Below are 121,896 nucleotides of genomic sequence, written 5' to 3'. Positions count from 1 at the left end.
TCAGGGTCCAGATTTGTATGGATAACTTTAAAAACCCTTTACTCTGTCATATTTTGTTTATCATAGCTGGCTAATGCAAGACTGCAGTTGCCTAGGATCTCCCATCTGCTCTGGCTTGGGGACCATGTCTTTCTCACCTGGCATGATCAGAGTCTACATGTTCTGTTTGGATACCTGGAGGGAGGAAGGACTCTTTATGTAATTAACCCAACAACATGAGGGAATCTGCTGAACAGTTTTTTCTCATCAGTAGATATGGTTAAATGACAAACTGAAATCTGTTTAAAAACTTCTTTTCAGGCTTTCTCTCTCCCCCAGGGTGACTCATTGGCCACGTCATTTTGCGGTGACCACCAGATGTTGACCTCAGGGCTCGGATGTGCTGAGAGAGGTAATCCTGATTATCTCAGCCAGGTAACAGGAAAGAATATTTAATCCACCCATTGAAGGACACTGATGACCAGTCTAACTCTGATTCACTTCACTCATTCACAGGTCTGCCTCTTTAACGTGAAACACAGCGACTGAAAAAGCTATTCGTCTGATCTGTGATAGTACTCCTTTCTTATCTTCACAGTTCTAACTCAACATTGATGTATGTTGTTGAACTGATATTTGCACTTATTTTATTGAACATCTGAATCATCAAAGTTTGAAACAGCATAAACTCGATAATGTTTTTAGCACTTGTTTCTTTCACATCCATAAATTTTACTATTTTTAAAATATGTTTGGATTTTTTATAATTATGGGATAGTAAAAATAAATCATATATATAGACCTATATATTTCCATTCACTATACCAGATCCAGTGAGTCGGTCTGTGAGAAAGTGTCCAACTGGCATTGAATTTCATTGCAGGACAGAGTCAAGGTCATGATGACTGAATGATTACAACCTGTACAAAAACATATAGAACTGTACTCAAACACAGCAACGAATCAAACTACAATAACATTCACAGTTTTAAACTGTACTTTATCACAGAACTAAGCAGAATCCTTCAAAAAGAGACTCATTAAAACTCTGCAAAATATGCTTTGGTAAAAATTTTTAATTAGTACGATAACAGTAAAGGTTATTTTTCCCCATAAGCTTTTTTTGAGGGTTTTAATTGGTCAGCAACACCAGGTTCAATCGGTGGCTTTAAGCACTCAATAAAAAGTATGGAGCAATCTTTGGCTTTTTATCGACCATTAGTCAAACATGAGAGCTCTGGTGTCTGTGCTGCTCGTAGGAGCTGTGTGTGAGTCTGGACCACATATTCATCTGAATCAATAAAGTCTTAAACATCGACTTTCAAATAATGTTGGATTTTTCACCAAGATCTTAAACTGTTCTCGACTCCTCGGAAATACAGTAAAAACAAGGTTTATCTTGGAACCTCCACAACTACTGTATTTTGACAAATAAAATGTTCAAGTATCAAACTTTGTCATGACATAACTTTCTTAGACAGTTTGATTCATGCAACAGTTTAGAATGAAACACGAAATAAATAAGTTGATAATAGGACTCAAGGTTTTTCCTTCTAGATAAACAGTATGTGTCACAAATGCTTATAACACTATAGTGTGGTTTAAATGAAGCTTTCTATTAATTTTCATGAGAATGACCTGAAACATTGTCAAAACATAATGAAGTTTGCAAACAACCCATTAACTAGAGAGACTCAAATCAAGTCAAGCCAATTGATACAGAGCAAACAACACCACAGCAGAGAAGTTACAAAGATAAATAGATCAACAAGAACATACACAATAGATAATAAAACTAAAGGACTGTTTATATAGGCCTATATATTTCCGTTCACTATACCAGAGGCAGTGAGACCGTCTGTGAGAAAGTGTCCAGCTGACATTTCATTGCAGGACAGAGTCAAGGTCATGATGACTGGATGATTACAGCCTGTTCAAAAACATATAGAACTGTACTCAAACACAGCAACGAATCAAACTACAACAACATACACAGTTTTAAACTTTATTTTTATCAAAGAACTGAGCAGAGTTCTTCAAAAAGAGACTCAGTAAAACTCTGCAAAATATGCTTTTTGTCGAATTAAATGTTTATTTCCCCCATTAGCACTTTTTGAGGGTTTTGATTGGTCAGCAACACCAGGGGTGGGGCTCAATCGGTGGCTTTAGATAAAAAAAACTCAATAAAAAGCAAGTATGGAGCAATCTTTGGCTTTTTATCCACTATTAGTCAAACATGAGAGCTCTGGTGTTTGTGCTGCTCGTAGGAGCTGTGTGTGAGTCTGGACCACTCAACGTTTAGAGATAATATCAGAATATACTTTCTATGGGACAGGTTCTGCCAAAGAGACAACAAATCTATTACATAGAAATGTGGCTTTAAATGATACCACAGAGGCAAAGAAGAAACTCTTTATTTGATGTCTTCTATGCATTTCATTAAAGGTCAAGACAATAAACGTATATGTCTGTTTTTTTCAGTTGCCACAGACGATGACAAGATCGTCGGAGGGTATGAGTGCAAGCCGTACTCCCAGCCCCATCAGGTGTCTCTGAACTCCGGCTACCACTTCTGTGGAGGCTCCCTGGTCAACGAGAACTGGGTGGTGTCAACCGCTCACTGCTTCAAACCGTGGGTGCTCTGCAAACATCACAGACGACACTTCTCACACAATCAAAGCCTTCTGTTCCCTCATCCACAGCTTCTGCTTCTCTTTCAGCAAAATGGACATCGTCCTCGGTGATCACAACCGCTGGTTCATGGATGGCAATGAACAGATCATCCCCGCTACCCATGTGATTCCTCACCCCGACTACAACTCATGGCTTATTGACAATGACATCATGCTGATCAAGCTTAGCAAGCCCCCCACCATCAACCAGTACGTGCGGCCTGTGGCTCTGCCCACTAGTTGTGCCCCTGCTGGCACCATGTGCACAGTCTCTGGCTGGGGTGTCACCATGAGCTCCTGAGCTCCTGTGAGTATTAAGCATTTTCTCAACAAGCTGTGGTTATTCACTCATGCATTTGATCCAACTTTTATTTACCCTTGTGTTAAATCCCTGCAGCTGTTGACAGTAACAGGCTGCAGTGCCTGGACATCCCCATCCTGTCCGATGAGGACTGTGACAACTCCTACCCCGGGATGCTCACTGAGGCCATGTTCTGTGCTGGATCCCTGGAGGGAGGCAAGGACTCCTGCCAGGTGTGCATGTCTCTTTTTGTGAAGTGGACAAGAATATCTGCTGTACATTTTTGTAAATGTCCATCTGCTTGACTGCCCCTCCTTCTCTCAGGGTGACTCTGGCGGTCCTTTTGTGTGTAATGGGGAGCTGCAGGGGGTTGTGTCCTGGGGCTTTGGATGTGCAGAGAAGAACCACCCCGGTGTATATGCCAAGGTAAAGAGTTTCCTCCAGCTATCATTTCTATCTCTATTATTGCAGAAAAATATCCTCAAAGCCTGATGTGACATGTAGTTCCAACACATTTATTTCCTCTCTCTACTGCATCAGACCTGCGTTCTCACAGAGTGGCTGCAGAGGACCATGGCTGCCTCCTGAGTCTGCTCCAAACTCATCCCTGCTACTGCGAAACCCTGAGTCCATGAAACTCTCTCTGACATGAAAATAAAATAAGTGCAAGGCCAATATTTAAAGTTTGTTTCTTTATTTTGCACTGCTCTGTGTCTGTGATCGGTTTTATATTTTCGAATTATGAAAATGAAAATTCACTCATGATCTACTCACCTCTATGCCGAAGGAGGGGTGGGTGAAGTGTTTGAGTCCACAAAACCCTTTTAGAGTTTCAGGGGTAAAAAGAGTTGCAGCCAAATCCAATACAATTGAAGTAAATGGTGACCAATTCTTCAATGTATAAAAACAGATGAAAACATAAAATGCCTCCATATGCTCCTGAGGTTTCATCCAAGTGTCCGTAAGGCCCGACATTCAAAGCCATTCAATGAGCCGTGTTCACGTGTGGATCACAGAGAACATTTAGGCTCTAAACGTGGTGTAAATGACACCGTTTCGAGTCGAAGGTCAAACACTTCACCCGCCCCTCCATCTGCATTGTGGTGAGTGGAGAATGAGTGAACTTTCATTTTTGGGTGAACTATCCCTTTAAGATGAGAGTTATTTCAGACAAACAACAAATAAAACAGATCGGAATATGAATAAATAGTTTTAGAATAAACATGATTAACAATTAATAAAAATGGTTTATTGTTAATGTTTATCAGCTGTGATTGTAAACAACATGTTTTATATTTAATAACCAAATAACGTCAGAAAAGTTAAACAGATCATGATTATCATTGATTACTTATTGTCACTACTAATATTAACAATTAAATATTGATTTATTTTATATTCTCGCTTTTGGTTTTCGTCTCCTCCGCAGGGAGTTAAGCGGAACTGTTGTTTCCCCGTTCCAGCACCAAGTCGGACAGTTACACCGACGCACCTCCAATGTCAGACACTACTTTGACACATCTGACCGGAAGGATTTGTTCTTAACCTATCGAGTCCCCTCCATAGGCTGCATATAAAGGTCTGACTGAGAAGGTCACTCGCCTCCTTTAGAACCCGGTCCCCGCTGTGTGTTGTCGGCTCCTCCGTGTCTGTATCTCGGACTCCCGCAGGAGACTCTCCCCGGACAAGATGCGCCTCACGCTGCAGACGCTGATCTCCCACGGCCGGATGGCCCGGAAGATGGGCCTGGGCCCGGAGTCCCGCATCAACATGCTGCGGAACATTCTGACGGGACTGGTCCGACACGAGAGGATCGAAACCACGCGGGCCCGAGCCGACGAGGTCCGCTTCTACGCCGAGAAGGTACCGAACCGTCCGGAGAAGCTAATGCTAATGCTAACACGTCTGAGCAGGTCAAATACAAACAACAGGAAGGAAACAAACAACAAACATTTAGTTTTTAAATGTTTTTGTTGTGAAGGCTCAGTGTCATCCACAAGAAGAAGATAGTATATTATTACTATTATTATTATTGTTATTATTATTATTATTATTATGTTATAACTGAATGAAAGGTTAGGATATTCTATACCCACTATTGTCATCATGTAATTATAAAGTAGGTATTTTATAGTCTCATTTACTTTAATATATATGGATATAAAGAACTACTATTTAGCTGTTATCTATAAAACAGGTTAAAGTCGATATTTTGAGCTTGTGTATGTTTTACAAGCTTTTATTGAACTGTTAAAGAACAACCACATCTTCATCAGGCAAAAGCACAAAACTTGCAAGCTAGAACGGCAGCCAGATGAGCGTTATCCTCCACCGAGTCGCCTTAAATACAAGAAAGCTGCACCAAATTGCACAATCTCAGATATCTGTCCCTTAAATATTCCAGTTTTTTCAAGAAGATTTGTTTTATGTTAAAGATATGTCCAGATCTGTGCCAAAATTGAATGTGTTTTTTGTCCAATGTCCCATCCTTAGTGAGAGAATGTGCACCTACATTTCTGTCTGCTAGAGTTTTTAGTATTGAGTTGATCTGTATGTACCACATATAAGGCATCACAGCCATATGTGATAATCAAGGGCAATAACATGATTTCACTCCTCTGGGATTCCACTAAACTTTGTCTGTCTTTCTTATTTCTTGCTCACTAGAGCATTTGTGAGCTTGTGCTCTCGCTCTGTGTTGTCGTAGTAAATAGAGGATGGTCCCTGGACTCGGAGAGACTATCATTGTCTACTTGTTTTTAATCTCAAGAAGATCATTTTTGTACCAATACTCCAACATATTCAGATTCTAATTCCTCTTTCTTCCACACATGATGATCCTGACTGTGTTTTCCTGTTTTGTTTTTTTCCAGCTGGTGGACTATGCCAAAAAGGGAGACACTGATGACAAGGCAATGAAAATGGCCAGTTTTTGGCTGACGGTACGTGTCTGCAGCTTCTCAACTCTGTGAAGTTTACAAGCTGCGTCTGTCTGAATGTGAAACAGTGGTTTATTCTGAGCGTGTTTCCTTTTCTGCAGGAGAAGGATCTGGTCCCAAAGCTCTTCAAGGTCCTGGCCCCACGGTTTGAGACTCAGTCGAAAGCTTACACACGGATGGCCCAAATCCCCAACAGACAGAACATGGACAGAGCTAAGATGGCCGTCTTGGAGTTCAAGGGCAACCCCTTCCCTCCTCTCTACCCAGCGAATAAGGAGAATGAACTGACGCTCATCAACCAGCTGCTCAAAGGCTACAGAGAGGAGAGGGCACAAGAGTTGGCTGCAAAATCATAACTCACAGCAGTTTGTGGCCTAAAGAGACTGATGCATTTCATTCAGCGAAAGAACAGATCAAAAGTTACACCTGCAACTGAAGCAAAGGACATTTCTGTACGGGAACATTTCTGATTGATGATGTATTATAAAATAAACTTCCTATCAAGAGTAAGAGGATTTTACTCTGTCTTTGAACACTAAACTATCGACCGTGTTCGGCTCACAAACAACGCTGCTCTTGTTCTCATTTTGCTGATTAGTGGCACTTTTCAACAATATCAGCAAATAACAGGACATATGTAGACATTTGATATGTTTTTATGTATTCTAATACATCAACAGTGGATGAAATTCTCCAAAATTTCAAGACCATCAAAATGTATTTAAACATGAAGGAAACTGCAAAAAATTTTACTGGTCATAGGAAAAGTGTTACTCAAAAATCTGCTGTAACTCATTTACCTTTTTTACACGTGCTTTTACTACTGTGACATGTCTAAGTGTTTCCTGTGGAGGAAGCTGCTTGTTCACAAAACACCTCGTCGATCAGCTATTTTTAGTGAATGTGCCCATAAAACTTTCACTGGCCATGTTGAGAAACAATTCCCACCCCCCCAAAAAAACACTAATAAGTAGAACTACTTATGTCATATAAATCTCGTAAAAGATTTTTTCCAGACCTTTGTTTATGATTTGGTTTGTGCAAAGGATGAAAAAGAAATACGGACACAAACACCGAGGGGAGCTGGGGCCAATCCCTGCTGACCTTGGACAAGAGGCGGAGTACACCCTGGACAGGTCGCCACGGTAACAAAGGGGCGAACGTACAGAGAAATTCACACTCATCACACCTATGGGCAATTTAGATCTACATGTCTCTGGACTGTGGGAGGAAGTCTGACACATCCCACACAAACACGGGGAGAACACAAACTCCACATAGAAAGACCCAGCCAGCCGACGGGTTCAAATCCAGAACCTTCTTGCTGTGAGGTGGTCCTGATAACCACTGCATCACCATGTCACCCAGATCTTTCTCACAGAGCACAGAAAAATATGACGCGTAGCTTATAACATCAACAGCTGCTCCGCTGCAGCACGTACATAAATATATATCCCATGTTACTAACTATCCTTATTACCTTTAACAAATACTGTCTCACTGCAGGACTCTTTAAAAAAACGGACTTTAAATTCATTCATTTGTCAATAGGTAATCCAGTTGTAAATTTTCCATTATCTGACCAGGTCATGTTAATAGATTCATTATATCACTATGAATTATTGTTATATACAGTTGGGAAGCTGTTTGACAGTAGTAATCATGTATCTGATTAATAACTAATGAATTATATATATTATATAATTAACAGCTGGCCTTGTTGTCCCTACTGGCTTTTTGTCTCTCTTTGGCCTTATGACTGTGAAAAGATGTGTTAGATTTTGTTCTTTGAGTTGTTGAAAAAGTCTTAAAAGGTCTTGACATTTAATTTAGTGAAGACTGTGGAAATCCTTTATGACGAGTCGGTGTCAGCAGTGAGGCTCATCCATCAGGCTGCAGCATATTGCACAATGTTTTCATTGTTTGTTATGTCATGGTGAACAAATAACAGAGCATAGAACAATATAATGCAGTATAATACAAACCCACAAGTCAGGTCTCATTTAAACTGAAGTGCAATAGATGAACAGAGGGCGTATTTACAGTAAATATTGTATTGGACTGTCATATTGCATCAAATTTGATGGGAAAGGACTTTGTGGAGAAAATAACTGAATTGAGCATCACACTTTTTTTTTCAACAGTTAAGTAATTTTGATTAGATTGTTGCAGGATTCGGCTGAAAGCCATTAGCAGATTTAGACCCTTCCTGGAAAAAACAGGGACAAACAAGAACAGTTTGTTGTGACCGTGCACTTCCACAGTCACAGAGCGGGAAACTGGCAGTGACTGAGAAATAATTAGGCTCTAGCCTACATCAGACTGTGACCAGCCTGGAGTCTGTCCCTGTGGTGTTTTACTCTAATGGACTCTTGTAATGAGAACAGATTCTAAATATGATTTACAGATATTAAATTTACCCTTTTGGACACATGCCCTTGTCGTAACTGGAACACAAACAGCCTCTCTTATTAACGCAGGAGCCAAACAACACACACACAAACAAACAAACACACACATAAATGCAACCAAGCTTTCTAATAAAACCATATTTTTTTTATTATTTTGGCAAAAGGTGTTTATGTACAGCGTATTTAGAATCGTCATTTGACACCATTAAAATGCATCTGAACAGTGCTTCAGTGATGTGCTCTTAACCAGATCGCTCTGAGTAGCCAATAAGCTGTGCTGTTTTTCTGTCATGCATACATAATCTCTTTTCTTCAACGTCTCACCCGTGTGCGTCTGTGTGTGTGTGTCCATGTGCGTGTGCGTGTCAGTCCTGTCATTTAACGTCAATATGTGTAACATCGAAGCAGTGATGCAGTTTCAGGAAACCCAACAGTTAGTAGAGTCGCCCAGTCGAGTCATGGCAACCGTAGCATCAGGCAACAGCAGACAAAATGGCGGACGTGCCAAATATAAACCAGACACGATCAGAAATAACGACTAGTTCTCTAATTCAAGTATGAAGTTACACCTCTTGACTGCACTCTCACAAGTTACACACCACGGTCCTAACATCCTACAGTACTCCATCACAGCAAGACTGCCACTGATACATCTGCGGACTGTGCAGCAGAGTCCCGCTGAATTTAGGAATCAGAATTGTTGAGATAAAACTGTTGAATTCGTTGGTGCCCCCCTTTCGCAGATTTTTGCCAGAAGCTGGTTGTAAACTCAGCTCAGAAGTTCAATGTTGAATCGCGTTGATTTAACGATGAGTTCTCTAAAAAGTCCGGACGTTTTTTTCAGACTGTATTTACAGGCGTATGCACGTGGAATACTACACGATGTGGTGTGGGTACAGGTTTCAAAGCAGTCGTATTAAGGTGACATCATCACGAATAATAAACAGACTAAGACCAGGAACATTAAAGTGCTCCATGCAGGACAGACAAAAATGTACAGTTGTGTTGCTGCTTTCACAGTTCATCTACAAGGCTTTTTTTTTTGTCATCGCTCAATGTTAGGAGATATAAAACTAGAATTATTTGCTCAGCTTTTCGTACGGTTTGAACATTCAAGGCCGAAAAGCTGACAAATAGTTATATATTTATATATATATATATTCATGTTTCAGGTACTAGACAGGGGTGAGGATCAAGTTACTTGTATTTTTAAAAAAAAGAGAAGCCTCCTGCTCTTTAATCAGGGACGTGGTGTCGCAGATGTGAGCTGAGAAGATGGCTATATTCTTCCAGTAACTTGAAAATCATCCCTGTCCTTGTGCCGTATTGCATCAGTACATTCACCAACGTCTACATACACAGAGATGACATTTTTGATCAGGCATGTTCTGCGCTACCTACGAAAACCAAAGCAGCATCGTAATAATCCATTTCTCTTTCGACAGCACGTGAAGGTTTCGTCCGGAATAACAACAGAGTTTCACCTGTCAAAAATATACTAAAGCCTATTGTATGTATTTACAAAAGTATAGATTTCAATACACACAATAAGCAAATATTGTATGATCACGGGGGGATACATATATCAGCTTTTTGGACAGGAAATACAATACAAACATGCTTGTTTTTACGAGTACCTAGAAGTGCCCACAGTAAACGTGACGTTTTACATTTACACATCAGCATATCAAACCAGAATAACCAGCTGCAATATTAAAGGCATATTAGAATATAAATTAACCCGACAAACTCCATTGAGAGTAAATATCTATGCTTTATCAAAATATGCCAAACATAAAAAAAAAGGCTCCTTTTCTTTTACATGATCATTTGAGTGGAATGAGAGTTTTACATGGTCACAGCACCGACTGGAATTTAATGATGTGGAAAAAACCCATGAAAACAAATTTCCTATTTTCTTTATTTTTTGTGTGAATAAAACTCTATATAGTGGTAGCTCTCTCCGGTTTTTAGCTATTTACAAACTCTTCCAGGCACACACCATCTCCGCCTCATGAATTTTTGAATAAAAGTATTTCGAGAATTTTGTTCATTTCCGCATCCTGCACAGCTATCATGCTATTGCTCTGGCTACATCCACTTTGTCATCTTTCTCCCCGTGTGCCTTTTACTGGTCTGCATCAAATATTTATTGCTTCTTTATTCTTTAACAAGCTCAGCACTCCTCTATCTCACAGCCTTTACTCCTCCAGCAGCTGATTTCCATTCACAGGTGAAAAAGGTAGCGTTTAGGGATTCATGGTTCCGATGATTTCTCTTCTCCATCCTTCCAATCTCAAAACTTTTTCTGGGCGGTCCCTTCTGTCTTTATTACAGTGAAACCTTGATTTCCACTTTTCCTTTGTATTGTCATTCTGTCCACTCCCTCCATGCCTCCCCCTCTCCTGACCTTCTCTCCATCTCACGCCTTGGTTCCGAACCCTCCTCCGCCCTGCATGCTGAAATACTCGGTGAACGAGGGGAGCCGGGGCGGGAGTGGGGGTGAGCGTGCGGCCAGGCGGGGGGGTATCGGAGGCGGGGGCAATATGGACGTCAGGTCAGCGGCAGTGGTGATGATCTTCTGCTCGCTGTTCCTCGGCACCTCGGGTCCTTTACAGGCCACCGTCTCCTCCACCGTCTTCACTGGATCCTGGAGGGAGGAACAGGACAGTTTTGCTCTTTTGACCCTGATCTTCAGAATATATGTAACTGGACAGAAACTGGGACCTTTGAGAAACCGGGTCAGTAACAACACACAGTGCATCACAAGCTGTCACGGTTATATAGGTCAGGGTAAATTGCACATGACCTGGGTTTGTTGACCTCCTGCCCTCCACACACTACAGCTCATCAAACCAGAACTTACTGTCGACTTTCATTTAGGCCTGGAGGACATGGTTGAAAGATACGAGACAGTTTTTACATCAATATTCATGCAACAAAATAAAGGCCCGTTTTCAATATTTCCAGTATTCATCTGGCATTTATTTTATTCTATTATATCTATTAACGGTTTGGTCTAGAAAACATTAGAAAATAGTAAAAATTTACAAGTGCAAATGACCATATCATGAGATATATTGTATCTATGTATATTTCTATGTATGTATGTATCTATCCATCATCTATCTATCTCCATCCCACCACCATTAGTGTATCTAATGCATGACAAGGAAAATCAGTGAATTCTCACATGATAAAGCATTAATCATTAAAGGTTTGGCATTTTGTCTTGCAGATTAATTGAAAATTACCCAACCACTGAAAATCAAAACAAAGTAATAAATGTTGCACTGTTATGAATTACAGGGAATCATTAGGGTTATTCCTTTTTAATTGTACCTTGCTTTGAATCATTAAATTGACAAACGGTATTTGCTAGAAAATGATAAAATCACCTAATGGCAGAATAATTAAGCTGAAATTTGATGATTGAATTTGCCCCTAACCTCGAAGTATTAGAAACACATTCATCCTAATGATTAGAACTGCAAAATCTGTATCAGTTAAAAGGACTGGTTTAAGTTTTATTCTTTTAAAAATCTTGCCCATCTTAGAAAACCAATGATACATTTGTTTTATTTGGCATTTTTTCAATTCGGCACAAACCTGCTGTGATAACCTCAGAATTTGCCCTTTTGGCCAATTTCTGCAAAACAATAGGGCTGCAGATTTACTGTGTTCCTTCACCAAATAACCCCGGTGTAATAGACTCACTGTGACAATGCAAGTAATCAACTGTAACTACATTTCCTTCACTTGAAGAAAGATGAGATGCAGAGAACTCTGTTCGACAACAACGAGAGGGTCTGTTATCGCCCACCTTGATTTCAGGGCTATAAAGACTAAAGGCCAAGTTTAAAATGATGGCGTTTTATTAGACTTTCTTAAGCAGCCGCACTCAAGCCTGGTCCTGCCAGTGTCTTCCAATTAGATGTCTGCTGCAAATGCATCAATTACGCTGCCAGATTTCTAGCAAGAACCAAGAGAGGAGGGCCCATAACTACTGTTTACACTGGCATTCATTTAGAAAATCGATTTTGAGCGCCAGGTTATAAAACACATAATGGCTTCGGAACAGCAGAGGGAACTGCTTTTATTCGGAGCCACTTCCAAATATAAATTAAAAACTTGTTTTCTCCACTTCGCACTTTTACTTTACTATATCTTGTGTCTATTGACTGCCACCTTGTAACTTCATGAAAGTCTTAATGCCTTTTTATCTTATAAATGCTTTTAGTTGCATTGCTTTTTGATAGATGACGCACGTGGAAACTTGGTGCATTTTGTCAACTTTCTGCAAAGTATGTGGGTCGATACGGTGACCGGTAACATAATCACAACAAAAGTGAGCGACAACTAATGTAAACAGTGAAATGAGAAGAGTTACCATCTGCGATCAATTTCCACAGCCAGCAGCGGCTTAAAATGAGATGCTTGTCTTTTTGTCTCATTTCACTGTCAACATCCTTTGTCGCTCACTTCTGTTGTGGTTGTGTTTCCGTTGTGTGGCTTTTGCCATTCGCCCACTGCAGGTTGTCCCTTCATGTTCTGTCACTCCTGCTGCTCTCTGCATGTTCTACCAGTGTATCTGCAGATTCAGAGATCCTCTTCTGTCACTCATCCCCGTTCAGAGGGAAACAGCTATTTGCACAGATTTGAAAGTTCCCCAAGCTCGACGTTTCATCACGGCAAACACAACACGTCTTAATTTGGTCTTGTCAGAATTTCTGTTTAATGATTATTTCCTTGTGCCTAAGTGTTTTCCGAACAGAGCGTGTGCTATGTCAGGCTGTGCTCACTGTCATTCACCTGACGCCCACAGGAGGAGATGAAAGTTGCCGCCAAGAAATAATCCCAACACACACGTCCCCTTACGAATCTGTTATTGTTACACTGATTCCTTCAAATACAAGGCTTTGTTGGATGAGACAGTTCATTTCAAGCTGTGTTAAACACAGGGATTTTTGCATTTTTAATAACAAAAAATATGCACAACTGAGATTATTAGAGAGATAATTGAAAAACGATGAGGAGAAAGCATAAAAGGAATATAAACTCATACAGTACATGAGCTATAACTCTTACTTAAATCCAGGATGTCCAACATGCACCCAAACACGCCGTGATTCAACTCACTGATTGGATGGAGAAGAGCTCAGTGAAGTTCGGTTGAGAATCTCCCACGAAGGAGCTGTTTCCGTAAGCATGATGGGGGAAACTCTCTCCCCCCTCGCCCCCCTTCGGACTGGACAGCAGGATCCCAATCTGGGATGTCCGAACATGATAGGGGAAGTTCTTATTGGCTGCCGAGGGGCGTGTGATAACCTGAGGGGCAAAAGGATTAAAAAGAAAAATGTATCTAACACATAGCCAGAGCACGTGAGGTCCAAGGGAGAGGTGGGAATTGACATGCATGCACTGAGCAGGAATATAAAAAGGAAATTTGCGTGAGCAGCACGGCCCATTAATAAAGCCCAATGTGTCGAAGGTGAGGAAGGGCTAGATAATGATGTGTGGAGGAGACAATCAGCATGAGGCGTTTATGACTCAGAGATGGTGAATAATGTATGAATGACAGTGGCAATAATGACTTGAGTGATGTGAACTATGTGGGAGAGCAAGGGTGTGCACGAGTGGGCGTGCGCTTGTGTGTGTGTGTGTGTGTGTGTGTGTGTGTGTGAGTAGAGAGATAGATACGAACAAGGAAGACGATGTGAGCGTAGAGGTGGATGCCGAGCTGAATCCCGTTGACGATCTTCTCCCGGGCCCAGCGGGGAATCCCGTAGTTGGCGATAAGAGCCATCACAGGCACCGCGAAAAACCTGAGGGAGGCAAGCGAGTAGATTTATAATAAACATGTGGAGAAAACATATTAAAAAGGGGTAAAAAAAGATGCGAGGGGAGTTTGATGAGAAGAAAAAGGAGAAGAGGCTGCACACAGGGAGAGATAAAGGCGGGAGGATGTGAGAGGCGTCGATAATGAGGCAGGAGATAGTTGCGGCAATGAGAGAAATACAGAGATAATATTAGTCTTTGTAATCTACCCTTCATTTACCCTCATGGTATTATACACAAAGAGCGAAAGGCAGAGAGGCTGAGCAGTGTATGTACTTTCTAGTACAAAGCTTTAAACTATTCTTCACACACACATATACTAGCATAAATTATTCTAATAGAGGTGATCTCATCAGCTGAGTAAAAATAGATATTTTTCTCTCGCAATCACTCATTGACGTATAATCATCTATAGTGCGACTGGAGCACAGAGGTTGGGCACTCAATGTTGCAGAATGGAGGTGTAGCGGTAAACAACTTTTCACTGCGGAGCCGTGATCTCGTGCACATAAAATATTCAAATTGAATGAACCTCAGACAGAGAAATGTGTTTTTTTTTTCCTCTACACCTGCAGTTTCTGGTTCAGATGGTATTAGAGAGAAGAGGGGAAGATGTGCAGGTCTCACCATAGTGTGTACGTGGTGAAGAAGGGGATGTAGAAGGGCTGTTTCTCTGGGTAGTGTTTCAGGGAAACCAGCACGGCGTAGCAGAACCACACGTAGGCCAGCAGCTGCAGGCCCATCAGCCCGTAACCCGCGGGGCTGTCGTAAGAGTACAGCACTTCACCTGGGTCGAAGAACTGGCACGGGAACACGAGAAGTTATGCCAGATCGAACACACACATTTATAAATGAGCCAAACTTTTACACAAAGTAGGAGTGTCTGTGTCTGCTTCACATTCAGCCTGTGCCCTAATTACCAAGATGGATTGCTCACAGTTCAGCTGATGCACTGCGATGTCCGAGCCAAAACTCAGCTTGTAGCGTTCTGTGAGAGTCCTTGACATTGACACTTCTTCTCCACAAGTAGGTCATTGGTCAGTATGAGTGTGTGTGTGTGTGTGGGGCACGTGCACTTTCTGCTGCAGATGCTAGATTGCCTTTCACAGTCCAGTGACGGGATAGCGTTAGCCATACAGGGTTACTCTTGCTACATAATGCATAGGTGTGACTGCTCAGCGTGAAGCTTCTCGGGAACCGACCAGGCAACCAGAGCCGGGCCTGGCCCCAGGAACAAGCTTCAGGTCTACATTTCAGTTCCAATTGTAACCTAGTTTGCCGTATTTTTAGCCGGAGCTCCCCAGTGTTTTGAGCTCTTTAATGGCAGGGAACATGTAAGAGGGCAGGCGGCAGATAAATTACACTGCTTCGGATCCACATATTGCCGTGTGAGAGATGGCTATAGGCTCCTGCATTAAATATAGCACAGCTACTTCCCACTGCACTATTCCCACTGGGCCATTACCATGCTGAATTCAAAGACTGTAATCCACTGTCCCTAAATGTACCATCATTACATCTGACTGATGCTGCTGGAGCCTCTGCAGGAGTGAGCGGAGTAACTGTAACTCCCTGAGTGTGCTATTAATTCATAGGCTCATATGCATTAACACGGAGAATTCAGTTTCACATACAGAACATGAAGACACAGTATAATTAATGAGAGAGTACGGCTACGGAACTTTAAAGAAAGATTCACTGATCTATGACTTGTTATCTCACTCAGGTACAGTCGTTAAATAATGCAATGTGTGTGTGTCTGTGTGTGTGTGTGTGTGTGTGTGTGGTTGGGAGCTGCCTGGTTGTTCCTATAAGGATCCACAATTTATCAATAAATATCAATATCATTTGTTTTTTACTATAGATTTATTCATAATATTAATTCATAATAGGTTATGTATATGGGCGACTTGTCGGAGAAAAGCTATCCCAGCCCACGTTGATCTGTGGTTCCAACTCTCCCATGAATATTTATGCGATTATTGAAAAAAGCAGAAGACGGCAATCATTTCAGATTGATTGCAGAGACCAGTGTCCAACAGTGTCAGTCAGAAACCCGGCGATCACACTCGTCGCCTGGAGCGTAAAGTCAGACGCTGATCTCAGTCACATCTGAGGAGGCGGAACTTCAAAGTGTTCCCATGTTTTACACGATGGGATATGAATTTAAACTGACAGGTGACTGAACTGCTGTTAGTGCAGTTAGATGATTTTAATAATGTGAAATATAGTGCGGCCACTTGGATATTTTTACTGCTGACAATTCTGTCAATCAATCACCCCAATTAACAAATGAATGTTGGTCTATGAGTCAAGTTGATGTGTTCAGATTGTTTTATCTGTTCAATGTTTCAAAATCTAAATATTTAGTCTTAATATACAGTAATGCATAGAAAAGCAGTTAATCCAAGGGGCGGCTGGGGTTCAGGGGTGAAAATGGGTTGTCCACTAACAAGAAGGTCGGTGGTTCAATCTCCTGCTCCTCCAGATAGCATGCCAAAGTGCCCTTGGTCAACTGAAGCCCAAATTGCAGTAGAGGCTCTGTGCGAATGTGTGTGAATATCATAGGATCAATATTGGTATATAAATAGGATCATTGCTGATTATTGTTTCTTCTCAGATAAAGCAATTTTTTCCCTGTGTGTGTGTGTGTGTGTGTGTGTGTGTGTGTACCTCTGCCTCGTAGATGAAGAGAATCACGTAGGTGATTGTGTAGACCGTCATGTAAATGCTCAACTTCACCGACCCACTGTGACTGATCCTCGCCCTGACACACACGGATAAAACCAAAAGGGTCAGAGGTTACACACGAGTTAGAGGAAGATAAGAAACAAAGAAACACACATGGGAGGGAGAGAGGGAACAAACACACAAAAACCTCCATTTGCTCCTTCATACTCAAGCAGAGACGGCTGCGTCTAAAATGCAACTTTGCCAAACCACACAGCATAAAGCACAGAGCTTTATAAGTGTAGGATAAATCTTTGCGGGGTAAGATTCATGGACACCACAGGCTGTGAAAAAGGCTGCTTTGTTTTGCATCACAAAAGCAAATATATAATGCTTCATTATTTGCAGTCAACAAAAAGAAGCATTTCAGCGAAACGCCTTCATCAGCATTTGGAACGTACTTTAGCTCAGTAAATTATCAGCGCACACACCAGGGAAACGTATCAAAGTCGACTGGTAATTATCACCAAACTGTCGACTTCATCAGTCGCTGCAGATAAACAGCCGTGTTTGAAACTCAATGGGAAATTTAAGATTATTCACTGGGCTTTTAAGAAGCTTGAGGGAAGTCGAAGAGATCCCAGCATCTTCTGAACCCAGGAGGACGTACGGATCCTGGAGTGGAAAATGCCAGTTTCAATTTTGCAAGCTCAGTTTTCACTTTATAAAGTTCAGTGTGGAAAAACCTCCGTGGAGATCAATTGAACCTGAAGCAGGTCCAACCTTCACACTACGAGCAGTGGTTCAGATGATGACTCATCGCCACTCAAACTCAAAAACCGGGTGAAATGCAATTTAACTAGTTCTTGATTGTGCACTGCACGGCCCTTTCCTCACATAAAACCTACCGAGAGAGCAACTTCTGGGGGTATATCGGTAGAAATGGAACAACATTTCAAGAACTGCTGGCATGATGGGTTTCTTTCAGACTGACAACTAGTATTGGAAACTGGAAAATGAGAAAGAGCAACGATAGCCGGGTGAGTGTGGGGCGTTCATTCAGTCGGATGTGGGACGGATGCATGATGAGGTTTCAGCGAAAGAGAGCATTCGTAAAAACAGAAACGTAAAATCAGCAGCAGGGGAGGAAGTACTCAAACATTTTACTTTAGTATAAAAGTACAAATAGATTGGACAAAAATGTGAAGTAAAAGTACCACATTAATGTTACTACTTGCCATTTCCCTAATGCAACAGTCAAATACACCATTAACGCCAATATATAATAAACTCTGTCTATATTCTTTATTTATGTAATTGTTTATAAAGAATGTTGCAGATGATGTTACTGAAAACATTTGCATTGTCATATTAATTAATGGACTCTTCCAAATATGTTTTAGCTGCTTGTACATCGGTGATGCCGCTGCTGCAGGAGGCGGGGTCTAATGTAACCGGCCCGCTCTGGTTGGATTAATGGATCATTATCGATTACTTAAAAAAAAAAATGTTTAAATGTAGCACAGTGCTTTGTAAAAAATATAACGGAGTAGAAAGTACAGATATTTGCTGATATATGTTGTGGGGTAACAGTGAAAAATATCCCAAACTGAAAAAATAAAGTATAGTTTATTACTTCTGAAAAAAAAAAACAGTCTATCTGAAATGATGCCTGTCCAGAGCAAATGTCAACAGAGAATAGAGCAAACCACAAAATGTGTCAGCCATGTTTTGTTGGGGCAGAGGTCGTCCTTCGACACAAACACAAAGGTTCACAGCGGAGCAGCATCAGGTGTTCATCCGCACCATCAGCTCCAGCGTACTAACTGACTTTCTGAGTGACACCTAACACTGGCACGTCAGGAGATAGTGTTATGACTGTGACAGCGCGGCCTGACAGTGAGAGACAGAGGAAGCAGAAACACAGCTGCAGACGGCTGACAGGGCTCGAGTCAACACAGATACATCAAGGCTCAAACAACACACACACACACACACACACACACACACACACACACACACACACACACACACACACACACACACACACACACACACACACACACACACACACACACACACACACACACACACACACACACACACTAGGTACGAAGAAATGACTGCACACCCCCTACCTGGTGACAGTGAAACCTTTGCCCAACAATATGAGCATCAGCAGGAACACCAGGAAACTGACGGAGAACAGTAATTTCCCTGGAGACGGGCGGAGATGAAATGAGAGAGAGAGAAAGGGAGAAGAAGACAGAGGGGTAATTAGGTTGTGGTTTCCCAATGCGTGATATCAGAGGGGAAAGATAAAATCACGTCACCACACAAACACACACACACACACACACAAAATCAGACATGCCTGTCAAACCAGCTATTACATCTCCTCACATCCGTCATCGTCCACTCTGTCATTCTGCTCAGGCTGCGTGCGATTTTCAAGTTCGGAGGCAGCGTCAGTCAGTCAGTCAGTCAGACAGTCCATCAGACAGACAGACAGACAGACAGACAGACAGACAGACAGACAGACAGTGGCCAGTGCAAGAGAAGAACTCACCGAGTATTTTCAGGCTGCCGTTGCCAACTCCATCTCTCGCATACAGGCCCCAGTAGACACAATGAAACAACAGGCTGAGCACTGCCAAATGGAAAAGATATAGTGAGGACAGAAATGTGAAAACAAGGGGAAAGACATGGGAGAAGAAGAAGAGAAGGCGATAAAAGAGAGAGGATGTAAAGAAAAAGATAAAGAACAGAGGAGAGATGAAGTGGAGAGTGAGACAGAAAAGCAGAGGGATTGATAAAAGGAGATGAAAAGGGAGCAGCGGGCTTGAGAGAAGTGGGAGGAAGGGAATTCAGGGGGGGCAGGAGAATCGAGAGCAGATTTGCAGGGGGGACAAGATAGCGAGGAGGAAGAGGGAGCGAGATAAGGGGGGAGAAGAGAAAAAAGGAGAGGATGGGGTGAGAAGAGAAAAGAGAGGGGTGTTCGTCAGCGACAGCATGCTCCGCTGAGCACTGTGGCACAGCACGGCTGTTTACAATAGTTTCTATTCAGAGGCTAATAACAGTGATATTATCGCAGCTCTTGAAGTGGGGATTAAGGTATGAGATGCTGCAGCCACGCAAGAGGCTCATTGTCATCTTAAGTATGTGTGATAGTGTTCTTGTGTGTGTGTGTGTGTGTGTGTGTGTGTGTGTGTGTGTGTGTGTGTGTGTGTGTGTGTGTGTGTGTGTGTGTGTGTGTGCAGGACAGAAGCTCTCACCCTCCACACCTGCCGCCGTCATAAACATTTTGTAGGTTGTGTGAAGAAGCTGTCTTCCCTTCAGATTGTCTGCGGGGGGGGGAAAAACAGAATGAGATAGAGGTGATGAAGGTGTGTTTGAGCGTGTGTGTGTGTGTGCATGTGCGCGAGCGTGTGTGTGTTGTTGGGGATGGAGATAAAAAGGATGGAGATATGCTAACAGATGGCGGCGGAGAGCGAGAGAGGTACGGAGAGCGAGAGAGGCAGAAGAAAAGAAAGAACAAGGGACTGGGCCAGATAAACGACGCGGGGAGCGACCATTAATATGCATCCATCTCCGGATCTGGAACACTGACACGGAGAGTTAATGGAAACTCGATCATGCGATCCCGGGACGATTCCGTCTGCAGGGGAAGACGCTGCGATTCAAGCAGAAGATCTAGAACAGCTACTAAACTTTTTTGGAGATACGAGTGAGAAGAAACAAAAGCAGATAGTTTAGTTCTGACAAGCTCAGATTTGGAGATATCAAAAATCTGCGGGTACCAAAACAATCAAGGTGAAAGGTTTTTTTGTTTTATTTTTGTTAAAACTACATTAAAATGAATTTAAAACCCATCATCACCATCCAGAAACAGTATCTCTTTACTGTCCATTAACCATAGCTTAAATTTGAACTACTGAAGAAATAGTGAATGCACAGTGTGAATTCTGCTGTTGAATTTTTCAACACTTATTCATCGCTGTGAGCTGCACAAACAGAATTCTGTGTTGACTCCTCTTCTATTCCAGTGGCTGCAGAAATCTCTTTAAAACATTGTTGCGTGGCTGAATCATAGACTGTTTATAAAGATGGACAACGTGACTCCTCTTTCTTCTCACTATCCAGGAAAACTGCCATCGTGAACATTTCGAGCCACAGTCTGCATGTTTTTCCATCAAGTTTGGTTTTAATTAGATATTTGTTGCCATAGAACTGTGAGAAGAAGTAGCCGCGAGTTAGTGAGGCCGGCAGACTCACTCGACCAATCGCGGCTCGCTATCAGTACCATTTTTTAAATGGCATCAAATACATAATAAAAACAAAACCTACATGAAAAATTAACACTTGAACAAACATCAGTGTTGATAAATACTATCTAAAATGACATGAACCATCTTTCTACGTATTTTACTGCCTATGGCCCATCCACTCACATGGAGGAGGTGGGATTTGATCTGACCTATACTGCAGCCAGCCACTAGGAGGCGATCAAGACAGTTTGGCTTCACTTTTGGGGAGGTGTCATGTCATCCATCTTTATATACAGTCTAAGAGCTGTAACCGAAAAGCAATGAATTCTTAAGGCATCTGAACGACCCTCACATTAAGGCCATACCTTGTTATGTGGGGTCACAAAGAGGCTGTGGTTTCATTTTGAGGGGTTAGAAATCAAGGAAGCAGGGAACCACAGCATTACAGATAAATATGAAAATATGCATTTTGTAATGTAAGTGACCCAAACCTTTAACAGTTCAGAAAATGGAAGATAAACCCGATGGCTACGTGGTAAAACTTTACATTAAGCATGTTTGGAATACGTTTAGTTCTTCCTTGGGGCTCTTCTTCTCAGTAGCTGCAGGTTATTTGCGCTGTGACCTTCATGTGACGAATTCGCTTCCTTGATGGTAACGCCACCGCTACCTTCTCCACTCAACCGTTCGCCTTTACATGGAAAAACCAGCCCCGCTCTCCCCATCCTCTCACTCCTGCATCTGTGTAGCTCGCGCTCTGTTCTGACAAACTCCTGGCTCCTGGGAGCGAACGGGCACATGCTCCACCTTTACTTATCTGAGGAAACATGAGAACTTACTCCTATCCCATCAAGAGAACATGTAGATTTTATAGAGAGATCTCAAGAATAGGGCACTTAACGGCTGCCGCGGGCTTCGAAAGTCAGAATACAGAAAGAGAGATACAGTATAAGTGGACAAGACGGTACTTACAGGCAAAGTAGCACGAGAGGATGAACACCAAGGAGAATATGATCAGGAATGTGATGTCCGTCTCCAGGATTCCTGAAGAGGAAGGAGAAAAAAAAGAATAATTAATGAGAGAGAAAGGCCGTAAAACACAGAGGAAGGTGAAAAACAAAAAGGCACAAGAGAGATGGAGAAATCAAAACCAGAAAGTAAAGGAATCAATATCAAGGTGAAGAAGAATTGAGGGGGTAATTAAGGAAGAAGGAAAAAAGGATGGAAAACACAGAGCGGCAGGTACGTGATGAGGATATTGGATTAGATAAGCAGCAGAGAGAGGTACTAGAAGAGAGGGGGGGGTGTAGGAATAATTCATTTAGAAGCTACTTGGGTCTCCTCTTCTTCTCATTCCTTCTTTTCAGTTCATCTATCATCATTAATTCATTCAGCCGTCCCGTCATTATTGTAATTTGTTCAGTTCAGTGTGCTTTATTGGCCGTGCTAAGTGGCGTTGGCTTGTGCCATCAGCGATTCGTTCCATAATCTCTCTGTTTTCTGACTAATCACTCTCACCAAACTCATCTGCGGAGAAATGCTGCGTCCAGAAAGACTGGCCGTTGGTCAGTTTCATCTCGTACTCCAGCCGCAAGCCGGCGCCCTGCGGGAGAGGAGGGAGGGGAGGGGAGAAAGGAAGAGAGGGAGCGAGGGAGCGAGAGGAAGAGAGGGAGGTCAGATGTGATTAATAATCCACGGTTAAAAAATTGTTACAGGCTTCATGATCTGTACAAAAATACACATTAAGGCTTAAAAGCTGCACTCTGCAATTCTGCAGGTTGATGGCCCTGAACAGCAAAGAACAGTAACAACGCTTTAAAACTTTTATGATATTCTTATCTTTTCAGTGTGAAGATGAGAAAAAAAAGACAATAAGTGGATTTAACTTTATTAGTTAAAGTATATGATCCTCAAAGTGCTGCATCACAAAGTATTTAGAACTCAAAGGAATTCAACTGGAGCACGCTGATACTGATGAAATGGTATTTATAGATAAATATTCATATATTGTGATAGTATTTTGAGTATGAACATAGGGCTGGGCAGAAAAACAATATCAATAATTATTCCAATATAATTTTCATCAATAGCAATATAACAAAGGTTCAATAAATATTGATATATTTCTTATACATTGTGCAGTGAGGTTTGTGTTTTTGTTTTGAGACGTCACAGTGACCCTGACCTTTGAACACAGAACTCAGTGCCTCCTCAGTGTGTGGAGGAAGTTAGTGGAGTAAGAAGAAGTGAATGAAACTCTGCCTCCTGTGCTACCAATGTGAAGATGGCCCAGATAAACAGGAGAGATAAATGAGAAATCCATGGCAACTGTTTTCTCTGATTTAATGAAGAGTTTTCTCCTTTTCCATTATTAATACTTACTGCCACACACATATATCAATTATTTGTTAGGGCGTATTAGAAATATGTAGTGTTCCACATTTTGTTTTGAAAGAGAGTGCACAGAAAGAATATTTGGGTATGTAAACACGCAGGAAAGGAGGAATGCCGTGTGGGAAACCACTGTTGGAATCGTGTTCATTTTTAGCTTTCACACAAATAAAGAAGCAGAGAGACTTTGGGAGGTGAGGAGGGGGAAAAAAGAGGGATAGGGAGCAGAGAACGAGAGGGAGGGGACCGAAATGGGCTGACAATCGGAGCACAGAGAGCTCATTTCACACACACAAGTTCAAAGCCGATGGAGTTCGCGCTTGTTGCCGCGGAGCGAGGGAAAAGAGAGGGGGGGGGACTTTGATTTCATTTGGCAGCCTGAGACTCTGTCTCACTCTCTCCATCAAGGAGGGCGAGGAGCATGGATCGTTCACTGCTGCAAAAATCAATACAGACACAAAGAGCAGGGAGACGGAGATAAAGAGAGTGATAGATGTAGAAAGGGAGAAAGTTGAAGAAGAAGAAAAAAGCAGGTAGAGAGTGATGAGTAAAGGAGCAAGATGCAAAGAGAGAGAGAGAGAGAGAGAGAGAGAGAGAGAGAGAGAGAGAGAGAGAGAGAGAGAGAGAGAGAGAGAGAAGACGTGGCGCTTCACAGCAGGGCGTCTCTCTGTCTGACAGACAGAGACTGGATGGCTGTTTGTTGCACATGTAAAAAGCCTCCACACTGCAGTGTAGTACATCATGTGTTCCCCTGCGCTTCTGATAACAGCGTTTAAAAAGGTCTTCTCAAGAGTCCCTGGAAAATAAGCACTCAGAGTTGTCTTATAGTTGAGTGTCGTACCACCAGCAGCCGTAATCCTGTAGCCACCAGGCCAACATTTTATTTTTATCAAGTTATTGTATTGAACAATGTGCTGTATTTTTTACCTCCGCATTTGTTTGTTAGTTAGCAGCATTACACAAAACCTGTTGGACATATGACCATGAAACTCAGTGGAAGAATGCGACACAGTTCAGGGAAGAATCCCTGAAATTTTGGTGCAGATCCAGGATTTTGTGTCCCACTTTCTTTAACACGGGATAGGGTGTTTTTTTCAACATATTTCAACATTTCTGTTGAGTTCTCATTCCTGGAACTTGAAAAAAACAGGCATTTTTTTGTTTGGTGCGGATCCAGAAAAAAAATCCAGATGTAGTTAGTTTCAGAAGAGAAATGTTGGGCCTTGATGGAGGAATGGACTCATTCTAGTTCTGGCTGCGTCCACTGTGTCTCATAACCAACGATCCTCGAGGCTTCTTTCCTCACAATATCATGAAACGTCGAACTTTTTGTTAGTTCATTGTTGTGTCTTGGTTTAGTTTTGCATATGATCATTGGCCTGGGATCTTTTTGCCCTCGTCTGTTGATGTTGTTGCCAACTTTTACCGCACATCTCTCTTTGTAAACAGACAACCCATACACTTTCACCCTTTTCCCGGCTTTCTTTAAGCATTGTTTATGTGTCCGTGCAGTAATTCTATTGTGCAATTGTACAATAAAAAGATGAAAGTATGTGCGCGTGTTGAAATCAACGTTATAATCCTATAGCACCACCCCCGGTGTGCACAGTCAGCTACATACATCTGGATATTCTGCCCATGTGTGATTGTTGGACATGCTATTCCAAAAACATCAGAGGTGACTCCTTCAATTAAATTGAGGGACAACAGACAGATTTTTAGAAGAATTCGCAGCAGAGGTCAAGATGTTCCTGACTTTTTTCACTTCAAAGCCACAAAGGACTTAATACTAATGTTTTTTCAGGGGCTGTTTAACGCAAACCATCGAAGTGTCTCTTTAACACGCTGCCTTAACAGCTTCTACTCCTCTGGGAACGTAACAGGGATCTGATCCAAGCCACAGAAGTTTACTGTATGTTGGTGGGTTCGGGCCCTGATGTTGGGCGAGAGGCCCGGCTCACAGCTGGCAGCCCAGTTTATTCTGAAGGTCAGGGCTCTGTGCAGCCACGTCTTTTTAACGTCAAGCTCAGAAAACTATGTGTAAAACATACAATAAAGGTTGTCATGTCCACGCATATCAGCAAACATTAATGCAAATACCTTTACGTCTGTGAAAGGTTCATATCGGCCGATTCTTATGGGCCAACTGATGAGTCGGTCAGGCTCTGATGTAAAAACAAGATGAGGATCTTTTTCCTGTGTGTGTTTGAAGTCTTTACCAAAGATATAGTTTAGAATTTTCTGTACAGTACAGTAGATGTGTTGTGCATTTCTAAGCCGTTTGTTGGATCCAGATGAATCCCCTGGCCGAGCCGCTCCCATTAACAACCAGCCTCATTTCAGCTCTTTCCCCGGTTCCCTACCGCGCCGGCGTTGTTTCATTAACGCCTGATTCTGCTCGGCATAATGAAGCAGTTGTTGATTACAGCCATTCAAAGCTCTCAATTTCTCCACTTATGTTTGTAAGACCACGTAAGGATAAACGGCTCATAAACTGAAGCTCCGACAACAGTTGCTGCGCTCGATTGCAACGAGGCCACATTATTGAGTTGCTCTGTTTTCTGTTTATTTTCAATTAATGGTCCCTAATTAGTTCCAGACCTCCAACCATCAAAACTGTTTTATGAAAGACAATAACAGAGGAGTATGAGCTGTTCATCCGTCCAAAACTGTGGAGCCAAACGGACACACAGATATAATTAAAGCCGGGCTGTACAGTATGGTATATGTACACTATATAAATATATATAAAGTGAAATACAAGCATGGAGATTAATGCGAACTTCAGTGACCTTCGTTTACATGTCAATAAACCTTCATCCTGATTGGCAGAGGTCCTCCTCTCTGTAATTTGCAATGAACTCAATTTAATTTCTAATGATGAAATAATGATTTGTTTTTTTGCAGCCTGATGTTTTCCTGCAATAATAAATCAAGATGCCTGGAAATGTTAAATAATAAAATCAGCCTCATATTTTATCATTTCACGCAGGCGAGTCTACATCTGGTATCGAGAGGAAACACTGGCTGGTGTTAAGGGCTCATGAGCTGATACAGACTTTGAAATCCACTTCAGCTCAGGTAAAGACTGAGATGCCAAGTACATGAAAGAGCCGGATGAGAGGGAAACAGGAACAAAGAGAGGGAAATATGTGAGTGCGGATGCCAGGAAAAACTGCACCAAATGAGGAGAAGGCAAAGAAAATGAGACCGGCGAGATGGCGAGGAAAAACACAATTAGAGACGGGCCGACAGAGCGGAGCAGGAGACACAGAAGTAAATAAATGTGAGATGGTGTGGAGCTCGTCACAGCTCGGTGACAGGGAGCTGAAAGAGAGGGCAGAAAAAGATTGTGAGCGATGGAGGTAGGAGAGACGGACAGGTGTGAAAGCAAAAGGGATGTGAGGAGGCGAGCGACGAGGGGTGGAAATTGGCTTCAGGGCGCAGCATACATAAGTCCCCGGGAGTGGAGACAAGCTTTTATACTCGAGTCCACCGGCATTAGGCAGTGTGTCCATCAGCGGACGCTGGAGTGACACCAAACAACACTCCGCAGGAAGCATCCGCTCTAATCATATTCCCCTTCAGCCGGCACTCCCAGGATGCGACAACACAAAAACAAACCTAGCAAAAAAAAAGAAAACACACACAAGGGCACGAATGCTAACACACACACACATAAACAAATCTGAATCATGACCAGAGGCGGGACACTGACAGGCAGGCAGAGGTGCAGTGATTCACATTCAGAAGACACTTGTTCACCCTTTTCCTCACCTACTTTCGACAACATAACAACCCCCCCTCCCCCATGCAGAGCGGTCCAGACGCACATCACCAGACAACACACCGCAGCCCGCCACTTTGCTTGTTTTGTTCCGGAGCATTATTAACACTGAATCCCATTATCAAACAAGACAATTCTTAAAAGTCCCCGAAGCTGGCTAATCAATAGGCTACAGCCGAGCCCTTACAAAAGCATAGTTAGCACAGTTTAAAGCAGAGTCTCTGTGCTTTGGTGCAGAAACACTCTGGGGGAGATAAAACGCTTCGGTGTCCAGAGGCAAATCACAGACAGATGTGCAAATACAAGATCAGCTGTAACATCTAATGAGTTTGGAGCACTGGTGGCTCAGTGGTATTTAAGTTGTTTGGAATCAGTTCTGTTGGTCTCCAACAGCATTTCATATCCATAAGTCGAATATATATTGCAATGTGTCAAGATCAGGTTTTTTCTTCAATGGCCCTAATACCCAGTTGTACCATCTACCTGCTGTAAATCCCAGGGTGAAATTTACTTGCAGTTTTCTTGTATTAAGCCTTTTTCATATCACTTCTGGAATGTTAAATGCTGCCTGGTGTAAAATGCTCAAATGAGAAAGCGCATGCTGAGAGAAAAATTATGCTCAGGTTGATTTAAAATGTATTAGGAGCCAGCACAAATAACAGCCTTAAAACATCCAGCGTTCCACTGAGCCTTCTTCAGGGGGGGCTGGATATATTTTTGCCTGAGTTTTCCAATTTTAATATCTGATGCCACTGCTTGCACCTGAAACCTGTTTTGCTTGACTTCAAAATTGTCAATAAATAATTTAAAGTGTGAAAATAGCTGTTTTTTGACATTTTTACATAATTTCATTGCGTGTTTAGACGTCGACGACTCGCACGTAACTCTTTCTCATCGCTAATCCCCCAGGAGATAATCTTTCTTCACTTTGGAAGGACAGTTGACGTGGATGTTAATAACAGTGATGACGTTTGTTTATCTGGAGCGAAGCAGAACACAGACGCAGTGACTACACGGGCGCGTTTAAACCCTCTGAGTCGGTCTGTGCGATAAAAGTGGTGCATCGCCATGGTAACCCCCTGGCAGTGCACCTGGCCCTGCAGCGAGGGAGAGCCAGCTTGGGTCGGAGGGTCAGTGCTTACCCCACACTTGCTGAGAGCGATGTACCACCATCTCTCCCTCACCGAGCGGAAGCTGCGTCCGCCCACGCAGCTCAGAACCTCCTCGTTCCCGTCTCCCTCCACCTGAGAGAGAGGAAACAAAGGGGAAGTGATGCACAGAGGATGTTGCATTCCAAAAAAAAGGTGACATTTGTTTACCTCAGAGACGCACTGAATTATCACAGTAGAGTGGCAGCCTGATATATCGAGATATGAACCTATTTCACGTCCCAATATAGTCTGAAATGTGGCAACAAGATCCTCAAACTGCCGCGACAACAGAGCGACGCTGGCAATCACACTTTCTAATGTGATAAACAAACACGTTGTGCTGCTTATTGAAAAGGAGATACGAGGAATATTTAAAAATAATAAATAAAGAAAGGTGTGACAGGAGAGAGAAGCTCTTTCAACGCCCTTCTGTTTGGCTGGGATGCATCATTAGCAGTGGAAACGTGTGCGTCAGTGCAACGTTACGAAAACACATTACAGGCCATTATCTCTCGCTCTCTGTCTGCCTCTCTTCGTTTTCCTCTTTAACACCTCTATGTACGGAGCCCCTGAAGTCCGAAAAAAAAAAATTTATACCACAGCCTGGATAAAACTCAGCTAATCATGAAATTCTTGTTGCACAGGGACACAGGATTGTCAGGAATTATTTGCTGCGCATACTGAAGGAAAACAGGCTCAGGCGACGCAAGGACGATGTTTCAATCATAATACTTTTATGAAATTAGTGTTGTCTTCAAAGCATCGGCCAGTCGTGTCTTTACTACACAGATATTGTCTCTGTGTGCATAACTTAATTATCTTGTGCGCACAAGATAGAAATATCATCTTTTGGGAAAAATCTGGTGAAAATATGTTGAGAGGAATGATGGGATTCTCCGCAGCGGACATACAGTTTACCACAACACAGAGAGGTCATGATTGGTTAATAATACATTCAGTATATAATAACAGATTGCAGTGGGTGTCCTGCTCAGGGGCACTCTGGCAGGACGGATGCTTGCTGACATGAGAGAAGCTGCTCTGTTCAGGTGAGTGCGTGTGCATTATGCATGTGCGCTCTTACCACACAGCCGGACCAGGTGTAGCTGGTGGTGAGGTTGATGACCTGGTTGTTCTCGGGCCTCAGCACCGCCTCCTTCTGGTAGCAGTTTTGCTGCGAGTAAAACACACTAAAGTCAAAACGTGAACAAGAATAATTCATCACAATGGAACTGAAAGTGTGTGTGTGTGTGTGTGTGAGATGGAGCGCTCCTTGTGTGACAGGCAGATAAATATTTGTGCAGCTTGGCGAGTGTAGAGTGAAGGGTACTTGCTTCTTGATTCTAGGAAACTGACACCAGAAGCTGAGAAGCTGAGAAACACTGTGCTTTTTGTGGCTGTGCTGGAAATAGCTCAGTGTGATGTCACATCTGTGTGTCAGAGATGTCAGCAAAATGAAGAGTGCGCCACGAAAATGACTACATGAGCCGAGAAACTCAAGGTATTTGGTCAATGCTGTATTCTTCAGTGTGCAATATCTGTTTGGTTTCTAATAATTCCTCCTCATCTCCGTCTGTCTGTATGTGGGACACACATCTCCAGAGTCAGATCTTGGCTTCACAGGTGTGTTGTTAAGGGCAAGTGTCGAGTTTGCTGCGATTTGAGGTTGTGGATCACGTCAACAGTGCGAAACCCAGAGAGGCTGTGATACTCAAACATGACTGATTGATTGGTGTCATGAAAATATTCCTCACACACAGATCCATCACCACCACCTGTCTGATCTGTCGACACCATGTTGGGTCCATGGATTAATGGTGTTGACATGAAATTCTGACCCCATCACCTGCATGACCCAATAAGAAGATTCACCAGACAAGGCTACGTTTTTATCTGTTTTTCGATTGCTCCAGTTTTGGTGAATCTGTGTCGGCTGCAGCCTCAGATTTTAGTTCTTGGCTGACATCTGCTTCACAGATTGATGCATTGTGCAGCTTTAACAAGTCTGGCAATTTTCCTCTGACCTCTCTCAACAACAAGACTTTTCTTTTGCAGAGCTGCTGCTCACCAGCACATTATTCTGACTAAAATCTAAAAAAACATTTAGCTGAAAATCCCAGCAGAGGAACCAGTTAGACCAGCCCATTAGAAACAAACAAACACATTCGATCCCTATTCTGATGTTTGATGTGAACATGAAGTGAAGCTCCTGACCTGGATCTGCATGATTGGATGCATTGCACTACTGTTGGCTGAATGGCTGACAGAATAAATAAGACGATATACAAGTGTTTCTAATAAATAGCCTTTAGAGTGTACAAGCAGCTACAAGACAGATTAAGTTTATTAAAGCATACTACTCTAATAGCTCAGGGATGGGCCAATATTACATGAGTCCACGCTTTAAAATTCAAAGATCTGAGACCTGATATGCATCGTACCATCCCCGATCACGGCCTGGATAATCAATAATACATCATTCTTGTGAGTGAAAATACCATTTGCAAAATGTTATTTTTTTTCCCCGGGTGTTAAGAAAATCAGTTTGTTTTATTCTGAGCAGCATGAGCCGCGAGCTATCTTTCAAAATGTGAAAATTAACAAATTGGAGTCACAGGGCTTTTTGATTACCACAGTGACATGCAAATTCGAAAATGGGGCCGTATTTCTCTTTAATAATAGCTTGTCAAAAGACGTGATGCAGAGCGTGTCAGTATCTCACCTTTTCAGGCCTCTTGTACACAGCTGGCCACTGAGAACTGTCATCAAAGTAAAGCAATATATTCTGACAGCAGCGAGACTGCACAGGGAGAGAGAGAGAGAGGGGGGAAAAGATTAGGAGAAAAGCTTGGGTGGGATGTGCATAGATCAGTGAGGAGGCAGCGAGACGGTTTGAGATTTGAGATTTAGACGGCAAATACTGTTTCCAAAGTCTGCAGGCTAAAACAAGGCATGGGTAAACAAAGAGAAAAAACTGCAAAATACAGAAAGATAAAGTGGAGAGGAGGAAAAAGAAGGAGGAGGAGGAAATAAGAAAAGAGGACGAGGTGGGTGCAGCAGGAACAGCCAGAGGAAGAGAGAACAAGCGATAGCATTGGTTTAGATGAGGTAAGAGGAAGGAAAGAAGAGAGACAACTTAGTTGAAAGGAAGACAGTCAAGTGGGGTGATGAAAAGAAATATGAAAGACTTGAGAGAAGAAAGTGTGGGCATGCTGCAGCAACTTGCAAAGCATAACACACACACACACACACACACACACACACACACACACACACACACACACACACACACACACACACACACACACACACACACACACACACACACACACACACACACACACACACACACACACACACACACACACACACACACACACACAAAATAATGGTCCTACCTTTGGATAGCGGAACCGGAAATCTAGACGTCCAAAGTCGGTGAGAAAGCAGAAGCGAGTGAGGAAAACCCAGTCCTGTGGTCAAGAAAGAGAAGAAAGGGAAACAACAATTAAAATGCATGAAGCAAAATAGAAACTAGGTTAAAGGCTCCATCTCTAACTCTATAACAGCCGAAGCAATGACAAGCGTGAAGCATGTTTCTTTGCTGGTTTCTACAGAGCCCCTTCTATAAAGTTCTGTAAAGGATTATCACCAGTGCAAACCAGTGCAGTACATTTACATTTTCCTTCAGACTCATAAGAGATCACTGTGACCTTTGACTATTGAAATGAAATTAGTACAGTGACACCTGGTCTAATTTTCGAGTTAGACTTGCAGTATCATGTTTAATGAGGCCAAAAACATGTTTTGTGATGCCACAATTCCCTTGACCTTCGACCCTTGTCCACCCAAATCTATCCAGTTAATCAATGAGTCTAATTGAACGTTTGTACCAAGTTCAAATAAAGTCACTCGAGGTGTCACTGAGAAGCTGCGTTCACAAGATCAAAACATGTTTGTAAGGTCACAGTGACCTTGAACTCTGAACATCTACCCCCACACTCTGATCAGTTCATCCTTCAGTCCAACTGAGCGTTTGTACCAAATATGAAGAAATGAATTCAAGGCGTTCTTGACATATCATGTTCACATGAAAGGAACAGACAGATGGATGGACAACCCGAAAACATCACGCCCCCCTGCCACTGGCTATCACCAGCACGCAGGGATGAAAATATCACCTTTCAGGACGTCAGGGGCTTCAGAGATTTCAGACTGATGCAGCTGTCAGTCAGACTGACGAGATGAGATGAGAAGTTGCAGGATGACAGATGTTTCACCGTGACAGAAAAACACTGACTGTCTGGATCATATTTCACAGCAATTAATCCAATACCCGTTGAGGCGTTTCATTCAAAACCACAAATGTCAGCGTCTGTAGGAAAAGTCGGGGATCACAAAAGTCAATGGCATCTATTGTCTGAGAACCGTGAATGTCAGCGAAAAACCTCAGTGCCAATCCATCAGCTAGATATCACCCAGCATAAATTAAAACTTAATCAGTTTATATTATGATGATTCTCTTGGCACCATGGATATAGCTCTACTGAGATTTAATGACCGACACAACAACAGACAGACACAGACATCTCCAGAGCCAGGATCCAATCGCATGGCAGTTTCAGAAGAGTGAAAGAGGAGGTAGAGAAACACTAAGAAAAGAAGAGGTGGATGAGAGATGAGAGAAGAAGTAAGAAACTATTTATTCTTAAGTAACATTATTCAGCCATAAGCTTAGCAGCATGAGACTAGATAATAGTGCTGATGGTGTACTTCACTGAGCTTATATAAGTCACTGCAGCAGCATCGGGCTGCTAGTGTGTGTGTGTGTGTGTGTGTGTGTGTGTGTGTGTGTGTGTGTGTGTGTGTGTGTGTGTGTGTGTGTGTGTGTGTGTGTGTGTGTGTGTGTGTGTGTGTGTGTGTGTGTGTGTGTGTGTGTGTGAGAGATCTATATGGATCATACTGGGTCACATTAGTGAACACAGCACTAACCGCACATCACTTATCTGCGGCCCCGAGAGGCAGCGAGAGTAGAAGAAGAGTTTCACACCATGAATGAGACATCAACTGAATGCACTTGTAGGTTCAGGAGGCCGCTACTCGCCCATGTAGTAACATTTATTTGTTATTTATCAGATATAAATATATTATTTCTACTATATTATAGACACGAACTTGACAGCGATAGTAACGTGCAGTTTAACTTAGGGTCAGTTTCAGTCATTTTTTCTCCCACATTCTTTACCATTGTGAGATGGTGCGTTTGTGACATTTTGTTGACAATTTTCCAGGTAATAATTCATGGATCTTGATGAAAATGATAAATCTGCCATATTTAGAGGACTGATTTCTTTGAGTGTGTGCAATTTAGTGCAGCTTAATTGAATTTAAAGGGACTGTTGGACCTTGGCAGAGAGTGCCGTTCTAGTATTTTACTTTGACAGTAATTCCATTTTAGAGATGGACAATGGTGGGAATATCACATCATTTATGACTCACTAACAGGATGGTTATTATTTAAAAATAGTTCTACGCAGATACTAATACATGTTTTGGTGCCAGTACCAAAACTATGCTTCTATACAATGGTGAAATTCAGGATATTAATTTTTCATTTAATGAAATAAACCAAACATCAGAAGATATGTCAGTCTTTACATACAAGGTCTTTGAAGGCCCAGATTCATTGGAAAATGTAATAAACCAAAATATTATTCAATGTCAACTTTCTTTTCTTTTTAAAGTATATTTTTCCATTCAGGTGCCAGTATAAAACCTTTTGAAAATACTTTTTTACAGGATCTTAATTTAAAGCGTAACTATTAGTTTGCACACAATCCTTCATTTAACAAGATATCCTAAACCTGTTGTCAAAACACAAACAGATGTGCAAAATAGTTTAGATTTCCTAATAAATAAACAATACTTTATTGATTAAAGTAAACATAACCAAGAATCTCATCAAGTATTGCATTGCAGCTGTAACAGTTTAAACCATTTATAGTTTCCAGACGAAGAAATTCATCTGCAGCTCTTCTATAACGGATTCATCATTTCAGCCCAACACTCAACTTTGGTGAGGATTTCAACAATAACCAATCCTAACTGGATATGCTGACACACTACAGGTTTTCATTTATCATTTCACACAACTGTCAGGTGAATTACGCTGCTGCGATGTAACTTTAAAAAACAGAAAAACAATCCCAGAATCCCAGATGATTAAATCTCTCGCAGAAGGATATATTATGCTGATGTATTGAACAAGCTCTACCTCAGGTAATAAAAATCAATTGTACCCTTCAAGCAGATCTGGAACAGAAGCACAGATGAATTCAGGCTGTTTGGACTTGTCCAGCCACCACACGCACACATTTCTGCCTCTTGAAGAACTGGAGCGCGGTTCTTATTAAAGCCGGCCTTAAGGTTGGTTGTTATGAACTCCTGATCGCCATCCAACCAGCAAAACTCCCCATGCCCCATTATACTGTAATTACCTCTGCCCTGCATTCTTTCTCCATAAACAAGCACAGTAATTTCTGTGCTGAGAAATAAAGTGCAACCGGAGCAGCACACTGTGGCCAGCGCCGCCGCCGCCACCACCGCCGCCTTCATATATCACAGCAAACAAAACCGCAGCCATATTTCAGCCGCTGCCAGCCGGCTTCAGCCCCCTAGAGACTCTGGGCTATAATTCATGGCAAACTCCAAAAGTCACTGAAGCCTGAGACTCACTCCCAGCGCCGTGCGTCGTCCAGGGTGACGCTTAAGGCTGTAACCATGACAACTAGGGCAACACAGGGAAGCACTGACCCAGAGATGAAATCCTGGAGAGAGAAGAGAGAGAGAGGTGGTCTGGTTGGGATGGGGGGGGTATCATTTAACTCACCACAGGCTCGGACTGTGAAAGACCCCCTTGTTGAATGAACACACATACACACTCAAAGACTTGCAAAAGAGCATATGTGTCACACTGTTCCAGCTGAAACACACATGCACACGTATCAAATCAAATGTCCCGCACCACTGGTGTCAGAGAAACCACAGCAGCAGCTAATAAACATTTAAAACACACAAACACTGACTGTGTCTTTTGTCACTTATATTATCAAATGATCTTCTCGATAATCCAGCAGCAGTGTTCAGCTCTGAATGAATAATGGTGTCCAACGCACATAGTGCCCCCTTTGCTAGATGAGCAAATTCCTCACACACAAACACAGCAAAAACCAATGACATCTAATCAGAAGTTCAACCGATGAGCCGACAGACGTCAAAAGGTCAAACTGGGCTGTGATTAGACGTGAAACTGGACGAACGTGTCAGAATGAAGTACGATTTCCGTGCTGTGGCTGGATGCCTCCACCATCCGGAGCAGTTTCAGTCTACATACAATTTTATTCCAGATTCGTATGAGGTCACTGTGACCTTTGACCAGCAAATTCTTATCAGTTCTTCTGTGAGTGTTTGTACCAAATTTGTGGAAATTTCCTCAGTCTGCTGCTGAGATGAAGTCATGAGCCCAAAAACGTGTTTTGTAAGGTCACAGTGACCTTGACCTTTGAGGTATTGGTACTAAATTTGAAGAAATTCCCTTCAGGCATGCTTGAGATATCTTGTTCACAATAATGGAATGGACAATCCAAAAATAGACAAACAAAGTAGGTGTGCACACATTTCTTATTAGGAAAAATGTAATTCCTGGTCAGACTGTATTGATACTATGTGCTGCTTTAACAGCCTCCACTCTTCTAAGAAGGCTTTCCACAAGACTTCAGAGCCTGGTTCTGAGGATTCTCTCCCATTCAGTAGCAGGAGCATTAGGGAGGTCAGGAACTGATGTTGGGAGATAAACCTTGGCTCACAGTTGGTGGCTCAGTTGGTCCCGAAAGGTGTTTGATGGGATTGAGTTCAAGGCTTTGTCAAGAAAATCCTCAAAAAGAAATTGGGCATTTTCCTCTGGAAATTGAACACAACCGCTGACAGAAAGTTGGAGGCATGATTAATTGTAAAATATCAGTTTGTGCTGGAACAATTTCCTTTGAGTAGATCTACACTAGAACACACTAGTACCTTTACCATGAAAGATTGTGATTGGTATGTTCCCTAATGTATGACATTAGAAAGTTATGATGCGAGTTAAAGAACTCTGATTTATTGATGATAAACATAATCCTTACTTGCAGCTCTGCCCTTAGTCCAACCTGAGAGGAAGGAGAAGTATTAGCCTTTCTCTTCCAAAGAGATTCCTCCACTGTTTCCTTAACCTCAGCTACTTAAGCTCACGCTCATGTTCTTGACCTCTTGTGGATCATCCTCTACTCCTGCCACCTCCTCCTCTTACTGGGCAGACCGAGTGTTAAATCATCAACAACCTTACAGTTACACAGTGAGATTTCAAGGTTAACCTGTGTGAAAAATATTACTGTATTTCTGAATGAATGCAGGTTTGGCAGCATGTGAGCAACTTCCCTATGCTTGAGTCAGGGTTGAAACCTGGTTGTGCGTGTGCATTGAGCCCAGCACAGTAACCAACACACAGGCAGATCGCTCCCATGCATGTCCCGAATGAAAAGTAAAGGGGCAGTAAAGACACTGGCATTGTTGTTAAAGACAGCCCACTGAGATTTGTCTGGCTGACGGCCCAACGAGTGCATTTCCTACGATAGGTGTAGACACACCAAGATTTTACACATTGCCCATATAAAGGCAGACCAGTGACTCAAACAAGACCATAATATTATCAGCCCTCCAGTATGTTAGGACAACTCACAACTGGGGCCACTACACCAACAACAACTACTAAACCATGCAGCCAAAAGTTAAGACCAATAACTCTCCATTGACTCAATGCTGTTAGGTGGGGTGTAGCCATGTACCCACACTGTGAACTCGTGCCATATGCACCTCCTTGGAAATCTAACTACATGTTGCTGCAACAAACAACACAACTACCAGTTGTTCTGCTTGACAGCTCGTATCGTCATTGTCTATTGGTGACCGAACAAGGACAAAAAGCTCCTTGACCTTCGTCCTCAGTCAGTTCAGTGGTCATCTCCTCCGACGTCTTCAGTTTTCTACATTGCTGCAATTTCTGTAAAAGTAACTGCTGTTCAACATTCATTAGCATAAACTTTGAAACCATCCTCTCAGTTTGAAATGTTTGAAGTTCAGTGACATAGAAACTCCTCCGCCAAACTGCGTTTAGGCGGTGCACAAGTATGAATGCTCAAAACGGCGTAGGCCATGCTGAATCGATCCTACGCGGAAGTATAATCCAGGCTTTAGGCCAGTGTGTGTGTGTGTGTGCGTTTGTGCGCCTCAGTATGGAGCAGAAAAAAGACTAAGCCCTGGAGAACAGCAACAGTGGATGAGGTGTCTACCTTAATTCCCTCTTAGTCTTCTTATTTCCCTGTGGCCACTGCATTGTGATGCAGAGTCACTCCACCACCTCCCCAAGGGTGTGTGCATGCTTGCACGGGTGTGTGTACATAATACACACCATTAATCAAGTGCTATGCCTTCATGCAGTATTTGATCAATTTAGCATCTCTTTCTGTCTCCCTCCCTCTCAGTTTCTGTCCTTTCTTCTCCGAAGCTTTCTGTCTTTTTTCTCCAGATCCCTGTTTGCTTGCTAAGCCTCATTAACAATTAATTACCAATCAGCTAGTCAAGTCACCCCTGGACCGCTGGGCTTCTCAATGATTCATTAGTCAGGGTTACACAACGCTGCAAAGCATAAACACACTCACGCACCAGCACGCACACAAACACACTCAAGCTTGGTGCCACTGTGCGTCCCTCTGGGTGATCCACATGAGCACACACACACTTTGTAGACCACACACACACACACACACACACACACACACACACACACACACACACACACACACACACACACACACACACACACACACACACACTAAAGCAAGCATATGGACACATGCGAACACTTCTCACGTGCAAATACCTGCACACGCACACGGTGCCTGTATCTAATCACAAAGTCCTCATTAAAAAGAGATGTAGGAAAACTGATTGAGTTTGAAATTCCACACATAGAAGGCTCCCGACATTCACTGCAATGTCAACTTGAAGTTTACATGACTTTGAAAGTCTTGTGTGGTGAAATCCATCATTTCAGTTCTGGTATATTTTCATGGCATTGATTAACATAAGACATCACATGCTTGGCCTCTTCACTTCAATCCTGGTGAAACCCTTCATTTCAAAACTGGCGTCCTATCAGCCCAGACATTCATCAGTGTGTTTTCATCTGCTTGTGTTGATATAAGGCCCAGGGAGCTCGAGCATGATGATGAATATGGGTGCTGGATGTTTAAATTAGAAAGAAGGACTTTCAAGGGCATCTGTTCATTTTCATTAATTTTGAAAGACAAAAAAAAAGTTTAAAAGAAGTTGAAAGACCTTTCAAGTCTAATCCACAAATTTTCATTAACTCAAAGACCAGTGAACTTTTAACCTGTCTACAGTCGGTTTTTCGATGAGAGAAAGTGGAAAACTAGAGCTGGATGACTCCATCTCTCATATTAAAATCAGGATATGAATGTGGGTATTTTTAATCCTGCAAGAGCTGCAATTGACACTAAATAAAAATAAACCAGGGGCCACTAGGGGTCTCTCAAAACAATAACAAAAGACCTAGGGAGTTGTCGCTGACCACCATTAATTGTGCCATAATGTTCTTGTGTCGCTTGGTTCCCCTGTTGTTTGTGCTTTACAGGGAGAACTTTGGCAACTGAACAGGCAGCAAACTGCAAATCATGATTCATGAGGAGGGACCAGTACAAACAGTGGGAGGGATAACAACAGATGCTAACTGGCTAACAGAGTGTTTTTCCTTCATCATACGTCAGTTGCCCTGGAAGTTATGGCAAACAGGCAAAGCCACAGGTAAAGTGGGTTTTATTCAAGATAACGTCCCGTTACCTTATATAAAATTGGGGATTTCTCTATCCTGTCCCTTAAAGTTCAATTACAAATTAAAGCAAATAAGTTAAAGCCAGTAACTGCTGAATTCATTGATTCAGCTACAAAGACAACTGTTGATTCTGTCAGACGGCTGCACATCATCACAAAGAAAACCTGGTCAATACATTCCCTGCACACTGGTGTCATTTACACTTCGGCTAAATGTGACCTACTGTTTGATGTAAGGTTTTCTATAGACCAGAGTTTACTTTTATCTGCCTAATTTAAATTGCAATGACAAGATTAGTCCCCCCAAAAAAATAGCAAAATCCTCAAAATCCTTCAGCCCTTTTGGAAACTGATGTTTGGCCGCTGCATCAACCAGTGTGTGTGTGTGTGTGTGTGTGTGTGTGTGTGTGTGTGTGTGTGTGTGTGTGTGTGTGTGTGTGTGTGTGCTGTGTAAATGTAACTAAACAGCCCATCCCGAGGTCAAACGAGGACTTTGCAGTAATAAATGTTCAACATCGTCTGCTACAAACTCATTGACACAGGAGACACAGAGAGTGGATTTACTGCCATTCTCACAGGTCCTGTTCTGTTGGCTGTTAAAGGATGGGTCACTTTTTTTTGTATCTCTTTCCCTGCTCACGTTTTCCCAGCTGGATTCGAACCGATGACCTTCTCCTGACCCCAAGGCTTCGACACTACTGCCCCTCACAGGGACGTTTTTATCAGCGCCTCCACACACCATGAGCCACTTAGGCTTATGTACACAACTCCCTGCCCAAGAGAAGCCGCTGACCAGTTGGGCGGACCATTGTCTTTGTTGGATTTTGTCTTTCACTGTGGTAAAGTTGATTTGTGGATTTACAGCCCCGCACAAACTCAGCCTTGAGACATCAACAGCTTCATGGGAGTGTTTTTGTGTCAGTGGGGATGGGGAACACTTAGGGGCTTCCATGCCCTAAAATATTAGCATTTTAAAAGTGACTTAATCGCTTGTATTTAACAATTATTTTCTTCTAATTTTGTAATTACTCTTCTCTAATTCTAGTTTGAGTCTAATTTTCTATTAAGTTGAATGAAATGGTTGCTAATAGAGTTCATCACAAGGAAATTAGGCATGAAGCTTACATAGCTGTGTGTGTTTGTTTGAAAAGTGTCAGGTGAATTAAACCAATCGCATTTTGATTTATAGCAGGTGGAACCAAAAGAAAATCATTACCCTCGGCCGTCCTGATGCTCAAGGCCAAAGCCATTTCATGGGCTTTACCTTTTTTCTGTGCTGTGGTTTGAGCTACGGAGCAGATCAGAGACTTCAGTCAGTCCGACAGCACAGATGGCTAAGTGATAGGACGGAGGACGGGAAGGTGGGGACAAGAACAGGTCAGAGACGTGACTCACAGGTTTAATAACTGAATGCAAATTGCTCTGATCTTCTGCTCAGATGAGATTTCGGTTTTATGAAATTATATTACAAAATCAAATGCAAGATAATTTGCAGAAGGTTGCATCTGATCTTTGGTTGGTTAGCCGTGATTCCTTCCAGATTAATGATGATTAAAGGTTTTCATGTTAGAAGAAGTGAAGTAGTCGACAGCCTGCAATTAACATTAGCATTTTGATTGGCCAAGAGACTAAAGGAATATAAATAATTGCAGAATGATCAAAGGTAGGGAGTCGCCGGTTTTACATTTGCGGCAAATCTGAACGAATTATATTTCATCTCCACAAGGGGGCCAACTTTCCCCCCCCTATCTGTCCGTCTGTTTGTTGGTTGGTTATTTAGTTTGTTTGTCAGCAGGATTACACAGAAGCTATTGAACAAATTCCTCCAAAATTTGGAAGGATGGGATATCGGCCAAGAAAGAATCCATTCAATTTTGAGGATACTAACAAAGGGGCTTATCCAAGGATTATATTTTTAATCACTAATTTACGGGACTTATGTGTCTATGAGTGTGTGTACTTTGCTGCAGATCAAAATAAAAATCTGGATCTAGTGGATTTAGATGTGGTTTTATAGGAGGGTAGGCTTTTGTTTGGTTTGTCTTTATCTTCCCATCATTCTTCCTCAGTGGAGATTATGATTTCATGATCTGTTTTGTTGGCTTGGCTATAAAGCTTGATTGAATTTAAGGGGACTGTTGGGTCTTGGCAGAGGTATGAGCTCTACTGGGTGCCATTCGAGTTGCACTCATGGTTTCAGAAAAATAAACTGAACAGTGTCATTGTGGATCCAAGCTAATCTGTAACTGTAGCATGTGAATATTGACATAAGTTAAAGCTTCTATATATTCAGCCTTTTTGCTCTAGTGCTTTGTAAAAGCTTAGACTGGTCAACTGCGTCCAGTGTGTTTTAAGGGGGCTTAACTGCCGAGTGGTATTTTGGCCCCTTTTGTTTGAGCTTTATATAGAAAACAGCAAAAGCAACAAAGATTTAGTTTGAGGCTGCATGTGAGTGGTCACAGGGAGGTGACCAGTCTCTGATACTCATGGTTCACCACTGGTTGGTGTGTGTGTGAATGTGGAGTTTATGGCTGACACTGGAGGAAGGAATACACAAGACTGCTGATGTGTTAAACTGTACAAATACACGCACTGTCAATCTGTCAAGCCTGGTGTGTCTTGATGTCATTCAAAGTCCCCCGGTGTTTTGCATAAACTGCCAAATGACAGCATGAGAAGAAGGAGAGAAAATCCACATAGCTAGAGAAAGAAATGAGTATTTTTAGAGAGAGCAGGTCTAAAGTTGTATTAATTAATTCCTCCTTTATTTAAAAAGCATTCGTATTCATCTTCTAGACAATGTCATGGATATTTTTCGATATTTTCTAGAGGCTGACAAATGAAATTTTGGGGGCTAATGCCAATATTATGTAGTAACATTTTTTTGAAAATGACTTCTAAGATATTGTTTTTAAACCCTCATGACAAAGAAATTAAATACATTTTATTTTTGAATAAAAATGCATTCAACTACAATTGGAATTTTGCCTTAGAATGTAAACATAAACACATATTTTCTGCATTGTTTATTCTGTACTCCTTTCTACGCAAAACATAAATGCAGATACCGATATAGGTCACAATAGCAGAGGATTTTTATTGGAAAACCGATAAATCATTCCTGACATTTTATAGAAATAACTCGTGGATTGTAACAAGAAAATAATAAACAGACTAAGTGATGATGAAAACAACCGTTGCAGCCGCACCGTGACGATATGAAATGTACTTATTAATGTGAAGCCTCTTTTTATTTTTAAGCCGCATATTGTTAAGCCGCACATAACAAGACAGTTTGACAGTTGTTGGTGACAGTTGCGACCCTTTTCTTATTTACAGCAGAGGAATAGAACGGTAGATGCTTTTATAGTCAGGAAAATGAGCATCAAACCCACACTCACACTCACACTTGGAGGACGCCCAGTGAAACCCGTCGGCCACTGAGCAGCTCCACCGGAGCAGGTGCACATTCAGTGCTGCGTTCAAGGGCATCTCGGCAGCCGTGATGGATGGATGATTGCCTCGTGTTCGATTTATCTATTCTGATCCCCCATCGTCATCCCAGGGATTCAAACTGGTGACTTCAATCTCTCAGTTCAAGACACATTTTGAAATTGACTATAGCTCGGGGAATGTGAGCACAAGAGGTCAGTGAGCGACAGAGTGGGAATTAAAGCTTGTTGCCTGAAACTGCCTCAGTGTCTGGTTCTGCTCTTTGTTTCTTGGAGGAGCCAAGAAACAAGGAGGAGGTGATATACAAGCTGCTACGTGGGGCTCCATTACCAACTGTGGTTTTGCTTCCAAATCACATTTAAACAGGACGTGAAAATATGTGATACAGGAAACACCTGGATGCACAAGGCAGAATGCAAATACTGATTAATTGGAGGGACATTTCTGTACGTGCGTGTGTTTTTAACTACAACACCAGCGGTCCCCACTGTGACCCGAGCTGCACGGTGCAACAAAATAGTCCCCGGATGTGGGGGTTAGTGGACTTATTTAAATTTATCAACTTCAGAAAGCATCCGTCAAGCAAAGGTGGTGCGAATCTGCTGCTTTCAACTTCTCACATTCGAGATTTTACTGTCAGGAACAAAACAACAAATCTGCACATGATGGGCTCTGGGGAGTTGTGTTGTTATTATATTCCTCCTTTATTTGGTGGAAGAAGAATCTAATATATTTGGTAAGAAAACTACACCTGACCCCACAGACTGAAGGGTCAAATGTTTCTTCTGTTGTTCCACCGCCAAAGCTCAGTTTCTGCAGGAATCCCAACAGAACCATGAACATTTTCTCAAAGACCATTAACACTTGGATCGATGCTCATTTGACCAGAGTGGTTGTACTTTGTTCTGCACAGTGGCCAGAACAAAATGGTAGCCACCCCCCCTGTGCAACTAGTCCGTCAAACTCCAGGAACTCGTGAGACCACAGAGCAGAGGTGTGGAACAGCAGGGGGCTGCAGCTTCTCCGGAATTACAACAAGAGCAGCGCACATTCTTAAACTCAGATCTTGTCAGCGTGTTCGATGCTGATGATCTGTCTGAAAAACAATAAACCCAGAAAGGAAGGAGGGAAGGAAGGAATGAGGGAAGGAGGTAAGGAGGTAAGGAGGCTGGACTGAGCTTCTCCAGGATCGATCTACCGCTGCGCGCCACCTGTAACGACTCCTCTGATAATGAACAGAAACGGAGCATTTCATCAACAGGAGCGTGCACGTCACAGATGAGTGATCGATACCCGGACGCTGGATCGATAATAACCGGGGACTCGTGGGATGAAGATGACGATGAAGATGATGATGGTGATGATGATGATGCCAAAGACCCATGAGGATGAAATATGCGCCACGGATGACATGGACGCAGATGGAGCGCGACTGCGAAGCAAGAGCAGAGAGGTGTGAGTGTGCATGTGTGCATGTGTGTGTGTGCATGTGTGTGTGTGTGTCATGCATATCCGAGGGAACTTGAAGGCGCAGTGGTCGCAGCTTCTTCATCCGCCGCGGAGGCAACTGTGCGCGGTTACGCAGTCCGGTCCGTCCCCCCGTCCCCCCCTCTCTCCCATCAGTCAGCGGCGGTGCCATTGTCGCGAGTGGCAAAGAAAAACGCACACGCACACAAACAAACACACGCACGCTGCGCTCACCTCTTTCGTGTTGACGATTCCCTTCACGTATTTCCCGAGGACCGAGTCCACGCACAGGAGGCTGCACAGCAGCAGCCACGCGAGTCTCTCCCCTGCCCTCACCTCCATCTTTCTCTCTCCCCCGCCGTCTCTCGTCTGCGATCCCGGGCTCCCCGAAGCCCGTGTCTGAGGCGGGAGCGCGCACGGAGGCACGGCTCCAGCCAAAAGGAGCGCGCCCGCAAGAGAGAGAGAGAGGGGTGAGTGAGTGAGTGAGAGAGGAGGTGAGGGGGGGAGTGAGAGATGGGGGTGGAGAGAGAGAGAGAGAGAGAGAGAGAGAGAGAGAGAGGTGACTGAGTGAGTGAGTGAGTGAGAGGGAAAGAGAGAGAGAGGGGTGACTGACTGAGTGAGTGAGTGAGAGAGAGAGGGGTGACTGAGTGAGTGAGAGAGGAGAGAGAGAGAGGGGTGACTGAGTGAGTGAGAGAGGAGGTGAGAGAGGGGATGAGAGAGAGAGAGGGGTCGAGTGAGAAAGTGGAGGAGAGAGAGTGAGATGGGGGTTGAGAGAGAGAAGGGAGGGGAGAGATGGGGGAAAGAGAGAGAGAGAGGCCGACCGCGTGCACGTTGGTCGATGTGCATGTGCCCCCCTCCAGGAGCAGAAGCTGGTGCTGGTGTGCGTGTTGGGGGGTGCGCGCGTCCGGTTCCGCTCGTACTTTGAGATGCGACACACGCACGCGCATTAAAAATGCCACCGCTGATTGCAATCATGTTCTCATTAGAGGTCACACACACACGCATCTCTCCCTCACTTTTTAATATGACCAACACTGCTGCTGAATAATGTCACAGGGAGTGTTTAAATGAAATTAAAGTATATTATCGGCTCAAGGTAAAATTTAAGTAATCCCTGCATTCCAAACTTTGTACAGTACAGGTTTCAGTACAATGTACCTGACGTATAATAAAAATGGATTAGTTAGATGTTGAAATAAGATAAGACTTAACACACGCACACACACACACACACACACACACACACACACACAGAGGTATCAGTGAAATGTACTTACTTTTAGTAGATTAACAAGTGGATTACATTTATGTTGATGACAGAACCAGACTAAACAAACACACTCCAAACCTCAGGGACTGCACCATTTATCACTATTTGTAAATTCAGTCATTCTATTTTATTTGCTGATGCTGCTACTATTTCAATTTTTCATACTATATCCCATATATAGAGAGAGAGAGATAGAAGAGAAAGAAGCCTTTACAATTTCCTTGTTCCTGAGTGTGATGACAGATCTTTGAATCTTTGATAAGATTAATACTGTTACAGCAGCATCGAGGGAATAGTGAAATACACATGTAGAAAAGGAAAGAAGTAAAAAATACAATATAAATATGAGGAACTATAAAAAAAATAGAAATGTGTGAACAAGGTGTACAGTCTGACACAATTACAAATATATGAAATTGTATAACAATATATGATGTTCCCAAGAGTCATATATACTGTCGGGTAGTTTTATCCATCACATTCTATAAGCTCATGTTTATTTATTTTTTCTATTTATATCTATTCTATTCAGGCGAGGAGCACAGTACTTGACAGTGACGTTTAGAGAGAAGTAACATCAAATAGTAATACTCATGTAAAACACAAGTACCTCAAAGTTGTACTTCCAGAACTACATGCATCCCTTGTGTGTAGACAACACACATATTTTGACAGATTGCTCTCTGTATTGTGCATGTCAGCATTGATCTGATTTATGTTTAACAAAAGGTTGTCTTTTTTATTGACCTTTACAGATCTCAGTATATCAAGAGAAATTCAGCAGTTTGTATAAATAACAATGAAGAATCTCTGGTCATATAGATCCAGTTATTGCTGTAAAGAAAAGTTGAATTCATGAGTTGGGACACAACAGCTCGTTCATGGGAGAATATATTTATTTAGATAAAAATCAACAGAAGAAGAATCAAGCATACTCGTGGCGTATCAGACAAACACTAATATGAAATGAAAGACCATGCAGTCCAAAAAAAAAACAACCAAAACAATAAATCTGCAATCAATCTGATCAACAAATCTGAAAGTAAAAATATCTACATGGATCATATAATATACATTCTTTTTTTCTTTTTTAATTCACAGGTTTGCACTTGTGGCGTTTTCAATAAAAGAAAAATAAAAAAAGTAAAAAATAAACTTTAAAACAACTTAGGTTTCAGTCTATGGCTTGTTCTTTTGAAAGCATAATCATTTTATCAGTCAGCATTGCATTTTACAGTGCGGAGCAATTTGCATATGGGCTGCCGGAAGACTATGGCATCGACTAGCACCTGCATTTAAATACCAGTGAACAGCGAGGACAGAACATTACACGTGTTACAAGATCTTTGGTTCTGCCTGAAATTAACCTTAAATGAAACTTATCTGATTGAATTGAGCGTTTGTCATTAGGAAACATTTCTGAGAAGTGGTCGAGGTCAGTCCAACACACAAAAGCATCGGAGTGTAAAAAAAAAATCAAGCTTCAAGGAATCTTGTTAAATCTACAACAGGACATGATATGTAAGTTGCTAAATATGACGTTTAAACTTGAGGTGATTCAAACACATTGTATAACAAGAAACAAACAGTTGACATGAAAAATAGAGTGATGCTGGTGTGCAGCTGTGAATGTTGACCTACAGGTTGAACCAACCAGCTCACGTTTGCAGCAGCGTTGCCTTTTTCATTGCACTTCATTGAAATCAACTCTGGGCAAAGAAAATCTCTAGTGAGAGCAGCTTTCCAAGAGTAAAACAACAACAGTAGACGTATACAGTACAAATCGAACCACTGAAACTAGTTTTGTACTCACGGGGAGGATTTGGGATTGTAAAGATGCCCTGTGGATTATTCTCACACAGACTGTGAAGCAGCAACACTGATCGAAACAGTACTGAATCAGACATTTCAGCTCGTAGTCGCTGGCAGCACGTGGGCATCAGCGGAGCCACATTAATGTCTGGGATGGGAGAACTAAATGAAACGCTGACAAACTCTTCAGTCCTTAAACGCCACACGGGCTCTGGTCCGTCAGCGGCACGCAGCTTAGCCCGACGCATCTTGAGGAGTCACATGAAGGTCAAAACACAGACAGTGAATTCATTTGACACAAATTTATTTTCTTCGTATAAAAAAAAAAAGTGCTGTTGACCGATCAAACCTGCTCGTCTCCATATGCGCTGGATCTTTCAGTTGAGTCTATTTACTTTAAATCACAAAATAAACCTGCTGTGCCAGAGGTCCGACTTCTCCAAACAACAACAGATGATTAATGCAGGTAATAGTCTCGTCTGTGAGGTGCCATTCCCAAACGACACAAACAAAGAGGACGTGCCCGAGTGTGAGCTCACGTTTCTACAGAGACTACTTTGCTCGTGCCGACTCCACTTGAGCCGCACTCACAGGCACCAAGCAAAGGAGGGAAAAACACAATAATAAAAACGACGTGTTTACAAGTTTAAGCTTAAATACACTTTGTGGATTGCCATAGCAAACTACTGCAAAAGTGCAGCGTGCGCATTAACCGCAGCTCACGAAGCAAACTTCAGCCCAGCGCATCTGAGAGAATGAGTGTATTACTTTCTTCCTCTTCACGCCCCTGGTTCTCTCCATCAATCTGACTAAAAATATTGCGGTAAGTACTCGGAGCTGACAGAACTGAGCATGGCCTAATCCTGTAGCATGACTTTGCTGCTGAAAATCCTGCTCTTCTACAGGAGGGAGGATTTTGTACCCGAGAGCTCCGGCTAAATCCTATTCATCACACAGCATCTCTCTCTACAGACCTGGCAACCCCAGCCCCGTCACCACAAAAGGGCAGGACAGTGCCAGCATTGTTGGCATCTATATTTAGTTGGACCTGATGGAGGGACTGACCCTGCGAAGGACATTTTAGTGCACTTCAAAGTGCTTGAGTGGCATCTCGCTCTGAGGAGTGTCCTTGGGTTATTGAAAACAAAGTCAACCCCAAAAGTGATGGTGGGGAGCAGAGAAGAAAGTCTGGACCTCCACTGGCAGCACCTTCCGCTGACCAAACACAACGTATGTGGCATTTACACAGCACGCTAACAATCTTTCCTCGGTCAGTGTCCTGGAGCGTTTCCTAAAAGCATCTGATCTGCGGAAAACGGTTGTCAGGCAGGAAATCCCCTGGACAGAAGTGGTACTTTGCCACAGTGCATACGGTGCAGAAAAGTATTGAGCAATAACACCTGGAGAGGAACGGGAACAACCTGGGAGAAATGTCAGTGCAGTGAAGTTTAAAATATGTATTGATAGCTGAGGGCTGAGCTTTTTCGCTGCCCACCTCCCTCCCTCACTTCAGTTCTGCAGAGGGAGGAGGTCGAGCAGCCGCTTTCAAAAAAATAAAAATAAAAACATTTAGCCTCTTTCAGGCAGCTCACAGCAGTGATTGCGGATGAGAGTCTTTAAAGATTCCTATAGATGAGACCCACGTTTTTAAGCCTGACTTGTGTTCTTAAAAGGATGCATCTCAGTGCATCGCCACAAATCCCACCGTAGCAATCAATAAAATGCAGTATTTGCATTCATAATATCAGCACGACAAAAAGCACCAGGCAGCATCTAGATTGGGGACTGATGTGGAATATTCTGCATGTGCTCTATCCCATCAGTATGCATTAGTGAGAACAAGGTACGTGTTGAATTGGACAGTCCCGGGATGTCAGAGCAGCAGTGGCTAAAGAGGCAGAGGTAAATATCAAACACATTCAACAATGTGGAATAAACAGCATAAGATTATATCAAACATACAATTTAACGCACAAATCAACATGTGAACCCGTCAAGATTCTGATTATACTGCAATACAAAAAAACACACAAAAAAAAAAGATATAAATAACAAAAGTAAAACTACTGCATAGGGTTAATAATATGATTAAAAACTGCACCAGAATCTCAAGATGCAAGTAAATCAATTCCTCCAGTTTGGGGCTTTTCTTGTTGCATTTTACCTATTTTAATTCTATTTGAGAGAGTGTGCAGAGTTATTATCCACAACGTGAGCTGCATCGGCTGCCAAACCGACGTAATGAAGAACACAGTAGAGTTATTAAGTGTGAGTTAGAGTGGCTCCCTAAAGGACAAGTGGCCATTTTGATAGCGATGACTCTATACAGGAGCATATCACCCACCACCGTCTGATTAGGGCCTGAAATGACTGCGTCGGCCTGGATGATTCACCCATTCAGGCTTCGTCTCAAGAATCCTCCCCGCTGCTTTAAGCCCGAGCTGCCTGACAGCAACTCTGGTAATTCTGTGAGCTACATGTGTGGGTGAGCGCTGCTCTTTGATCTAAGTAGCTTTTAAATTACCATTAGATTCTTTAACAGGAGTGTCTTTAGTGGGCGTGTTCAATTTTTTTGTCTTCCAGATTTGCGTTGATGCACATACAAGTGGCAAAGGAAGATTTCTGTGTTGAAAACCGGACATTCTCCTTCACTACCCACTTCCCTCTTTTCTTGTTCGTAGGATAATTTCTCTCTCGTCCTTTTAGGCACTGCCTACATTGGTCTGACTTTCATTTATTCTTTCTTCCTTCCTTCCTTCCTCGGGTGAGCGTCAGTGCTTTTTTTTTTTTTTTAATCTATCCTTATTTAAGCCCCAATACCGCCAGCATCAGTGCTATTCTGAGCTGCCACAGTAGCTAAGTCCTCCCCATCAGCAATTTTGACCCCACGCCCGACATCCTGCTCCTCCTCCTCGATGGGGCCAGCAAAGAGAGAGGCGCCTTCCCCAGAAGAGGCCGACACACCCCTATCGGTCCGTTCCAGCTTTCGGTGCTTGCGAGGCTCGGGGGGGGTGTCCTTCTGGGTGAAGACAGCGCGGATACGCTCCGCACAGACGTTGGCAGCCTCTCTCGTCTCCTTGGAGAGCTGCGATAGGCTGAGGAAGCCGTGGGGGAGGTCGTCCACCACACACAGAGTGACGGGCCGGTCCAGGTTCCTCAAACGCTTGGCAAACATCACGGAGTCATCCAGCATGGGGTCTAATGCACAAGCCTGAGAGGGGCAGAGAGAGAGGAAGAGGAGGTGAGCGGGAGGGAAGGGGCACAAATGGTTAAAATCAAATTAGGATTCACTTGAGACATGTCAAGAATCTTAATGAAGGGATGAAGAAAAGGAAGCCAAGCGTCCCACTCTCTTTTGTCCCTGCTGTTTTTACACTCTTGCTGACTCACTCTATCCACTTTAAAATCAGAACCTCATTTTCATATTAACTCAACCTAATCCATCTCCCCATCACACTCCATCTCACTGACACAATGTGTGCAGTCTGTAGTCCTGAGTGCTCCGTCTGTATCTCTAAACATCTTGAAGTGGCCTCGTTTTACCTCTGAAACACCTTCTCCTCCTCACTTTTCTTCATCGTGATAAAACAGTCCTGATCTTGCTCTACTCCTGTATCATATCTGCAAAGCTTAAAACCTGTTTCAGTGACCAAAGAAAACAAACAATCAGCCTTCTCACTGAAGAATGAACGAGTTGCAGGGACCCAAAAGCTTGTTGGTTGACTGGCTGACAGCTTACGTAACACTCAAGTTCAGTGATGTACCCTATACTAGTATCTTGTCATATTTAACTGGATGAATAACCTGTTTCTCTACATTATTCCAATGGATTGTTCTTCTTACCACAATATGTACAGGTGGCAGGCCTGTCAACATGCTATCAGGGGCCAGAAGAGGTGAGCAGTAAGGATCCTTGACCACCGGAGAACTATGCAACTTCATCTCAGCCAGCTGCTCTGAACGCAGAGGTTCGAACCCCAGGGGGAACTCCCTGGGGTGCCCCAGCTCTGATCCCTCCTCTCCAGCAGGTGGTGGTATGGCCACTGAAGACAGGTCACTGGACATGGAGGGATGCGGATCCTTGCAGATGAAGAAATTCACATCTTCTGGCTACATGACAAAAGGAATGAGGAATTAATCAAGTGGGGTTGGACAGCACTGAGTGGTCAAGGTAGAATGTAATGTCACGGAAATAAGAAATGAGGGGAAATAAGGCATAAAATATTTGACAGGCAAACTTGGTCTCACACACACACACACACACACACACACACACACACACACACACACACACACACACACACACACACACACACACACACACACACACACACACACACACACACACACACACACACACACACACACACACACTTTGTCCTTGTGAAAATCTAATAACCTTGGCTCAGCGCCTGAGAGTCTTGGCTGAACAATCCCCATTTCAAGGAGGAAAAGCATATTTAAAATCTTACGTCACCCCTGCTTGCTATTTATCCCAAGCCAGCCACTAATCTAGTCTGCCTGTATAAAAATAAATGCGAGGATAATCTGCAATGCCCTGCCAGTACCTGCACAAGCTAGAACTGCAGGGTAAAAAGCATTGTTCGATACAGGGCCAAAAATATGTCTTTGCTGACAAAATATCTGACCTCTTTAATAGTGTGTGTTAAATCATTTTAAGGCAATATGTATGAAAGCAGAGATAATCTGATTATAGATGGCTGGTGTGAGTTTTCTACATCATGAGCATCATCATCAAATTCCAGATCAAGATCAATTTAATCACAGGTTAAATTCCGACTAACAACTCAGTCTCCCTTTAAGTTAGCAAATTAACTTCCTCTGGATAAGAGCATCAACTGAGAGCACGCTAATCTCACTGTAAACATGCTTCAGCCAAACGTACAGTGCGATCAGACAGCAGTGGTGCGCTGTGCAAAGTGGAGCTGCTGTGAGAACCCATGTCCTGGCATGTCTGGCTCTTCACAGATAATTTCCTGGTCGGGAACTCTGAGGGTTTGGAGGCAACAGGGGGGTCGGCGTGAGGAGAAGAGATGGATGCCTCTGAAATGCTCTTCCTCACTGCATCTGTGACACAGAGAGAGGGAAGAGAGAGGGAGGGTTAAGTGTCTGAGAGAGAAAGACGACGAGAATGTTTATTAAAAAAAATGAACAACAGCCTTCTAAATTATAAAATGTATGAAGGATTGAGAGGTCACTCTAATTCACTTGGGGCCAAGAGCAGCTGGAGGACACAGCAAATTAAATACACAGTAGTACACAATCACTTTTACTTATTCTAGTGTTTCCACTTACAGTATGTCCTCTGGTTGACAGCCAACAGTTAAAAGCCTAAAATGCAAATTGTAATATATCAGGAAGAAGAGCAGAGAAGTGGGTGGAGGAACTTCAGATAATGCTGTCATGGTGATATCATCCGCCCGCCCTGAGCCTTCAAACCACAGCTGTAAGAGGCATCATGTCTGGTGTCCTCACAAAGGGCTTCCAATCTCCCATCCCTTTAATAATGAACCATCTCAGCACCCTGATGGCCGTTTAATAATGTACACCCACCAATGACATTCTCATTAGTTTGGGACTTGCAGCTGTGGGGGTGTCACCTGGCAAAGCGGACACCAGGGAAATTACAATCTGCAACCAGATTTAAGGTGCCGACAGTTAACAATTACTGTCAAAGCCCTGCTGCTCCAAACAGGTGAATTGATATGAATGGGACAGCCGGAGCGTTATGCAACTCGCTGGGATAAAGTGATAAATGTTGAGCTGAACACTGAACAAAGGGGATCCATTTCAATGGCCTCCTCCATATGGGGTTTATATGAAGTTTGGAGGGAGTTGAAGTTGTTGAAGTGATATTTAAATGAATGAACACAATGAAAACTGGAGCCCAACAGATGTATCGGTAGGGCGATAAAAATCCGCTGATGAGGCTTTAACAGACATAAACAATGCAGAAAAGATGAGTATTATATTCACGTTTCCTGTTAAAAAAATATGTTTTTACTTGATTCAAGTTCTATATGTTTTGTTGTGTTTATTTATAACAAAGTTTATGTACTATAAAATATCAAGCATTAATTACAGTTACTTGTCATAAGAGTAATTAGGAATAATTGCCTATTTTTATATGCATGTAAATCTTTGTAATCTTTTACCCCCTAATATTGGTATCGCCCCCTTAAATTCATATTGGTAGAGCTCTATTGAAAACATGGGCGGCCCACACTCCCCCTCACTGAGATCTGATCTGTGTCTAGATATGATCAAAGACATAAGCAGATAGCATCTATAGACAACTTTGAACACAACTGCTGTCTGGCAAAACACACAGATACCACCCACACCTCATTTAAAGGTCCTGGGTGACTGCATATGAAAGCACAAAAACATCCATGCACAGAAGGTGGTTTACCAGTGGCTCCTGGTGGCGCCTCTGCAGCTGTGCTGGGAGAAGCTGGGGCTCTGTTGTGATCCAGCAGAGAGTGGATCCAGTTGGAGGCTCCCTGTCGGATATCTCTCAGCATCAGAGCCGTGTCCCTCCTCACCAGGCTCAGTGTGCTCGCTTTCTCTACCTGCTTCTCAGTCTGTGGCTCGTCGCCTGGAGGAGGAAGAAGAGAGAGAGAGAGAGAGAGAGAGAGAGAGAGAGAGAGAGAGAGAGAGAGAGAGAGAGAGAGAGAGAGAGAGAGAGAGAGAGAGAGAGAGAGAGAGAGAGAGAGAGAGAGAGAGAGAGAGAGAGAGAGAGAGAGAGAGAGAGAGAGAGAGAGAGAGAGTGAAAGCAATAATCAGAAAAGTAAAATAGCAGTGTAAAGATAACAGTGTGGGGGTGGCTTCAGTGCTGCAACCCAGAAATTTGCATTATACATAGAAATACAAGTAATGACAGTGAAAAGAAAACGTGTTTTAGTTTGCTTGTTAAAAGGAGACTTATGAAAGACGATATCTCTGTGTCAGAATTTGGAAGAGTTGCCATATTCCTGTTGTCCTCTTAAGTTCGTTTATGAGACAAAGTTAGTCAAGTGACTCACAACAGTTTCTTCTGCCTATTACACGCATCAACGGCAGCAACAAGAAAAACAAACAATAGAAGAATAAAGTGCTGAATTGTTATTGTTGGGGAAGGTTTGTCAGACAAACGATACTTTCTTCTGAAGGAATGTTATGGTCCTGAAAGCTCGATATGTCATATATACAACTTTTTGATTAAATATGTTTTATATTATATAAATTATGGATTACAAAATGAGTGAAACAGTAAGATTCAAGAGGGCAGAACAGTTTTATGATTAATACTTAGTTTAGCTCTGTACTCTAATTAACTCAATTAATGGGCAGTGGAGAACTGATCTTTCAACAACAAAACCTACTCTATCTTAATTTTTCCAATAGATTTACTGATTTGGTCATTTAGTATTAAAAGTAAAAGTATTAAAATTAGCTTGTCAAGGCTATAAAATGCCAATAACTGCTTGGCTTTTACATCTCTACAAATTGAATATATATATATTTTAGCAAAGATATTACTAACTATTAATGCTACACAAATATTTAGCATCATTATTAACAAGCCAACAATTAGTCTGAATCATCATGCTCGGAGCAAAGACAAGAAAATGGAGGACAATCTAAAACTGAATTCTCAACTTCATTTAGATAAAAAAAGAAACCTGGCTTGATTTGTTCACACACACACACACACACACACACACACACACACACACACACACACACACACACACACACACACACACACACACACACACACACACACACACACACACACACACACACACACACACACACACACACACACACACACACACACACACACACAAATCCTACCTGCGTAGGCACTGAGACACCTGGAGAGCACACTGAGTGGAAGCAGGGGATCCATCAGTGAAAGCAGACGGGAGGGAGATGCGTAGGCAGTCAGCAGGGTAGCCGGGTAGGCTGCCATGATGCCATCTGGCATTCGAACACCAAAGGCAGCAGCTCGCATTGACATCGTCAGACACAAATTGCCTCCCGCACTATCCCCAGCCAGACATACTTTCTCTCCAGTCCATCCTGCAGAGATAAAAATGGGATGCTGAGTAAAGAGGTGAAGAGAAAAACTGAAGGAAACAAAAGGGAATTCAGGCGGAAAAAATTTGATATTCAGCATGAAATTAATGTGAAATCCATTAAGGTGCAAAGCAACTGACAAGTATCAAAAAACAGGATCTCTTTTCTGCACCATAACACTGATGAATATGTGGCTGTTGCTGAGGGGGTGTTGTCTCACTGACTGCCTCATGACAGCGATATTGTTGTACTACAACATTAACATATTGCACTACAGTCACTGTTAATTTGACACAGTGTGCTTCAGCGATCAGATTTACCCGAAACCGACCAGATGTCTTTAGTTTTCTGCCTGAATATTGAGCATCGCAGCAATTTGTACCAGACTGCAGAGCAACGGGCACATACAGAGCAAGACATCGTGCTGAAGCCTGATTACTTTCAAAGTGATGAATGATTAAGGGAATTGGACACTGGAATAGGTTAGTTTTTTTACTCCTCTGTTGTGCCTAATAAACAACTTGATTTTCTTTTATGTGCCCAAGGTAGGGGTATTCATTAAAATTCAAAGTCCACTTAGCTAAAATGTTCTCAAGCAAAGGTTCAAGCTGAGGGGACTGTGAGGATTACAAATAATCCCTGTGCTCTAGTAGTAAACAAATGTAATGTTAAAATATTAAAAAACTAAATATATAAACAGAGAGCATGCTAAGATGATCTTTTGTTAACTACAGCACATATCATGTGGGATGATTTATGAAAAATGCATGTGGTCTCTGTGTGTTCCAGGACACTAAACAAGGCAAGAAATAGAAACTGATCAAATAGAAACACTTCATTCTCAATTATTCATCCGTTATAGGTCTAAGTTTGTATATGAATGTGTCTGAGTCAAGATCTGAAACCCAATGTGTACATCAGTGCCCTTAGACCTTTTGTACAGCATTTCCTATGCATATACATTTCCTATGACTATAACAAGTAAACAGTGAGTGTTATGGGGAGATAAAAGCCAGCATAAGAAACAAAGTATAAACAAGGCTGTGAGATGTGTTGGTACCCAGTAGGTGGTGGTTTCTCAGAGCCCAGCAGTAGGAATAGAAGCACTCCTCCAAGGCCCTCGGGAAGGGGGCCTCAGGGGCCAGGGAGTAGTCAATTGACAAGATGGGGACACCAAGGTCCTGGGACCAACCCTTCAGATAGGGCTGCACAAGACAAGAGTAGGGTGCATTTATCACAATATGTTGTTCAGTTTATGAGAAACAAAAAGCAGCCACAATAAAAAACAGAGACAGGGAGACAAAGAGAAAGTGTGGTGGTACGGATAACAAGGATAAAAAGATATGAAGATTATATGTCCCTCTGATGTCATCTGTCTGCTTTCTAGTTTATCGTCTAGACAAAAGGGAGAATCAGGACTGAGCTCACAGTCACCTCTGTTTCATTTCTCCTCATTTGGTAATAACAAAGGTGTAGGAGTATAAAAGTAAAAGACAGACAAGGGGATAGTGTGGATTAACAGTGATAGTCAACAGAAACAAAAGTGTTCACCGTCAGAATACTGAGTGTGTGTCTTTTTCTCTGTGTTGCTACAGTCAGGTTAGGTTTTTACTATTCTTACACCAAACTGAGGCAAGTTCTTTGCTTCACAACCGCAATGCTGTGACCTTGAAATGCGAGAAAGGCATCAAAACGTATATATCAAAATATTCCTCCGACAAAATTTCCATCTCTCCTCCTCTGTCTCTCCCATTACCTCTTTTTGACAAGTTATGACAAGGCTGACGGTGGAAGCGACAGCACAGTGCAAGTTTGTGCATGACGCATCACCGACCAGTGATTCGTTATGAAAAATAAAAAACAAAACAACAGCTTCAGCAGTCAGCTGTGCTGTCTTAAAGCACCACCTGTCACAATAAATCTTATAGTGAGACTTGCTGACAAGCCAGTGTGTGTATACAGTTCAAGCACTGTTAAGGTCAGGCAGTGTGGGTTTGTGCAAAACAGTAAAGGTTCTACTTAGGTGTGTGTGTGTGTGTGTGTGTGTGTGTCAGCTGAGTGTGAACAACAGCCATTGTTGCAGAGTCTAAAATGAGTGTCAACATGCGAGTCCATGGGACAGGTTATCGTCTGTCTACATAAAAATAGCAAAGCACTCACAACAAATGGCCCAACGGGCAGACAAAGGGTACGTGTGTGTGTGTGTGTGTTTTTGTTGGGCTGGGACCAAGGCTGCTTAATTTTGTATGACTTAGGAAACTCTTCTTATACACACTCACATCCGATTCACCAAGTAAAACACACACACACAATTTAAAAGGGTTGTGGAGCTGTTCTCGAAGCAGGAATTAATGGGAGCTGCAGTCACACTCATTCTAAGGTAGTCGGGAAGAGCAGTTAATCAGCAAGCTTTTACCTCCTCTGTCCAAACACTTTGTGTGTGTGCGTGTGTGTGGTCCGTGCACACGCTGCTAAATTCAGAGATGCCAGGACATTAATTCCTGTGATCTCAGTATTATTGGGCAGCCAGAGACCACAAAAGGCTCCTGCAACTGAAGTCAAACTCTCCATCTCGCCCAGAGGACAGGAGAGATAGGATCAGGGAAGGGATAAGGGATATGAGAAGTACAGGAGACAACATTGGCCTCTGCCCTCCGAGAAACTTTCTCTTTGTCTGTCCTCTCTTCCTTGGCCTTGCCTGAGGGATTAAGCGAGCAGAAGGCACCCAGTAAAATCAGGAGGCAGGAAAGTACATGTCGCCCAAATAAGACAGGAAGAGGATGTGGAAAAGAACACTGAGAGAACAAAGGGGATTTTGTGAGATATTAGAAAGAGTGAGACTGAGGATGTAACAAAAAAAGGAGAGCCTAGAAGAAGAAGGGATGGGGATAGTCTGACAAGTTTTGCATTAGTGCCCAGGGTAATCTTTCTCTGTAGGGTTGTACAGGTCTCTGTTAATTCAACATGACAGCCGCGCTCGCCCCCTTCTCTGATTGCTCCCTCACATCCTCTGGTTGCTATGCAGCCACAGATCAAGGATGCCCATGTCCTTGGTGATTTCACAGAGGCCTGTCTTGAAGTGGCTATAAGTAGCCTGGAACCACATAAAGATTGCACATAGCCACATCACTGTGAGTAAATAGGTGCGGCATCAAAATAGACAGGTTGATCACTTCCTGAGGCTACTACTTTATAGTCATTGATGTAAACTATTGATTGAAGTGGTTTACAAGACAGCTTTGTTTTACAAAGTAATTACAGGAAAGTGTTCAATCACAGTGATTCTAGAAATTAGACCAAGGACATGGGTTTTGCTATTTAAAAAGGAAAAAGAGGAGTGAGGATAAAGTGAGAGACAGGAAGCAACAATTCATGTGAAAGAGAAGAGCCAACTTTTTGTGCACTTCACCGGCGAAGATGGCGAGGAAGGAGGTCAAAGTGTGTGTATTCATTTTTCAGGGATTAATTACAACATAATTAGCTTAAGGGCTCATTACGTACCACACTATTGACAGAGGAGGAGACTCAAAATGGAAACCCCCCCCTGCTCCTCCGCTGTCAACTAATGTCTGTCTCCTCATCACTTTAATTAGCTGAGGTTCAATTACAATTTGCCTGAGACAGCCAGAATGTGAAGTATGGAAGGGATGAGGTGGGGAAGTGGATGGCGTCTGTGGAGATCCTGATTTAAATTTACACAGGTGTATAATGGCAAAGGTGATGTCAGTATGTGGCTACGAGGTTTCCAATGATACATTATACCTCTGTTTTCAGCATTTTGACCATATATTCCATCATAAATATCACAAATTAGTCAAATACTGTCACATACATCAGTGACTCAAAACACTACATATACAAACATGTGAATAGTGTTTTTGGAGTTACAATTTCCTGAATTTTTAGTCAGAGCTAAAGAAACTGAGCTAGATCCAGTTGGAGAGCTCCAATTTACCTCATGGGACTTGGATGTCTGGGCCACAAAGCCTCCCCCATGGAAGTGGACTAGCAAGCAAGGAGAAGGGGGGAGTCGCTTGGCCTTCAACCCCAGCGACAGAGAGATGGAGCCTCCCTCAGAGCGGGAGAGAGCTAGCAGGGTTTCGCTGTCCTGGAAAGAGTGAGACAGAAAGGAATTATTTAAGATCAACTAACAGACAAACAATCATGGCCTATCGTTTGGATCAATATTTAAAAAAACATCACATGATGACATATCGTGACATTTGTCTCGTTCTGAGGTACCGTCTGCAAACAAAAGCTTTTTTCATTCATAGCATATTTTATTGACAGGGGTCCTGTCGGAGAGTGATTAAATGGCTGTTCTGCAGCAGCTTGCTGTCAGCCCTTCCTGTGCCTGCATGAACGCAAGCTAATTCCCATTCATTAACAGAAACAAGGAGGGAGGGAGGCTGTGGCTAAGAGGAAGGGTTTCTGCTGATGCAAGCTTGTATTTTGCGACATTAAAAAGGACACTGTTGTTTTGCTGGAGCAAGATCAATGGCTGAAAGCGTTTGCTGATAACACGTCTGGTTAAGCACCAGTCTACAAGGGAAGGAGAATGAGCTCAGATGGAGAAACGGAGTCTCTCAACAGAATTAGGGTGGGAGTAGGAAATCTGAGACTGATACCTATGAAGGAGGAATGGGGAGAGAGATAATGAAGAGGATTAAATCCATGGGGACACTTTAAAGCTGTCGTTTACTTGAGCAGCTCAGAGAAATATGGGACATGTGAAAATACTGTTAAATAATTGTAAGAATTTGTATCACTGGAATAGGCAAGGTCGTTTATAAAGTCCCAGTGGAGTGAATTTGTCACAAACTAGGCCACGCAACAAATACTTAACACTGGCAACAAGGATGTAGTGAGACACGTAAGCAGCAAAGAGAAAAACTAGTACGGTTTTGCATTAAGTTTGACAGTGTGAAACTTTTTTTATTGCATTTTCCTCTACAACACTGGAGAGTAAACTGAATGATGATTTAAAGTACCTGTCCTTCACGCAGGTCATAAGAGATGAGCCTCATCTGAACCGGAGCAGTGCCAATGTGTGCAGACGGTGGAGAAATAGTTACAGATGCACTGGGGTTGGCCGCCAAGGGAAGGTCAAAGGGCAAAGGGGGCACAGAGAGAGGCCGGTTCACCTTAACTTGAGTGGATGTCATACTGGCCAGACTCTGGTGGGAGAACGGTGATGGAGAAAAAGAGAGAGCAAGACAACGAGATGGAGACAGAGAGAGAAAGACACAGAGGCAGAGAGAGTACAAGTTACAGAGCGAGTCAGGTCACTGGAGAGAAAGAGAAACCAGATGAATAAATCATGAACCCCATTGAATAAATTGAATTTCACTCTATTATAACTAACAGCCTGTAGGCCAAAATGCATAATGATGGAGAGGTACTTCCTACTAGAGGGAAGTCAAATATCCCTGATACCATTTTAAATAAAAAACGGGGCAATGGACTTATCTGTGCGCATGGGTTAGCAATGACAACATGGGTATATTACAGATGTTTTAGGAGCGTATTTGTCTGTATACATGTTGAAAGAAGCATTAACAGTCCACTCACCGACGGGAGTTCAGTCTCAGTAATGTTCCAGAAGCTCTTCCAAAAGTGGACGTCCAGGTTCTGGGTGATGCGTTCAAATTCCGCCCCTCTCAACTCAGGGTCAATGGCGTACTTCCCTGAGGTAAAGAGCGAGCTGGCTGCCACCCCTGGTGGATGGAGGAAGGACGACAAAATGAGGAGGGTGAAAATGTGTACGAGACACCAGAGACAGGGTGAGACAAGAAAAGAACTGAGAGTAGAGTTCAGAGAAAAGAGCAAGTGTATGATTGAGGAGGTGGTGAAAATGGCAATGAAAAGTGGTCTGCAAAGACAAAGACCGCAGCTCAGAACAATGGGCATGAGAACAGAGAGAAACAGTGGGAGGGAGGGCAGGAATGATGGAAAATTTGAATTGCTAGTACATTTAAAAGGGAGGGATGGTGAAAGGCTGGAGGAAAAGAAGAAAAGCTGGTCAAAAGAGGAGTGTAACAGTGCTAAAACACGGCAAACGTCAGAGATGTGGTTACAGTTGAGAACAGACCAACTCGACAGGGTCAACATTTTTGCCACGGGATGTTTACAGTCTACTGTGCAACAGTCATGTTTGACCAGAGGCACTTCATGGCATTACAACCAATTCTACCCTACTTTTAATGCAAGGTGTCAGGGATGGGCACTAAGGAAAATGGAAGGATGTTAACTTTTAGGTAACTCAAGCTTCAATCTGTTAACTGAAATACAGCTAATGAAGCTTACAGATCACTGTGCAAGACTAATGGGGATAACAGGAGCTGTGGAATAAAAGCAGCTTGCGCATATCATCACGTAGCCTTTCTGTTCACTACAGAGGACTATGAAGAAGGGACAGGGGGTTCCAGTACACTCACCATACGGTGCAATACCTCCTGCCTCCACTGTGGTGCAGCAGAGAGCACAAAAAATCCATAAGAGATGAACGATTCCTTTTTCAATGTTAAATATTTACGTGTGTGTGTGTATGTGTATGTGGTGCAAATGTGTATATGATTGCGAATGTTCTTCTTTCTCTGCCTCGGTGCATAACTGCGCGCCTGTTCAAAGCATTTTGAAATATAGACGAAACACACCAGCTAGCCTTCAAGATTCCAAAGGATGAAAGAGAATCTACAATCCAAACACACAACATCAAAAAGGTACACAGTCGGGGGCCAAGGAGCAATGTTAGAGAGGCGTGGGGATGGATGAGTACGATCTATGAATGACAACGAAGTGGCTGGATGATGAGAGAGTGCAGCTGCAGACAAGATTATGCTGACCTAGTCCTGACTGATGGCGCTTGTAGTTCTCCCCAAAGGCCACAAGGCCGATGGCAATGGTCTGGAGACAGGGTCGGATGGATGGAGTAAACTGGTGAAATGGACAGGAAAAAAAACAATGACAGACTTTGAATTCTAATCCAGTAACCAAATTCCTCTTAATCAACAAGACATATATTACCTGTAATTGAAACAGCAATCTTTCAACCAGAAACAGGTTGAACATCAATAATAAGAATATCAGATGAATCTTAGACATTATGAATTGATGCAGACAGGTTTCATCATTTATTCCCCTGTAGGCCGATCCTCACCCCTGTCCACTGAGGGTTGAGCCTCTCTAGTTAAGATGAATGAAGAACAGAGGCCATGGCTGTAAAGAGGAGCATGTCCTCCACACTCCTCTTTTACTTACTCCATTTTACTTGCAGGTTTAAGCAGCAGGAGTCTTTTTCAAGCCCTCTATTCTTTTCCTGGCTTTTACAAATTTATACATCTGCCACCACTGCTCACTGCTCAGGGTGAATTGCTGTTATTCTAAGAAGTCAGCAGACCGATGTGTGAGTACTACCTCTAATGTCAACAGGTCACATCACACCCTTTATGGAAGGAAATAAACATCCTTCTGACTCTTTACCTACAGTGGCTTCTTTTATTTCCACAGGCCTACATTTGCATCACATGAAGCCACTAAGCATGCAATGCTGCGACTTCTAACCTCCCCATTCCGCCCTCTTCCTTTATTTCCTCTATCCGACTACTTGTCGCTGTGCCACGCAGCTCATCTCACCTGAAAGCCCAGGCAGCGGCCATAGAAGCAGCCCTTGTGCATAGAGGAGTACTCGCGGACAAAGCTCTCGCTGAGGCCACTTTCATCCTGGAAAAACAGGTTGCCAGAGCTGTTGTCATGTAGCATGCGCTGAGCCAAGTAGAGCAGGGCACGCAGCTGACACAGGGCGCTGCAGTACGCCTCCATCTCCCCTGCATTGTGCGCTACTCGAAAAAAGATGCTGCGGCGATTGGCTGTGATGTAGCGCCCCTTGTGGATGATGTGGAGGATGCAGCAACGCACCACCTAGAAAAGTATGGAGAATGTGACTTTAAGATGTTTGGATGTTGTAAAATGTTTAAGATGCAACAGTTTAAATCAACAATTTCAAAGCAAGGTAACATCTCCTTAATTTTTAAATACTGACAAACAAAGCAAAGCCAGTTCAATTAAATAACAAGCAAATTAAGTAAATTGAGTTATTAACTAGCCATATAATATTTTAATAATATCTTTATTTGTCAAAGATGCATATCGTTACAAAATACTATATGTAACGATATGCATCTTTGACAAATGCATTGTGCACTTCAGGTCATTACTTCTTTTATAAAAATGGATTTGTATCATTTACAACTATAAAAAAGAAAATCTTGTTCGTTAATTGTGCAATCATTAAAGAGGCATGTCCTGTGGGTCTACTTACATTATAATTAAGATTAGGGTGGTAAGCTTGAAGGGGGAAAAAAACCACGTGCAACAGCACGCCTGAGAGCGAGCATGTGAAAAGCTCGCTGCTTCACTCGGGTGTTACGGATTACACAGAGTAGCACTATGAGGGTGAGAAGGATTAAGAATGTGGAAATCGAGAGGCTAAAAAACAGAGCAGGATTCATTTGCTGCTCTGTGAGACTCATTCAGTTGTGGTGGGCTCCAGCCACTGAAGGTCATGATGATTCATCAATAGGAGTAGAAGATAAGTACAGTAGGTACAGTAGTGGTAGATATTCTGTTGCTGGAGGAATTTATCTAACCTGATTTGCAACATAAAATCAATTTGAGAAATAAATGGACTGACCTTGAAACAAAGCGATTTCAAGGCAAAGAGATGTTGGTGAGTAGTTTCTCACAGTGTGGGGAGAATATTGATAAGAATGTATTGCGCAATAGGGGCTCATAATTGTCAGGGCTGCACACATCATGATTCGATCGCACGCGCACGCACACGCACACACACACACACACACACACACACCACACAACACCCCACAGCCTACCTTGACCAGCGAACGATAGCCATTAGCAGGTATGTGTGGGTCAAAGTCAAAATGATGGTAAACTGAAGCGAAGCCAGAGATGACCGGCTCCAGACTGCGAGCGTGCTCCTTGATCAAGTTCATCGTATCCACCAGCCGCCGCGCCGCATCGCCCTGCGTTCCTTTGGCTCCTCCCGAGAAGAAAGTGGCATTTTCTTCGCACACGCTGTACAGGGCGGCAAACACTGCCTTGGTGTCCATCACTAGGAGCAGTGAGGGAACAAAGAGGGTGAAACGGAAAAACACATGCATTTACATAATACGTTCATTAATATGATTATTAAGTATTCCATTAGAGAAACACTTTTCACCAGGGCAAATGATAGCTGACAGAGGGGCACGATCCCAACACCCTGCTGCTTATCATGCTCCTAATTACACCACCCTTCTCGCCCCCAGTGTATGCATTTGTCAAATTAAAGACACTGTATCATGCTGCACTTCAGAGAACTGGATTGTCAAAACGGTATCCGGTTCTGCAGACAATGAAAGAAGCGGCCTGATTTCTATTCAGCATCACACCCGTAACTGTAATGAGCATGTAGACACTGTAGAGAACGGGATATCAATGGATATGGCCAACACAATGTTCTCCTATTAACTAATCCCCCATAGCCTGGCATATGAAAGCTCACTGGCTGAAACGTGTTAAGCAAGCCTTGAAATTAAATGATGTAAATCCAAGCTAAGCAGCAAGAATCCACAGAGATCTAGGCAGACATGCATGGAACACGAGGAGAAAGGCAGGGCCCTTTGCTAACGTCATGCTGCTGGGAACAAAGGCAGATTAGTCATGCACTGACAAAAACACATATTCACACTCACATAAGAGTCCCGAAGGGAGGTATACAACTGACAAAACACAGCTGAGTGTGTATCAAGTGTGCTCATGTCTCTGCCCTAACATAGCATAACAATGATCCAGCACCATGTCCCTGCTGGATTCCCACCGGTGGATCGAGCTCATACCGCGAGTCACCTGAGACCTCATTTTCCACAACACCTCCCTCTGGGGAACTAGCTGGTGCTAAATGTACAGGGTTACTGGCACAGTGAGACACAGAGGGCAGAGGCGAAGGGACAACAGACACACAGAGAGTAAAACAAAGTGACAGAGGACTACAGTGCCTCCCAACTAGACTTTAACCTTAGTGAAAGAAACCAGACATTTAACTGTTGGTTTGTTTCTGACCCAAACAACATCTTTCCACTAAGCTTCATGGTAATCTCTCCAAGAGTTTTTGTGTAATCCTGTCTGTAATTAACAAACAGGCAGAGAAACAACGTAACCTCTTGGCTGGAATACTTAAACCTCTCATAAGAATCATATTTATTAAAGTTTTGCTGTAATTATTATTATTGTTTTATGGCACGACCAATTGAAAATGACACTTAAAGAAAGACTCTGCTGTTATGTGATGAAATGCAAAATTAAATTAGCCATCTTTGGAATTAGCTCACATCCGTCCTCAAACTTTTGTTTATAAAACTTCATCTCAGGCTACAGCAACAAGGGAATATGGGGGCAAAAAAAGCAAGGCAATTATTTTACACATCCCTAAAGCAACATCTCAAAATGTGGTGCTGACGTTGCCTGTGCATACTGCAAAGAGAATAGATTCTTCCCAAGTGAAATATTGTTCTGAGGGTTAAAGAAATAATGGAGCCCTAATCGCACAATTATTCTGCTATATCCTGCCATTCAGGAAGAGTAATAGGAGAAGCAATTTCAGTTTGCTGGGAGGAATCACAAGCCTGACATCTGAGAGGAGACATTTATCAGCCAGATGACGTGTCTCTCGCACGCACACACTCTCGCACACTCACACACACTCTCTCGCACACTCACACATTCGCACACTCACACACCTCGACACACACACACACACACACACACACAAAACCGGTCCTCACCAAGATAGAAGCAGACACACAAAAAGAAAACGTGAGGGGGAGAATAAAAAATCTCTTTAGTCATTGCTCATTTTCTAATTTTTCTGTCTTGTTATTCGCTCTCACTCCTTCGCTTCCAGGCACAATTTTCCATTAAGGAAGCTACTTTGTCTCAATTTTAAAACTTAAAGACTGAATCTGTCACTAAAGTTTCCTGGGGAATAAACTCCACACTGTCCCTTTGGCACTACTCCTGCCTTAGATTACGCAAACAAATAATTCTGAACACAACTAGGGATGTCTTTAAATCATATTAGTTTCACATATCGCTTATTTTTCATATACACTTATTTAGGTTTCTGTGTTTATTTCTTTCACAAGCAAAATTGTTATATCCACACACTGAAACTTTTGTGTGTATGTAATGTGTGTGTGAGATGTTGTCAATGTCCTATTGAATTTAGGGGCCATTCCTTGGCCATGGGGAGACAGACTGAAACAAATCTGTGGAGCTAATTGAGCACACTACATAAAGCAGCAGTACACAGAGTGGCGAGCAGCCGCAGTATAATTTGTCCTGTCACAGTTACATTATGAGCCAAAATGTTTTTACACTTGAGGAGACATTTACAGTATCAGTGTCTATCCAAATGCCATAAAGTTCATGCAGCAGCTTGGGGCAAAATGTCACATCAGTACAACTATGTGAAAGGAATATCAGATATAAGAATGTCTCATGACTTCAAGGAAAAGTCAGCAGTATAACATAATTTACATTAAGCCTCTTCAAATCATATTAGGGTTGTAATCTACAAATGTAGCCTCTCCCTCCCACATACCTCAGAGCATGGAGGCATGAATATGGGATCTCTGGTGATATTTCATGAGTTTGGTTCATAAGAAAACAGGAGTCTTTTCCATATTGATCATCCGTGGAAGAAGCTTTAGAATGTGTCTCTATATGACATCTCTACAGTTTGATTCTCTGTGATCTATCTTAGAGAAACTTCCATCAGAAAAATTAAGCTGTGCAGGATTGTGAAAACCAATGTTTATCTGTTTGATTGGATGGATGTTCGCAAGGTGTCTACAGCTGTAAACAAGTTCACTTTAAGACTTTTTAATACCACTTGAAATATAATTTATTAGCACACCAGCCAATTTGACAGTTTTTTAAAAAAGTTAAATTTTATAAAAATACAACTACAGCTGTCATACACTAGATACACAGCATGTACAATATGCATAGAAGATTTCAATAAAGAAAATCCACAGTAACAATTAGTTAAATCTGACCTAAATTCCACCATAGTGACTAGCTCTGACAATTTAAGATGCTTCTGTAGATTACTCCAGGAAGAAGGGGCATCATATTTAAAAGCTTTTCTTGCCTGGTTTGATCTCACTCTGGGGTCCAACATTTGTAGAATATCAGGTTTAACAGAGTCTTAAGGAAGGTAGAGGTGTAGCAGGGGTGAAGGATCAGGGAGAAAGATAATATCATACAGATCAATGAAGAAAACATAAAGCAAAGAAAACAAAGCTGGGATTGTTGCCTCATCTCAGACTTTGTCATCGAACCAGGGGATAACACACATAATGTAATTGTTCTGAACTGGACAACACATGAAGCAGATATTTAATGTGACTCATTACATCTGCATAAAACTGGAAACACCTCAAGACACATACAAATAAAATCTAATATTCATCTGTTTGCATAAACACAATCACACCAGTGTGGCCTCGGGGTCCACAGTGGTCGAGCAGTTACACAAATGCCCTGCTGCAGGACCAGCTATAGCAGTCAAATCAGATTGGGCGAGGAGCCAGAATTAAAATTACATTGCTTAATTAGAGCAGGGGGAACAACTCTCTGAGCTCAGCAAGCCAATAGGAGTTATGTTGACAGAGTAAGCAAGGTGGGAACTTTATGAACTCACAGATCAGCGGAAGTTGGTCTAAAACTTGTTTAATGACAATGAAGCATACACTCACACATTACACTCATTTCCATCTGCAGGGAGCAAATCATATGCAAATATAATGCAAATGAACACCGTTGTGTGAACCAGTACCGTCCTCAGAGCTTAAACATGTAAGAGTTCCCCTTTGTTTGACGTGAGAAAACGGATCAGCCTCAAACAGAGAAACATTAAAGCTGCCACTGCATCTAAAGCAGAATATGTTAATAAACCACTATGGGAGTCACTAAAAGCAAAATGTAAGTCACGTACTTATTTCTCGCCTGCACCTTTTGTGCATTAGCAAATGTTGTTCATATCCCAAGGCAAATTACATACATATACTGTAAGTGCATTAAGATTCACGGTTTTAGCGGGAAGGGTAACTTTTGTATATCATTTTCAACATATTTCATTTAAAAGATAAATGAAATATGTTTTTTGCCTCATTGTACATTTGTCTACAACTGTAACAAGTTTCTGCATCATCCCTTCCTGCCTTTGAGGAAAAAGTGGTCACTGTAAGCCCACTGCAACCATTAAGCTGCACCTGGTCTCTCCACATTAAAGATGGTTGAGAAAGGGTATTAATAAGTCATGTACAATAACCAACACCAGCAACAGTACACACATAACGACTCCTGCGGGGCCCACAAACTGGGTGAATTAAGTGTTTGTATCAAACTACCTTCAGGCTGCTTCTGGCATATAGCATGCAATTGATGGTATATAGACTAACTACTAAAATGCTAGCAGAGGGGGGAAAAAAAGGAAAAGTGTTTTACCAGCTTCTGAGTTCAAGTCTCTGTCCGTGTCTGTCTCCTCTCTTCCACGTAAACAATGAGAGCATGGAGAAAAAGAGACAAAATGAGAGAAAGGGAAGGAGGGATGACAGAGATAATGTTTTCCAATTGGTTTTGTTCTCCCCCTCGCTGTCCGTACGATGTAGCTCTTCCCCTCTGTGTGTCAGCCTCTGTGTGTCAACCTTGCCATAACCGATTCTACTCAGAGGTAATGTGTCTTTCCTCTCCCTCTCATCCCTCCCATGCGTCTTTTAAAAGCACTGTGAGGCTAACGACAACCCGAGCCGGGTTCACTTTCTCCCTGTGACCATGTGCTATTTTGCTATTGGCTGTTCAGCCAGCAACTCCCTGTGACTTTCGCCCTTATGGGCAGACTACAGCAGACATTGACAGAGACATAAACATGAGATTATGAGATGATAACAGGGTCACCACTGTAGGAGTTTCCCTTCCAACGCTTGAATGTATATTTGATTTTCACACAAAATAGCAGCCAGGTCATCATCAATCATTATAACTGTAATTATCAATCAATTTAATGATTAAAAGTTGAAAAACAAAAAGAAAATATCTGGGTAAAAACACATAGAAGACACGGAGGAAGATGTCAGGAGAGTTTGTGGTGATAAGAGATTAGGACAGTGTCAGGGTGCAGTGAACATGATCACCTGATCTCCACAGCAGAGTTAATATGTCACTTCCTGCCTCTGCCTGCTGGACCCGGCTGCTCCACCTCTCACCTAAATAATGCGGAGGATGTGTTGCTGTTGTGAACGTGTCTGTGCAGAGAACCTCCCGCTGCGTTGTGCATGTGTGAAAGGCAAACTCTGGGTAAACTGCGTAGCCAATTCTCCGCACTTTACCCGTAGGTCTGAAAAGGGCTTAAGTAGTGCCTTAGTTGGACTTTTTAGTGTTTAACTGAATTGATGTAAAACCTCCCTTTGTTCGTTAATGCAGCAGAAATGTACCGTGTGTGCCAACTATTGAGAAATACCAATATTTGCAGAACATGGACAAGACGTTCACACCCAAAATAGAGCAAAATATGCCCTTGGGTCAGACTTGGCTGATATCACAGATAGCCCCATTACTCGAGGAACAACAGCATTCACAAAAATATAAAGTAGGTTACCGAGACAGACCTAGGAGACACAATGAGTCACACCCCATGGCCCTGATTAAATGTTGGGTTGTTTCTTTGGTTTAGTTTTTTGTAGTTATTAACAAACCAAAAATGTTTTATTATACCACTTGTTGCCATTTTTAAGAAAGTTTGGTCTTTGGTTTGGATGCCACTTCAAGTCATGATGTCTCATCCACAACTCAAAAACCAAAGACCAAACTTTGTTGAGGTATAGATGACATTATAAACTAACTGGTGAAACTTTTTTATTAACAATATAAAACAATATGAGAAGCTTTTCTCTGTGACCTACATGATGGAAGATATCTCCAGTCAAAGCCGCACTAAAAAGTTCAAACTTCGTCAGCCCATATCTTCCTTAATTAGGATCCAAGCCACATAAAACTTGGGCTGCATAGGTTTCTCAAATGACCAAACTAACACACCTAAGCCTATAAGTGTGATGATTTGATACAGAGTCACCCTGTAGCTTTTATTCCACAAAAGAGATCTTGACAAGTCCCAACAGGAAAGGCACAGGCTCTCTGTCTCACTGTCACGGCTATTGATCGGAACTCCAATCAATGGTTATCATTATTAGTAACACCTCTGCTTTTCCTGCAATGACAAAACAAAAGGTCAGCTGTGACAGTGTTTTCTCGCCTCTAACCAAAGCAGTGCAGCCTTTAGGCTCCTGAAAGGTTAATATTGTTAATCCAAAACCTAAAGACTCCTTGTGGGATTCCTAACTCTTTCCACTGTATAGTGAAGTAGGCCCAAAATGTGAGCACTGTTATCACTCCTGGTGTATCTGCATCACTTTATGTGCAAATTGATGCAAACAAACTATAGTTATTTTTCTGGAAAAGCAGGCATTTAGTTCTAGACAAACTTACTAGATCCACGTTTTATATACTTTTTAACATCGGTATGATTAACAGTTTTTTACTTTGCCAGATATCTGATACTCTACAAATGCCATGTCTAAAGGAAGCAGGTTTTAATAGCAAATAGTGAGCAGTGAGCAGTGCACGAGAGAGAGGAAGTGGCAGCAGCAGGGGCTCTGTCATGTTGTGATTTGGAGGCTTTGACCCTTCTCCCAGTCCGAGCACAACAAGGCCAACCTGAACAACAGGAAACTAGCAACAATGAGCCTCCGCTCTCTCATCGCCAGGACACATAAGGCTTCCCTTCACTTTGTAAATGCCACATGTTTAATGGAAAAGAAATCTGAAGTCTTGGATCTGACTCTAACCAAGCATGTAAGGAACCTCACACAACCACTGGGATTATATAAAATATATGCCAATCCCATTATACAGGCCTAAGGCTATTATAAACACACCATTCAAAAATAGGAAGCTAAAAATATTTTAATTAGTGCCGCAAACACACAATGTATGCTATGTTGTTAGTGTTCGTACAAAGCTAAAGGAAGCCTTTTAGAAGTAGTGGTCCTTTGGGACTGGTTGGATTGTTCCAGATTACAGTGTGACAGCGGCCTAGTTTACAGGAGAATGGAGCAACAGAGGGAGTTCTTTTAGTCCTGACCGCAGATCCAGAGTCATAGTGCCTGCAGGCAGCGTCCTGTTAGGTCCGATACCTTCTTTCACAACGTGCCCATTTGTCATAACATACTCCAGCCTTAAGGGGTTGTACATATGTGCATTGGCAACAGGGTTTGGTTGTTTCTTGAAGACATCTCTCATCCAAACGGCTTCTTCAGTTCTAACCTTTACCAGATATACTAGAACCTCAGAGGATTGTTATCTATCTTAAGAGTTGTTCTGTTTAAAATGCAGGATGTTTGCACCCCAGACAACTATTGGGTCTTTGGGTTTCCTAGAGTCAAGGTGTGGCTGGCTGTTGATACCATAGACTGTATATATAGATGGAGGACATGATGGCTCCCAAAAAGTGAAGCCAAAGCATCTTGATCGCGGAGTGAAATGTCATGACTGACAGCTGAGACTGCCTCGCGATTGGTCATGATCTTGATACCACGACTCCATCCCCCGATCACAACTGCACAGACTCTAAATTATGTAATTGGCACATGATGGCAACGTCTGTATCTGGGATATTTGGGCTTAATTTCTGGATAGTGGGAGGAAGTGGAGATGCATCATCCATCTTTATAATCAGTCTATGGTTATGGGGGTAGGGGGGTGATGGTTATTGCAGTAGACCACAAAACACTGACACTGACCTACAGACAGACAATCTCCCTTCAGCAACAGCAGTCACTTTTACACACATTTATATATTTTCATATAATCACCACCGGCACTCTCACCTCTCACATGTGCACTAATTCAGCTCAAAGTGTCTCATGTCTTGGCCTTATCTGTTGTTAGTTATTATACTTTGCACTGTAATTTGTACAGTTTATACTCTGATTGTTGTCTGTTACGTGTGAGTGCACCTGTGGAACAGTGTTGTACTCTGTAATCTCCATACTGAGTATGTAACTGATCTATCTATCTATTGGAAGATAAAGGCAAAATAGCAATCTATCAACCTACATATCTATATGTCGATATACACAAAATAAGAAACTATGAATTGACCCATTATAATGGCACCAATGACCCCCCCCTCCCCCCAACAATAAAATAAACTACAAAACACACACACACACACACTCCTCTTGTGAGGATGCTCATTGGCACAATAACCTAAATCTAACCCATCAAACAGCCCTTTGACTTTGTGAGGACCAGTCAAAATGTCCTCACAGTGATGGTTTTCAACTAAGATTGTCCCTCATGACCACCCACACACCCACACACCCACACCCACACCCACACACCCACACCCACACACCCACACCCACACCCACACCTAGCTGCACCCACCCCACCCTGGTTTCTGTTTCCTACCTGTTCAGGTGGCTCCTGTCACTGTCAGCAGCTGAGAGCAGAGACACGGAGCGGGACAAGTCAACACAGGAAACAACGTGTGTGTGCGTGTAGTTAACATCTACTACATCACTACTACATCACAGCAACACGCGCGCGCACACACACGTCAGCGCGCGCGCACATACATACATACATACATACATACATACATACACATACACACAGTGACCGGCGGATGCTCGTCACTACCGGTGGGGGGGGGGTATTCATCCTCGCTTTGAACCGTGACAACCATGTGACCCAGCGGCGGACGCACAGCCGCTTCACTTCTGCTACAGATGCTAATGTAGCTGCTAACTGTTCGAGCTGAGGGGGGGTGCAGTTTCAAAATGGAGACGTTCAAAGCGACAGCGGCAGAACACGAACCCAACTCACCCACTAGAGCCTCTCTGTGTTTGGACGAGCGTCTTCCATTCACCCCCTTCTCCAGCCGGCCCCCCCCGCCGCCCTTCTTGCTCGACGCCATCTTCGCCCACTGCATTGACGGAGGGGCACGCTCAAGTCCCCTCCGACCTGCCTGGGAGCGCTCGGGCCCCGCCCCGCGCCGGACACCGCAGCCAATGGGCGGCGGCGTCGCGGACCGGCAGCCAATCGCGACGCTGGAAGCATCAGCGAGCGCCCGCCCCGTTGCCTCTGGTTACAGCTTGAGTCCAGTCAGCTGATGATGGGATGTTTGTCTGTGTCTGAGCCAAACGAGCGAGTTCTCGCAGGTGTGAAGAATCTGATTTGTAGTCAGAGCTCCTCTGTAGCTGCATTCTGCTTCATTTATAATCTTATGACGCTTTAATAAAATAAACTGTAGCTCCTCCAATTTGGATATTGGATTTTAATATTTCTATTAATTGCGAATGACTCACTAGAATGTGTGCCAAACCTTTACAGGTGCATGTTCTATCATTTGTCTTTGTTTTCTTTTTAAAAATAAGAACATTTAAAATAAGTAATTTCTATTTAAAATAAGAACATATATATATATATATTTTTACACAATTTTATTCTTTGAGCACTCTCAGCAATAGCAACAAGCAAATAAACAGTGAAACACAATGAAGTCATGAGTAAAATGCATGGAATAAGCTGAACACAAAACAATATCAATAATTATCATCTATAGCAATACAACAAGTCCAAGAGAGAAGGATTTGTTGTTTCTGCATTTTGCGAACACATGAGGTCTGACACATAATTGATATACTTCAGATTTGTAAATTCGTTTTGCTTTTGTCAAGTTATTTTCTGTCCATAAAGAAGAAATCAGACTTTAAACTTACAAGAAATAACAATGTGACATATATCGTGATAATTATCGATATCAACTGATATGAAAACTTTTATCCGGATCATTTTTGGTCATATCGTTCAACCAATTAAGGCATTGAGTTAAATGTATGTAGACTTTACATACAGTCTATTATTTTTTTATAAACATTAAAGAAGCTGATAAAACAAAACAACCTCATCACAAGCTTCCTTCAGAATACGTTCTGCAGCTTTCACTCACATCACATCGGCTTCCGTCATCAGTTGTGATGAAATTGTAGATCTTAAAACTCAAAGTACTTTTCGTACATTTTGGTGTTAAGGTTGAGTAATAGCCTAATTCCCTGAGGCAGATCATGTGCCACATGACAAGCTCTGATTAGCTACTTTTATATCTGAGGTCAAAAGCTGATTAAATAATATGTTGTTTGATGTTATAAGTTTAACTGCAGGCTATATATCTTTAAAAAAAAAGCTCTGAAAATAGATTCCACACTTTCTCTTTCTTCCTTCCCCTCCTCTTTCTCTCCCCTTTCTTCCCTCAGGGTTTCTCCAGCTGGATCTCCTCCTCTTCCTCCATTATGTTGCACACGTCCTCGTACGGGCCACGGGCCTGGGACCGCTCGATCTGATCGTATTGGTCGCAACAGTCGTCCAGATTGAGCCCCTGGTGTGTGAGATAAGTAGGATGGAAATCAAATAAAAGCAGAAAAACAAAACAATCAAATCTATTCATATTAAGAAGATCAGATAAGATGTTCCTTCAAATCTTTGGTTCTGTTTTTAGCTAAATTACTTGCACTGGTATTTCTCACACAGCTGCCAGAACATGACTCAGAGAGGATGTGAATCATTTCAAACTTCACCTGATATATGTTTTCCTCTTCCCTCTGCGCCTTCTTCTTCTCTAGCTCATGTAGTTTCTTGGACTGTGGAGAGGGGGAAGAAACAGAAGTTGGTAAATCTGTGTGATGGTGCAGTAAAAGTCTGTGGTGGGACCGGTCAAAGTAGAGCTGTGTCACTGATTGTCATCACTTCTGGTGTCCTGAGTGATAATGGAACACCACGATAGGGAAATGTTGGAACTTTCATGACGTCATATGTTCCACGGGTCGGGGTGGAGCTGACACATGGCAATCATTTTGAAATGTGATCTTCTGACCTTGCAGAAAAGGGCGGCCGATGGCAACAGCACACACAGGAAGAGCAGGACTCCCTCAACCGTCAGGATCTTGTTTTTGGTGCTTTCGCTGAGGTTCAGTTTCTTCTCCAGTGGTTCTGGGAATACAGGTAGGGTTCAGAGGTCAAACAACCTGAGCAACAGTCTGAAAGTTTTCTAATATGAGCACCAGCTTGTTTTTTTTAGCACGCGCGAGTGCACATTTAAAATAGGAAGCTGGTGCACATAAAAAAAAAGAGTATATAGTTAAGTTAAAGTTTATAATATAATATAATATAATATAAAACTGGAATGGCAGTCAGTAGAGCGTATACCTCCACCAAGGCCCAACACCTCCCTTATTTAACCTCAATATAATTTATTAGATCCTGATTTTTATTTGGATCCACATCCAATTGCACACACTCATGAAATGTCAGTCAACTAAACATGTCTGATCTCATTCATCAAGAGCCACGAATTATTCTCTGAGAAATCAATGAAAATGTTGAAAAACGTTCCGTCTCACAATGTTAAAGAAAGTGAAAAATTGAAATTTATGGAAATCTGTCGTGCAGTTTTTGCGTAATCCTGCTAAATGACAAACAAAGATGAAAACATAACCCTTCTTGGTGGAGGAACTAAAATAAGAATATTAAAAAAACTCAGGGCAAACCGATTCTTAACAGACTTGGAGGTTTATTACACGACTGAGTGTTGTTCTTATATAATTGTACTATTTAGTATAAAGTACACAGTCTAACATCTAAACCAGATTAATAAACAGCTGATAGTATTGTTGGGCTAATGGTGGTGTTGTGAACTAATGCAGGTTGTTTCCCGCATGATCCTCAGAGGAGCTAAGCTGCTGTTTCACATTTGCGTCTGCACATTAGCCTGATTGCAACTTGATCTAATCTTGGATATGGAAGGATGCCGCCACTCACATGATTCATTTAGAGTTGTGGTTTATTAGGTGTTAGCAGTGATTAGGGCTCACTTGACTCCATCTTTCCTGTTTGTGTAAAACAAATCACTCACCGTAGACATGCAGGTAGGTGCCATGAGAATAGACTTTGCTGTTGTACAGCCAACACTGGTACAGGCCGGTGTCATTCAGCTGGACTGATGTCATGGTCAGGGTGCCACAATGTTTCCTGTCTGATTTATGCCTGACCCCACTCACATGGCCTGAAAGTGTCACAGTGCAGGGGCCGATGGTGACATTGACACATCTAAAACTTTTGACCCAAGCTAATTTCTGTGGCCCCCCCCTGGCGGTGTAGCAGCACTCCAGGCTAGCGTTCTTAGAGAGGGGCAGTTTCAGGAAGGGTATGTCCGCCTCTAACGTGACCGCACTCGGAGTTACACCCACTGTTGAGGAAAGTGCTCATCATGTGAATATGACCCAATATTAGTCCGTTTTTTAACATTATAGCACAACCCATTTTCCTTTGTTTACAATGGACATATAAAGTCTCTAATGTTGAAAAACCCACATACAACAGTGTAATAAAGGAAAACAGAACATGATAGCAGCCATCTGCTCTGACAGGAGATGAGGTTCACTGGAGCAGAACTCAAATAAGTAAAAGTAAAAAATGTAAAGTTATATAGAACATATATACTTAAAGAAATGATTGACAGTGTAGAAATGCCCATATTTCCCCAAAACATAATTGCATCTATTAGAATATGAACACTTTCACATGAATAAGAGAACGTTTAAGATATTTTTGTGTCATAATAAAATTAATCAAACTTACCTGCAAAGCTGCAGAGAACAAAGATTGTTGCTATCCCCATATTGTTTAACAAATATTTAATCTAAGAATACAAATGTAATCAAGGTTAAAAAAAATGTTCAGACAATGTTCACGTCGTGACTGTGGCTGTTATGAGTCTCTGCTGTTTGTAACTCAGGATTTACACTTGAACGAATTTGTACCGTCCCACATTTACATAAAAGTTATATCTGTGTCTTAAAAATACAGGAAGTACATATATCTTTGAGGGACACATCTCCATATAAGAATATATCTATCTGTTGAAGACCTAGATATGTCATGAGTATGTTTTTGTTTATTGGATATGGGAGATATAGCATATGGTTCAATAAATCAACATAAGACAATATATAAACCCTGTCCTTATATGTACGCATATAAATTCAAATCCAACGATTCTTTATGATCCAATTAGCTCATGAATATATATTTTATAAGATGAAAACTGACTCATAACTACATAAAAGGACAAAACAGGTTTTTATTTCCCCAATTTATTTAAAAACATTAAGAATTAAAAAAAAGCAAACGTACCACAATTTTCCTTAAGTATACATCATTAAAGAGCCTCTTGCACAATAAAAATCAAAACCCAAATACACAGCATAGTTCTTGCATATTCATTGTATATATATATATATATATATATATATATATATATATAGGCGAGCGGGCAGATGCCTGCATGACAGGAAGCAGTGTCTTTTTCTGTACAAGGCAACACTGGAGGGCTCAAATCTCATCGCTGTAATTGAGACGGACACAAACACAGCGTGTTGTAAAGGCCGGGCTCCAAACCCTGCAACCAACCAATCAGAATCCTGGGATGATCCCTCAATGCTAATTGGTCTTTCATCGTCCAGACAGTTCACCAGAGCGACAGTGTGTTTGTGGACTCGAGAGCCCTTTGAGAACCAAACAGTTTGATCGTCAGAACAAGGCACCACCCTATAAATACATTTTCTATACATCTAGGTATTTGTATATCGAATACATGAGGAAAATCATCTGGAGGAGAGAGAGAGCGAGAAGTGCCTATAGTAGTCGTTCGGCCGGTGAAGAGCGAAGACGTTCCACCTGCCGACTGCTGCAGTTTAACGGTTAAAAAACCTCCCAGGCTGAGATCATCTCTATAAATGGGTCCCACTCATAAGCAGAGTGAAGACGCCATGGTTACAACATTTGCATCGTAGTTCAATTTCATGTATAGACGCGTTACAGACAGGTCCTGTCTCTCTCACCGTTACAGCCAAATGCATAGTATATATAATTACAAAAGCTGCTTTGAAAAACAATGGAAACAAAAAAACAAAACAGTAACAAAAACCTCCCCGACCCGTTTAAGTGCATCGAATGAAATACACATCGTATGGAAGAACTGTGCGGTAGGAAAAGGTGACCATGCTATCAAAAGAGGTGAGCGTGTTATCAAGAGGTGTATGTCGCTAATAAGCTTATTGAATAAAATGAGGAGGGGGTATCTAATTTATACTTTCTCTACATTTTTCTCCTTCAAAATATAATTTATATACAATTTCTAATAGGAAGACACAGGGAGAGTTGGCAGTAATGTTCAAACACAAATTTGTGATGCTCAAGTGACTAATGGCCCCATCATCTGCACAATTTCATACTGAGGTCACACAGGAGGATTTGTTGCTGTGGCAACAATGATGAGACTGTGAATCAGGAAGTTATCATAGCACAGGAAAGAGAAGACGGCGTCGGAATAAAAAATGTCGTCGTCCTCCTTCCTCCAGACTCTGTTTCCTTTGCGTCTTCATCTGGCTTCACCGTCTCGTCTTTCTGCTGCTGGATCAAGTCCCATGTGTTCAATTTAGCACCAGAGGTGTCGACAGGGTTTCATATCGAGGACAGAAACAACAGCTGGTGACAGTTACACACTGACTGACACACACACACACACAGACACTGAAGTGAAGAAATTCACTCAAGCAAGAACTCTGAGATGTACAGATTCGGTTTGGGTTTGGTCATGAAGCGAAAAGCATCATTTCTCATTATTCTCATACACACACACACACACATTAAAGAATGGAAAACCAACGACCAATCCTTTGTTCATCTTTGTGCTTCTGAAATCCCTTCACCTGCTGAGGTTGGGGGAGAGGAGAAGCAGCTGCAGCGCCGCCGCTCCTGCGTCAGCACGGAGTGACGGGCTAATACACAGATCAAACATGTCATTAAGAAGATTACAGCTTGTGTGAGGCTCGACGGTGCTTTGTCACGTCTTTGGTCCTGTGTTCTGCCACCACTTCGAAATTATATCATCATGATCATAATTACAATCATCTGCTGGATAAAATACAAAGACTGAGCTTAATTTCAATGCAAATATTGCTACCAGGGAAGACTGTTGTGTTTTTTTAGTTTTTCTTTTACAAATAACATGTAAATTAACGTAATGTTATAAAATGTATAATCTGAAGTCACAAATGTGTGTGCGTGTGTGAACGTGTGTGTCGAGATTCTTCTTCAGTACAGCAAGTGCAAATCCTAATGTTTTCTACACGTCTTCTCCTGACCGTCTCAGCTGGTTTCAGATGAACCAAAGCAACAAACCACCTCTGAACTCTCTCTCCCTCTTCTCTCCATCTTTTAGTTACACATTCTCAGTTTGCCTTCCTATGTTTCCTCTCGTCTCTGACACATTGCTTTGTCTTTTGGGCCCAGTGCTGTAACAGCTCTACCCGGGCGAGGCGACTCACTGACCGGACAGGACTCAGAAGAATAAATAAAAAAATAAAAAAACGATACATACATACAAACAAGTCTCCATTATTAACAGCATGATTACCGATAGTGACACTATTTATAAATGTTTGCATTTGTGACCTAATTACAGTAAGAGCCCTCCCAAAAAAAGCACCTCCTTAATTAAAAAACTCTAACACACATACACACACACACACGTCCTGGCATGCATGAGGGCGTCCTACACGAAGCCCAACTGCAGAAAACAATGTGTCAAATTGATTTGATCAGAGGAGAAAGTGCATCTTTGTGGTACTTTGGCATAGAGTAGAAATAACACTATATATCAGCAGTAGTATTTCAATACATCTTCAAACGCTGCATTGGCCCCGTAAGGCTTCCGACCTGGTGCAGCTAAATTGGCAAGGAAACATCTCGTTTACCGTACATCTGCTTTTGGCATCAGTGTGAATCGTTTTGGAGCGTGCGTGTCTTTTGTGTGCGTATGTGTGTTACAGCAAAATGTGATCTGTACATTTTGTTAGGGAGCGTCTCTCTCTCACGGCACAGTATTGCTTCTGTTTTGGCACCCCTCTCTGCAAATGCAGCTACCCACTCAAAAGTAGGATGTCTTGTTTTTTTTTGTTTTCTCTTTGTATACCTCTCTACCAAGCATGCACGCAAACACACAGACACACATGCACACACCTCCCATGTTCTGCCATTGAACCCCTGCACAGAGCACGGAGCCCTCCCTCCCTCCCCCTCTCGTCAGGCAGAAAAACTTCCCGCTCGGCCGTAAACAGCTGGGACACAAACAAATAAGGCAGCGTGGGTCCAGGCATGACTTCTGAAAGTTTTGGAATTTCCAGGGAAGCCTTTGAAAGTCACTCTTGCCCTCCAAACCAGCACCAGTAAAAATCTAGAGAGAACAAAAGACGGGGGGAAAAGATGAGCTGTGCAATTACATGTAAAGTCTAAAAAGAGTGACGATGACAAGGCTTTGATTTCCACTGGGATTGTGGAGGCGTGTCCCCTTCACATCTCAAAATCTGATTTTCCTATTCTTTTCTTTCCCTTTATGATTTGGATTTGATTTATTCCCTGAGATCTCTTCCAAGCGGTCTCTTCAGACGAGGTTGGGAGGAGAAAAGAGCTGATAAAAAGGTTGATTTGCTCATGTAGGCGACCTACAATCGTTACCATGAGCTCAGAGCAATTAAGCTTTATCAGTAGCAAGTGAGTTGGAAGACTTTTCTGGCTGAGCTTTGCCTCCCAGGCTACACTCAAGCTGCCTTATCTTATTTATGGAGGTTGTTTGGGCCAAATGCAGCCTGATCGGAAGTCTGCAGATAATACTTAGTGCTAAAAAAAAACAACTACGCTACGCTGATCCAAGAAAATAGCTTCAAATTAAATTAATATTTTGCTAAAAAAACATCATATATCGTCCCACTTCTAAAATCAATCCTACGCACTTGAGGATGAATGATGATACTTAACGAAATACTGAAAATCACAAGCATCAAATTAAACACATCTCAGTGGTCTCACCTAGTGGCCAGCAGGTGGCGTGATAGTGTCTCACTAGAAGTTACCTCCCTCCAGCGAGAACTTGGAAAGAGCCTCCTGCAAGCGGTGGTGCTCCTCCTCTACAGTCTGCAACACACAAAATCAATATCATCAAGGACTCGCACGCACGCACGCACACACTCACGCGCACACACACACGCACACGCACACACACTCCTCTTAACATCCTCTCTTTGTCGACCTTGCTGTCTCTGTGACACATCCCATTGCAGGCGCTGGACATAATAGCCATTTCAGAGAAGTCCAATTTCACAATGCAATTTTCGCCCGAGCAATAACAGCAGTGGTTAAATGGTTTTCTACTCCCTAGTTTCTCTTTGCTGCCATTTTGGCCCCATTTGTCTCGAGTACATCACGGCTTGCTCCTTACTCAAGTTATCTTCAGTGAAATCCTCCATCACCAACTCGGTCTTTTTTGCAGCTTCCATCTTTTGTTATGTGCCTCATCTTTATCTGCCCCTGTCGCACTACCTGCTCACACTTTTCCTCTATATTCCTTCTCTCTGTTCTCACCTGTAATCTCTTTAGATGTTCCTCCAGACTGTGGAGCCTCCTGCACACTTCCTCCATCCTCTCCTGGGACAACACCAGCGGCGCGCTTATGGTCCTCTCGTCCTCTCCTTTCGTCTCCGCATTTTCTCTTTCAGAATTCTCACCGTTCTCCTCTTCCGCTCCTCTCTCTATTGTCTGATTTTCTTCTATGGATAGAAACACTTGATCAAAATGTATCTGGAGTCTGTCTCAGTTACAGTAAATTCTGACCAATACGAGTAATATTCAACACTTGCAAATTCTCGATTTGTAAAGGTTTCTCGTCACACGTCAACTCGATCAATTTAAATCAAGATTGATGTATTTGTCTGAACAGCCATTTTAGAAATGGGTCTAAAAATCCTACATGAAGAATTAACAAGAAGAAAATGGATTCTGTTGTTACACTAATTATTGACCTGGGGTTTTCCAATCACGAAGCACTGGAGCAATTATAAAGACGATCACAAATATTTGGACTTCAAGGCCAAGAAGCTACACAGCCGAAGGTGCTGCCAAAGTAAAGCATGACTTTTAAAGGAACAGTTCAACATTTTGGGAAATATTCTTCTTTCCAAGAATAAGACAAGAAGATAGATATCGTCTATTTATTAAATATGAATCTCTCAATCATAACAATAACAAAAGACCTAGTTTGATGACATCGCAGGATCATGGGATATCACGACTCGAGTGCAAATCATGTTCACAGATGAGGTGATGTCTGTCTGAAGTTTTATTCATTTGAAGTTGGAACGTTTTGGATAAAGTAGGTTTCAAGTCAACAAAATGTATCAGAGGTCTAGTTGTGTTTAGACATTTTAATTTTTAAGAATTGTAACATACATCTTTAAGAGGACGAGCATGAGAGCAGAAGTGATGTCGATCTTCTCGGCAGCAAAGCAAACAACACAGTGTCAAACGGTTCCTTTTAAAAACACAGCGACCCACCTGTTGAATGACAGCTCTCCACTTCTGGACTGGGCGAAGGCTCCTCTCCGTTTTTTTCCTCAGGCTGCGAGTCCTCTGACAGACTGATGCTGCCGACCAGTAGCCTTTTCAGCGACATGACTAACAGATAGGACAGATGCAGTGGTGTCATTAGGAGAGATAAGCTAAAAGGAACGCAAGGAAAGATAAGAGAGTCATAAAAAATAATAATCTCGTAAAAGTGTGAGGAAGACTCTCATTCACCTTCATCCAAAGCACTGTTGGCAACCTTCTCCTGATCACTGTTGGAGTGGCCTATCAAGTCAAAGCCTTTGTCTGACAGGAAATCAATCAGCCTGTGCCTGGGGTCTGAGGACTTGTCATCCGTCAGGCTGTCCTTATCTCGATCTGCAGACAGACACGAGGCTTAACTTTGCCGACAGCTATCAGAAATGTGTTAGAATAACAAATTTGTGCTGTTTATTAAGTGTTCAGCTGATAAAGCTCTGCGGTCTCACCACTGCTGCTTTTCAAACCTCCATTCTCCGTCGGGCTCAGAGGGGCAGTCAGCCTGACCGAGAGAAAATGAGAAAAGAAATGAGATATTCTGAGATGGGCGAACTTTGGCGGCCGATGAAAATATCTTGCTCTCAACAGACGAGTAAACACACACACACACACACACACAGAGAGAGAGAGAGAGAGAGAGAGAGAGAGAGAGAGAGAGAGAGAGAGAGAGACAGAGACATACGTGGTGGGACTGAGGGGAGCTCCTCCACTTCCAGGAGGCAGATTCAACCTCATGGGTGCTCCGCTCTTCTTCAGATCATCCACTGCTGTCTTTATCACATCGGTCCAGCTAAAAAAAAACACACACAAATAAAATGAATTCTGTGATTTACCTGCAGAAACAATAGTGATTAGTGTGCGTATTTCTCTCTTTGACACTCACGTCCTCATCTCTCCGACAGACTGAGCCACCAGTTCATAGATCTGAGCACCGCTCTCCCAGGTAAATATCACGTAGAAGGCCTTTCGATCTGTCAGAACAGGCAAAAAGAAAAACAAGGCTGACTGACACTGATCTCGCAAAGGAAGTGACCCGTGTGATATTTACTGCTGCGTGCCGCTAACCTGTGGCCACCTCGCGGAGAAAGACTGAGTCGAGCTTGATGATGGGGCTCAGCATCTGCTTGCCCTCCTGCACGGCGATGTTGCTCTTGCTCTGGCATTTGAGGACCATCTTGTCGTCCTGCCTCTGGAGGAGCACCAGCAGGTCGCCGAGCAGCACACACTGCACCTCTGAGACGCAGATGAGAAGGAGACGCAAAGAGACAGACGGCAGATGAAGAGATGTGAAAAGAGTGAGATAGACGGGTTCTCTGGTATTGAATTTTTCAATTCCTCATAGATATCTTTTATCTGATGGCTTCATTACAGTTCATTATATAGATTTTTTAAATGTATTTAATGTATTTATTACAATTTTAAAATGTAGTTTATGATTTTGGTTTTGTGATCGACAGTGGTTTTACATTCTTCCTCGATCTATTGGAAGTGCATCTGTTTATCTGAGCTTCGAGCTGCTGCATTTAATTGACCTTACAAAGAAAAATAAAGTTGTATTGTATTAATTGCAAATTATTCTCTTTTCCAGAACTTTTTATAATAATTTTCAGAAAATCCCAGAGAGAGACCCTAGTTCAGAGTCATATTTGCCTTTTTGAAACAGATCAAGTGTATCTTATTATATATAAATAACTGCAATAAATATTAAAGTAGGCTCGACATAATAAATTGATCAAAAAGGTTCTGCAATTTTTAAAGGCTGTGAAATGTTTGTTGTCTTTGTTACTGCAGCATTGCTGACAAAGTATGGCAGGAATAATACCAGGCTATTGCACACGCACGCACGCACGCACGCACGCACGCACGCACGCATATGTATTTACCAATTCCCTTCTCTTTTGTGACTTTCCAGGTCAGAGGACCCTCATAAAGCATCTTCTTCTGAGTCAGGTCGATGTTCTGGAGACGACAGAGGGAGCACAATGAAACAAATGCAACAAAACTGTAGGATAAAAACAAAACTTTAGCTGAAAAAGACCCACACCTTATATTCTGTGTAAAGCTCGTTACTTGGTTTGAGCCCTGACGTGTCCAATCTACGCTGATAGTCCTTCACAGCCTGAGAACAGAGACAAAGATGAGGGGTCAGAAAGAGGACGGACAGCACAGCTCTGAAGGAGAAGTTGTCTTAACAGCCAGAGACCTTCAGGCCTCAAAATGAATTTACTGGACTCCAATTGGTGCTCAATCACTGCCTAACCGTGTGTTGAGTGATGGATTGTGTGTTTCTCACAAATAGGTTCTCCATCACTTTGACCTCCTCATTGACATGGTTGAGGATCTTTCTGCAGCACTCTGCGCTCTGCTGGATCCTCTCCTTCTCCGTCAGGTCCTCTGTGGAGAGACAGAAAACAGAGTTGAGGAAAACAGGAGCGCTCACAGCAGAGCCCAAACAAAAGCCATAAATCACGAATGTACACGAGGATCTGGGACAGGCAGGAATCGATTGTTCAAATGTTCTGCTTGTGAGTTGACGTAAGTGCTGCAAATACTGTTCACATTTATCCTGTGTTCTGATTCAAACTGGCATCTAGGATTTAGAAGAATGATCATCAAAATATTTTGTATTTTGACTTACGACTATGTAATTTGCTCTTCAGAAGGACCCTGAACACAGAGGCTGTCTTTTTGACCCAGTCATAGAAGAAATATGACATTTTCACATTCAGTGTTTGGCAATAAGATTAAACATACATGTCTGTACCATAAAATAATGGAAATGGTTGTGTTGTTCGAGATTGTTTAAGGACTTTTATAAGTTAAAATCTACTGACATATTATATTTTGCTTCAACTAGTTACAATTTTTTGAAAAAGAGTCATATGTCATTTAAATTGCTGAAATAACAAATACAATTTAACTATCAGCTTTCTTGTATTTCTCAAAAAGAATCTATGTTTAATATCATGATATAAAATAAAATGTGTGATGAGGGGATTTTGTCCATTTAGCCCACCTCTACACACATTTGAGTGATTAGCATAATTAAGTCACCTGTCGACACTGAAAACACAACATGGTGATTTAAATCACACACAAAAACAAATACACACCTGTGTTCTTGGCAATATTCTCCAGAAGTAATGGGTACTTGGTCAGTCTCTGCATCTCTATAGGAATGATGTCCTTGAGTTGAAGCCTGCGGCACTGAGGCTTACTCTCTGCCTCCTGGGATTAAAACACACACACGCACACAGACGGTCAGAATAAGAACATCGTCACTCGTGTAACTTCCTCCGTGTTCCTGCATCTGTGTGTGCATCCATGTGTTTTAAGCTTTAAGAGTCTGGGTTACCTGTATGAAGGAGTTGAAGCGCGTCTCTTTTTTCTGCCTGCTCTTGATCTGGTCCAAGGCCCACGACTGGTGACTACAGAACCGAGAGGTCAACTTCTGGAACCACTCCCCCTCTGTACCACCAAACTGGCACATTCACAAACACATACACACAAAACACGACAGTCAGTCACCGTATCGTGCCAGAAGTAAAGAATGAGCAGAATAGAGATGGGCAGAGGAAGAGAGCTGGAAAAGAAAGAGAGTAAACGCTGACAACTAACATAATTGTATCGCTGTTACAGACAATATTTTACTTCCATAGAGAAATAGCTTCTAGTATTTGGCACAATTACTGTCAAATCAAGTTGTGAATTAAACTGTCAGCACAGAGTCTTCCTAGAAGCTAACACAAACACAGAGACAGAAGAGTAAAGACGATATAAACAGACAGATTATGATGACTCACCCTGTTGAGCACTGTGGTGCTGATGGATTTGACTATGAAGTTGTCGTCCAAACGCAGTTTCTTCAGGCTCTCATAGAAGTTATCTGGATTCACAGCCAAAGACGGGACAAACAAATACACAATTCAATTTTAAAATACAGCAAAAACAACTCTTATATTACCGTCAGCAAAAAGGACTGAATCACTGAGCTCTCTCCGTGGCCTGTGACTTAAACAAAATGTCATTGATGTAATTAATACATATATCATTTTCTATCAGATTCTTCACTGTGTGTTCAAATAAGACTGGTTTGTGCATTTAACTTTATCACAGCAGCTTGTACAAATTTCAAGGGTATAAATGTTGTGTGCAGGATGAGTGCAACCTTCATGTGTCTGACTCTGGGAGGATATATAACACTTGCAGCAGCACTCACAGTGCATATCAATGATCTCGTCCAAGTTGGGGAAGATGGTGGCCAGCTCAGTGGAGGACAGGAGCCCCTCTCTCTCCAGAGGCTTCGAGAAAACCATCTGAAGAACGCTCAGCATTCGCACATGGGCGTGCTCCGTCGCAAACAACTCTGAGAGGGAGGAGGTACGGAATGAGCAATGTTATAAAGATCCTCAATTTCTCTGGACATTTGTTTACTTCATGTCTTCTCTCCTCACCGTTGATGACCTCCTGCCTCTTGGTCTCCTTCTTGCTAAGGCTGGACAGACCTTCGGGGGAGGCCAGCTCCCTCCAGTTGGGTGGGTCATGCTCAAATTCCAGGAGGCGCGGCTCCACCTCCTCCAGCTGCGGGGTGGGGCTGGTTGGGGAGTGGCCAGTCCCTTCAGGAAGTAAAAGCGGTCCCTCGAAACTGAAGAAAGAAGGAAGCGGAAGAATAATTATTTTAGATTGGTAATTACAGCTTTAACCAGTATTTATCCAGGTGGAGAACACTGGCTGTATTTCTAAATATACCCCAGAGATGGATTAAAGCAACACTATGTAATTTTTTACTGATCAACAGCGCCCTCTGGAGCCACATGTGGTGATTAAGTGGTCTTCAATAGAGGATAGATGAAGATCCAAGCTCTGACTGCGTACGACCACTCACTGAACTGAAACAAAACTGTGGATAATACCAATAATTCCCAGATTCCTTTTTAATGACTTCTAAATCTAATTTTTAACTGATGTACAGTTCAGTAGTACTCCTAAACCTGCTGGGCCTGATTCTGGTGATTTAAGCTGTGACTTTTCTTGCAGGAGATCATACCCACATACCTAGAGCAAGAACAGACAGTCAGGGTGAGGATTGAGAATAAAAGAGGCTCCATCCTCCCCCTTTTTCAACTCAATGTACCGTCAAACTAATTTAGAAGAGGCTATTTTCAGGTAAAAAAGTTACATAGTGTTGCTTTAACATTGGATATTCTATCAGGAATCTAGTAGATGAGCTTTCTGCTAATATCATGGACTTATTTCTGTAGCTTAGAACCTTACATTACTGGTTGCTATTAATCTTCTAACTACTGAGAGCTTACAATGTCAATTAACGAGCAATGGTTTAGGTTCAATTGAAGTGAAACTTGTGCTAAACTAGGATTGAATTGAAAAGTAGAAAAGTCAATTAACATTAAACCACACGATAAAAAGTACAGGGCAGAAAAAATAAAGAGATAAAAGTAGTTAAATATCTCAATGAACTGAAGTTGACTCAGGATCCTTTACTGTTTAAAAGATGTTTCCCTGGGAGTCTTGACATTTACAGTCAAACAACAGTCAGTAAAACCTCAATAAACAGCTGCACTTTGTGTTTACCAAATGGTCAATAAACATTCCCCCAAAGAGGCAAGTGTCTGACCCCGCACTGAGAATGAGAGTGTGAATATTACTCACACCCTGTCGGCCACAGCAGCCGAGTCAGTGAATCTGTCGGCCAGATTAATTCATTTCACAGGAGACAACAGACGTGTGCCCTTTAGAAAGACCTAATCCACATTAACTGCCACCTATTTAAATGTGCCTCAAACTGATAGTTCTGAATGAGCCAGGTACATTTGATCCATCAATAAAATTCTCATCCAGTCATTTTGTATTAAATGCTTTCATGTTATTTCAGGATTGCTGCACTGATTCTGAGACGGATTTCAGGTTTTGGCATCCTGTCTGTCCCTTTTGTGCACCCCTCCAGCCACAGGCTTTAAGAGGGGCGGTTTGTCCATCTTACGGATGGAGGTGCTGGGGAGTGAGCGGAGCAGGTGATGTTGTGGAGGAAGGCGGCTGGAGGTCCACATCGCTACGGGAACGGGACTGTTTGGCCCGGGAAGAGCCACGGCGACGAGATGAGTGCCGGTCCACGCGAGCACTCTCACTACGAGTCACTTTCCTACTGTAGGGAGGGAAGGTGGGAGAGGATGGTGGGGGGGTGGATGAGAAAAAGATAGGGACAGATTGGAGGGAAGTGGGATAGAAAACGAGGGAGGGAAAAAGTCCAAAAACGGACAGACGGATAAGAAAAAAGAAAAAGGGGACAAAGGGGAAATAGGAACACAAGTGTAGAAGGAGGAAAGAAAAGAAGAGATTCCCGAAGAGAAGGAAAGTAGAAGAGAAAGTATCCGAGCCATATGCAGCCAATGAAGACAGAGATTTATATTAATCATGAAGGTGAAGAGGAAGAAAAATAAGTTGAGGTACATTAGTAGAGGATTTACCCCAAAAAGGTAGAAAGAAAAATCACATAAACAAAAGATAAAAAAGAGACAAAATGAGTGGCAGGCAAATATGCATGAAATCTGACATGCATATATTAGTATAGACAGTGAAACATATAGAGCATGATATAGAGTATGCTTCATATGCTGCAGATATGGTAGCACTTGAATACCAACATTTCCTGAGGAGTTACTGGGAGCCAGTCTACAACAGTATGTTAAGAAAGTAGCCCTGTATGGCTTCTATGCTGCATTCTGTGTGGAACCAAAAGGAACTTGAATAAAAGTCTAATAAATCTCCAACTTCACACAACATGCTTCCACATCCACTAAAAAATATAGTACAACTGATCTCAACACATCAAGCTACTTCTAATTCCTTCACAAGCGTGTTAAAATACTTAGCCATGCAGTGTGTTTGTGTCATGTATGTGTATCCATGTGTAGTCTGTAACCAAGTGACTGGTGTGTGTGTGTGTGTGTGTGTCTGTGTGTCTGTGTGTCTGTGTGTCTGTCTGTCTGTCTGTCTGTCTGTGTGTGTGTGTTTGTTTATGTCTGGATCAGTCTAAGGCCTGAAGCATGTCCATGACTCTGTCAAGGCGCTGACACCCACCTTGTCTTCCGTCTGCAAAAACATGGGGACACCACATTGTTACACACCCACCTTTATGCAACTATTGTAAAGCCAGAGAAACAACCACAACAATGCAAATGCACACCCCCCACATATGATTCTCAAACACCTGAGTAAATATGATGCCAAAGCCCCTGACAACACATGTAACCGCACACACACTGTGGAGACAAGCGGGACAAAGGACGGGCCCTGGCCAAAACAGATGCAGACACCTTGAAAAGCACATGGGACGAAAGACAAAAACTATCTATATGGAATGGAATAAACTGTTAATGAACTAAATAACTGAATCAGTATATAAAATAGATAAAACATCTGCTAATTTTCTAAATTTTAAAAGCACTGGACAAAGTGTTCTCATCTGTAATCAGTGATGCATAAGCGCAACATCTACAAATGTCTCGGCTTCCAAGAAATCACCAGTGTGTTCCCGCGATACCATAAAAAACACACAAGAATTGCACAGATAACGTCTAAATGCACAGATAACATCTAAATGCACAGATAACATCTAAATGCAACAGAAACTGAAATGAAGCTCTGGAGTCAACATAAGGAGATGCACAACAGAACACATGGAAGAAGAGAAGTGGGACAGAACGGTATTAGGAGGAGAGTGCATGTGCCTTTGTGAGGGAGAAAGAGAGGAAAGGGCATGAAGGGAGAGGGAAGGCAAAGGGCTGGAGGGGAGACCGGGTCCGGGTTCACCTGCTGAGAGTCCTCCTCAAAACCGCAGGCTCTGTTAGCTAGCGAGCAACGGGCAGCGAGACAAAAGCTTGCACAAGGCAGGGACAGACTGCTGGGGAAGCTTTACCATGCTCCCTCAGCCTGAGCACTTCACACACGTTAAGCTTCCCTCGTTTCCCCCTCGCTTGCTGGCTCTATACACTGAACACCTCCCATACAATCTAATTATGATATGATTACAATCTCTAATCCTGTAATTGCTTATAATCTCTTATTGAGTCACTGCACTGCGGTTATAATGAGACAGCCTAGATGCTGCGCTCTTTATTACCATCCTCCTCACCTGTCTTTCTCCAAATTCTCCTCTGTGGGAGTGTCGCTGGGGGAGACAGGCTCCCCGATGGTCAACCCACCCCCGAGTCCGACGGGGGACAGATCCGACCCCGTAGGCGTACACAACAGAGTCGGAGGCTCTAAGCGATTGCTTGAGAGGCCTGAAGGATTAGAAAAGGATGAAAGAGAACAAATGAGGGGGTTATGTACTGCAATTATATGAGTCTTTCATCCAGTAAATTAGCAATTATACAGTATATCTCTTCAACAATAACATACTGATGAAGTTAATCTATTTTTTTACAAGATATTCACACAAGGGTGGAATAATTTATATAATATTACACAAGAAAATAATTATGCTTCTCACTGCAAATGCTGATACCACATTTTTAGTTTGCAAGTTATAAACAAATACGTTTTTTAAAAAGCCACCATTATTCCTGTCTCCTGCTTTTACATTTACACTTTGTATATTATTCATTAAATACTTTTTACTAGGGATGCACCGATATGGAAATTCTTGGCCGATACCGATATTTAATACAACAATCTAGCCAATAGCCGATACCGATATTTGTTTATTACTTGAATAATATGAAAAACAGAAAAAGTGACAAGTGTAACTTTAGATGCCATGGATGGTTCACACCGGACCCGCATTTCTCCGCGCCGGTCAGCCCGCGATTCTCCGCTTGTTGTTGTATGTAACCCGTTCAATGTCGGGTGTCGGGGTAAATGACATATTCTCAAGCAAGCCTTTAGCCCCCCTCTCTCTTTTTATCTATATGACTGCTTGTGTGGCTGTAGTGGATGGGCAGAGGGGGACATTTAATTATGTGATTGGGAAAATTGGGAAAATTAAAACTCCAGGACAACAGAAGGGGAATACAAAGTATGGGATGCATATTTGATCATTTATATCATATCAAATATGTCATTTATATCGTTTAAAATAATTTTTCAGTCTGTTTCCTGGCGCGATACGCTCGCTCGCACGCCGAAACCATCAGTGAAGGGCGCTGGTGCGGCGCATCGCAGCCCATGTGAACCGCACAAAGGTTTAACAGGGGGGTGGATGGGAGGTGCCTGGCTTTCCTTGGCGCTGCGCGGCGCGGCGCAGCGCAGCGCTTCAGCGCCCGGTGTAAACCCGGCGTCAGTATACCATAATCTGGATGCCAGATTGGCAGGCTGCAGAAAACATACCAATGAACATCGGCCAATGTTATCGGTGAAAGTCAAGTTTATTACCGATACACCGATGGCAGTAAACGAGGCGAATATCGGCCGCTACCGATATACGGCCGATACATCGGTGCACCACTACTTTTTACTTAAATTGAAAGACTATTCTCCCTCATTATAATATTGACACTTAAAACTGAAAATTAAACAAAGTTCAGCTCACAGCGAAGTAGCAGAAACTAAAATTGAACTGTTGCCCAGTGAGTTTATCAACAAAAGTGTAATATAATTCAACACTGATGATAATTAAAGGCGGAAAAACTCCAGTGACGCACTCCACAGTAAAGACTTGCCATCACTGTGTGAAGACTCTGGGTTGTTGGCGGTGCTGATGTTGCTGCCTGAGCCATCACAGATTTCGAGCCCAGGTACGGACGCAGTGCTTCCGCTGGAACCCGACTTCCTGCTGGGGAGGGGAAGGACTGCAGCTTCGGTCACGGAGCCTCTGCCGGGAGCTGGACCCTTACGCTCCTGATTCACTTTATCCTTTTCCGCTGAAGAAGAGGAAGAATATGATAAAGATTAGAAGAGCTAGACAACACAGATGCAGAAAAAAACACTTCAGTGAGTGAACAAACAGACAGAGATTGTGAGAGACGGACAAACAGACGAGATGAGTATGATGCAATCAGGGCCTGTGCAGTAAACATGAGGGTTAGTTTGGTACAAGGGAACAATCACCACCTGTGCATGAATTAAATGTGCAGTGAATGAGGTTTTCTGCTGATTCTAAACTGCAATTAATTCTTCAAACAACCACCATGAAACTTAGAATCAACTTAACAGGGCCCCACCCACATCCCCTCCCAGTTTGACTTGGAACATGCAGACATGCTTATGGGTTGATTAGTAAGGATGTGACCATTCTACAGGTGAAAGAGAGGATGGGAACTCTGGGCGATTTGTACCTTCAGCCTCCATTTTAGGTTTGACCTCAGCTGTAACAGGAAAAGAGTGCAGGACACAATGTTCTCATATCCAGACCGTTCATAGACATCAATATGTAAAGATACATCACAGTACTTATATTGAAATGTCACAATAATACATTATTACAAATATTGAGGTAATAGCCTACATACATTTTGAGATCGCAATAAATTAAAGAAATCTGTCAGAACTTGGAAAATGTGGCTAATGAGTGAACAAATACATACTGTTGCCTGCAATCCAGCTGGGGATGCCAGGAAACACCCCCCTCGGCTTGCCCTTTGTGGACTCATCCTTCTTATTCTGCAAAATAAGTCAGGAGCGGGTGAGACAGAAGGTCAAATTAAAAAGACGTGTATGGGCTGCGAAAATAAAACTGCTACTCCGCCAAGATTTAATGAGGGCATAGTGCAGTGTGTTTATTGACCTGTCTGATCACTGTTTTATTAATTCATTTGCTTAAAAAAAACAGGAAAGGGGGTGTTTACCTTTACCAGCTGTCTCCTGAAGAAGCCTCCTCTGGACTTCTTACTGTCGACGGCTCTGGTTTTAACCCCAAGGTGCTTCATGTAGAAGGCGACCGCTGAGAAGATGGATTGGCTGCAATAGAAGTTAGAGTAATGTGTTCATTAACGATATCTGATAGGGTTTGTTGTGTTAGTACCCATTTGTTTAACATGATCTTTCAGGAGTACATCAAAGCTTATACATTCCTGGTGATGCTTGAGCTAAATTAATCTTTTTTCTTATATGTTCAGTAGAGTGTTTATTTTCTCTGATGTCACAGATGGTGATGCTGAGACAAAGTGAATATGTGTGAATGTGAGGATAATAGGGAGGATGCAGGGAAGGAGGGGAAAAGGGAGGAGGATCATTGAAGATGTCCAGAAAGGAGGGAGGAGTTTGAAAATTGGAGGGGGGTGGACTACGACCCAAAAAAGATAAAGGAGGAGTTGAGGAGAAATGTGAGGAGTTAGGAGGAGCCTCTGGGGATGTGTGCTTTCAACAAAAGTCTCTTATCACCAGTCACTGCACAGTTACACAGAGCACACTGTCTGAATACACTGAAAATTCCACTTGAAGAAGTTGAAACAAAGGACTCAAAGGAGAAAAGCGTAAAAAACCCAAGGCATGCATGACAGCTTTTAATAATTCATGTGCAAAGCATAAATCAAGAAATAGAAAGCTTCAGAATCCACCTCAGTCACTTTACGAGAAACTGTTCTGGAGTGTGGTGGCATTTTTTTTTCTATACATCTATATATACAAATGAAAGACATGTTATATTGAATCTTTGATGCACTGAAGACTATGCAAAAACATTGTGGTCTGACCACACCCAAGCTTAGAAAAAAAGCATGCAGAGACCAAATGACATCAAGCGCACAAACACCCATTTAAAAAGAACACTAATGCAAATGTTGTAAAGTTCACTCACCATTTTTCCTCGTCCGAGACGATTGTTGGTCTGAAAGAGTAGAGACAGATGTGAGTGATGTTGCTCCTGCAGACATTTTCTTTTAAAAGCAGCGTTATCGTGCAGCATCAAGCTCACCTCTTCCTCTTAAGTAGCATTTTTCCTTTCTCTTGCACGACTGATTATTAGCTGTGTTTTGGGCCGGTGGAATCTGTAGCGGCTAAGCTTTTTCTGATCTAATTCAAAGCTGACTGTAATGTTGTTGTATTCAGAGCAGATGCTATTGAACATATTCTAAAAAAAATGAATAAAAAAAAGCAAAAAAAAAGATCAAAAAAGTGAGAGATGCATCAAAAGCTGCACCTCTGCTCGTGCTAAAATAAAAAAAAAAATCAACTTGCACTCTGGAAGATTTGCGAATAATTCAAACTATTGTCTCCAGACTGTCTAAAGGGGCGATCTGCTCTAGCTGCTCTGGTACACTGTCTGCAAAGGGAATCCAGAAACGCTCCAATGCAGCGGAAGTGTCTATTTAACCATGTTTTTGTCTGATGCAACATGCAGGCAAGACTGTAGAAATTGGATACTCATGTTTTGTTATGAACATAAAGGGTGGGAGGGGTTTTCCCAAGGATTCCCCGGCATTATCCAATCAAATGGTGCGGTGGCCTTGTTCTCATCTGCGGAGAGACCAATGAGGGACAGACGGGGGCGAGGTCACTGTGTTGTGGTCTCGTGAGGAAGGGGGTGCTTCGGGGGTGACCGAGTGCATGAGTGTGGGAGTATGTCAGAGCGAGGGGGAATAGAGAGATGATTGTCGGGGTGAATGAATGGAGCGAACTGAATGAAACGTTTGTGCGACGACGATAAAGATCTGACTGTGTGATGGTCAAATAAAAAAGATTCAAAAGCTGAATTATAGTGTCTTTAATAAAGTCGGCCTTGTGGACTTTCTCTGTCTTCACAACAGACAGCGTGATTAAATCCAGAGGACGAGTGTTTCTTGATCGAGACGCACCTCCTTTCGTTTGCGTTCACTTCTTCCCCCTCTTCTGACAAGATGAAGTTAGACAGTGTTGTGCCCTCTCCCTGGCCTCCTCTCCCTCTCTGTCTGACTAGCTTCTCGTTGAGGATAACACATTGCAGTTGGCCACGGGGTCAAGGATAGATTAACTTTCCCCCAGATCTCTTGCTTTCTTTCTTTAACTGTGTCCAGGGCAGGAACTACCCAGCCTCGATAACCCTCTGGCCCTTTCTCTCCCCTTCTCTCTTCCGATGTGTCTCCCCTCCACCCTTCCCTCCTCCCTCCAGTTGGCAGAATGTCAGGGGAGAGCCTTCCTGCCAGCGTGGCACTGCTGACTCCATCTTTTCCTCTCGACCTCTTCATTTCCTTCGTGCTCAATTGTGCTCTCTTCCAATCATTCTGGCTCTGTAGTTCAGTTTTCTCCATCTCCTGCTGTATTTGTCTCCGTGTGTTGTATTACATTGGTTATGTGCATGGCTGATATTGACTGTGCCTACTGTGGAGCCTTGTATGAAGCCAAGTGCCAACTTTAGAGGGAAGAGATCTGATTTTAAACGGTTTCGACGGACCAGTCATGGTCCAATTTAAAACATAGAGCAGCAGGTTTGGGGAAAAGACTATTTTCCGCTGTGCAATCACTGTTTCAAAGTTTTCTTTTAATAATGTTGTCATGACAGCTGTGTTGTTGTTTTCTCATGTGTGGAAATTTGCATTTTATTTTAATGTTTCTGTCATCTGTCAAATTGTGCTGGTATTCACAGATTTTAGGAGAGGTGAATGCAAAGAGGAATATACAAAACAGAGTTCTCCTGCTCCGAGTTTAGCTCCTCTGGTTAAAGGGCTAAATGTTGCTCAACTTTGAGGGAGTCTTGGATTATTTCATGATGTAAAACAAGTTGTAATTCTATTAACTTCTTGTCTGAGAATTTTATTTCTGGTGGTTAGCTATTGCTTCAAATGCTATACCAGTAAGCGTCAGTTGCTATGGTTCCACAAAAACATTAAGCAAACATCATCTAACCCAAAACCCAAAACCCAAATTCAACAGATTTATACTGTTGTTTGGATTATTGTGTTTCCCCAAATATAACATTTTTAAAATTATTAGCAGTGTAGGTGACAGGATTGTAACTAGTGACTGTCACCTTTGAATTTTAATCAAACATCCACATATTTATGGTAGTTGCTTATTTTTTGTACGGATTATTTAACACACAATCTAAACTCTAGTCACATAAACTCTTTCGGATACGGTCGTGAAAAGTAGGGAGGAGCACTCACTGTGTCTCAGACATCTTGTCCAGCAGGTTCTCGGCCACAGACTTCTCCTTCATCTCTATCGGAATGCGGTCGGTGGGATAGTGGCTCTCCACATCGACCAGCTCGGCCTCGTTTGGAGTCATACCCATCATCCTCTTCTGCCTGTGCAGCGCAAAGTGGAAAGAGGCAAAAGTTGGACACATTAATGAAAATAATATCTATCCAGCATCCAATCAAGTGAGCGGGCAATGAATGTAGATGGAGAGGGCTGCTCATAACAGATCCAGGTCCCCTGAGAGTGCACACTGACTAGAAACATTAATTCAGGAAGAAAAACCTCCATGATTTTCACATTCCCTTATTTGTATGTTTTGAGGTTTGATTTTCCTAAAACGGCTCAATTCACAGATTTTTTGCAGCAAAGTCTGGGAATCTAAGTCCAAAGCAGCCGATCTAAAAATCTCTATCGTTCAGGTGAAAAAAGAAACAGACCTAAACAGAAGCTTCACAGCAACAAAGGGCTACTGAGAAAAAAGTGAGAGATCACGATCATTGTTGAGTTCACACAACTGCTTTTCAAAATATAAGTCTTCCAACAATGAAAAATTATGTATATGCAGCTTTAATTGTGAGGGTGCCAGAGGAAGTCTTGAGTGGTAGATATTTGCAGCGGCTTAGCATACGAGCAGGTTCTTAGTGCAGTTTGGATAAAATATAACTTCTGACAAAGAGTAAAAGAAAGCAATGCCTTTGATAATGTTAGGATTATAATTAAATTATTGTTATATGTCAAATATGAAAATTCAAAGGTAGGTTTCTTAGGGATAAATTCCTCTTATTTAAATTGTAACTCTTTTTTCACATTTCTCTCTCTCTGTCACTCTTTGCCTTGAAATTAAGAATCTTATGCTCTTGTTTCCTGTTATTCAGATTTCCTGTAAACCACAATTAAAAAGTGCTTTTGCCACTGTGGTATTAATGTAAAGTGTGCCTGCTTGCTAGCTGACTGACTCGCCCATTTTAACATTCATTAACACTCGAAAAGTAGAGTAGAGTTCAGGAGCTTCTCACCTGAAGTCTTCCAGCTGTTTGGCCACCTCAGCCGCCTGCGTGCCCTGAACCTCCTGAGCATAGCGTCTTTGGGTGTCCTCGGAGAGCAGATCTGGACGAGTTCGGTCTGAGACGAAGCAGACAGGGAGTGAGTGGGGAGACTGATACCGGCAGGGAGACACCGAGTTGAGTTGTGCACATATGGCAAAGAATATATAACAAAGTTTGAACAACGTTAAATAAATATACCAAAGGACAGTGACTTACCCAAGTCATAGGTTATATAACCTGGTACTGACACTCTAAGAACCTGTAATATAGAGTAGATACAGAAATAAGAACATTATATATTTAAAGCAGATATTAGGCATGAAACTTTTTATAACTTGTTTTGCTTTGTGGGTATTTTTTCTTTGTTTTGTGTGGAATGAAGAAATAAAACAGTGTCGTCTCAAATGATCACGAGCCATGGAAATGCATGCAGTAGCTAAATATCACCACAAGGGGTCATTTGAACACTAGAAATAAAATTAAAGAAAAAGAAAACAGAAAAAACAGATATTCCAAATGGGAGACACAGAGTTCTGTCACTGACATGTGAAAATAACCACATGGGCCGACTTTAAGTCAATGGGTTTACAAAAGAGATGGTCTTTAAAAAAAAAAGAAAAGAGAGAGGCCAAGAGAGGATGATTCCTCCTGAAGGGCTTTCCCACGATCCTGACAGGAAGCTGTGGGGTCGGACGAGACAGACCGGGAGAGAGAGCTGCACAAGCCGGCAGACAGACGTGCACCCTGCACGAGCTCTGACGAGGACATATGACAAAGATGGCCAGGTGTGCAACAGGCAGGAATGAAAAACACAGACAGAACAAACAGGGCTGACACACACAGCAGTGCACTCACAAACAAACCTTGTGCACACAGTGTACTTGTCTCCCAGAGTCCAACTTATAGACTGATTCCTACTGATACAACACTGTAATATTGATATGGCCAAGGCTGCTCTATTTAGATCTTTATTTGTTGCATGTCACCAAATGCTAAATAGTAACATCAATTCTCTCCAAAGCTGCAACACGACATAATAGATTAATAACTATATCTCAAAAAGTTACGGTGCTCCTTAAAAAAAAAGGTTTTTAAAGGTTATCCCACATCACTTCCTCTTTGAGTGTATGAAGAAAGCAGCAATACCATTGACAAACTTAGTAAGCGGCATTAGAATAATAGACTGCAAGTGTCTCTGTAACGTCCCCCCCCCTCTGCCCTCACTCTATTCTTTCACACACTCATAACAAACATAACTACCACTATTATATCTTAGTTTAAAACATTCACGTTCACCTTTTTTTGTCCCAAACTTTGGGTCAGTTCTGGACTTTCTTACAGATAAGGCAGAGCAGTGTGCTACTTACTGCTCCCTTGTCCAAGAAGGTGTTGTAGAACTCCACAAATTGCTTCTTGGTCTCTTTGGCACTGAGGGTCCTGAAGAGTTCGGCATGGAGGTAGCAGAGCTGAGAGAAGAGACACAGACAGGAATCCAGTGAGTGATGGTGAATGAGGGAAGTGTGACTGTAGTTCAGCCCACACACATTGAATTGAATGGAGTTGACAAAACTATAGGATGACCTGTTATATAATAAGTTTAGTTTATAAAATTAAAAAAATTCACCAGATGCACTTAAAAGTCAACATGCTGACACATATCAACTAATCAATCAGACAAAATGAGGATTTGAATCATACTGAAAAATATCAGCTTAAATAATTGAATGACATTGTCATCAGCCACAATATTGCACAGAACTCAAGTCTCGGTATGTTATTGAAACAATATAATAACTTTTCTATGTGGGATCCAAAACTGAAAGCAGCAGACAGAACAAGCAGCCACTGACACTGACTTTAGTGTAACACCTTCACAAAACACTGATGTTGTGATGGAAAAGGAAAAGAAGGATCAGAGTGATGGAGGGAGGGCGTCGACTCGTGGCTATGAGAGGTGTAACAGTACCTGGGGTAGGTCACCGAGTCTGCATGCGGAACAAAGGGGAAAGGACAGGCATGCTTTATATCAGCATTGATACAAATGTAGTCTCACACACACACACACACACACACACACACACACACACACACACACACACACACACACACACACACACACACACACACACACACACACACACACACACACACACAGAAATGTACACTCTTGTCTGAACTCAAATTAGTGTCATGTGTCCTATACAAACTAGGCTGCAAGTCAGGATCAATCTAAACTCTAATATAATCTCATGTAATGTTATCATGATTTGGCTTTAATAACTAATGTCTATCAGGTGAATTACTGAGTCAAGTTAAGCACCTCCTATTCAGAGGTAAATTGCCTGTCATGGTACATGTTTTGAGGATGCTGTGATTAATCACTGTACAGAAAACCTGCAGTGTAAACTTGTTCTAGATTTAGCAGCTGTTTACACTGGGACTTCTCCAGAACCTGTCTGACTGCCTATCTCACCCTAATGGCTTTTTGTTGACCAGCACAGCTGCTTATGTCGTGGATGACCAAGGTGGTGAAAATCAGACGCAGGTTGGAATGAGGAAATTAATTTTCTTTAAAATGTTGTAACATTGTAACAATGAATCCTGCATCTAAGATCATTTTATGTATTATTCTAGTCCTGCGGCTCTTAAAACTTTCACTTGTCTCAATTAGCAAATCACAGCTATGAGTCACTGGAGTAGAAGCAGCACCTTTACTTTCTATTACTGACCACACTAAACAGAGTGGGCATCTTCATGTAGAGCAGCAACTAATGATTATATTTATTATCAACTGATCTACCAATTTGATTAATTAATAAATCATTAGTATTTGAAAAGACAAACGTAAAGAACATTTTCCATTTCATATTCCCAGAACCTGAAGTCTTATATTGTCGTATTTATTTGTCCCTGGCTGACTGACAAAATAATATTCGAATTCAACTGTTGATTTATTTTCTTTTAAAAATCAACCTTTTGATCATTGTTTGACACCTACACATTAGAGTGCGGCTCGTGGCGCACCCAAGAGAAAACATACCGCCCAACCCGAACCCGACTTTACAGGCAAATGCAGAGTAAAACATCGTATTGATAGTCCAGCCAACTTGACCGAACCATATCGACACTCTACTACACACTCATACACAGATAAAAAGACACTGGGTCACAGGAGGTGTAATTCTCACCACGGGAGCAGGGTCAAACTGTAGAAACACATGCTGCATGAAGACCAGCAGGTGTGTCGGCCGATCCTTCAACTGCTCTATGCTGTTAAAGCGTGAATCCTGGTCATCCACCGTCTGAGAGAGGCAGACAGACAGAGGAGGAGACAGAGAGAGAGAACGTGAGGGCAAGACAATGACAATGAGAGATGATAATAAAATGACATTCAGCTGCCATGAGTCGCCGTATTTAATTCACTCACATCATTCAGATCATTCTCGAAATCCTCATCTTCGGCCCCGATGATGCTCATGGCTGGGTTAGAGCACTGAGCCCCAAACACACCCTGCCATGGAGGAGGAGAAGGAGAGAGAGGGAGAAAGAAAGAGAAATGGAGAGAGAGAGGGAGGAAGAACAGGGCAATTAGCAAACATTATGTGCTATACTTTGTACTGGCAGCCTATCTCTCTTTGACATCCTGAGCCCCTGCTGATTAAAGTTTGGACAAAGTGAACTTTCCAAGTGAAAAATAACATCAAGCAGGGAAAGAGGGAAAATGTCCCAGCATTCAGTGTGGCCTCATGGAGAGAGTGATGTGTCATATTGCTTAAAAGCAGGATCCCATTCATGTGAGCTAACAGAGGCAAAAGGAATATAAAGCTTCGACTAAAAGTTGAAACTGGTCTTTTTTCATTGACAACTGACTTTTTTTATGTTTTAATAAAAAAAAATATTTCAACTGTGATTAGAGAATCCACTGGCAAAGCGTTACCTCTTTTCAATAAACCTGATTTTCTCTAGGAATAAATTATGAGGCTACTGGCACACTGATATTAAAGCAATTAGAAAAGATGGTAGATAATCCTGGGAATTTCATGAGGTGTCCTCTGTGTAATGCTGAAGTCCTCTTCCCTGAGGCTGGACTAAAACATTCAGTTCAGGTGTTGAACTCGGGGTGAAAAAAATTATTTAATGAGTAACATGCAGTGGAAATTCTCTCTGAAGTTTGTCCAAACTTTCGCTCTTCAAAATTATTTGTCAGACGAGGAAAACTCTCCTCAAGCTGCCATGAGAGGACGTAACCCCCTCCACCCCCAGGTCTAACAGATCTGAAATGAAAAAGGTTTATGCCTTTGAAATCCACGAAATGGGAAGAAAATACATCGGAACGGGTGACCAACTTATCCCCACCCTTCACACCCTTCACACCACTTCCCCTGCACACATACACACCCAAAAAACACAAACAAACACGTTGCCTCTGCATGGAGTCCTCTGAACGCCGCAGACCCAGAGCCGCCACCAGGGAACACCCAAACACACATCAAAAAGCCCAACAGCTAGGCTGTACAACATTTACCATTGTCCACTGGTGTGTGTGTGTGTGTGTGTGTGTGTGTGTGTGTGCACGCGCAGAGGGCAAAGAGCCAAAGAGGTGTGAGGTGACTCAAAGTACTGAGAGGAAAAACTGTCACTGTGGAAATAAAGCCCTGACAAACAGTTATTAAAGAGACCAGGACCTGAGTAATGGTAAAGACTCCTTGAGCAGTGTCCTCTTACTGTAGTTATAGAGTCAAGGCAAAACACTAGAAGTGAAGGGATTTCTGTTCAGGCCCTGAAAAACAGGAACAACCTGCCTGAGAATATCTGCTCGGCTGAGAATATCTGCTCTGGTCCTGATTTTAGCTCATTCTGGTCCCTCTTATTCTGTCCAGTCATTTTCAGGCACCATATTTGGATCCTGTCCTGATTTATTTTTTGTATTGGACTGTTGTTGTCATCTCATGTGTAAAGCACATTTTACATATAGGCTGTAAAGCAACTAAGAACACTGATCTAGAAATAAAATATAATGTATATTCTATACCAGTTATACTGAGGTAGCTGAACAGTAGTTAATATTATGACAAAAGGTGACTTTAAATGTACACTATCTATATATGTTTTTGGACAATTAATAATATACAAAAAATTCTGATTGGATATGTAGACTTACTCATCGGTTAAGAATTGCTATTCAATTTGAAAACAATCTGTAGATAAGACAATTAAAGCATGTTTTTGTTCATTTTTGCATTGTTACACTTTACACCAATTATGGTGAATATGTGATGTGTGTGCAGGCCACAGTCACATTCACAAATCACTTGGTGGTTAGAGTTTATGAGAAAATGTGACTAAAGTGACTGTGTCCACAACCACAAATGATTCACACACAGGCTGAGTGCAGTGTGTGTGTGTGTGTGGATGTGTGTGGGTGTGTATGTGTGTGGGTGTGTGTACAGTGGTAAGCAGGAATGCTTTGAGGTCAAGGTAAGTTTTTGTACAGAGACCAGAGAGGAACAGAGCTGTTAGTCAGAGAGAGAGACAGAGAGAGAGAGGAAGGAGAAAGAGAGACAGAGAGAATGTGTTCATTCATGGATTCATGGTCATATCCAGTGGGCTGGAGGGTTGAGAAAGGCCAGTGATAGAGCAACATGCGTAGGAGGGGTTAGCTAAACAGAGAGACACAGCGCTGTCAGGGCTGTGAACGCACATCTGTATGGACACAAACACACACACAGCCACCGCACACTTTACCAAAGTGTCCAACGCCACCAACAATTATGTCACCATGACAACCACAGCTATGACTGGCTACCGCTGCCAAAGCAGATACGGCTAAGTCCTGGTGGAAAGATAAAATGCTTTCACTGTTACGACTCAGGTTTTAATGATGTGAACCAGCCTTTGGTCTGTAGAAACTCATAGACTGGGTGCAAAAATGGATGATGTGACGGCTCTCCAAAAGTGATCTGATCGTACCCTGGTGGCTGGCTGCAGAATAGGTCATGAACGCCACTTCCTGCATGTTAGTGGATGGGACATGGACAAAACAAAAATCAAATGTTCTTATATGTTTCCTGTTATTTTAGGTGGTTCTTCTCACACTGATGTTTGTTCGAGTGCATTTTTTTGGGTTTTTGGGAAGGTTATTTGATGCAATAAAAATGGGGTTAACGGTCATGAATGACGGTTGAGACTAACTTGTGATCGATCGAGTGCATGCATCAGCGGAACCTCGCTACCATGGCTACTATTTATGGTTTGGCCTTTCAGATTATCCTGGAGCACAAGCTCAAAGTCTTGTTTTGTCCGAGCTACAGAACAAAGTCCAAATTGTTCAATTTACTATAAAGTAACACCAAGGAAATCAGTGAAGAGCCACATTTTATAACCTGGAAGAATCTAATAATTGGCATTTTAGATTGAAAATGAATCAATTATTGCTTAGCTGTGAAATGGGTGGTTTCTGATTAACTAATCGTGTCAGCTCTAAAAGTGAGTGTGCCAACAGTGAATGGTTTCTGTTTCTCCTGAGTTAGCTGCCTTCAGTTATGATGTGAAGCAGAACATGCTTCTAAAACCTTGAGGAAAGCAGACTCCTTTTTAAAACACTGCTGCTCCTCCTGCACCGCGATCGCAGCCTCCTCGTTACAGGAGATGCTGAAGCCAATCCCCTGTTATTGTTATGACTCGGTTGATATCGGAGAAACTGTAATGCGCGTTCATACTCTGAGATATAAATTGAAGCAGGCAGGGGAAAGCTAATTGCGGTACGGAGGCAGAGAAGGTCAGCGCCACTCTGAAATGTAAAGAGCACGGGATTGTGGAGGGCGGCAGCAGCAGTGGGAGCCTCCTCTGCCCAGGAAGAGCCGAGCGGTGCATTCCAGCATATGGCACGGTGCAGACAACAGATGGAGACAGTCTGTGAGTTTCAGCAGTAACCAGACTCTCTTCCCTTCACCTTAATTAGCACATGATCGCTGGCTTAAGCTCCAAACTATCAGAGTCCATCCGGGCTGATTTAGACGTGGTTGAGGGGGGGAAGAAAACACTACAAGTACATAGTGTTTGAGCAGAAAGTCACATAAGTGCCGAGATCAGCTCCCGAGAGTAGGCAGCTGCCCCCCACCCACAACCCACCAACGCCCATCCCACCAACGCCGCCCCCTCCCATCACATTCCAGGACTAACTAAGTGTCAGGTGGCATCAATCTGATGATAGCCATCAAGCGTACGTGCCTTTGTGTGTGTGTGTGTGGGTTAAGACTGAGCACGTAAGTGGGAGGGGGCCATTCCTATGTGATTGTGGGGAGCTGCCGGTGAACATGTGTGTGTGTGTGTGTGTGTGTGTGTGTGTGTGTGTGTGTGTGTGTGTGTGTGTGTGTGTGTGTGTGTGTGTGTGTGTGTGTGTGTGTGTGTGTTCTATGACAACTGGTCTTTACAACAGCATTCCTCTTCATCCCTGACCAGGCCTGAGGTCTAATGCTACGCAACTGAAAATACCCAGACACCTGTTTCCTCATTCAAACGCAGTAGCAGCACATTTTAGCATTTCATATTTCCACCAGGTTACACACGGCAGCCTAATAACAACTCAGTCACTGTTTACATCAGCTCGTGCAAAAAGCCCACGTCCTTTGTGAAACCGTTAAGTCGTTGTTTAGTGCGTTGCTGTTTCAGTGAAACCCCTCTGGCCAAGAAGAGACGAGGAGTCAAGCTGTGACCTCACCCCCAACTGGGCATCTTCAGGGTCCATGCCGCAATCGGAGGAGACCACACGTGTTGCTCCTGTAATAATGATATGATGGTGACTGTCAGAGGAGAACGTGGTAAGTTTGGTGGAGCTGGATCAGGTCAGGTGAAGGTCAGGCATATTCATTCAGGTGCTTCTCTGTGATAGTCAACCTACAACATGTATGAGTTCATCATCAACAGTGAGGATTCCTTCAGTTTCATGGCTCAGGATAAGGGTTATAGATACTGATGCACTTCCAGTATTACACCTGCACACGTGTGAATCCCAGGAGACTACACAGTGACAAACAATATAAGATTTGACCCAGCAGTTTTCCAGACAACAAACCTGTCGTCACATGATCACATGGTCTGAGCCGCACTCAGCTCTACTGCCAGGAGACCAGCTCAGAGTTAATACCAGTGTTACACAATCGTGGTTATTTACATATAACACAGTTTCAATTCCAAGGGAAATAACCAACATGTTTTTTTAAAGTGAAGGCAGACTTTAAGACTTCCTGAACATCTTGTTTTGTACAAGTGTTCTCATGTACATGATGAAATCATTGTTGGGTGTGGTTACAGGTGCAATCCAGCACAGTTCAGACGTCAACAGTCAGCAATTCTTGGTGTTGTTGGAGGTGAAACCGGCCTGAAATGATTCACTCTTTCAATTTAAATTTTTTATTAAATTCAATCATTTTTTAAAGATAAATAAAAAAACATAAGCTACAATCTAAAAGGTGCAATAATCTCCAATTAGAAAAACATTAAATATTCCTCTATTTGTCCCACTATGGTAAAATTAGCATGTTAAGATATTCATATTACATAATTTAATTAATTTTAACACTGATGTGCAGCGTTGAGCAAAATCCAAACAATGTGCCAAACAAGATTCACTGTCAATGGTCTCTCCAAAGGAAAACAAGACCTCATCCTTTAGGAAATGAAATGCAGTTGACCCCCCCCCCCCCAAAAAAGAAAAATAATAATGACAACAAAGGCTATACACGCTCAGTTGTCAGTTTATTAACAGTCTAATACAACAGTCCTGCGGTAAGTCTGTTATGTTTGTTAATAAGGAGTTATAGAAACTGTTTTAGGGAAGTGTTGATTTAATATGATTATTTTGTGGTTTTTGTGGTGCTGTTGAACAGTACTGCATTATACAGGCAGGTGCTCCCATTGTTTAAGCTGCAGATAGATATATAGAAAAACTTTTCTACATAATTCAATACAAATCAGCAAAATGACCTAAATGTTGAATCAAGACCGCTCTAATACCGTTTTAAACTAGACTTACACTTAGAGAGCATACACCTCCTCCAAGGCCAATCAGTCCCCTCAAATTCAATCAGGGTGCACCAAATTGCAAACACTCATAGATATCAGTTCCCTAAATGTGCTGGATTTTTCAAGATCAATTAATTATTCCCTCAATGAAAATGTCAACGTCACAAAGAAAGTGATCTAAAGAATTTTTTAGGAATTCTGCATAATCTTGCTTACAAACAAACAAACAAACAAACAGATAGGGGAGAAAACATAATTTCCCTATAGTGGAGGTAACAACGAGTGAACATTATAAGCTCCATAAAGGCAGGATTTATCATAGGACTGCCTGCCACAGTAGACTGCACCAGTTTATACATGTGTGCCTAATAAACCGCCAACTGACTGAGCTGTACATCCTCCTACACAGAACACACAAAAATTAGAGCTTCATTCATTCACAATTACTCGATGCACCTGGCCACAGAATCCATTGTGTGAGCGCTCTTCTTACACTCAGTCACAATAAGCCCTGTCCTGTCGTCTATATTCTATGAGGGCAGCACCCAAAAATAACCCAGCAGCTAATGGCTGTTGCTTGCTGTGTTTGCACTGCTGTTTATCTGGTGCGCTCATCAGGCCTCAGCCTCATTAGCAGTGACTGGGGGGGATTCCTACCAGCGCCACTGCTCCCCCAGCTGCTGCTCCCTGAGGCGCCTGAGCAAAGAAGAAGAAGAAGAAGAAAAAAAAACTGGGGGAGCGGAAGGTGGCAAATGGGGAGGCACACAGACAGGAAGTGGGTGTAATTTCCTCAGGAAGCTATCAGAGCCATTTCCTGTATATGACCTATCAGATAAAAAGAGGGAGGGGGAAAAGAGAAAGTGAGGCAAAAGCACAGGAGTGAGAAGAGGTGAAAGAATAAGAGCACGCAAGTGTTTCTGTAAGAAACATGTCAGAATTCTTTTTAGATCAAACACACCTCCTGTGCCGCTTATCTACGAGTTTGCATGGTAGCCAGAGAAGGAAGCTACTGCACAGCGTGAACGAAACCCAGTGACGAACCAATGAGGAACATGAGTTCACGACAGAAGAGTGAGAGCAGGACAGGATGGGTTGTGACTGCAGTGTTTGCAGATATCTGCATTTTGATGACATGTGAACTGACCTTGAACACCATGAATTGCACAGATATAAATGTAACTTATAAAAAAACATTTTTTCCAATGTTTTCACAAAATTTCCAAATGTTTCATCATCGTGATTATTTTCTGTGTCTGACTTTTACACTGCGATCATAAACCTGGACTGGTAAACATGACTGTGGCTGCAAGCACTGGCCTATATGAACCCTATAGACTAAACAGAGGGGGGAAAAAACCAAGACGCTTAGTGAAGGAGGAGGAGGGGAAAAATTAAAAGAGCGGGCTCACTGCAGCAGGAAATGAAGAACAAGGCAGCAACAGTGGAAAGAAAGAAAGAAAAAACAGGCGATGGAAAAAGAGTGAGAGACTCTGCAAAGTCTAACAAGCACATAAGCATCCAAAGTGTGTCCGAGCACTGAGCTTCACCCGAGAGCTTACGTCTACTACGTCTAATACAACACACACAAACAGGCTGATGCCGAATCAATGCTTTCAACCTTGACCGAATGGTTTGGGCTGCAGCAGGATGGTTTACCAGTGAGCAAGCACCTCAGTGAAAACACACGCATGAGGAATCGACTGAGGAGTGTGTACGTGAGTGCATGGTGTTATTGGGCTCATGTTGGATTCCGCTTGAGACTAGAACATTTTGAGAAAAAGCCTGGATTTCAAACTGGGAATGAAGAGTTAATAGTATATACCACATGAGTATGTAACTGAGGGTCTAATGAAAGATGCCATTGAGTTGCATTTTGGGAAGTGATGCAATCCAGTGTTTTGGCACTTGACCCATACCAGTGACTGAAAGCCAGGACACGTCAACCTCTGCTGCTTTACTTTTGGCCATGTTTTAAAATCCGTCTCTTCCTGGTGCACAAGTTTATTAAAAGTACAACACCAAGGCTACTTCCAGACTACAATGTTTTAGTTGCTACGTTTAAGTCTGACATCCACACTAGACTGTGGCCAGGGCTGCAATTTTCTGTCTGAACCTGACCGAGCCAGAGAGAAAACTAACCGATTCTGACCTGAGCTCGACAAATATTCAGTTTTTTTGTATCTGAATCAAACCGGAGCACACCGTTTTCTTCGATCACAGGCACTCGCGGTGTAGAAAGAAAAATGAGACAGCCCAGCCAATGTGACCGAAAAAAACACAAACCCGAATATCATAAAGAAAAATGTCAACACGGCCAAATACCCGATGGCTTCACGTCAGGTATCCACACGCTAGTCAACACTACTTCTGAGTTTTCAAGTGCCTAAAACAGAGAACTTTGTAAACACTGCTTACCTAGTTTTTATTTGAAAACCCTGCTGCGTTGAAGTATCGATGGCCAAAAGCTGAAGCGCTTGGTAACGATGACACAGTTGCCCACATCGCTTCCTGATTCGGTTTCATCAGCCACGAGTTGACAACCAGTGTTTGAATCCAAAGCATTGCAACACTTCACGAATGACCCTTTTAAAAGTATCAGCTCAAACAGAAAAAGAACAAGCATCTTGGATTAACAGACACCAGCCGGATTGTAAATAAAACTTTTATCAACTAAAAACAGATCAGAAGTCTTTACGTTACAATGTGACTGATTGTCTGCCTGATAATTCAATAAGACCAAAGGGCAAAAGAACTGCCAGTGCTTCTTGAGGACAAATACCGTACCAAATACCGTACCAGAAATCTAGTCACTGTACCGACATCTGTTAAGAAAACAGAACAGGCCAGGGTACGCTGTGAGATAATGACGATAGCGTACCACAGCACAGTACACAAAGGAAGTGACATCAGTGCGAGTGGCTGATCTGTAGTGAAGGTATAAAACTATGCTCTCCTCCTCTTTTACACCACTACACCCCCTTCTTTCTGTACGTTTCATCCCTCTTCATCCAGTATTTCTTTCTCTCCTTGTGTCTCTTAACCTCCCTCCTTCTTCTTCTCCACCTTCAGCCTAAAATAAAGCAGTCGGTTGTACAATCGCTCTAAGACAGCCGGTGCATTCATGGCCGGCAGACAAGGGCCAATTATGTTATTTAACGACCATTACGTAGCGGCTAAAATAAGATTATGGCCAACACAGCCGGGAAAACAGAGGCCGGCCTTCTCATTGCTACACAGGATCCTAACCCTAACCCTCTACAAGTCTAAAGAGGAACCAAACTGTTAAATCCTACTGGATCCTCCGACTTCAAAAGCGTTTGACTTGCACCATTGTCGCATCTCCTGAGAGTTCCACTGTAATAACCTTTTCTTGATATGATTTTATTTGGAAAAAAAGAATCGTTGACCTTCTCTTGATGTGATTTAGGTTGAGCAGATGTTGCTCCCAGATGTTTTTTTATGATGCTGAACAGCCCCATCCCCCCCCCGAAAGATCCAAGTGTAAGCCTCCCCAAGCGTCTGTTAAGATTTTAATGGAGATGTTAAACAAGGTATCCCAAGCTACTGCTCAGTCTCCTCCCTTCTTCATGTACACAGCCAAGCATAGTCACAGAGGTGTAACACACCTTCTCTTCATTTTCTCGCTTTCCCTTGGAGCCAAAGTACACTTCACTCTCCTGCTCTGACAAACTGCCACCCCCAACTCAAACCCACCCCCCACCATCCTCTCACTCTCCTCATGTCCCCATATAGAGGTCACTGGCTTCATGGAAACATTTGATAGGCTGGGGCCAATCGACTGGCATGGATTGGCAGTTCAGAGTAAACCTCTAGCTTGGCCTAACTGCTTCCATGTGTGTGTGAGTGTGTGTATGTGTGTGTAGTGCAGTATTTGCTCAGGCCAAACACAGAAACCTCGGACCAGCATTTGTGACAAAAACTGCTCCCCATTCATTCCTAATTACGTTTGCATGTCCCAAGTTCATTTGCATCTTAAATTCAAAGCAATAGAAAATAAAAGCTTAAATACCCAGGCACATGCTGGAATAGTTCTGGAGGGAATCGAGACTGGCCAGAATCAAAGCTGAGGCTAACATTGCCAAAAATGCCTTTGTACTTGCACACAAGCACACCTTGGTTCATGATGCTAACTTCATGCCAATGCTGTGCGATCCAGATATGCAACATTCTCCGCAACAGGACAGATTAATAAGGCTTAAAGGGATAAGTCAATATTTATTCAAGACTGTTCTCTGTAATGACCATAATGAGCACAATGTTTGAACCCCAATTTAAATGCATGTGGACAATGAAATGACTGATGAATATGAAAGATAAGGCAGAGCTGATAACTCTTGAAGAGTCTGTAGCTACAAGATTAGAGGTTAAAGGAGAACTCTATTTGACCTAACACTTCTATAATATTCTGGAACTCACAATAGACTTTTTAACAAAGCAGAAACAGAGATATTGTGTTGTGTAATTCAAAGCTGGTGCTGGACAGTAAGACCAACATTACATTTCAACATGCAGCTGATTCATAACTTGCCATCATGATCTCAAGACTAAAACATTTTTTTTCAAACTTAATGTGTATTACAATTGAGCAAGAATTATATAAAGAGCCGAGCCGAAAGCTGACATCATTATAGATTGAAAACTAGAATAGCACTCAGAAGAGAGCACACCTCCGCCAATTCAATCAAGCCACAGCAAAATCCTAGACACTCAGACCTCAAATATATATCAGTCCTGAAAATATGCCTGATTGTTTTCATCAAAAATCCATGAATTATTCCCTGAGAAATTCTTGAGAACTACAAAAACTCCTCTCTTTAACAATGTGTGAAAAACATTCCTGCACTCGCCGCACAATTTAACGGTTTCAGTCTTGGGTCATGTCCCAACACGTTCAGATTTCGTTGAAATCGGTTGGGTAGTTTTGCATAATCCTATTAAAACAACAACCCCATTACGGGTTATCAGCAACATTTAGCTAAATGGAGCCTCTTTGCCAAATGTAACTGGAATCTGGGAGGGGAGACACACCTGGAGACAAATAACCTGTCCAGAGTCATAGCAACTAATAGCCAGATATCATCTATGCTGACAAAAAGTAGCTTCTTTGGGAATTGTAATTTAGACATTTTATAGATAGTGCAAATTCAAATTAATTATATCAATCAGACCTCATTAGAGGTCTGAACTAGACAAGTTGTGTAGCATTTAAAGAAAATTGTTCATATTGGTATCAGTCAAAATGACAATGGAAATAACGAATTATTGTGCAAATGCTAATGTGCCATTATCACGTATCTGTACAGTTACTACAGTCCTTACAATATCACCACTACAAGAATCCTCTGTTGTTAATAAAGGCCTGAGTGCTCACATAAACTGTTCTCAGACATGACCTGCGGGTAAAATCCACACATAAACAACACAGCGGGAGGTTTCTGCACAGACGCATTCACAACAGCAACAAATCTGCGTCACTCAGGCGAGAGATGGAGCAGCCGGGTGCAGCAGACAGAGGCAGGAAGTGACGTATTAACTCCGCTGCAGAGATCACCGGTGTTTGCTCTTATCACCACAAAATCTCTGTTGGTGTCTCCTACATGTGTGTCTCCACTTTTTCCACGGGTGATATTCATTTTCTTTTTGTTTTGTTTTTTTCATTTTTGCGTCTGTGTTATCACCCCCCACTCGCTCGCTGTGAATCCTGCGTGTGATCCCCTGCTATGTTCTCACATCGGATTCTCCTGAATTTCTAGAGTCTTCATAGTGGGAGGGCAGGTGGAGAAAGTCCGCAGAAACTGCAGAGTCTCTCACTCTGACATTTGCGTTCACACATGCTCCTCCTCTGGAGAAAATACAGAGTATCTGCAGAGTTCAGTTCATGTCTGAAAGCAGCTATACAGTCAGCACACTGTCTGCACACACTGTCAGACTGGAGGACCTTTCACCCCACAACACCCACAATCTTTCACTCCTCAAAAGTAAACATCTATGAAGTCTTGTCTCGCTTTTTCCACTCTGACCCTCAAATGAAAGAGCTCATTCTCTGTTTTCTGCCTCGCTCACACACATCAGCTTGCCAGTCGTCCCTCTGACTCACACTTGGACAGATGGATGTAACTCTTTCCACTTTCTAGCTTTTTTTCAGAGAGTGCTGCAGCACATGTATATACAGCACTCGAACAGAATCCTCTTATCAAGGCCTGGTCCAGACCTGGTATTAACATTAATCTTGGATGATCTGATCTCAAGTAGACTACAGCTGTGAAGACAAACTACAGGTGTGAAAGTACCACTGTGACTCATTTGAGATGCGATCCCTCAGACTACTTTCAGAGGTGGTCTGGGGACATGTGTGGCTCCATTTGTTGACTAGCGGGAACACAGATGAATCCTACACCACATTGAAGACCCACCTACTAACAGCTGATGTCCTCTAGCTCCCTACAAGTTCATAATGAACTAACAAACTCACCACTGAACAAGGATGTACAAATGTATTTGCATATAAATTTGGGTAAATTAGATCTCATTACTCATTAAGTGCATTGAAGTGTTCACTCAGATGAAATTTCAATGCCAAGTGGGAACTGTCACACACACTTGTGATCATGAGGCTTGATAATGCCAGGTATGCACAGGGCCAAAGTGAGAGGGAGAGTGAATAAACAAATTGACAACAAGCATTTTGGTCCTAAAGGGATCATTATGCTCCGGGGGAATGTCCCCACTGCTCACGCATGACTCACATCACTCACATGTGCACACACACCTTTCTGTGAGAAGGACGATTGGTCTAGTTTGACTCCAGAGTACGAAGCAGATCTGACTGACAGCAGAGAGATGACAGATCAGCAGGTTAAAACACCGAGCTCTTTGTGTTAAGACAAAATACCTGTGAGCTAGTGCTTGGCGGTATACCAGCTCATCCAGTATACCGTTATAAAACCCTTGCACGGTATAGATTTTTTACATACCGCCAGAATGTAGCATAGTTGTGTCAACAGCTGTAATGTTTCAATAGGCAGCACATTATGTCATTGATATACATCCTTATCCCATTTCCAGCCCACAGGTGTGCCCCTAGGCTTAGGCTGGGCCCCTTCTCTTAGTGATATAAACCATTTCCTTGAGTCCAATTACCCTCTGTCATTGCTCGTCATATCACTGCTATGCTGATGACACCCAACTATACCTGTCATTCCTGCCATTTTATCCCACGGTGTTAGTGTGAATCTGTGCTTATCTCTCTGACAAGTGCATGGATGAGGAAACACCACCTTCAGCTAAACCTCTCTACAACTAAACACAACCAGTCTCTCCAGCATGACATCAACTACAACATTCACTCTTCATCCCATGCAAATGTGGCCTTTTTGTGCCTTGAAGGCCTTACCTGACTCGGCATTCCACCCAGCTTGGTACAGATAAAGAGTTATCTCTTGCCTCGACTACTGTACTGCCCTTCAGGCAGGTGTCACTTCAGACACTGTTAAACACATACAGATGGTCCAGGATGTTAAGGAGCATCTGGTCTAAAATCAGCCAAAAAAGGGCAAATGCCCCTCCACTGCTGATAAACATCCATAGGCTGCAGAATCGAATTCAAGTCGGTTCTGCTTTCCTCTGGATCTCCACCTATCTACATGACTGTGGATAAGTAGCACAGTAGAGCCACACCTGAGGATAACGGAGCTTGGATCAATAGCTCTTGTTTCTTACAGGTGCAATTGAATAATTAAAAACAATTTCAGTATTTAACTTAAGTTTAGTTAAAATATTTAATTTGGAAAATGCAGCAATGTTAATGTTGTTGGCATATCTTTATATTTAGAAGTTCTGTTTTAACTATGTTGGAGTTTGCAAAATTAGAATTGTTTACATTCTGCAAGTGGAGCAAACAGATTCCTTCTAATTGTATCATCACAAGTCTATAGGAATTAAAGCCTCCATTATGTGCTGTGCATGGGAAATTATAATGTCGTACTCCTGACGGACGAACAAGCCACTACAATTCCATCTAAAGGGCAGAGCATGTGATATACAGTGAAATTGCCAGAAGCTTAAAAAAAGACTGTGTTCATACCATCTAGAACTTCTGAGCTGCAAAATTAACTTTAAAATCACTGTCATGTGAACGGGCTGATGCCAAAGGACAGCAGAAGAGTAAATGGTCTGCATGTACAACGAATGGACTGAAATTAACTCATGAAAACAATAATCAATGTTTTGTCCAACACGGTCGGTTCATTCAAGGGCAGAACAAGTCGCTACAAATCAGTGCTGTGGGAGTCTGTTCCATTCTTAAAGGGGTATTCCACCAATTACACACATATGGGTCAGTCTACTCCTGATGGAAAACAGTTTTATAAAGTCTTCTGTGGCTCTGGAGGAAACATCTACCAAGCCTGAGAAAGCACTGATGGTGTCCTGGTGATGTCATCAGGTTTAACTCTCGTCTTGGGTTCAGAGACACATTTATAACGGGAAACCTGCTGTGAGTGTGTGTGTGTGTGTGTGTGTGGGGGGGGGGGGAATTTAAAGATGTGGGCATTCACCGGGACAGGAGAGGACACTATTCAGCTGCATTAAGGGAAATGTAGGATCAGCTGTTGTTGGAGCTTTACCCATATCACACATGTCTGGATATCTCAGCTGCTTAGATTTTTTTTAAATACTCTCTCTTGCAGGGTGACTAACTTTATTGAACGGCAATATTATACCACTGGAGAACCCCTATAAGTAATGTATCATGAAATTCCTTCATACTAGTTGAAACTAGTGAAATCTGATTATTATTACACTATTATTATGGTGCAATATACTAAATATTGTAAATTATATGGCCTCTGTACTGTACCTTAAATCCCTCTGTATTTACAATATAGTGCATACTATGTACTGTACTCACAAATACTCCTCAATTTGATTACATCTGAGACAAATAATGCAAAAGGACAATAACCCCTTTCTGTGTTCAAAGTTTAAAATTAGAGCTTGCTGCAGAGTAAACCGATAAAGACTGAGTGAGTGCATGAGGGAGTTATTACAGTCTTAGCATTTTTAAGTCATGACAGTGAAATAGTGATAATATTTCCTCCTGTGCATTTCCTACAGTGACATGTCCAACTGTCGGACTGTCTGAAAATGGCCGTCTCTAGTGTGCATTGGTATTGTAATGTCTGTTTATTCGGTTGACTGTTGTGCAAAACAGGTTTCTGACCTCAGTGTGATTTACATAAACTACAGAGCAAAAGCGTTCTAGAGATAAAATAACCAGAAGGAAATGTGTGTTTCAGGTGAAACCGGTTGACGATCCAGTAAATACCGAACAATTCAAGGTTCTTCATCACACTGATGCAAAAATCATGCTCACTGATTTACAACAATAGCATCAAGTCACCAACAACCACAGATATTAAAGGAATAGAATAGTGTACAGCAAAATATGTTAGCTAACAAATTTCTATTGCTTCACAATACATTTTAGAGCTGTATTTTAGAATATAGGAAAAGAGTGTGAATATCCCTTATACTTTTGAAGGTCTTCTGCACAAATTAAGTTACCAACTACCAGTAGATGTTAGCAGGTGTTAGCAGCCAACAGTGGGTGTTAGGGACATAAGTTCAGTTGTGCACATTTGCATCATCAAGTGTTTTGGCCTCGTTTTCAACGATACAGGTCGAACTTGAGGAGAAAAAATATCATTTTAATTTCTGATTAATCTGCAGGTTGTTTTTTTAAATTTGTCGATTCACCGTTTGGTCTCTAAACTTAAAAAAAATAGAGGTTTGTCACATCTCACACTTCAGAGATCACTTGTTTTTAGTGGTGCTGTTGCATCATCACCTTTCTCTGCACGTACACACACACATGCACATGCTCATTCAGACTCATTCCGCAGGAATCAGTAGATTTCCCTGTAAACCGCTGGAGAGAAGATGAACAACAGCCCAGTCCAGTCTGTTTCGCATTATCTGCCATCAATCTAACTGCGCCCACAGAAGAATACCTGGGCTTCTTTTAAAGTTCAATCCTGACTACAGTAAATTATTAGCTTGCCTTTAACCCAGCTCCAGGACCTTAGGATACCTCCTGGCTGTTCCACCTGTCACTCCAGCTGTTAGGCATCTATCGCACGAGGCTATCAACGACTGTTACACCTCGCTGTGGCACTGACCGAGTTTATCAGCCCACCCTCTGAGGGACAGTGGACGCGGGTGAGTTTTCGTAGGCCTGTGACCACGGACAGGGTGTGCGACCGTGAGGGAGAGAGCGGCACAGCAACTCAGATTAAATAGTCAACATTCCTTTAAAAGGAAGAGAAGTTAGCCTTTGGGCTCGAGACAAGCCTGCACTTGCAAAACGTGGGGAGAGAGAGAGAAATGACAAGTGCAGTGCTCTCTAGTCTAGCAGAGCGTAACAGGAAGTGGCAGGGCCTGCTTCACATGGGGCCTCTGGGGTGCAGCAGCTGGCTGCGACCGCGTCACACTCTCCACAAACAAAACTGCCACTTGCAATATCCTTCACAAACACACCCCCACACCGCCCTGTCTAGTAATTACTAACTGTAACCATTAGTATTATTACTCACTGTTGGTCATGAGACAAACTTGCAACCTGGATAAAGATAACGTGGTTCTTTAAGGAGTAATGAATAAAAACATGGCCGCACTGTCCCAGCCTGCTGTGTTATAGGTTAATGAGATACGGAACTCGAAGCACAGTAGCCCCTCCCTCATTCTGCACGGGCAACGTCCTCTATTTCACAAGGCAAAAATCATCATGGATAATCGATGGTAATGCAGACACTAATTATGAACGCTGTCTACACTGACCCCACCCCCCAGGTCTATATTTTCTATATGGGATGATGTGATGAGAGAGAGTGGCAGGGGCGGATCCAGGGGTGGGGCCGGCTGAAATCTGATTGGCCCTTGAAGTGCCCTTGTCCTGTCACTAGGGTGTTTTTTTTTTTGTCACTTTCTAACAACACAATGACCCATATGAAGCATTTTTGAAGATTACTTATTTCCAAGCTTTTTTGAAGTAAACAATGAGCTTGAACAAGGAACAATTTTCGCAATATAATCGATGAGCTAACAGAAAACAAGGAATGACTTCAATGTAAACGTCACTGAAGCAGGGACACAGACACATATTTGGCCCCTCTGTGTAAACTGTGGCCCCTTTATGACCCCTGGTTCAGACAAAATCCTTCATCCACCACTGGAGAATGGTACAGGGAGAGAGAGAGAGAGAGAGAGAGAGAGAGAGGAGGGACTGCAGGAGGATGGTTGTAAGGATGAGCAATAAAACAATATCAATAATATAATAAAAGTTCTATGTATATATATATATATATATATGAACATAATGCTTATGCATAGTGCAAACACTGAGGAAATACAACGCGTAGCTGATCTATTTCAGATTTGTAAATGTTTAGCTTAAGAAATAACAACATGACATTTATTGTGAGGATTATTGATGTTGTCGAATCATATAAAGCACTTTTAACAGTGCAATATTCTGCCTGTGCAGTTCAATGGCTCGTGCACAACAGTTTTGACTGCACACACTGTATCTCATGTGTTTACACCGTATATTATTTATATTTCTTATATTTCCTTGCGTTTGCGTTGCAGTCTTGTACTGATTTCTGTTATTCAACTGCCCTCTTTGCTGAAGGGTCTTCTTATCTTATCTTAAAATGCTTGATCTTGATATAACTGGAGCCCTAAACTGTGGCCTCCTCTCGTGTCGTGCAAAAAACAATGGAGCGAGAGGGAAACAGAGGAGAGGATCACCTGTTCAGAAGAGCCATTGTTTCAAATGAAAAGCAACAAGAAAAGGGGGATATTAAAGAATAAAATGTATAATTAGCAGCTTCACACTCGTTATCAGTACTTCCCTTGTGAGAGAAACTCTCCTCACGAAGCTCCTGCAGCGAAGGAGAAGGTAAAAACAAACTTTCACAAGGTCACCGACCGATACAAACTTCCCACCACCGACAACTCTGCGGTAAACTCGCGTCGGGGAATAAGAAAAAGTGACTTGTAGTTTGGTGATGAGACCAAAACGAAGTCGTAAAAATGTTACGCATCATGACTGAGCCAGAAAACACGCACGGAGCAAACGTGCGGGATACCTGAGGTTGTTGCTCCCGCAGAACTGACGCGTGACTCCGGACTCGAGCTTCCACGCGGGGCTCACAGTGAATCCGCCACAGAAGCTACATGGAGAAGTTGAGGGTTTTTTATTTAAGTCTGGTTCTCATTCGAGGAGGCCGAGGTTTGTTCGAGCGCACAGCCGAGCGCAGCCCTCCTCTCTGCGGACTCCCCCTTCTGTCTGCTGCGCGGAACCCGCACGGAGCCACTTCTCTCGGTTTAAAACCAACAACCGCGTCCACTTTCAAAAACACGTCGAACCGAAACCGTGAGAGTCCCGAGTCTCCTCCGTGGAAGTTGTGGTGCAGGAGGATGAAAATAAACCCCACGTACTCACCGTGAAACGAAGAGAAAAGCACCAGGCGGAGAGGACTGTTTGGTTTCCTGTCCCGAGAGCTGCCGTGTGTCAGCGGAGGGGCGGCTGGCGGGGCGGGGGGGGGAGGCATTGTACGCGGAAGTACACAGAAGAAAAGAAGGCGCAGGGTGAACAGGAGCCGACAAACAGGGAAGAAACAGAAGATTTAAGTTTTTTTAAATGATCCAAATAGTGTGTGTGAAAAGATGTCGTCACTTTAAATGATATAAGTTGCGGTTTGTTTGTTTTTCCGCTTGATCGTGAGTTTGTGAGGGGTTGTTTCCGCACTGTGTCACACGCTAACTCGTCCCCCGCTGAACGTTTTAAGTACTTCACGTGATTTATGTATATTATGTGAGTTTTTATTACGTTGATGAGCATTTGAACACTACTCACCTAGAATATTATACATATTTTAAATGTATCTATTGTTTTTTCCTATATGATTTCCCCAGTTTAATTTTATTTTACCTTAAGTGACCAAAACTGGGCATAATTTCTTCCTAAATTATTTGTTCCTACACAAACATGCCACACATTATTTTAGTTTTCTGTTCCTCCTGGTCTGCAGCTTTAATCTGCTCATAAATAGATTTTATCATGTTATGTCTATTGGTTTAAGTGTCCGTATTATTATTATTATTATTATTATTATTATTGTTGTTATCATTGTTATCATCATCATTATTATTATTGTTCTAAGCATTATTATTATGCTTGTAATTATTATGATGATGATGATTATATCATTATTATTATTATTATATCATCATCATCATTATTATAATTGTTGTTTATGAGTTTCTTATTGTTCATTGCAACTATCTATTGTATCTAGAGCACTTTGTTACTCGTGTTGAAACGTGCTATACAAGTAAAGTTATAAATGCATTTCACACCCTGTGTTGTGGAGGCAGTGTGTAGAGGTGACAGCTGTTTAAACAACACAAAGAACATGCGTGTGTCGGGAAATCAAGGCTTGTGTTTGCAGAGTGAATTTCTCAAACCAGACTTTCACCCCAGTCTGGTCTCTCACTGCTTCCGCTCCGGGTTTCATGCTCCACCCTGTGGAGAAACACTGACACGACCTGCAGGGCCCTTTCCCTTCTCTCATCTAATTCGACCTGTGGTATCAAACATGACCCAAAGGAAAAAAAACTGGTCCAGTAAAAGCTTTATATCGTCATGACTCAGCTTTGGCTTCAACAGAATAAAGTCTGAGTTTCACATTTCATTCTTGACCTCGTAAAAGAAGGAGCTCAGGTCGATTTTGAGCTTTTAAAGCTGAATGACTTTCAGGTCTTAATGTCCACGGTGGCTCAACACCAGGTCTATTCTGTCCCAACTTTCTGCTTTGGATGTTGCAAGAATAAAACCCTATTGTACCATCTACTTTTTTTGTATCTCCTTTAAATCCAGGTATGTAGCAAACCTTATAAACACCTAATAATAATAGTAAACACCTTATAAACTTACAAATGTTTATAAGACACATATGTCAAGTTAAAAAAATACTGTTATGTGTTTGAATTGTCATATTCATTGTTCAAAACCCAGAGTCCAACCGAGTTTGTATCTCGTCAGTGTTTATGCATTAAAATATTTTTGTTATAATATATTTACATTTTTGTTGTGTGCTGTGTCATTTTGACCTAACAACAAACTGCGTATGATGTGACCGTAGACCCCCCATGATCCACATGACATAAAGGACTCATCAGACCACGCCACCTGCTTCCATTGCTCCCGTCATGTTACAGGGGTCAGCATGAGCACGCAGCGTCACACGCAGGAAGCAGCAATGCACTCTTAGTTCTGACAGCTTTCAGTCATGGACAGGGTTCCAGGGTTTCAGGTTTTTTTGGCTGCAGCAGTTCTTCGTGACCAGACCTCACTCCCCACATGCATTTATGAGCCTTGTGCACCCATGACCCTCCTCTACTTACCACAGCACACCAGTCAGTTATAATCTGACCCAGTCGTCTGTCCGTCACAATGTGACCCTCGTCAGAGTCGCTCAGATCCAAGATCTGACTTTATTCTTCAAAACAGGCAACTCACTTGCTGTTTAATATATTGACTTCACCTTT

General features: G+C 42.3%; 6 protein-coding genes across 18 annotated transcripts; 2 read left to right on the top strand and 4 right to left on the bottom strand.

The window, feature by feature from the left end:
• The first annotated feature begins 2,215 nt into the window (after positions 1 to 2,215).
• On the top strand, positions 2,216 to 3,540 carry LOC118114328 (trypsin-1-like). The gene is made up of 6 exons (XM_035164719.2): positions 2,216 to 2,255; positions 2,461 to 2,611; positions 2,700 to 2,944; positions 3,049 to 3,185; positions 3,277 to 3,378; positions 3,493 to 3,540. Exons 1-6 carry the CDS (start codon positions 2,216 to 2,218, stop codon positions 3,538 to 3,540), a joined length of 723 nt encoding a protein of 240 aa, XP_035020610.1.
• Positions 3,541 to 4,421: 881 nt separating this feature from the next.
• Positions 4,422 to 6,401, top strand: mrpl17 (mitochondrial ribosomal protein L17). The gene is made up of 3 exons (XM_035164339.2): positions 4,422 to 4,815; positions 5,826 to 5,894; positions 5,993 to 6,401. Exons 1-3 carry the CDS (start codon positions 4,642 to 4,644, stop codon positions 6,245 to 6,247), a joined length of 498 nt encoding a protein of 165 aa, XP_035020230.1. The 5' UTR covers positions 4,422 to 4,641; the 3' UTR covers positions 6,248 to 6,401.
• A 2,024-nt stretch (positions 6,402 to 8,425) lies between these two features.
• Positions 8,426 to 44,696, bottom strand: tmem145 (transmembrane protein 145). The gene is made up of 15 exons (XM_035164338.2): positions 44,506 to 44,696; positions 31,806 to 31,880; positions 31,130 to 31,207; positions 29,492 to 29,581; positions 28,399 to 28,500; positions 22,597 to 22,681; positions 22,051 to 22,122; positions 20,086 to 20,154; positions 19,380 to 19,460; positions 18,949 to 19,027; positions 16,814 to 16,907; positions 14,768 to 14,940; positions 14,007 to 14,127; positions 13,442 to 13,630; positions 8,426 to 10,952 (listed from the first exon to the last, which is right to left on the bottom strand). Exons 1-15 carry the CDS (start codon positions 44,611 to 44,613, stop codon positions 10,725 to 10,727), a joined length of 1,644 nt encoding a protein of 547 aa, XP_035020229.1. The 5' UTR covers positions 44,614 to 44,696; the 3' UTR covers positions 8,426 to 10,724.
• A 1,723-nt stretch (positions 44,697 to 46,419) lies between these two features.
• On the bottom strand, positions 46,420 to 73,605 carry lipeb (lipase, hormone-sensitive b). 6 transcript variants are annotated; one of them, XM_035163443.2, is made up of 16 exons: positions 73,451 to 73,605; positions 73,034 to 73,064; positions 69,011 to 69,051; positions 64,330 to 64,571; positions 63,074 to 63,358; positions 62,284 to 62,374; positions 61,876 to 61,902; positions 61,010 to 61,155; positions 60,430 to 60,615; positions 59,394 to 59,546; positions 56,499 to 56,643; positions 55,214 to 55,441; positions 53,787 to 53,972; positions 52,260 to 52,441; positions 51,197 to 51,463; positions 46,420 to 50,564 (listed from the first exon to the last, which is right to left on the bottom strand). In XM_035163443.2, the coding sequence occupies exons 1-16, from the start codon at positions 73,554 to 73,556 to the stop codon at positions 50,160 to 50,162; spliced, it is 2,721 nt and encodes a 906-aa protein (XP_035019334.1). In that variant the 5' UTR covers positions 73,557 to 73,605; the 3' UTR covers positions 46,420 to 50,159. The 6 variants fall into 6 exon arrangements, with proteins under 6 accessions (XP_035019334.1, XP_035019335.1, XP_035019338.1 ...); XM_035163444.2 differs by lacking the exon at positions 61,876 to 61,902; XM_035163447.2 differs by lacking the exon at positions 69,011 to 69,051 and having other exon boundaries at positions 73,451 to 73,604.
• Positions 73,606 to 74,052: 447 nt separating this feature from the next.
• On the bottom strand, positions 74,053 to 77,422 carry cd79a (CD79a molecule, immunoglobulin-associated alpha). The gene is made up of 5 exons (XM_035162834.2): positions 77,261 to 77,422; positions 76,536 to 76,868; positions 75,498 to 75,613; positions 75,202 to 75,264; positions 74,053 to 75,002 (listed from the first exon to the last, which is right to left on the bottom strand). Exons 1-5 carry the CDS (start codon positions 77,298 to 77,300, stop codon positions 74,877 to 74,879), a joined length of 678 nt encoding a protein of 225 aa, XP_035018725.1. The 5' UTR covers positions 77,301 to 77,422; the 3' UTR covers positions 74,053 to 74,876.
• Positions 77,423 to 77,915: 493 nt separating this feature from the next.
• On the bottom strand, positions 77,916 to 119,892 carry arhgef1b (Rho guanine nucleotide exchange factor (GEF) 1b). Of its 8 annotated transcripts, none has more exons than XM_035162933.2 (32): positions 119,789 to 119,892; positions 101,666 to 101,749; positions 101,427 to 101,540; positions 99,606 to 99,704; positions 98,455 to 98,497; positions 98,209 to 98,314; positions 97,159 to 97,299; positions 94,875 to 94,904; positions 93,925 to 94,036; positions 93,664 to 93,739; positions 93,415 to 93,444; positions 92,800 to 93,000; positions 91,272 to 91,422; positions 90,218 to 90,229; positions 89,121 to 89,282; positions 87,574 to 87,764; positions 87,339 to 87,485; positions 86,923 to 87,005; positions 86,475 to 86,600; positions 86,233 to 86,347; positions 85,413 to 85,513; positions 85,164 to 85,238; positions 85,003 to 85,078; positions 84,185 to 84,352; positions 84,003 to 84,090; positions 83,802 to 83,909; positions 83,569 to 83,621; positions 83,315 to 83,458; positions 83,072 to 83,191; positions 82,103 to 82,287; positions 81,551 to 81,655; positions 77,916 to 80,918 (listed from the first exon to the last, which is right to left on the bottom strand). In XM_035162933.2, the coding sequence occupies exons 2-31, from the start codon at positions 101,714 to 101,716 to the stop codon at positions 81,584 to 81,586; spliced, it is 3,180 nt and encodes a 1,059-aa protein (XP_035018824.1). In that variant the 5' UTR covers positions 101,717 to 101,749; positions 119,789 to 119,892; the 3' UTR covers positions 77,916 to 80,918; positions 81,551 to 81,583. The 8 variants fall into 8 exon arrangements, with proteins under 8 accessions (XP_035018824.1, XP_035018825.1, XP_035018819.1 ...); XM_035162934.2 differs by lacking the exon at positions 119,789 to 119,892 and adding an exon at positions 119,433 to 119,592; XM_035162928.2 differs by lacking the exon at positions 119,789 to 119,892 and adding an exon at positions 105,959 to 106,000.
• Between the last annotated feature and the right edge of the window lie 2,004 nt (positions 119,893 to 121,896).

The sequence above is a fragment of the Hippoglossus stenolepis genome, chromosome 8 (genome assembly GCF_022539355.2).
Source record: "Hippoglossus stenolepis isolate QCI-W04-F060 chromosome 8, HSTE1.2, whole genome shotgun sequence".
Classification (NCBI taxonomy): domain Eukaryota; kingdom Metazoa; phylum Chordata; class Actinopteri; order Pleuronectiformes; family Pleuronectidae; genus Hippoglossus; species Hippoglossus stenolepis.
Note: the sequence above shows the minus strand (reverse complement) of the source record. Positions and strands in the feature narration are given on the sequence as shown.

What these genes read in the sequence shown, in the direction of transcription:
- tmem145 (XM_035164338.2), bottom strand. Translation starts at nt 44,613, where the DNA reads ATGGAGGTGAGGGCAGGGGAGAGACTCGCGTGGCTGCTGCTGTGCAGC. An exon ending in TGTACAAGAGGCCTGAAAAG is followed by an intron (nt 29,582 to 31,129) that starts GTGAGATACTGA and finishes TTTTACTCGCAG; the next exon opens with CAAAACTGCTACCAGAAGGA. An exon ending in TTTCTCCGCAGATGAGTTTG is followed by an intron (nt 22,123 to 22,596) that starts GTGAGAGTGATT and finishes CTTCCTCTTCAG; the next exon opens with GAATCCTGGAGACGGACATC.
- arhgef1b (XM_035162928.2), bottom strand. Translation starts at nt 105,985, where the DNA reads ATGGACCCTGAAGATGCCCAGTTGGGG. An exon ending in GAATATTGCCAAGAACACAG is followed by an intron (nt 85,514 to 86,232) that starts GTGTGTATTTGT and finishes GTCTCTCCACAG; the next exon opens with AGGACCTGACGGAGAAGGAG. An exon ending in CACAAAAGAGAAGGGAATTG is followed by an intron (nt 84,353 to 85,002) that starts GTAAATACATAT and finishes TCTGCGTCTCAG; the next exon opens with AGGTGCAGTGTGTGCTGCTC.
- lipeb (XM_035163443.2), bottom strand. Translation starts at nt 73,556, where the DNA reads ATGCAGTGGGCGAAGATGGCGTCGAGCAAGAAGGGCGGCGGGGGGGGC. An exon ending in ATGACCTGCGTGAAGGACAG is followed by an intron (nt 59,547 to 60,429) that starts GTACTTTAAATC and finishes CACTCTTTCCAG; the next exon opens with GACAGCGAAACCCTGCTAGC. An exon ending in TGCCACCTGTACATATTGTG is followed by an intron (nt 50,565 to 51,196) that starts GTAAGAAGAACA and finishes TGCCCCTCTCAG; the next exon opens with GCTTGTGCATTAGACCCCAT.
- mrpl17 (XM_035164339.2), top strand. Translation starts at nt 4,642, where the DNA reads ATGCGCCTCACGCTGCAGACGCTGATCTCCCACGGCCGGATGGCCCGG. An exon ending in TCCGCTTCTACGCCGAGAAG is followed by an intron (nt 4,816 to 5,825) that starts GTACCGAACCGT and finishes GTTTTTTTCCAG; the next exon opens with CTGGTGGACTATGCCAAAAA. An exon ending in TGGCCAGTTTTTGGCTGACG is followed by an intron (nt 5,895 to 5,992) that starts GTACGTGTCTGC and finishes CCTTTTCTGCAG; the next exon opens with GAGAAGGATCTGGTCCCAAA.
- cd79a (XM_035162834.2), bottom strand. Translation starts at nt 77,300, where the DNA reads ATGGGGATAGCAACAATCTTTGTTCTCTGCAGCTTTGCAG. An exon ending in CACCTACCTGCATGTCTACG is followed by an intron (nt 75,614 to 76,535) that starts GTGAGTGATTTG and finishes CTGTATTCCCAG; the next exon opens with AACCACTGGAGAAGAAACTG. An exon ending in AAGAGGAAAACATATATCAG is followed by an intron (nt 75,003 to 75,201) that starts GTGAAGTTTGAA and finishes CTCACACACCAG; the next exon opens with GGGCTCAATCTGGACGACTG.
- LOC118114328 (XM_035164719.2), top strand. Translation starts at nt 2,216, where the DNA reads ATGAGAGCTCTGGTGTTTGTGCTGCTCGTAGGAGCTGTGT. An exon ending in ACCGCTCACTGCTTCAAACC is followed by an intron (nt 2,612 to 2,699) that starts GTGGGTGCTCTG and finishes CTTCTCTTTCAG; the next exon opens with CAAAATGGACATCGTCCTCG. An exon ending in TGGCTGGGGTGTCACCATGA is followed by an intron (nt 2,945 to 3,048) that starts GCTCCTGAGCTC and finishes AAATCCCTGCAG; the next exon opens with CTGTTGACAGTAACAGGCTG.